The sequence below is a fragment of the Pelobates fuscus genome, chromosome 13 (genome assembly GCF_036172605.1).
Source record: "Pelobates fuscus isolate aPelFus1 chromosome 13, aPelFus1.pri, whole genome shotgun sequence".
In the NCBI taxonomy this organism is placed as follows: Eukaryota; Metazoa; Chordata; class Amphibia; order Anura; family Pelobatidae; genus Pelobates; species Pelobates fuscus.
Window position 1 is genome coordinate 43,886,482 of NC_086329.1, and position 144,179 is coordinate 44,030,660.

At 43.7% G+C, this 144,179-nt stretch overlaps 2 protein-coding genes across 3 annotated transcripts in view; both read right to left on the reverse strand.

Moving 5' to 3' along the window:
* Positions 1 to 7,936: 7,936 nt before the first annotated feature.
* On the reverse strand, positions 7,937 to 72,677 carry LOC134582364 (cholesterol 24-hydroxylase-like). The gene is made up of 15 exons (XM_063438940.1): positions 72,373 to 72,677; positions 60,318 to 60,395; positions 57,811 to 57,892; positions 48,245 to 48,318; positions 43,686 to 43,772; positions 39,264 to 39,402; positions 37,797 to 37,910; positions 28,593 to 28,749; positions 27,759 to 27,821; positions 26,713 to 26,785; positions 24,784 to 24,868; positions 24,598 to 24,708; positions 22,032 to 22,120; positions 12,718 to 12,784; positions 7,937 to 11,134 (listed from the first exon to the last, which is right to left on the reverse strand). The coding sequence occupies exons 1-15, from the start codon at positions 72,510 to 72,512 to the stop codon at positions 10,982 to 10,984; spliced, it is 1,512 nt and encodes a 503-aa protein (XP_063295010.1). The 5' UTR covers positions 72,513 to 72,677; the 3' UTR covers positions 7,937 to 10,981.
* A 23,109-nt stretch (positions 72,678 to 95,786) lies between these two features.
* Positions 95,787 to 144,179, reverse strand: part of TTC8 (tetratricopeptide repeat domain 8) — an 86,433-nt gene continuing 38,040 nt past the window's right edge. For both annotated transcript variants that reach the window (XM_063440387.1, XM_063440386.1), the window contains 9 exons: positions 121,858 to 121,902; positions 121,217 to 121,302; positions 119,339 to 119,426; positions 111,694 to 111,804; positions 108,540 to 108,679; positions 107,881 to 108,055; positions 104,088 to 104,210; positions 103,686 to 103,769; positions 95,787 to 98,477 (listed from right to left, as the gene is read on the reverse strand). In XM_063440387.1, coding sequence (XP_063296457.1) covers positions 98,361 to 98,477; positions 103,686 to 103,769; positions 104,088 to 104,210; positions 107,881 to 108,055; positions 108,540 to 108,679; positions 111,694 to 111,804; positions 119,339 to 119,426; positions 121,217 to 121,302; positions 121,858 to 121,902 — 969 coding nt within the window. In that variant the 3' untranslated portion in view covers positions 95,787 to 98,360. The remainder of the gene's footprint in view (positions 98,478 to 103,685; positions 103,770 to 104,087; positions 104,211 to 107,880; positions 108,056 to 108,539; positions 108,680 to 111,693; positions 111,805 to 119,338; positions 119,427 to 121,216; positions 121,303 to 121,857; positions 121,903 to 144,179) is intronic.

Sequence of the window (144,179 nt, forward strand, 5' to 3'; positions counted from 1 at the left end):
GGATTTTCTTTTCCAAGGCAAGCAGCACCGTAACTAATAAATATATTAAAACAAGCTATATATGCAAGTGCTAGGTCTTTGGCAATTACGTATCTGTATGCCAACAAATTATTGGCAGACGAGGGACCAGATTTTTGAAATAGGATTTTGGAAAGATGTATACATTTGCAGCAGATATGCTACAAAAATATATAGATGGATTTTTCAATGTTTATTTTCTTAGTTGCATGAACCATGACAGGTACACTTTAAAATCACAAAAGCAGAATATAAAATAAAATACTCCAACACCTCTTATTTCCCAGCTCTGTTATGTTGGCCTAAAATCTGAGTTTCCTTTACCAAGTTTTTCGATTCCCAGTGTAAAATCTGTTGGCATCATTTGCAACAGCCAATCAGCAGCTTTGTTGTGTCTAGGGGATGCTGAAAGTCTTTCACGGTTACAGGAATAGTTTGTACATACAATCAGTGGAGGGGACTGAGCCAGGTGCGCCATTTACCAACAGCTCTGTGTGACAAATCGTGATCCGTTGTCAGTGATTGAATCAGTCTGTATGCTGCACATTAACACTTTCATTACAAAGTTTACCTTTGGTTTAAAAAAGAATAATAATTAGTTGATATTCTTCAGAAATTACTAAATGGAAATGTTATTTCGATTTAGTGATCTTAAGTGACTTTTATTTATTTTTTTTATAGTACATTTTGCCAGTTTTAACAGAAATCTCTGAGTACCGTCAACATTACCGTAGTGAGAAAAATACCTACACTTTTCGGTCTGACAAAGCGGCGAAAAAAAACAATACATCTATTGCCTTGCAGAAAAAAAATGGTAAGGGTCAAAAAAGGAACAAATTTCCTAAATTGTGCTAAAATGTTTTTTTAAAAATCAGATGTAAAGGTGTCGGTAACAGTTTGATAAATCTCCCCCACTGGATTTTATAGATGAAGCTTATAAATAGCACACAAACTAAATGTATGACAAATAAGACATTTTGTATATAGAATGCTGTTTAAGAATATAAAAAAAACAAATATTTTAACTTGCTATATTTTGGTGATTCACTTTAACATTATCAATATTCCAATGCCAATAAACGAGCTTTCACTGGCCCCCTTTCCAAACACACTGATAATGAGCACTTACAATATAATTTCCAATCTCTGTTCAGTGTGACTTTAAACACTGCTGTAGTGTATTGGAAGAGAGGTGTTTGCCTTTCTCAGGCACAGAGACAGAATGAAGCCATGGCAAAGATATTCATTTACCCACAGAATACATGCAAGGTTTTATGGGCAAAAAATAGTAAAAAGTATATGTTGGATTGGAAAATGAATAACGCATAGTTATTATATTTACTTCAGTATGAGAAGATGAATGGCTTTTAACTGTTGAAAGGTCAGCATCCATAGTGTACCGAGATTAGCCATGCCAGGGGTAGGAGGAGAGGACGATTTGTGGTACATCATGAGGAGATTTTCATTAGAGATTACCTACTCAAATGTAACATGCTAATTGTAAAGTAACCAACCTTGTGAATGTCACAGATATATAAAGAATTGGTTAAGGTGATCAGACACACAAGGTGAGGAGTATGCAGTACAAAGCAGTAACAATAAAAGTGTGTTGGCGTTTCTATTGATATAAAGTGTGCACATTGGTATTATCTAACACCTTAGATAAAAATTATATTAAAATGTGATGCACCGATGTGTAAATAAACACTATATTACTTCTAGAACAGGAACTCCATAGTCTCTACTAACCATAGCAGCAAGCGTGACATGTAAAAAAAAATCAAACATGCTCAGATTACACGATGTGTATTATGTCTCTTGCTGTTATGATTGTGTTATCATTTAGTGGAAATTACTGTGTTTCTTTGCACATTGGTGCATCACTCTCTGTTGTTGTTTTTCTATATCGAGATGAGGAGTAAGCCAGCTAGTATACAATAGCCTTATTCACTAAAGTAAGAACTGTCAGAAATGGAAAGTTATTTTTAAAGTGAACTTCAAATGTAAAGCCAAAATATTATACACAATCCTTAAATCTAGAAAATATAAAATAACCAATGTCAAGTGAAAATGTAGAACTCCTGGTGACTAGTGACTATGCCATGGACTCTCCAGAGCTGCAGTGGCAAACAATTTTAAGGCCTGGCTAGTAACGTATGACTTGAAATTTTAAGCCTTGCGCCTACTGGATCCTATTGTCTTCATAGAAAAAAAGATACATTTAAAAATTGTAACTATCTAGATATTGCATAATGCCCATTACTATAATATTCTACTGGAATAGGTGCACTAATGGGATCTGTTGTTCCCAAGCAATTTGTGTATATCACTGACGTGTCATGGGACCTGCATTAAACATCTTACATTTTGCTTGGAGTCCCAAGACAACATCTCGTGGGACTCTGGAAATCACTTATTAAGGTTTAAGAGAATAAGGACAAGTTGAGAGAATAGATTTCACTGGAGGCTCGAGCACAGTATTGGGCAACAAACATACGTTTTGCCACCAGCAGCCACATCAGAGAGCATGCATTTCAAAATATGAACGTATTTCCCATAGTTTGGGTACTTATAGAATTATGCACCCAGCAAAGTAGAAATAATGTTATACATAGCAAAAGGCAAACTACCAGTACTATACAGGGCTATTTGCTAAACTCTGAATTGCAAATTGTACCCTCTTTATTATAATGAATTAAAATTGAATGGAACGAGGTATGCAGAAACATCTGTGATGCTTGTCACACCTTGTCTACTTCACATTATGGAGAACCAAAGAAAATAATTGTATATAGCAACAAGCAAAATATAATTATATTTATTAATTCAATATAGCAAGAAGTATACTGTTTATACTCGTGAAATTTTAGTCCTAAACTTCCTTTTAACCCCTTAAGGACCAAACTTCTGGAATAAAAGGGAATTATGACATGTCACACATGTCATGTGTCCTTAAGGGGTTAAAGCACATGGTTGACTTATCCACGGGGCAGTGCTAGTTTCGATAGAATTTCGATTCCCAAACACCGTTCTAACTGTTCGGGAAGTTGGATGGGCAGCGGTAGCAGTTTACCAGATGTTCGCGCGGTTGAGTATCACAAATTAGTTCCATTCTGTCGATGAACATTTACCGCTGCCTGCGTTCGGGAGACATGTGCCTTCATTTATACGAATGGCGGCCGCCCAGGGAATGCTTGTTTGTGGTTTATAGCCAGGGGTGGTCAATGATTACGAGGTGTTAACAAGGGGGACCACACAGAGTCTATTCGGTAACCGAACAGAAGGGGAACAATTCCATTCAAATAACGTATCCTCGACTTATCCACGAGTCATAGCATATTTCAAAATTGTTGGTCAAAAAACTGCACTCGACTTATACACAAGATCGACTTATAGATGAGTATATATGGTATATTGAGATGGGAAAGACAGCACTATATAACACCTATAATATAAAATACTAACAAAGCAACATGATTAGGTTACATAGCAGCCAGAACAAAAGGTCTTTTGTGCAATAAATCAGTTACCCAATATCGCAGTGTAGAAAATAAACCCTGTATTGCAATAAGCAAAATGGTATCGTGCTACATATTTTTTTTTTTTTTTTAATTCTTTATTTTTTGTTGTGCAAGTTTTAACAATAAGCTTACTCAGCCACGACAGCAGTCGTAAGCAATAACAGGCATAACAGTCAAAACGTGGCATATGAATAGACAGCACAATTTTTGATTATGTTGAAAGAAGGTATAGACGTAACATATAAAAGAAAATTTTAGCTTTCTTGTCTGTGGTGAACATGTTAGGTGTTGGTCTTTATCTCTCGCTTTAGTGTGTGTGTGACAGGTTCTCTCTCGCTTTAGTGTGTGTGTGACAGGTTCTCTCTCGCTTTAGTGTGTGTGTGACAGGTTCTCTCTCGCTTTAGTGTGTGTGTGACAGGTTCTCTCTCGCTTTAGTGTGTGTGACAGGTTCTCTCTCGCTTTAGTGTGTGTGACAGGTTCTCTCTCGCTTTAGTGTGTGTGTGACAGGTTGTCTCTCGCTTTAGTGTGTGTGTGACAGGTTGTCTCTCGCTTTAGTGTGTGTGTGACAGGTTGTCTCTCGCTTTAGTGTGTGTGTGACAGGTTGTCTCTCGCTTTAGTGTGTGTGTGACAGGTTGTCTCTCGCTTTAGTGTGTGTGTGACAGGTTGTCTCTCGCTTTAGTGTGTGTGTGACAGGTTGTCTCTCGCTTTAGTGTGTGTGTGACAGGTTGTCTCTTGCTTTAGTGTGTGTGTGACAGGTTGTCTCTTGCTTTAGTGTGTGTGTGACAGGTTGTCTCTCGCTTTAGAGTGTGTGTGACACATATTTTAGTTTTAAATCAAGCTTAATTGTCTGCATAATTAGGGCATGCGTGGAAGAAAACATGCTGAGTAAATGCATTAGTTAGCTTCACATTTTTAGGTAATAGGCAGCTGAACATGTGACGATATTTAAACTGTATGTTACACTCAACTGCGACATATATTGGCATGCTTTGGCTAGACAGTGGTCTAAACATTGAAAACTTTGATTTAAAAAAAAATAGATAAAAAGAAAACATTTTTGGTCAATGCTTAAGGTTACAGGAGGCTAGGGCCAGACCGGACTGCGAGGAAAGAAAGTAAAGAGGAGCAAGGTATTTACATATAACATCAGTTCTTGGTAGTGCTCCAACGCCAAGCTACGGCATGGCCCCCTCACGTGTATGAGCTGAGGATGACCTTAAGGCCCAGTGGAGTAAAGATAGTGCTATGTGACATTAGCTCATGGGATTACTGCCAGTAACGCCCCAGTGTGTGGGGGGGCCTGAGGCCATGTCGGGGTCTGCGCTTGCGGCTAACCGATGCCCATCTGTGGCTGTACATAGTCCGGGTCTGTGGAGTGTCCAACCTTTATAATGCCTTTGTGCTGACAAGCCCAACGTCCTGTGCTTCGCTGTAACATCGGGAATGGAGGCTCTTGTCTCGGGCCTTGACTCCTAGGACCGGTTCCTGCCTGTAGTTGGAATTTTAGCGTGCGCCCCCTCTGCCAGAATGATTTGGGAGCGTGTGGCCGGTCTGTGCCAGGTCGGCGTGTGGTGGAGCTTCGGCGGGGTTTATGAGCGGGTCTTCGTTGGCGCCGTGCCCGGGTGAGCGCGAAAGTTGGGCGGCTATGCGGGCGCCGGTTCACTTGTTGTGGTGCTTTAGGTGGCGGAGGGTGCTTTGCACAGGTGGGTGGCTGTGTCGGGGTATGTGGGTACAGCTTACCCTCAAGCTTTCTCCAGAATGCCTCGAAGTGGCAGCGGAGTCGTATGAGGATGTCATCTCTCGCATTGTCGGCTTTTGCCGCGTCCGCCATTTTGGGTAGGTCTCCTCTGTCCCGCCTCGGCACGTCGCTGCTTCTCCGTTTGTCCAGGGTAGCCACCCCTGGGTGGACCGGGATCACCCCCACCGGTCCGGGGGGGGAGTAGCGGGGCTGTCTTGTGTTGCGTGTGGCCCTAGTACACCTCCGGTCCGGGGGATCGGCCGTCTCCCTCGTCCGCTGCGTACCAGGCTGCGATGTCTGTCGCGGTTCCAACCGGCCCCAATCGGGTCGCTTGTCGTCCCATCGTGTGCTCTTTGTTGTGGGTGCCAGGAGGGTGTCTGCGTTTGCCGCTTGTGTCGCCAGTATGGGCCATAATCTTTTAGCTTCGCTGAGTTTGTGCGGGAGCTCGTGGAGAACACGTCTCTCCGCCATGATGGTCAGGCCCCGCCCCCGCTACATATTAATACATAGGATTATGAAATATCAATGATATAAGTGGCAATCAAACAGTGTTAAAGATCAATGAGCAAAGTGACAGTCCAACTTGGAAATCATTACGGTTTTTGAGAAATTAGAAAGCCACTAGAGGCACTTCCTGGTGATTAAGTCACTTTTGGTCGCTTGACTGACATTGGACGTCCTCATGTTATGCACAAGTACATCCAGTGTTGGTAAAGTCCCCCTATGTGCATTAGCATTATGAGGACAATTCTCTTTTAATTTGGTTTGTGTTTTTTGAAAACAGGACCATCAATTAATAAAAAAAACAACATGTAGGCCACAATAGACCTAAACATATTTGCATTTCCCCTGTCAGGGTTTTTGATTTTCACTAAAAGGAATAGCACATAACGATTTGTTCAGAAGACAGAACAATATAGAGTTTCACATGACTTTGTTTTACCCATTTCCCTGCAGACAGGGAAGGAGCAGCTTTACTATTGTATATAATAACTTCGTTTTTAGTTTGTGGAACAAACATATTGTATAAATCAAATATCTTGTAATTATTGCCCTCTTCTGCCAGTTTAAGGTATTGCAATTGGATTCAATCTCAGTTCACAGAGATGCAACTAAAATGACCCTTAGTGGGCAGCGAGAGGCTCTTCTGACATCTCTTTTCTTGCCTTCTGGGCTTCATATGACTAGAAGTGCCATAATCTTATTTCATCCGAGAGGCAATGATAACCCTGTTGCACACTAGACGGAGTCATTTTGATTCTTAAAAAGAGAAATGTGAAGAGACTGATGCCAAAGGAAGCCCAAAATGTTTAAACTCTGGGCACTATACAAGAGTTATGCTACTGAGTGCAGTAATCATTGGTTGCAAACAGATATATTAGCATTAATTTAGTGTCCGTGAACCTGCTGATCAAATGTTGATTTTTTTAAAAATTGTATTAATACTAAACTGTATTAGAGGACAGGGCTTGAGAAATTTGCTTGTAATCTAGGAGTTAGCTAAAAAAAAAGTTAGAAGCCAGGTTCTTTTTAACTAACAAAGCTACAATTCTTAAAGGGACACTATAGTCACCAGAACTACAGCTTAATGGAGTTGTTCTGGTGAGTATAGTCAGTGCCTGCAGGATTTTCAATGTAGAGCTTACATTGCTGCCTACGGACACCTAGTGGCCACTCCTCAGACAGACAATACAGGTGATTCCTGGGTCTGTGCTGCACAGTGTGCAGCACCTCCGTTCAACGTCTACAAGCTCTGCATGAATGCGCTGAACGTTCCCCATTTACTTAGCATATTGGGAAAGTTCTACTCTAATGCCTATTTAGTAACTAAACTGCCTTGCTAAAATTAATTTTCAACAATTTATCCAAGCCTGCTATTGGCCTAAAATTTAAACTGGCCTAAAATTTAAACCTGGCTCACATAATAAATATTTAAAATGCAGATGCGCTAATTGTGACACAATGACTAGGGTATATAAATCATTGATAATTATCCCTACCAATACAGAGATTTGTGGACTACATTTTACATTCAGTTCGGCCAGCATTTAGGTATTATGGGAAATGTTCAGACATCTGCAAGACTAGCTGTAACTCATATAAATTAAGAGGAAGTGAGCTTGTGAGTAATGGGACAATGCCACCTAGTGGTAAAATGACTTACAACATGCTAAATCCGAATTTACCATAATTTGACTTTATCATTTAGAATTTCAGTATACTGGCCCTTCATGTGGCAGTCAATAACACTGTGAAAGATCCCTACTTAAAGGGACACTTTTGGCACTATAAACTTGAACTGGGGTGCCTGGAGTTCCCTGGTGCAGTCACTGCATTCAGTGTTAAGCCATTTTCAAGCAATTTAAAACGAGTTAAGGGTCCCTGGCCATTCACAGCAGAGATTACACACTTTATTATAGCCATACTATCAATGGGCCCTGTGACATGTTGACATGTTGAAACACACTCAGCCAATCACAGTTGCTCATTTCTGCTCGGGACTCTCATTGAGTGTTAAAGGGGCATTCCTGACCCCTAAAACCCTTTAGCTTGCTAAAATGCTTTGAGTGAAGACTTTGTCCTCTTTTTTTCAATTTACAAAAAGTGCAGATTTCATTAGAAATTGGTACTTTCATGTGTTAGGTTAACACTCCCTGGCTTTTATGCATACAAGAAGTCCTGTTACTTCCTGGGATTTGTTTAACTTAAGTGGAGCTAAACTCAAGATGCAGGTAACTGCCTAGAACACCTACCTTGCCAAGACTTCTCATTAAGCTGTATTGGGAAGTCTGTGATTGGACAGCCAAAACATATCTGGGCTGGGCTTGCAAAGACACCAGAAAAGAGATATGCAGCTTTTGCAAGCTGTTTGTAGAAATATCCCAATTAAAATATACATAATTAAATGCATGCATGTTTTCATTTGGAGTAGAACTACTAAACAGTGATCTTTCCAGTTTTGGGGATTTAGGCAGTGGAGTGTCCCTTTAAAACAATAAATGTTCTAATGTGAATGGAAGGATGGTGACAGGGGACACCAGACACTATACCACTTCGATGAGATAAACTAGTTACAGTGTCACTTTAAGGTACTTATCTCTGCATATTATATTGTGTCATCTAAGGGAGAGAATTATAATAGGCTGTGTCACCCCACATATTATCGATAATGAGTATGAGTACACATTCTGTGTCATTATCATGCTACATGCTTTTAAAGAGACACTATAGTCACCAGAACAAGTATAACTTAACATAGGTGTTCTGGTGTCTATAGCTTGTCCTTGCAGGCATTTTCATGTTAGTACTGCCTAGGGACACTTCCAGTGGCAGTCACTTAGACGGCCACTGAAGGTGCTTCTTGGGGCAGTGATTCACACTGTGCAGCATTGGCGTTTAGTGTCTCAGGATAGAAAAACAAGGGTGGGGGGGTTGGGTTTCCTGTGCTAATGTATGTTCGTTTGAACCTGGTGTGTGTTTCAGGTTTTCGTTTTTTCCTGTGTGCTGTTCCTCTAGCCCCGTTGTACGTGTTTTCGCTATGTTTGTAGTGGTCTTCTTGTTTGTGCTTGATGTGTCTAGTGAGTTGATGCCCGCATCCCAGAGTCTCCACGCCTCCACCCAGAATTTTTGTGGGGCTCAGTGAGCCCTGGCTGTGTGCTTGTATGATTTGACTGTTTCTATTTGGGGGATGCATGTTTCCAACCTAGATGGGTTTTTCTGGAGCCATGCTTTAGCTATGGCTGTAATTACTACCATAATTATGTGGTATGCTAGGTATTTTGGGGGTTTAGGTGTGTTTGGCGGGATGTATTGTAGCAAGTATGTCGACTTTTCCTACTTTCTGTATGAGATGTTGCGTGTCCTCCCATAGTTTGGTGATTTCTTGGCATGTCCACCATATGTGTAGGGTATCTCCTATGGTGTGTCCACATCTCCAGCAGGCCCTTGTTTGTTTGGGGTCCATCTGCTTTAATTTTGTGGGTACCATATGCCATCTATATAACATCTTTTTGGACATCTCTATCTGGGAAGAGCTCAGAGTCCGTGCTTTGTTGGCTACAAATATTTGCTGCCATATGTCGTCTGGCAGTTGCTTACCCATATCTTTTTCCCACCTTGTTATGAATGTCATGTTTCGTAACTGTGTTCTAGGATGATAGCCATCGTATATTTGGGATATAATGCCTGGTATCTTGCTCTTATTTTTGCACAATTGTTCCAGATCTGACATATATATCCTTTTTTGTGTTCAATAAGCCTTCCGTTTCTCTGTGTCTCCCTATCCATGAGCTAATTTGTCTATAGGCGAAGGCCGCTGAGGGTGGGAGTTGAAATGGTTGCAAAGGGGATGAGTTCAGTTTGGTCTACCAGTTGGTGTACATATATCAGGCCCAGATTGTTCCAACTGCTTATGTTTAGATTTGGAATCAGTGTCTCAAAGGATTTGAGGGGCATCATTAGAAAAGTCTCTTTTTTGGGATCTAGCATGTTAACATTCTTGTCCCATTCTTTTAGTGTTAGGGATGACATCGTGAGCATCCTTTGGAATTGTTTTCTGTACTGTTTGTTTATACCCGCTATTTCAGAGAGATCATACCCTTCAGTGTAGGATGCCTCCAGTTGTACCCAGGAGGGTGGTGAGGTATGTTGCCGGAAGGCTGTTAATACTGGGCTAATGACGGCGGCCCTATAATAGCTCTCAACATTTGGGAGCCCCATGCCTCCTCGTCCCGGGGTTAGGTAGAGTATGGGTGCTGCAATTCTAGGTCTCTTCTGGGCCCATACGAAGGAATTTAGTGTTTTTTGAGCCTCTTTGATGTATTGTTTAGGTAATTGTACGGGTAGGGTGCGAAACAGATATTAGAGTTTGGGAAGTGTCATCATTTTTACAGCGGCAATTCTGCCAGTCCATTAAACATATTTATTTTTACAGCTTATAAGTTGGTTCTTTATGTTTTGAGGATGGGTAGTGTAGTTGGCCTTAAATAGTTTGTGAGCCTGTATAGTGAATTTTATGCCCAAGAAAGTAAGATCGTCTTGTCTCCATTCATATTTCGTTGTAGTGTTTTGGCTGTTTCTTGGGTTGTATGGATGCATATTGCTTGTGTTTTTGAAACGTTTAATTTATAATATGAGCAGGCACTGTATCAGTATATCTGTGAAGGCTGGGATTGAGGTTTGCGGTTTGGTCAGAGATAGCATCACATCATCCGCAAATGCAGTTATTTTATATACTTCCCCTCCTCTATTAATGCCTGTAACTGGTTATTCTTCTCTTATAGCTTGTAGCAGTGGTTCCAGGGCTAATATGTATAGGAGGGGGGACGTGTTCCGTTGGATATGTAAAAGGTCGGAGATCAAGGGCAGCCCAGTGTATTCCTGTCACTGGACGCTGAAAAAGCGTTCGACAGGCTGCACTGGGACTTCCTAAATGAAGTCCTAAAAAAGTTTGAATTCCCCCAACAATTCTTAAACTTAATTTCAGCCCTATATTCCAAACCTTCCGCAAATGTCACCAACGGGGGATTCGTGTCTCCGACCTTTTACATATCCAACGGAAATAAGGTTTTTAACACTGTAGGGTCAGGAATACAGGTTTGTTTTCCTGACCCTATAGTGTCCCTTTAATTGTGAAATACTTTGATTAGGATAAGTGGTCCAATTTCTCAGCAGCATTCCTTACAACTAGAACAAGTAAATACTGTTATTTTTGGGAAACTGTCCGGGACTTCAGCGTGCACACGACACCATCACGGGGTCGCAAGGTTCCAGTGTCCATTATGTCAAAAGACTGGCCTGGATCAAGAGTAAATTCAAATCTCTGTAAAAGTTTGCTCAGGACAACCTTTGCCTCCATCTGTCAGAGAGAGAAGAAAATTAGTGAACAAATGTTAGACTTTTAGGATAAATAGGAAGAAAAGGGGAAAATCTGGAGGACTGAAGTCAAACTTCAATGAGCAATTTGTTTAATAACACATGCTAATGAGCATTGCAGAGTTACCAAAACAACACACTGCCTAGGACAGGGCTCAACATTTCCACATTCCACTAGCCATTGGCAAGTGAAAACTTACTCTTGATTGGTCTGACATGGACCCTCCAGGCTTGCAGCATATAAGTACCTTTTAGAATTGGGCTAGTGGTAAATGATTTGAAATTTTAAGTCCTGGCATAGGACACATTTGGGCAGGCCTAAAGAAACCTTTTATCCTTCAACACTAACCAAGACTCCAGCATTATACAGTTACTCATAGCTTACTAACTCAGAGTCTAGGGACGCTTCACCAGGAGCAACAGTGTAAATAAAACTCACATGATACTGTACCCAAGGATGGACATGGTTTCTAATTTTAAATGCAGTAAGTGTCCCCTTGATTTGTTGGATATTTAAGAATTGCTAATGAATGTCTACGAACAGACAAAATTACAATGACTGTTAGGTAAAAACCTGTTGACTTTCTATTTGTACCTTGATTTGTGTTAAGAGATGGAAATTGCTAACTTTGTATCATTGTTCAGTTATAGAAGGGGAAATGTATAAATCAGATTTTAGAACATTTATTAAATGAGATCAGTTAAACATTAGTGTATAGCAGTGTACAGCATGTCATTTAAATTCCTAAAAATATCTATTTGTTTATGTGGCAGGTGTAACTCAAGGGATTCTGGGATTTGGAGGTAAGTGAGGCTAAATGCAAAAGAATAAAGGATGTGAAAATATATGTAAGGGACACTGATAAGTTAATTATATAAATGTCGTTTTCACCTCCCTCACCAAAAAGCAATTACCAAAAAACTAAGCTGAGGTGATTTTGAGGCTTTAAAAGTCCAAATTTGTCTTTTGTCCTTTTTTGTGCTCATGTATAAGGCCAATTTCGACATACCATACAGTCCCAAATGGAAGAAAATTACAAAGATCAGGTTTCGTGTTCAAATCATGCAAGCCAAAAGAGACTGTGGATTTATATAAAAATAACAGAACAATATATATCTGTTGGAATGTTTGGGGCAGGGGTGTTTTTTTTTCTTCCTATTTTAAGTGCTTTTGGGTTCAGTTTTATGGTCTCTTCTATCTCTTCTTCCTTTATTGACCAATAAATACGTGTTTTAGGAATAATACTCTCTGTAAATTTAATTTAACTAAAGAAGAGTGAATTGTGATTTTTGTACACCAGCCCCAGTCTATTTAAAATAATTAATTTACAGAACCTAAAACTAGGCAACTAATTGGGAACTACACTCTACACTCTCCAATCCCTGTCCCAAATGTCAGGTTCACCAATTCATATACTGACCTAAAAATAAAAAAACTAGACCAATCCCTGACCGGGTGAGGTTCTATGGATACTAGGGAATGCATTATAAATGTAACAATTACATTAAGATATAAAAACCTAAATGAAAGAAAATAAATAATCATGTAATATATAAAGACCTCACCTGGGAAAATACCTGCCCCAGACACGAGCGGGGACCCAGTGCAAATGGGAAATAACAGTAGTATGGTCTAGGGGGAAAAAAATAAAGCAAGAAGTTTCAAACCAATTCTAGAGACTCGATAAAACGAGAGTAAAGTAGATATAGTTAGATATGCTGGCAGACAGACACAGTGTGGTATGGGCATAGGTAGACAGTTACATGATAATAGAAAAGGTACCAACAATGTATAACTTCTGCTCTAATGTTTCTGCAACAATTAAAGGGGCACTATAGTCACCAAAACATCTTTAGCTTAATGAAGCAGTTTTGGTGTATAAATCATCCCCCCCCCCCCCACTTAGTTTGTTAACCCTAGTCACACTTCCTGTAAAGAGTCATCTAAAGTTTATCCTTTCTTTATTGCAAGTTCTGTTTAATTTAGATTTTTTTCCCCCTGCTATGTTAATAGCTTGCTAGACCCTGCAAGAGTCTCCTGTATGTGATTAAAGTTCAATTCACAGCGCAATATATAAAATTGTTTAAGGTAAATTACATCTGATTGAAAGTGAAACCGTTTTTTTTTAATGCAGGCTGTGTCAATGAGAGCCAGGGGAGGTGTGACAAGGGCTGCATAAACAGAAACAAAGTGATTTAACTCCTAAATGGCAATGAATTGAGCAGTGGAACCTGAGAGGCGTGATCTATATACCAAAACTGCTTCATTAATGTATATGTTTTAATGTATAGATCGTGCCTCTGACGTTTCACTGCTCAATGCACTGCCACTGTTAAAGGAACACTATAGTCACCAAAATTACTTAAGCTAAATAAAGCAGTTTTAGTGTATAGATGATTCCCCTGCAATTTCACTGCTCAATTCACTGTCATTTAGAAGTTAAATCACTTTGTTTCTGTTTATGCAGCCCTAGCCACACCTCCCCTGGCTCTGATTGACAGAGCCTGCATGAAAAAAAACTGGTTTCACTTTCAAACAGACGTAATTTACCTTAAATAATTGTATCTCAATCTCTAAATTGAACTTTAATCACATACAGGAGGCTCTTGCAGGGTCTAGCAAGCGATTAACATAGCAGGGGATAAGAAAATCTTAATAAACAGAACTTGCAATAAAGAAAGCCTAAATAGGGCTCTCTTTACAGGAAGTGTTTATGGAAGGCTGTGCAAGTCACATGCAGGGAGGTGTGACTAGGGTTCATAAACAAAAGGATTTAACTCCTAAATGGCAGAGGATTGAGCAGTGAGGCTGCAGGGGCATGTACTATACACCAAAACTGCTTCATTAAGCTAAAGTTGTTCAGGTGACTATAGTGTCCCTTTAAATCATTTTGTTTCTGTTTATGCAGCCCTAGCCACACCTCCCCTGGCTATGATTGACAGAGCCTGCATGAAAACAAAATGGTTTCACTTTCAATCAGATATAACGTACCTTAAAAGGTTGTATCTCTTGCTCTATAAATTGAACTTTAATTACAGACAGGAGGTTTTTAAGAAAATCTAAATTAAACAGAATTAGACTATAGTGTCCCTTTAAGTAAAATCAATCCGCGCTGCTTCAAGTGATGGGTTGCTTGTTGACTGTCATAAAAGGACATATGGTGAGGGGCGTGGCCGACCGGACATGGAGTAAGCCGCACGCTCGTGAGGCTCTGCAAACCCGGCTCACAAAGCACAGTACTCACAGCCCTCCTGCAGCCTAAAATGGGGAAACCGAGGCGCCAGATGACTCCTGGACCCGCAGGGACTACCTCCCCGAAACGACAAGCCGGACCTATGGACGGATACCTGTCCACCCCTGACGGCTTCAAATCCATGCGGCCGGCGGACAAGATGGCGCCGGAATCGCCGGGCGCCAGCAGCACAGCTGAATCCACGGCGGGATTTCTGCAAACAGACTCCCTGGCACAAATCTCGGCGGAACTAACAGCCATAGCATCCAACATGCTGACTAAGGCTGACAAGGCAGCCATGGTGAGAGAAATGCGCACAGCAATCAGGGAGGAGATTCAAGAGGTGCGGAGAGATGTCACTGCCCTGGAGCAGCGAGTAACAGAGTTGGAAGCAGACTGCCTACAGGCCTCCCAACACTCCCAGGCAGCGGATAACGCCACCTCCAGACAGGGCACGGTCCTTCTGGACTTGAGAAGACAGGTTGAGGACCTGGATAACCGCGGACGCCGGAACAACATACGCGTCAGGGGTCTGACTGAACAGGTAGGGGAAGATCTCGTGGCCATACTGTCCGGGCTCTTCACACAAATACTGGGGGACGACGCTCCAGACACTTACCACATCGAAAGAGCCCATAGAGCCCTCCGACCCCCGAGGAATGACGGTCTGCCTAGAGACATTATATGCTGCCTGCTATCCTTCCACCTGAAAGAGACTATTCAGCGAGCAGCCAGGCCGCAGACCATTACCTTCATGGACTCGCAGGTATCTCTATTTCAAGACCTCTCACCCCTGACGCTGGAAGCGCGTCGTGCTTTGAAGCCGCTTACCCGCTTGCTACAAGACAGAAGGATCCCATACAAGTGGGGCCACCCGTTTAGCCTGCAGGCGCGTAAAGACAACGCCTGGCGCACGCTAAGATGGCCAAACGATGTTCCCGGGTTCCTGCGAGCCCTGGACCTACCGGCAGTGGCAGTCCCTAACTGGATACTGATGGGGCCACCACAACATCCCGCTGACCCCGGTATCGGTAGGAATCGGCCCCTGAGGAGAGGGGGTCCGGACGCTTCGGAAGAATGACTCCCCGCCACACCCAGATCGGCCCACCCCGAGGACTGCGGGGCCCCCACCTTGCGGAGGGCCAGCCTACCCCGGCGTTCCGCCCGACCCGGCACCAACGCCCTGGACCCCGCAGCGGAGCCACCAGCAGGGGTATGTAAGTAACATTGCAAACACACCTGCACTCCCAGCCCACACTCCCCCCGGGACCCCCAGCACGGCCGCTACACGAGGTAGCCTCCCTTCAGCCCAAACCCATCTGTATCGGGCTCTAGTCTACAACGAGACTCGGTCAACATAGACCCTAAACCCAAGACTCACATTGCTAACACAACGCAACCAGCGGGAGGGAGAGGTTTGTTTGGGCGGGGGGGCCCCGGGCATATCTTTACTCTGGTACCGCCCTGCGGTGATGTGGGGGGATGTGTTCCCCGGGAATTTCCAACAGCCCACGGACATGAGACAATGCTGTCACCGGAGATCTGGACTCATGCTGGCTCTGACCCGGCTATACCCAGGGACTCTCAAGCTTGGTCGAACCCCGGTACACCCCGGAAAGGCCCTTTTTGGGCCCAGAGTTGTTACCACGAGCAGCGGGGAAGGGAGGGACGGGAAAAGGGCAATGGAAGGAGGGCAGACCCCAGACAGATGTGGGGACAGTGACCACTAGAGAAAGAGACCGACAGTGAACCCCAGTGCAGCCCATGACAGCAAAATCCCCTCCCCCGGACGCACCGACCCATGCCATGCAGACTCCCCTGCAAATCCATCTGACTACCCCACATTAGGCCTGGGGACCGCACTAGACAGGGGAGGCTGATACCAGCAGGTTCAAGACAGGGAACACTCCGCACTGACAGGGGAGACGTGGGAAGGCCGCATGGGAGGAACTAGAGGGACCACCATGGATATTACAGACACGAGATTGGGACCCCCTCCGCCCCAGACAGCCGGCATTGCCCGAAACACCACACCCCTGACAGCCCCCCACCTCAACCGCACCCCAACTGCACAGCAGACTAGCTCGGGAACCCGGGAGGGAGGACTAGGGACTAGGGACTGGAGTTAGGTGGACACCCGCGGGGGGAGGCACGACTACGGGGAGACCCTCCCACTTGCCCTCAGAATGTGGCTGATCTGTTTACAGTTGCTGATTTACTCTGTTTTATTCTCCGGTTTAATTGCAATTTCTGATACATTATAACTCGCAAAAATGTTTAAGTTGAATATTGTTCATATGACTAGCTTTATTGTATTATGTACACGCAGTCCACAATTGGACCAACCACACACTTGGCTCCCCCACCAGGCTCAGGAGCTCTTAGCTGCTTAGTTGAGCCGGTCACAGGCAGTAGCCTCAAGACCATTAACCCCTTACACTCTACCTGGTCACCGCGACCCCGCGCAGCAGACCCGAACTGTATATTAGATCGGGCCCAGGGTTGCCCGCTGACCTCAGACAGGTAGCATAGACCCTGGTGCGCTAACCCGATCCTGGGTCATAGTTGTCTAACACCACCCGACGTTTCCATCCCTTCCAACCCACCCCGACACCAGCTGACTGATTTTGACCGACTGACACATCCTCCCTACCCCTGCCCTCGCCCCCCCCATCTCCCTACTCTTCTTAACTGTTTCTAACTACTCCCCTACCACCTCTTTGCCTACTCATTCCCCCCTCCTTCCCCACACACACAGTCCGCAGCAATGTCACAGGGATTCCAACCGGCCTCACTCAAGCTCTGGACCAATAACTCCAGAGGCCTCAACATCCCTGAAAAGCGCAGTCAACTCCTGAAGACGTTATGGTCTCTCAGGGTGTCTGTAGCATTCCTACAAGAGACGCACTTTAAAGACGGGGGTGCACCCACACTGAAGGACAGGCGATTCCCTCAGGGATTCTTTGCGAATCACCGGGACTCCAAACGCTCAGGAGTTGCCATTCTCTTTGCGGGGACGGTGCCGTTTCAATGCACTGCCACTCAGGCTGACTCGCTAGGGAGGTTCCTTTTCGTGAAAGGAACCATAGCAGACCGCCCATATACCCTGGCCAATATCTACTGCCCCAACCGTGGCCAACACTCATTTTTGGCCCGGACGCTATCCCAACTAGAGAAATTCCGGGAGGGCCTCCTGATATTGGCGGGGGACGTAAACCTCCCATTGGACCCACGGGTGGACACTTCCCGGGGCTCCAGCGCCATACCGGACCACTGTGTGCGCAAGGCCAAACAAACACTCGCCAGACTAGGACTAGTCGACTGCTGGAGAGCAGCACATCCCGACGGCAGGGACTACACCTGCTATTCTGCCCCTCACAACCAATACAGCAGGATAGACTACATCTTCGTGGCACAGGAATTCCTCCCCTTGCTCATGTCCGCAGATATAGGGATCCACGTTGACTCCGACCATGCCCCGGTGACCGTCCATCTCAAATCACCCCTCTTTAAGCCGAAGGAACGCCAGTGGAGATTAAACGAGACAGTGCTAACTGACGCGGAATGCACTGCACTGACTTCGCAAATACTCACCCAATACTTTGAATCCAACGCCACACCCGAGGTTTCTCCGCTGACTACATGGGAGGCGCATAAATGCGTGGTTCGGGGACACTATATCAGCCTATGTACGCAGCGCAAACGGGAAAACGCCAAGCAAGTCCTGGAACTGACCAAGCAGATTTCGGTCCTGGAAACCACGCATAAACGAGACCAAAGAGACGACATATATCTGCGATTGACAGACGCAAGGAGAAAACTCAGGGACATACTTTCCCAGAAGCTGCTCAACGTACTCCAGAGGTCCAACCGCTATTTTTATGAGTACTCAAACAAATGTGGTAGACTACTTGCCCAGACCCTAAAACAAAGACAGAGGCAAAACCACATACACAAAATCAATACCCAAGGACGGAAAGTAACGCGACTCCCAGCGGAGATCCTGCAGGCGTTTAGGGATTACTACACCGGCCTCTACAACCTGGCAGATCCGACTAATGCGTGTGATCCGGCACGACGCAGACGTGAACTAACGGATTACCTCGCCGCGCATGTCACCCGCAAACTCACACCCGAAAAGGCCGCAGGCATGGAACACCCAGTGTCGCTCGAGGAGCTCCACGCTGCACTCAAGCTAACCAAACCCAACAGAGCCCCGGGACCAGATGGCCTCCCCGCAAGCTACCTCCGCACCTTCAAAGATATCCTACTGCCACACTTACTAACGGGCCTAAACTCGATACTGGAGGGTCGGCAGCTCCCGGTAGACTCACTTAGAGCTGTAGTGACAGTCTTGCCGAAAGAAGGGAAGGACCCGGCCTGCTGTGCGAGCTACCGCCCCATCTCCCTTTTAAATGCAGACCTAAAGCTTTATGCTAAAGTCATGGCACTGCGCCTCGCCCGGGCATTACCCGAGCTGGTCCACCCAGACCAGGTGGGTTTTGTGCCAGGCAGGGAAGCCCGAGACAACACTATCCGGGCCCTTAACATCATTCACTCGGCCAGGGGCCAGGGAGGAGGTCTGGTCCTCCTCTCCACAGACGCGGAAAAGGCCTTTGACCGAGTGGACTGGGCCTATCTCGAGGCAACGCTGCAACACATGGGATTCGGACCCAATATCAGAACCTGGATAGCTGCATTATATACGACCCCAACAGCCAGAATCCGAGTTAACGGTGCCCTCTCTGCCTCGTTTCCCATACGAAATGGCACACGGCAGGGATGCCCCCTGTCCCCCCTTCTGTTCGCCCTCTCCCTGGAACCATTCCTGGAGGCGGTCAGAGCGGATGGGGGTATAACGGGGCATAAGATGGGGGGAGTGGAACACCGGGTCGCAGCATATGCTGACGACATGCTTTTCTTTCTGCAGCAACCCCTGATCTCCATCCCGAACCTCCTGAGCCTCTTCCGTGAGTTCGGGAGGGTCTCGAACCTGAGACTCAACACGGAGAAATCGGAGCCAATCAATATCTCAATCCCCACCGGCGAAGAAATGCACTTACGCTCCCAATTCGGATTCAAATGGTGTGACACTAAGCTGAAATACCTTGGTATCTGGCTAACCAAAGAACTTGCACACCTATATCAGGCAAACTTTGCTCCCATCCTGGCCTCCCTACAGGCCGATATGCACCGTTGGACGGACCTCTACATCTCGTGGTTCGGTCGCATAAACGCGATTAAAATGAACATCCTACCTCGCTTACTCTATCTTTTCCAGACGATCCCAATCTCCCTGCCACGGGAATTCTTCCGCTCTATCTCTGCAGCGATACGGGGATTCGTGTGGAGAAGAGGGGCACCAAGGATAAGTAAACACCAACTGGAACAGCCTAAACAGCGTGGGGGGGTAGGGCTCCCCTCGATACTGGGGTACTACCGAGCTGCCCACCTGCTGAGGGTCACCGACTGGCACGCTCACACGACGGAAAAGCTCTGGGTGGGAGCCGAGGTGACCCAGGTAGGGGGGAAAATCCCCTCGCAACTGTGGAGGACGGGAACCCCGTTCAGTGCCCTCAAGACGGGTAACCCCCTGATCGATGCAACCCTGAAGACTTGGTGCGCCCTGAGATACCCACAACAGCTGACCACCCACACCAGCCCGCTAACACCCCTTACTTACAATCCAGACATTGGGGGAGGTCTAACACCGGCGGACCTGAAAAACTTCACTCAGTCGAACTGGGTCTACATGCGCCAATGGTGCGGCAGTGACACCCTCAAAGCCCTGACAGACCTGCTCCCGGACACTACCCCGACGATCCTTGATCGGTTCCGATACCTACAGGTCAAATCATACCACTCCACAACAGCAGCCAAGCAACAATTCCATCGGGATCTCACACCCTTTGAGAAATACTGCACGGCCGGTCGTCACCTAGAACGGGGAATCTCTACGCTATACGCAATGCTTATGGAAGGAGACAACAGACCACCGCCGAAATTCATCGCCAGATGGGAGAGAGAGACCGGGGAAACCCTGACCGCCCAAGAATGGGATCAAATATTTCAGCTCACTCATAAAAGCTCAATTAGCTCAAAGTACCAAGAGATGAGCTACAAACTGCTGACAACCTGGTACAGGACCCCGGATGTGCTGCACCGCATGAACCCGGACATCGAGGAGACCTGCTGGCGATGTGGAGAAGAGAGAGGCACTATGCTTCATATTTGGTGGTCATGCTCAGCCATCACCCCCTTTTGGGAGATGGTTAACACCAACATCCGGGAAATATCGGACCCGGAGCTCCCGCTCCAACCACTCCCCATGTTGCTACACCACACGACCATGTCACTTAAAACGTACAAGAAATCCCTGACAAAACACCTGCTGACAGCGGCAAAGTCCCTGATACCCACTCTATGGAAAAAGGCCGCCGCCCCCACCTTCCAACAATGGGTGGATAGGGTGGGAGAAATACGCAACATGGAAGCAATGACGGCCTCCCTCCAAGGCCGCACAGAGAAATGCAACCTGACGTGGACCCCCTGGCTTCTGTTCATAACTGCAGACAGGACAACCCCCTGAGACCTCAGCACATACCTTAGCCCTCATCAGCCCCGCACCCCCACACTCCCCCACCCATCTCTTTCTCAACTATTCCCTCCCCCCCTCGCTTCACCCCCAACTCTCCTCCCCCCCTCCCCTTCCCCCCTCGGAACCGAGACAGACACGACTGAACCATACCCAGAACTGGACTGGAACACGCATAGCGTGATGGATTATACACAGACAAAGAAACAACCGGCAGACGGAACCCCACGCGGACGGGATGAGACACCGCCAGCCCCCAGGTCGCTGTACGATACTCCATAGCTCATGACCAGACTCACAGCAGGCGCCGCGATAGACCTGTGTACACGGGTACCACCGAACAGTCACGCCACACGTAGGCAACATCCAGACATGATAGACACACTTAAAAACGCGACTAGACGACCCCAACGGCAGTACCTAGGACTGAGGGAACGGCACACATAGCGACCGAGCAGCAGTGAATGGACAAGACCTAGCGGCCCAGGTAGCTCACCTGTACCCGAAACGGAAGTGCACGAGGCGGGCTGGGCCGGAACAGGCCCCACCCCACGCATGACTGTAGCTTACAGCCCGCCCGCCCGACCCACCTAAGCACTCACACCTGCCACAAACACCTTAGCTGACAAATGCACCGGGACCACAATCAAATAATAAATGAATAATTGCACAACTAATATGAGTTACTACGACATGCCGATACAAACACGGAATACTACATTGGTCCTCCAACCTCAGACAACCTCATGTAACCAACAAAAACCTACTGTGTAACTTCAAACGCACATGTATCTGTCAAGCATAGCTATTGCGTGTTCTGTAACCCTTTTGTAACCCCCATCCTATACCCTTTTTCTTTACTGTACCCCCCACTTGATCTAAAATAAGAAAAACCGTTAAATAAAGAATGTCAAAAAAAAAAAAAAAAGGACATATGGTTTGAAAGTCAATAAACAACACATCTCGGGAGCTGCAATGTTGCTAGATTTTTGCTGAAGAAACTATAGGACAGATGGGTATAGTCTCTGATCACTCACACAGAGCCAACTTACTTTTCAGCTTCTGGATTAAATCTTTCTGGGTCAAACTTGAAGGGATCCTTAAAGAATTTTGCCATCCTTCCCATGATGTATGTATTAAACTACAAACAAACACACAATATTCAGATAATGGGGCTCTAAGTCCACTTAGACTAGCAAACAAAAAAAGACGACTCTCCACTCCATCTATGGATCACAGTTAGAGAAAGGTTCTCATTGCAGGAAATAAAGAAAAACAATTAAATCAAATGTCTAGATGAATATTTATCTAACTCGGAGATGAACTAAGTAACAGAATACTGCGTTGTCCTTTCTAGTTTGCTCATGTCCACGTCTTCTTCTAGGTACACAAACCAAAACAAAAATACATGAAAGAGTAATATAAAGAGTTGTGAAGTATCTATGGTCAGGAATTCAAAGTAAATGTAACATTTTAGCCCAAATGGAAAAATGATCAAAGTCAGCTTGTTCAGCTGCTCCCTGAGCATCCTTCTCTAATCACAGGGCAGGACATGTGCACTCATTGGTATAATGCCCAGAAAGTGTAATTCACAGTTCTATGATTGACAGGGCTTGTAGGTGGGACTAGGAGTACAACTTTAAAACCCTGTTTTGAAAAACAATTACTGAAATATAACAGAAAACCAACAAAATTGTGCCTTACTGCTAAATATTTATTGATTATGCATTTGTTGTAAGGAATGCCTCCAAATGTCCCTAAAACCACACTAAACAATAAATAAGATACAGTACCATAAAAAGAAAATAACATAAAAAGTGCATATATTGTTTGGTGCCCAATAATACATTTAGTATTGTACTTTAACAGGGCATGTAACTGACATCTTCAGTGCTCACGAGAGTATCTGAATATTTAGATCTCAGTTTGCAAAGATTCAAAGAGATAAAATTATACAATCAATATAATTTAAAAAGTCTAGGTAATTTGTTTAAAGCACACTCACGCACAATTTAGGCTAATATTGCTTAAGTGAATCAATTTACTAACCCCGCTATAGTCACAGCTTTGCTATTTAATCTAAATTTTTACATTTCATTTGGAGTGTCTCTGCCTCCAAATAGCTTATCAGTACAATAATGGTAAAAGAAATAAAGTAATAGTGTGTATGCCTAAGTGCATATATTTGTAGCTAATTATCAGCTCCACAAGATTGTAAGTGCAATTCTTTTATTTACTTCACCAATAGTATTAATATACTAACTACACTATATTCTGTCTCCTGCCGTCTTGTTTTGTACATCAGCCCACTCTGACTTATAGACTGGTGGACACCCTTAAGGCGCTGCTTCCCTCCCCCTTTCCTCTGTTAGATTCACTAATTAGTCTGGATTGTTGAAATGACCAATATAAAAAGATAAGTCCTGCAAGAATTTGTATCACACAGCCTGGTTACAATGCTGCCGCCATCCCATGTGTTCCCTATTAAGGGTTAATAAGTATGTAGGGGTGTATATAAAAAAATACCCCTCTCTGTCTCATTAGAGATATCTTTGCCAGAAGCTCAAGGAAGCAAGGTGAAGGGTCAGTGTAGGACCTGCCTTGACGTTGGCAGGCGGGCATTCCCTCCAATGCCCATTGGAGTAACTAAATGACCTCCATTTGTTTAAATATACATAGGGATTAAGGAGAGAGCGCAGGTAACTTTTTCTTTTGGTTCTTACTGAAATGACCAATAAGTCTAGGGTTTTATTAACTTTTTAGAAGTTCTAAAACAAATACTGTGAGTAAACTATGATTTAAAAGCTAAAACTTTGCAAACTTTGACATGCTGAGATTAAAACTAGTTATAGAATCCAAACACAAAAGTATATTTGTAGAAACTAAATCCACCAGGCCTGTTTAACTAAGAGCAATTTGGAACTTGTAATCTAACTGTTTTATCACAAACCGCTGTCCAAATATAAATTGTTTGTGTGTGTTGGGGGAGGGGGAGAGGGGGAGAGGGGGCCTCAGCCGCGGACTTTAAAAGGCTATGTGTATCACTAATCTCTTTGTCAGCTGGGGCCACAGTTGGTGACTGAGTGGACCATTAGGTATCAAAAGATACCTGGGGCTTTTTGAGGCCAACTGGGATTTAACCCTGCTGGTAATTTTACTGCATAGCAGTCAACTGGCATTAAAGCCCTGAAATGCATGATGGCATAGACCGTGATGTGGTACTTGAGGGGTTAAAATATATAGGGAGTTATACATAAAATCCTCTGGTCTCTATACTTCCTGCACCCACAAGGCTTTCTGGGATTGATTCTACCTCTCTAGTTAGGGTATGCAGTATCCCACATATAATAGATGCTCATGGACTCCTACCAGATTCAGATGAAAATAGAATGTTGAAAACGCTCACACGATTATTCACAAGTGTGAATTATTGAGCATTCAAAGTAAAATTTAAACTCGCTAGACAAACTTTTTTTTCACTTCAGCTATTTTGGCTTACAAATTTAAAAACACTTTGAATTCCAGACATTTCACATGTTCGTAGACAATTTTTTGACCTGCACTGGTTCCCTTTAATAAAAAATGGAAGCTTACAAAAAATAGCTCTCCAAAACTTACCGTAATTGATATTCCCCCAGGAATCTTAATGCCATCAATCACTGTGTCTTCTGCTAGGTATCGACCTGTTCCAGGTCCAGGTGGATAAAATCTCAGAGACTCCTTTAAAACCTGTGAAAGAAAAAGAATATTGGTATGTGTTGCGCTTGTCCCATTATTTGTGGCCTCTCGGTCCCCCGGGCTTACCTGAGTCATGTAAGTCAGGCTGGATAGGTCTTCATAGCTGACATTCCGTTTAAATCCAATAACTTCATCCACTTCCTCCCTGAGCCTGGAATAGATACAAATCACACTTACTATTACTCTATCCTTCTTCTTTATTACTTTAATAAATCCCCTAACATTGTGCTGGAGCATTGTATGAGTGTATGAAGTGCATTTCTCACGTTGTATAACCATTTCCTGTAAGCAATGCATCACAGTGTTACATTCTGCTTAGAATGTCACTTTAGATAAAATTATTTTTCTATCCGTGAGAGCCTATCCTGCTGAAATAATATACGATTCATTTTATTCCATTGTGCTAGTAATCTTTAACGTCAAATCATTTTTCTTTTAACAGACGCTGGAATTTAAGATAGCCCACCTGAGGATGAATCATGCTAGGTTTTACTTTGGACCTCACCACAACCTACCTAATTCATTGTTCATTTCTGTCCCGTGTTGGAGAAATCTGTTCATAGGTCACAAAGACAACGAGTGACAGCCTAGACTGGGCTTTTATGAGATTCCTGCTCCTCAAACTGTACACTCTATATAGCAGTTTAATGTGTCGTACGTACTGTGACATAGAGGTGTTCTTAATACAATATGGCCGTGTGTTGTAACTGAATCCCCATATATGTTTGCTAAGATAGGTGATGTTAAGCAGCCTTGGAAAACTTAAATCTGTATTGTTTGTGTGCGCACTGTTCCTTACTCTGTATTTTGTATACATTTTTCTAGAAATGCATGTGCTGTGCGGTGTGTCCTTTTTCCATTTGTTTTGAAAGGATTCTGTACTGTAAGTCTTATGGATGTTGTTTATTTTTTAATTAACACACACTAATAAAAAACAAAAGTATCCACATGTATCAGTTTGTCACTTATTCCACTAGATGGTGCTCTACTATCAATATCTGAGAGTTTTACAGGTTTCACTAAAGCTGACAAATAGCCTAAAACACACAAAACATACTGCTGTGTATTATGAATTCAAGTTCTTATTATTTATAGAGCACTGTACAATGGGTAACTGTCAGTGACCAGAGAACACTATAAGAAAATAAATGAATGGCTTCTGCGTGTCATAAAATGCAGACTTCCCAGAACAAAGTGTGCTTGTTCTAGCTTTCAAGTTATCCATGTTATTTGTTCCAGAAATGAACTTTCATATCTGTACAAAATCTATTGTTTTAACTTTCACATAACTGTAAAGAAATCAAGTTCCAAATTAATTATACGCCAAGCAATGAACCCCTTTTCTCCTTCCATAAAATAATTCTAAATTCAGACTAGTGCAAACTCATTTGGATTTTAGGCCCTTTGTTTATTCATCCAAAACACCAACATGTATCCGCACAATCAGGGTTATTCACTAAAGTGAAGTTTAAATTTCAGGCCAAAGTAGCCAAACTGGAAGCATAGAGGAGTTGGAGTATTTTTTCAGTTTTCCTGTTTTGGCTTAGATTTTAAATTCACTTTAATTCATAATAATTCTAAGTTTGGTGAATAATCCTGAATTTGTTCGTCAGAATTCAGACATTTAATTAGGATTGAGCTCTGAACAATTACATATCGGAGCAGATGGACAGCCACACTGCCAAACCGCTCTCAGCCCTTGCCTGTTAAATGTACACATATCTTGTACTGTCAAGGTTGATATTCGGAATTGTCTCTTTTTAACCCCTTAAGGACACATGACATGTGTGACATGTCATGATTCCCTTTTATTCCAGAAGCTTGGTCCTTAAGGGGTTAAACAAACATCCACTGAAATCAACTGCTTTCTTAATGAACTGGGTCACAAAGGAAGAACATTCTGGTTCAAATATTTTGGAGTACAATCAAGCATACATGGACAACATGAGAACAGGCTTAGAGATCAGGTTTATACACTGAATCTCCATAAAATACCTTTGGGTGATTTCGGGCTGTCGCGCAAGTTCCATGACAGTAAATGACAGCTGATTGGCTGTAGTTTCTTGCCCTAAAAGAGAGCCACATTTTCCATAAAGACAGCATTACAATTACAAATATAAGTTCAAAATAAAATATTATTGTGATAATTAGTTTGTTTATTTTCTTCCTCTGTTATGTGAGTATTTAAGGATACAAATATTACACAACTTATCTTCTTACTGGGGCAAAAAAGGAATGTGTTTAAAGGTCATATATATATATATATATATATATATATATAATTATATCATCCATTTTGGCTGTTCATTTAGTTTGCAAAGCCATTTAAGGAGGAGTAAACCTCAACTCAACACTACACAGGGGTAGGTAACCTTTGGCACTGCAGATGTTGTGAACTACATCTCCCCTGATGGTTTGCCAGCGTAATGGCTGTAAGAGCATTATGGGAGATATAGTCCACAATATCTGGAGTGCCGAAGGTTGCTTATCCCTGAAAGGGGTGATGGAATTGAGGATTAAAGGGATACAAAGCTGTATTCCCGACACTACCAACCCCTCTGCCTCCCCCCTCCCTTGCGCATCCCCCTCCCCAGCAAATAAAGGGTTACAAATCCTTTACTTATCTTATCCCAGCGCCGATGTCCCTCCTCCATCCCATGCCGAGTGGGGTCTAATGCGCATGCGCGGCAAATGTTGTGCGCATTATAAGCTCTCCATAGGAAAGCATTGAAGCAATGCTTTCCTATGTGGAAAATCTGACGCTGGAGGTCCTCATGCAGAGCGTGAGGATGTCCAGCGTCAGATAACGGACCAAAAGCATGTTACGATTCCGGAAGCGCCCGCAGAGGGCAAACTTAGTGCTGCACGGTTTTACATTGCAGCACTAGGTGCAAAAGGGACACAGCACCCAGACCACTTTAATGAGCTGAAGTGGTATGGGTGTCTACAGTGTCCCTTTAATATCCTGACCTTCTCAAAAACAACTGCAAGCTCTCAAAAGTAGACATGACTACATCACATAATTTCAAAAAGGTACTCACCGGCTATGAAGAATGTAATAAAATTATCCAGCATCATTTCTTCATCGAAGCCTTTCTCTTCCTCTAAACAAGTATAAAATGAGGCAGATGTAAGTACTATTCATGAAAAAAAATTTCTCCTTCACCACCCCTAATCTAACAAATGCACATTAATAATTATAAAGTGCCAGTGGATTCTGGAGAGCTGCACGACTGGTAGATATAAAGTAATTGATGATACATCTGGGAAACATAACAAGAGGTCACCAAGATCCTGGAAAACAGGCCAAAAATATTTACAAACTCTTACAGATGGTGCATGATATACAATATTGAGCCAGACCCCCACCCCATCTGATTTAAAAAAAAAAACAAATTTGGCACCTTTTGCCTTTATAACCAGTCATAACTTGCAATCCCTAACAGTAGATTGCTAGCTCAGAGGGACAAATTGCACCCTGTACACTGGGCTTCCTCAAGGCTATAGTGATATATGGCTGATTGAAAAGCATTGGGGAAAAGGTGATAAGGAATAATTTCTACCAAGAGGAAAGATGGATGGGCATACACAGTATACTTTATACTTTATACTTCTTCCTTTACAAGCAATTCAAAATAATTCATGCATATCGATCACAATACTGAACAGTGGTCAATGGAATGTTAGGTCTGTTATATCAGGCAAATAAAGTTGTTTGAGCGATATGGCATATTGTGAGTTCAAGTAATAAGATTTTTTAGGCTCGCTGGGCACAATATCTTCCAAAAAAGTAAATGTAAAAAAAAAATTACCCTAGACAAAAATAAACTGAATTGATACACACATTAATGGTAGACAGATCTACCGACAGTTACCGGCAATCACCAGGATCTTGGTCAGTATATCTCTGGGTAATTCCTCTCCATTCAGCATTGCTTGTTTCCGCTTACGGATACATTCCTTGCCTGTTTTACGCAGAAGATCAGCACTGTCTTGGACTTCCTTTACAAACCGTCGGTGCCAAGGCATATACTGAAAGGTAACATGTAAAAAGTGCAATTATATTGCCTCTACCAGATAGCATGAGGGCTATATATAAGCGTCACTCACTGCTTAGAATTACACAAAATCAATGTGCAGAAAAATAGGTAAATTGTTCAAATTACATAAAAGATGCTCAGGTGTTCCTCTTGAGAGAGAGGGGGAGGAACTACCAAGCAAGCCGGTAAAGTTACAGGTGGTAAGTGCACATAGATATAATACCTAGTAAATCTTAAAATCTAGAGCCCAATAAACAGGAAAAAATAGGTGGGTAGGGGCAAAGTAGGGGAAGGATTTATGTTGTTTAAGGGGACCTCTACCTACAAACTCCCTTGGTAACAAAACTTAGAATAACGATTTCATTTCGGCACCAAGGGTTGATATTATAGGTAATTAGAGGACTTAGAGAGCTCTCTATTTGTTGATACATAATTGCTACTGTATCTCTTTTCCTTAACAGTTCAATAAAGTTCATATGTTTTTTCAGTGGATATAGAGATACTTTTTATGTACTGTAGCAAATATATTCAACATTGCTCTGCTACTTTGCCCCTACCCACCTATTTTTTCCTGTTTATTGGGCTCTAGATTTTAAGATTTACTAGGTATTATATCTATGTGCACTTACCACCTGTAACTTTACCGGCTTGCTTGGTAGTTCCTCCCCCTCTCTCTCAAGAGGAACACCCGAGCATCTTTTATGTGTTTTCTTTTTTTCTACAATTAAAGGGTTCATGCCCAGATTGGGTGGAGCTGGTACCACCCATCCTGACCGATTTTTTCCTAGCCACAGATCTGACGTTTTGCCAGTCTGCGACCAAGGAGAAAATACATCTTTATTATTTTTATAAATTGTTCAAATTGACTAAGGCCCAAGTGACCTGTCTTTGATTATATGGAGACCTGGGAGATATCAGAGGGCCAGACATGACCATCTTTGCCATGGAGGAAATATTCTGCATTCCTCAAAAGAATTTCCACAAGTAAACACTGTTGCAGCCACAAAATACCAACATCCCATAATATTGCCACACAATGTAAACACTTTCAAGAAAATGTTTTTGTTAGTTTGGATACCTCAGTGTTGCTACACATGTATTTGCCTTCTCCTTGTTCCTATTAAAATAAAATAGGAACATGTGACTGTTCACTAGAGAGTCCACGATTTGAAAGGAGATTATTGTCCCCGACCACAAATATATATGTAAAAAACAAGCTGTCGGGAGAACCTCCCTTTCTTAAGTGTGAAGCATTTCTGAGACACATAGAATGTAAAGTTGAGTTGTGATACCGGGGTTAAAGCGACATGAGTGCAGATAAGACAGGTTTGATAGAACATAGACACCATTCTTGCAGAGAGTCACAGACAGGTGCAGTTACCTTCACAGCTCCAGCTTCCACCCCTCCCATACTAAACAGGGCATCATCTACAGCCAAGCCACTAGGTACCATTGCATATGCTCTGATCCCAATGGCAGTAATTCCCATCTAAATGTACTCTCTTAATCTATGAGACAGAAAGGCTACAAACCAGAGACTATTACCAAACAAATCAACTCTGCTGTAAAAACTCCACGCACACGCCTGCTACAGTACAGAGAAAAAAATATCTACACGAGTGCCACCTCCAACAAAAGTGAATCAACAGGAAGCTGCCCACTGATGGGAAGAATAAAGAAAACGGGACCAGTCGATGCAAAAAACCTCGTTGCAAACTGTGTCTGCACAGACAACACAGCCACACACAACAATAAAACCTACAACATTAAAGGTTCATACCCATGCACATCCAGCAATGTGGTATACATGATTCAATGCACCAAATGCCACCTCGGATGCTACATTGGGGAAACCACCCAGCGATTAAATGTCAGAATGAATATGCACAGACACTCCATTAAACACTACAAAGAAGGATCGTACTGCACTCCTGTGGGACACCACTTTACCCAGCCTGGCCACTCAATGAAGGACCTAAAAATCAAAGTACTGAAAGGGGGTTTGAAAAATACACAAGAAAGAAAAACTTTTGAAGCCAGAATGATCAAATGGTTTAACAGCAAGAATAGAGGACTAAATATTGATTTGGGTTTCCTGTCCCACTACCAACACTTTACATGAACACTCCCCCACATTATCTTACTGTTCTGTCATATGTATCAACATTTAATAATGCATTCCAATATGTTTATTCTATCTATATCCCCTTCGTGACCAGACCGTTTTTCAATTTTCTTAACGTTAAGGGCCAGGGCTGTTTTTAGATTTCTGCGGTGTTTGTGTTTAGCTGTAATTTTCCTCTTACTCATTTACTGTACTCACACATATTATATACAGTTTTTCTCGCCATTAAATGGTCTTTCTAAAGATACCATTATTTTCATCATATCATATAATTTACTATAAAAGAAATTATAAGATATGATGAAAATATGTGAAAAAAACACACCTTTTCTAACTTTGACCCCCAACTGCCAAAAAAACACCCGTGCTAAATAGTTTCTAGATTTTGTCCTATGTTTAGAAATTCCCAATGTTAACATGTTCTTAGCTTTTTTTTTTTTGCAAAGTTACAGGGCTATAAGTACAAGTAGCACTTTGCTATTTCCAAACCAATTTTCTTTCAAAATTAGAGCAAGTTACATTGTAACAATGATATCTGTTAGAAATTCCTGAATAACCCTTCACATGTATATATTTTTTAAAAGAAGACATCCTAAGTGTGACGAAGTGCCCTTCGCCACTTGTTCTTGGACAGGACTGATGGCTAGCCTTTTGCCATGTGACTATGGCCCCTGGGATGTATGGCCCTTTAAAAGCCCTATTTGGGCATATTGGACTATTCGAACGCCACGTTAACATTGGATATTTTCACGAACGGCGCCCGTTTGTGCATTCGAATGGAACTTAGAATTTGAACTATGTGAAATAGACTGACCGCACAGCCTAAATCTATGGAACTCTTTTGGAAATGAAAGCCATGCTTGCGGTCTGTCAAATAAGACTTCCATGGAATTCGGGACCCCTGCTCTGATCTGGGTGATTTTTGGATATGTTGTTCGCCCAGATCAGAGCTTTCCAGTAATGTATGATTTATGGGGATATGTTGCTGTTTTGGGGTGTTTCTGTGTTTTGGGTAAAAACTGTATATTTTCTGCCTGTGATAATTAAGTTAGCCCATTGTGTGTAGTAATTGTATCACAGGCAGAGGGGAGGGTTTGTGTGCCTTAGCTGGGAGTGTTTGACCATACTGTACTTTATTGATTGGCTGTTGTAACTTTGTGTCCTGTGTACCACAAGGTCCACGTGGGTGGTAAACTTGTGGGAAAATGTGTATAAAAGGAATGTCTTTGAGCTCATTGAACAGATCATCTTATACCTTCATGAAGTTTCGGCTCATGTTTGGGGAATTGGAGAACTGCCTACACTCTGGGGATTGCTATAATCACTATGCTCCCCAGAGTAAGCTCTTGTAAGAGCATCCGTCAACAGAAGGTACCCGGTCGGGTTGCCAAGCAGTTCCGTTACACTAAGGTATTAAACTTGGGGTATTTTTTTTTTTTTTTTTTTAATTCTTTATTTTGGCTGTGCATGAAATAACAGTCGTATGTCAACAATGCCACAACAGCAATTGCAAACAGTTTAAGAACACATAGTCGTTCACTGTTGTACAGCATTTAGATTCAGCGCACATTTTTTTAATTAGTAATACAGGCTAGGTACAAGCTAGGTAACTACTACTGTCAAGGTTGCCTTTTCTATTAGTAACTGTAGCTTAAGAGTTATGATTAAATTGATTTCGCTTTAATATCTAAACATTTCCTGACTTTGCTATGGAGAACTAAAACGTGTGTACAATCGCTTATATAGAATCAGTTGCTTAGCTAGGGAGCTTTTAGAAGTAAGGGGGAACAGCTGAATAATGGCAGCGCTTCACAGGCATTAAGTGCGGCCTTATCACAAGATGGCTTTTAGGCTATGACACTACTCGTTCTAGGTTACTGAGATGGCTAGCACTCATTCTTTATGTTTTGAGTGCAGTGTTAATTGTACATTGCAACAGTGTCACATGGCATTATAGAAAGAGTAACAATCCCTATTAATATGTCGGTTAGCATCATTATGGTATGCTGCACTTTTTTTTTTGAACATAAGTAATAGCAATAACAAACAGGCGTATTAACAAACATAACAGTGAAAGTAATCATTTCCAGTCCGAGTTGGAATAGTGTGTCTGGTATTGGAAGGTAGAGCTTAAAATATACATGCGCAAGCTTTGTGTCTGTAATTTAGTTTAGTTTGAGTTAAGATCAAGATGTAAGTGAGTAGCATGCTGGTTTTCTGTTCAGGCATCAATAAATTGTGATGTATAGAGCTATGCTGGGGTTTGTATGTGTTGTGTGCAGATGAGGTGTGTGTCTCCTAGTATGTGGTTAAATGTACCTGTGTGGTGTCAGTGGGGTGGTTAACCCCTGAGTTGCCTCTGTGTGTGGAGTGTAACGCCTGTTGGACGTTACTTGCTTTAGTGTATCAGTTACATCTGCTTTGTTTAAGATGGGGACATCGGGTTTCTGTGTCAGGAGCTGTACCCTATAAAAATGTGTGAGTGTTGAAGCTCGACGTGTGTTGTGGGTTATGTGTACTATTGCGTAGGGTGGTGTATTGCCTGAGTCCCGGGAAGCGATCCGAGTGAGTCTGTGTTTATAGTGTCCGTCTGGGGGTGCTCAGCCGATGCCTGTTAGTGGTTGGCCTGTAGGTTTGAATGGCATAAGTCCGCATTGGTGTATGGGCTTGTTGGATAGGTCGGTCTCCGCTGCCCTCGTTGTCCTGCCGGTGCTGGATCCGCCGTTAGAAGTAGTGAGGGATGCACTTGGCTGTGATCTTCGGGCGATGAACCGGTCTTTTGCAAACGTTGGTGCTATTGAGCGGGGAGTGTAAGAGAGTCCTGTGCGGTGCCCTAGGGAGTTGTTTAGGGACTCGTATTTTCTGTGGTTGCGGGGCCTTCTGGTGCAGCGCCGTCTCTCCGATGGGGCTGGATGCTGGAGGGGGGAGTATTGCGGGGGTAGCCTCCGGGTGAATCCCTTTTGAGGGTTTAGGCGACTCACCAGTGGTTGAGCGTTCAGGTGTCGTAGCTTGTTTTTGGCTTCCCGCCTCCTTCTCCCTGCTGCCCAGGTCCCTCTCCGGTATCGTTTCGGTATTACACGTGTCTGCTTGGGGTCTCTTGGGACTGATGTCGCTGGCGCTTCCTTCGGGGTGACCCCGCGGCTCGTGATCTTGGCCCAGAAGCTTGCAAATAGTTGGTTTAGCCTGTCCGACAGTGGGAGCAGGCAGGCCTCGGATGTTGAGGCCCACGTGGCTGCCGCCATGTTGGTCATCGCTGGCCCTGCAGCGTTGGTGTGTTGAGGTTGGTGCTTCCGTCTAGGGCTGCGTGCTTTAGTCGCCGGGATATCCCTCACCGGCAGGGGGGGGGGGAGGGGTGTTCCGGGGAGACCTGCGGCTATGCGGGCTGCAGTCGGCTGGGGGATCGGCCGTCTTCCCTTTATCCTCTGAGTAGGCCGCAGGTAGGCCTCAGGTCTCTCTCCCGGTCGCGGTTGCCTGTTTCGCTCGGGGTCTCGATTTATCTTCATCTCCATATTGTACCTGTGTCGCTTGGGCTGATAAGCAGTCTCTGTATGGAGATTTGTGGGGGTTTTTAACCCGATTTTGGACTGTTTTGCCTGGAGCACATCCACAGTGCAGCCGCTCTGCTCGGCGTTCAGGCTCCGCCCCCAAACTTGGGGTATTTTGACTCTTTTCATGCAACCTTTTGACACACATAGCAATTTAAGAATACATGTATGGAGAACTTTAAGGGTTACTGCCAATATGTGTTCAGCAACCTCTCCTGAGTACAGTGATAACCCCCATTTATAGGTATTTCGGGTTCTCTGGGTGCTAAAAGACCTTATTTAGAGGGTGTGCATTCCAGTTTTCCAAATGTAGACAACCCAGGGTATTCCAGATGGGGTATTTCCAGTCTTTTGTAGCATATAATACGTGTGTGTGTACACATACACTTATTTTCTAAATATGTATAATATATTATAATTAAAGCATTTAATAATATATTATACATATATAATGCATATATATGATTTCACTATAAGTGTATTTTGAGATATAAATGTTTAATAAGCAAAAAATGGGGCGCAAGAGTATACTGAGAACGGACAGCAGCTGAAATAGCCTGCTCTTCGGTGGGTCCCCGCTCAGTTCTCAAGCTGGTTTTAGCTCATCTTGTGCCATTACAGAGAGAACATATCTGAAGCATATTAGACTGGTCCCACCCATACGGGCAGTACAGATCCAAAATGCCAGCAAGTTGTCTGCACGAGAGACACAGCAACCCCAGACGATCGTTTCAGCCTTGTTAGGCATCATCAGTGAGGCATAGCTGATATCCCTTTAGGTACCGGTCCCGTGAGCAAGGGGTCCACGTCTGGATTACCCTTTAAACTTATGGAGAACAAAAAACGGGGAGCAAGAGTATACTGAGAACGGAGAGCAGCTGAAATAGCCTGCCCTTTGGTGGGTCCCCGCTCAGATCTCAAGCTGGTTTTAGTTTATCTTGTGCCATTACAGAGAGAACATATTTGTATAATATTTTATAAAATGTATAATATGTATGTATAGTATATCATAAAATGCTTTAATATTATATATATTATAATAGTATTATCTTTTTATTTATTTTTTTAACTTTTTAGCAGCCTGGGGGACTGTCTGACAGCTAAGATAGTTCCCCTGCTAGCAGCTCCTAGACTCCTATTGTGGCGATGGAGGGCCAGAGCTGCTGCAGGGGGTCTCCGGCAGTCCCCCCAGACCGTGATCGCCGCGGATCGCCGGTCCAGGTAAGTCCAGGGCTCCTATTTGCCGCGGTCATACTAGGTACGTCTGCGGTCCTTAACAATCGTTTTTTTTGTCGGACGTACATAGTACATACACGGTCGTTAAGGGGATATATATATATTAATATCAAAATACAGTTAGAATAAAATTACATATATATTTATAATTTTTTTCAAATTATTTTTACTTTTTTTTTTATTATTATTAAAGGCACACTAGAGTGCCAGGAAAACAAACTAATTTTCCTGGCACTATAGGGTCATTAGGTCCTCCCCACTGGGCTGAAGGGATTAAAACCCCTTCAGCCATTTAACTTTCTCCAGCGCTGGCTCCCTCGGCGCTGGGGAACTGTCCTTCCTCTGCTGACGTCAGCTCCGAATGCACATGCGTGGCAAGAGCCCGCGCATTCAAACCGCCCATAGGAAAGCATTACTCAATGCTTTCCTATGGACGTCCAGCGCCTTCTCACTGTGATTTTTTACAGTGAGGAGAATCGCGGAAGCGCCTCTAGCGGCTGTCAGTGAGACAGCCACTAGAGGCTGGATTAACCCTCAGTGAAACATATCAGTTTCTCTGAAACTGCTATGTTTTCAGCTGCAGGGTTAAAACTAGAGGGACCTGGCACCCAGACCACTTCATTGAGCTGAAGTGGACTGGGTGCCTATAGTGGTCCTTTAATTTTTATACACACACATCATACTAAGTGTATTTTTTTTAATATAAACACACACACACACATATATATATACACACACACACACACACAGTGGGACCTTGGTTTACGAATTTAATTTGTAAACCGAAATGTGGTTTCCCATAGGAATGCATTGAAAACCAATTAATCCGTTCTGGAGGTCAGAAAAAAAGTCAAAATGAGCTGGCATGGAAACCAACCCACAATGCAGAACACACAGTAAAAGGCATGCAAACGACGAAGCTCAGCTCCCTACCTTTCCACAGCTTGAGAAATGCACCAAAAAGTCCCAAAAACAACTGCAAACAATTTCCAGAAAGGCTCCAAAACTCGATGAATGTGTGTCTGTGTTTGCTGGATATAGGCCTTAATGCATATCCTGTAACTCTTGGATGGGAATTCATGCATTCTTTATATTAATACTCCCTCCTTCTAACACCATCTTCTGCACTGCAGACCCTCTGCAAGAATGGTGTCTATGTTCTATCAAACCTGCCTTATCTGCACTCGTGTCACTTTAACCCTTGTATCACAACTCAACTTTGAATTCTATGTGTCGTCTTGCTCAGAAATGCTTCACACTTAAGAAAGGGAGGTTCTCCTGAAAGCTTGTCGTTAAAAAATTCTGTTAGTCTAATAAAAAAGGTATTACAAGATACAAATCTACATCACTGGACTAATACGGCTACAATCTCTACTTGAACACTAGCAGAACATTGCCTAGAGTAGATGTAGGCAACCTTTGGCACTCCAGGTGTTATGGACTACATCTCCATTGATTCTTTGCCAGCATTATGGCTGTAAGAGCATTGAGGGAGATGTAGTCAACAACATCTGGAGTGCCAAAGGGTGCCTACCCATGGCATAGAGCATAGCACTGCTTCCTCCAATAGTGCATCCTACTGCCATCTCTTCCCGAGGTAAATGACACACACGCACCCGGCCATCCACCTGATCTAAATAAATATATATTTTTTTAACACGTGATTTGTCAGGCCCGGCAACCTTCTTCCACTGCTCCACGGTCCAGTTCTGATGCTTACCTTACCATTGAAGGCACTTTCGGCAGTGAACAGATGTTCAGTCATCTAGCCATCACTATTTGACCCTTGTCAAAGTCCCTCTGATATTTTCGCTGGCCCATTTGTCCTGATTCCATATAAAAATTCAAGAACTGGCTGTTCACTTGGTGCCTAACATATCCAACTCCTTGAAAGGTACCGTTCTAAAGATATAATAAATGTTATCCACTTCACCGGTCAGTGGTTTTTATGTTGCGGCCTATATGTGTAATTACATTACACTGATACTGTATAAGAGGCAAAGTATGTGTTATTTGCTTCTCCAGTGAGGTCTGTTTACCAAACTCAATCTTTTAACTTTGTTGGAGGATGAACAAATAGAGCAGTTAAAACCTAGGTATAGCACAACTACTTTAAAGACCACTTTTTCTTACCTGCATGTAGGGATTATTGATATACTGTATCATCCCTTTCAGGACAGTCGATATTGCATGAGGAAAGGCGGTCTGATTTCCTTCTACCAATCCCAGGTCCAATCCAAAAGCTACCTGCCACACAGGAAACAAGAGTCATAACGCAAATTGAGCTCTCCATGGGCACTTGCAGGCCCATGAGCCAACTGTCCACATCTAGAAAAAGAAGGGTCTGAATTCACATTTAGGAAAATATGTTGTCTATTAACAAGTCCTGTCCTGTTTCCGAATGTTCTTAAACTTGCCACACATAAAAAACAAATGTCTGTCTTGTACGACAAATTAATTTACTTTGGTGAGAGTCCACAACTCATGATATACGAGATAAAATCCTTTGAAATCGGAGGAGAACACACTCCTAATTGGATGATTCACCACACTCCTCCCTCTTTAGCACTTCCTCTAGAATGATCAGTTCTACATTTAGCCAAGCAAAGAAGGAAAATCAGGAAGACACACACAAAAAAAAAAACACACAGTGCAGTTGAAGCATCTCTGGCACCATAACCATGACAGTGATATGTAGTGGTTATGGTGCTTGAAGTGTTGCATTAAAGGAACACTAAAGTCACCCACAGCACTTCATTTCATTTCAATGAAGTGGTCTGGGTGCTGTGGTCCTATCGTTTTAACCCTGCAATGTAAAATATAGTTTTGTACAAACTGTAATGTTAAATGAACACTATAGGGTCAGGAACACAACCATCTAGTCCCCCTGGTCCCCTTTTAACCCCTTTAAATATAGCAAAATCTGTATTTTGCTAAATCTTTATTTCAGTCTGCTGCTCGCTCTGCAGCCGGTTTGTCTGACATCATCAGAAGTTGTGTTCTGAACCAATCACAATGCTTTCTCATAGAAGAATGTCAAGGGGGCAGATCAGAGGCAGAGCGAGCACATGCCAAACACAGCCCTGGCCAATCAGCATCTTCTCATAGAGATTAATTGAATCAGAGGGCAGAGACACTGAATGGCAGTTTGCAGCACTTTGTGCAGCACTGCACCAGGAAGCACATCTAGTAGCTTTTCGAGGAGAGGCCAGTGGACTGAAATGTAAACACTGCATTTTCTCTGGTTGGCCACTGGGCTAAAACTCTGTAGCTATACAGGTTTGTATTCTTAATGCTACAGTGTTCCTTTAATGAAGGAAGATGAGTCCAATTTGGGGAACATGCAACTTAACACTGCCAAACTTGTAAAATATATACAAATACAGAATAGCATTATGTATGATTTCTTAGTAGGCACTTGTGAAGTCAGAATGTAGTTTAATTTTTAGAAAATTAAAAGGCACTAAATTAAAAACAGAATTACTCACATTATAGCTACTATTATGCAATGGATAAAATTAGATTTTATCTTGCACGTGACATTTATTTAAATAAAGGTAAATTTGAAGATTTTCATGTGATTATAAAGTTGGGACTAACCTTTGTGATAACATCCAGGGTGACACAATTGATAACACTGTGCATGCTCACTTTCTGTTTACCGTCTGCTTTTTCTTCCAATTGTTCCATAAGCAATTCAGCGGTATCATTAAATACGTTCATCATCTCCTTGAGATACCTGCCAGAGAAACACATCCCATTGGAAAGATTATATGGGTACCTGAACAGTAGACACGTGCAAGGTGGAAATATTTGGTTCAGTTTAGTTTCTGTAATTTTGAAAAAAATATATTTTAAATTCAGAACAACCCAAATTTTGGCCAAAACTTACATTTATTTTCTATAAGGTGATGTTTGGCTCCCCTAATGTGCTACCCTGATGTGAGGTTCCCCTGCTTGGGATACCAATATAAAGTGCTGTTTGTAGATGGTACCCTGATTTTGGTACCCCTACTTATGACACCAAAATTAAGGCCCTGTTTAATAGATAGCTCTCTAATTTGGTACTCTTATGTGGCATTGCTTATTTAAGGATACCAAGTTAGGGTGCTGTTTAGTAAATGTGTTATTTATTTTATCGTTTTTTGTTTTTTTTTTATGCAGTAGGGGGAGCTCACAGTAGGGTATCTCAGGGGTTCCCAACCTGTATTCCGAGTACCCCCAGGGGTAAATCCAGTTCCCCTGAGGGTACACAATACATTTTTATTTTTTTATTTTTAATCAGTAAACCAGGCTGCAGCATGGGTTGGGAATCACAAAGGTGAAGGTCCATCGGGAGGCCCTTGCACTTAGGGCCACCCGATGGACATGTGCCACGAGAGGCCTGGCCATGTGTTGTGGTGCTTTAATAGCGTGACCGGGCACATTCTAACCTGCAGAGAGTGCAGGGAGGAAGTGAGTGAGCCGGGCAGTTCCTCCCAGCTCAAACAGAATCTACCGCGCAGGAGGGGGACCCGCAAGAGGGAGGAGCAAGCCCCTTACACCCATCAGCCCCAGCTATGGAAGCCACCCTTCAGCACCTACAAGATATAAAATGGGAGGGTGGCTAGAATTGTGACTTGCATGTATGTTTTTGTATCTGTACATCAGTATGTGTCAGTGTGTGTGTATCTGTATGTGTGCATGTGCGTGTGTATGTGTCAGTGTGCGTGTATCTGTATGTGTGGCAGTGTGTTTGTGTTTCTGTACATGTGTCATTGTTTGTATCTGTGTTTCTGTACATGTGTCATTGTTTGTATCTGTGTTTCTGTACATCTCCGTGTCTGTACATTTTCTCTTTTTTTTCAATTCTTTATTTTATTGTGACCAATAGTGTATACAGTGAGTACATTCAAGTCCAGTAACATCTTGACATATGCAATACTTAAGAGAGGCATCTGTAATAATGGACATGTAACCACATTTCTAGGCCCATAGGCCCTAAGTTTGGTGCTCGTGTCACATTGTGTCTGGTAGATTAGTAATTGTGACTATATAGGCAAACGTAACTTTCTTCTAAAGAAAACAGCACAGTTTGCTTAACACATCTGTCGTAACTAATTAAGCACATTTGTGCCTTCATCTGTGGGTCTTTGACATCTAATGAGTGGTTGGTTATCATTTGCCCACTTGAAGTATAGCTTTGACCCCTCAGAGGAGGTAGAAAGAAGGAGAAGGAAAGAGTAATAAATACAGTGAAGAGAAATCACTCCCATGGTCAGTCATGGGGAAAAAAAACCGCCCCGCATCCCGCTATAGGGTCACCATCCGGCCCCATTCACTGCTCTCTGTTAAGCTTTGGTTGGGTGAAGAGGAAGGGGTAAGGAGAGGCAAGGAAGGAGAGGAGGGGGAAAGGGGGTGGGGGGAGTGGGAGGGATAGCCAGAAAGAAGGAGGAGGGCCGTCCATCTCCGGGTCTCAACTGCAGTTAGTCCGCTAGGTCACATTCTGTCCAGGGGCTCCTGATTTTCTCAAATCTCTGTTGTCCCCCTTACTCTCGCCATCAAATCGTCCAGATGGGCCTCTTATTTTATTAAGAACCAGTGACATCGGGGGGGGGGGGGGGGGGGGGGGAGGGGGACTCCGGCCTGAGCCAGTATTGTGCCACTGCTCTGCGGGCCACTAGCATTTGTTTGTGCAAAAGTTTCTGTTTTGTCCTGGTCCACCCGTCTATTGTCCTATTCAGTAGGAAGACCAAGGGGTCCAGGTCTGGTGCATGATGGAACACCTGTCTAACCATATCCCGTATGGCCTCCCAGTAAACCCTTGTCTCCGGGCATTCCCACCACATGTGGATTTATGTGCCCCTGTTGCCGCACCCCCTCCCCTTTGTTCATTCTAAATAGTTTTACTGGTGTGGTATACCATCTAAAAGGGGTTTTGAAAGCTGGCTCCTGATGTGTTACACAGATAAAAGAGGTATTACTGGCTTCCTAAATCTCTTGCCATTCTACACCCTCCAGTTCCTCTCCCAGGTCTCTTTCCCACTGGTCTATATATGTCAGTATCCCAAATCCTTCGTCTCTTCGAGCAAAGGTGAGCGTACAACAACGTGATCAGCCCCTTTTGTGTGGATTCCTGTAAGAACGATAATGATTTGTGTGCTACCTCTCTAATGTGCGGTTGTTGAACAAAATCTTTAAGTTGTACGTAACGAAAAAAGGCTGCAAGGGTGAGATGTCACCTCTGTTTTGAGGCCTATGTTCCTTCGGGACCCATATAAAATATTGTGGTAGATCTGCTCCCATGAGGAGAGACTCTTAGTCTACCCATTCTCTTCTTCGAGTGGGGCGTGCCACATCGCAATCGGCGCCAGTTGTGCTGCCAGGTAATAGTAATAAAGGCTGGGCAGTCCCACTCGCCTCCTTATTTTTAGCCTCTATAGTTTGTTGCGTGATATCCTAGGGTGTTTGTTTTGCCAAATAAACTCTCCTATTGATCGCTGTAAGGGTGCCCAATCTGGCTTTAGTTATGGGAATCGGCAACGCTTGAAATAAGAAGAGGATATGTGGCAAGGCATTCATCTTGACAGTATGTACCCTTGTCTGTGTCCCTATACCATTCGCTCTACTTCTAAGGCTCACTGCCTAGGTGTTGTCTTTGACTCCAACCTCTCCTTCACCCCTCATGTCCAATCAATCTCCAGAACAAAACAGCAGCTGCTGTAAGCCCGCCCCTTTGAAGACTTAAACTTGTGGTTCTAGACAGCCTGCTGGTGCTGTGACACTACTGATGCCCAACAGGAAGCTGCAGGACCTCCCTGAGGGTTTGTACCGCCCTGAAGCAGTTAATTGGCTGCCATCTACAAAGTCCCGCTTCTTGACCCTCAATCAGCCCTCCCACTGTACCACGTGTCATCGGACAGCAAGTGAGTGAGAAAGAAGTTACCACTCGGAAGGCAGAAAGCTGCAACTTTCCATTGGTAGGAATAACCACAGCATGCATAGTTCTAGATAATACAGGAAGTGATGGATGGTGTAGGGCTGCCAAGAAGGCGAATTAGTAGGAACTGTAGATTCCAAAACACTGTGTGATGAGGAGATTCTGTTTACATCTGTCTCTTCAGGGCCGTGGGATGAGCAGGAGAAGTAGAAGAGACTAGTAATGGAAGTTGTATTGCAAAGACCGTATTTGTTCCGTGGTTAGGTATACTCAGGGCATACATATTACCTGGAGCACAGGCGCATTGCACAACATGGTTGTGTATACTAAGCGGGTAAGTTGGAGGAGACTAATGGTACGATGCTACAGAACATAAAAAATATTTAGGTGTAGGTACTCGGGATGTACACAACACAGAACTTTACTGTAGTGGTTAGTACATACACGGCTGAACACTGTTATGCAGTTGGGGTTTGTGACCCAACACGCGCACACACATGAATGGATTGCTTTACACCGCTGTGGACCTGGGCTTTCTGGGGTCTTCCAAAGGGACTACACAATAGTTGTAGACTCTTCCTCAATAATACTGAGCGGTGAGGCAGCCATGCATGGACGAGGTAGGTGGAAACACGGAGGATGTGAATTTTTGACCAGGTAGTAATAGACACCCGATATGGCCCATACCTACTGAATTCTAAACGCGAGACCACGTGTCCCAGTGTATTTTACCCTATGCCCTACACTAGCCACATCCCAGGTCCAGCCATTCAAATGCATGAGTAAGGCACTTAGAGCACTAATGATTTGTGTTGACTCCAACTTTGTTGAAATTGCATATATTAATGTATTAGAAGTGTGTTGTGTCACTGCAATTCCAATACCCTGTAATGCTGTGCTGTTTCTGTCTGATGTGCCACGTGAATTGACTTTTTTTGTGCCAAATTGTCAAAAATTGTATATAATAATAAAAAATAAAAAAAATATGCTTACAAAAGTGCTGTTGCAAATGTGTCTAAAACCAATGCTGGGAAAGTACTTACACTGCCTAATGACATACAAGGTTTGTGCCAGAATAATTTAACAGAAACATTGAAACTCACGTGTGGCTGAATGCAGGATCCATGATACGGCGCTGTTTGTACCAATGATTATGGTCTGTATCCGTTAGTAAACCCTTGCCCATGAATCTACATGGGGAGAAAATAGAGTTTTATCAGTGACATAGACATACATAGTAAGTTCTCAAAGCAGTAGAACAATTGGAGTATATAAAACTAGAGTAAAGTGTTCAGAGGATTCAGAATTAACTAGTTTACTAAAATGGGGCCCAGTGTCTGCCCAATCATTCCATTTACTAACACAAGCATAAGAATTGTGTCTGCCCATGCTAGAAATAAAACAACACATGACATATTACACAATTATTTATTTAACTAAAATAAAGCCACAATGGAGAAGCCATGTGTGAAAAACAAAGTACACCCTTACTGCTACCATAGGAATTAAGAGGTTACGTAGCAGACAGGGACTACTAATCAAATGCGGTTGATTAATCAATCATCAATAAGTGTGACCACCTCTATAAAAGATCTTGAAAATTCATATGAGGGTTAACACAATGGAGATGTTTGACCATAATAAACAGCATCATGTTTGGCGAAAAACCAAACACAGCATATCAGCACAAACACCTATTGTCAAGCACGGTGCTGGAGGAGTGATAATTTGGGCTTGGTTTGCAGCCACGGGACCTGGGAACCGTGCAGCAATTGAGCCATGAATTTCCCTGTATACCAAAGTATTCTAGAGTCAAATGTGTGGCTATCTGTCCGACAGCTCAAGGTTGGCCGAAATTGGGTCATTTAACACGACAATGATCCCAAGCACACTAGCAAATATACAACAGAATGGCTGAAAAAAAAAAAAGAGTCAAGGTGTTGCAATGGCACAGTCAAAGTCCAGACCTCAATCCGATTGAAATGCTGTGGCAGGACTTTAAGAGAGCTGTGAGAACAAATGCCAGCAAACCTCTATGAACTGAAGCAATGTTGTAAAGAAAACCGGGCCAAAATTCATGCATAATGATGTGAGAGACCGATAAAGTCATTCAGAAAACGATTAACACAAGTTATTGCTGCTAAAGCTGGTTCTACAAGTTCTACAATCATAAGGTGTGCTTAGTTTTTCACACAATCCATTTTGGCTTTATTTTTGTTAGATAAATCATGACACGGATTAATATGCTAAGGAACAGGTGATTGTTATTATGACCTGATATGTAAACCTATAGATTCAAAGAGGGTGTACTATATTTTTCCCATGACTGTGTGTGTGTATATATATACACATACACACACACACATAAGAAACCAGGGGGGCTGCACTCACCTGAACGTGCATAAATGGGGTGCTGCTGGGGACCAATTTATACAATACACAAGATCCAGCGCACTCACTTATCCACTAAACAGCAACTTCAATGCTGACAGATTTTATTAGTTTTTTAAAACCACATAATCTAGTCAAATATAATGCGGGTTTAGTTACATTATATGAGCAAACATTGCATAAGCCTGCCACAACGTCAATGTACCCCATATTTGGCAGGTCCTACTCTAACAGCCTAATGTCTGCTCTTATGAGATTAACCCACTTACGGTGTTATAGAATTATTAAAACCCTTATTAAATTTCCCATTAACTCCATTAACTTCATTATATGACAGATTTTCCTAACAGCATTTAGAATATTAGAAAGAGAATGTATTTTCTAGAAGGATATGAGCAACACCGGAATTGTCAAGTTCCTGTAGTATGAAACATTGTATGCCATAGTTAGATCATGAGAACTGTACTAATGAAATGTCCATTCACTAAAAAGCCTTGAACCTGACCTCGAATCTAACAGCACTAACTACTCAAAATGGCGCCTGAAGCCCCCCTCCCATCGAGTGAAGCCTCGTGCTAGCAAGATGGCGTCTGAGCCATCGTGTCCACTCCCGTGTCCAAGATGACGCCACCTCTCGGTGGGAGGACATTTAGCCGGCCACTTAGTACTTAAGCCAATTAATAATATTGATGGGTTGGTATTGACATAGCCACTTAACACCTAACCCAATTAATTATGTTTATTTGTTGTTATCTTGATATTCTATGATGATGTAATATTGCTTTTATAAGGGTCTGCGAGCCCGCTTTTTAACCAGATGCCATTAAATTTTCTCGAAGTTCTTTTAACCTGAACTCCGTGTGTCAGTGTGAATTTACTTCTGCGTATACGCAATTTAATCATCTCTAATTTGGACAGGAACAGATAGTTCATTCAAATTTGTTTGCTTAAAAGAATCTATATCAATTTGGCGCATCCAACGTGGGGCTCCGGGTTATGACCTTTGGCCGGTCAGCCGTCCTAGAAGACGCTGGACGGAGGAATCCTGGGGGAAGGAAAGGAGACTGATCACCTCCCAGTACACGGTAGAGACTGCTGCAGAGCCTAGCCGGTATGTTCCAGCCCCTTTGATTGACCCGTCCCAGTGTCTGCGACTGCTACCGTGAGGACATCAAAGTCAGGTAATAACTTGCCCGGGGCCTTATTGTTACCCACCTGTTTACCTGCATTTTGACTATCTGTTGCCTGGGTGTGTTTGTATTGGTCTGTCCTTAGCTTAGTGCCCGGGTAGAGTGCTTGCCTGTTTACCCCTTTTAGGAGCCACGGGGCTGTGGCTGTAAGGAAAAAGGGGGGTGGACCTGTGGAAGTTTTCCTGGGGGTCCTCTATTGCCTGTTTACCCCTTTTAGGAGCCACGTGGCTGTGGCTGTAAGGAAAAAGGGGGGTGGACCTGTGGAAGTTTTCCTGGGGGTCTTCTTTTGCCTGTTTACCTCTTTTAGGTGCCGGGTAGCTGCGGCAGTAAGGAAAAAGCGGAGGGGGGAATCTGTGGAGTTGTGTAGACTCACTGCTTCCTGGGGATTCCCCATAGTGTCGCTTTGACAGCTTAGCTAGCCTCATTGGACACTTATTTTCTCTGCTTGCAGAGGACAGGACACTTCAGCCTCGAGCGCTGAGGCTGGTAGTGTTCCAGTTTTTATTTTTGTGGCGGGTGGATTCAAGCAGGCATTGCTGTCTCCAGCACCACGTCGTAGTGGGACTTACGGGTGGGTCCGTAGGGGCACTACGGGAGTGAGGGAAGTGGTGGTCACGGGTACCTGACCACTGTAACAAGGGAGGCTACACAGGATTCGGGTCGGAGATGGTTGCGGTTTCCTGTGGCCGCTGGTAGTGAGACTTGAGGAAGTCATTCTCCGAGCGGGGACACTACGAGGTTGAGGGAGGTGGTTTTGGCCACATGAGTAAAGGAAAGGGATTACTGTTGAATTTATTTGAACTGTGATGCATGCACTGTATTTCAATTGAAATGTTGTCTTAATTGGGAGTCATTCAAACTCCTGTGTCTATCTCTACTTTCACTTTTTACTTTTACTCTACTTCCTGTGTTATTTACACTTTCCCCTCCTAAGGGGAGCACAAAAATTACTTGTCAGATTGACATGTGATTTTAGCGCCCGCTTCAGTCTGCGCTCCTTGTTCCCCTGCTATGACAGGTAAAACAGCGGGAGGGGGGGGCCATCTATCTATAAGGGAGAGCAGGGCCAGCGCTACCATGACCTTGGGCGCCAGCTCTGAGAGAAACAGCTGCCTGCCAGAGCACGAGGTGGAAGAGGTAGGAAGGGGGACGTGGGGAGATATGAATAGTTGGGACTGGGAGAGATATAAATGATATGGGGGGAGAGAGATATGAATAGAAGGGGATAGAGGAGATATAAATGGAAGGGGGGAGATATGAATGATAGGGGGTAGGGAGATCTGAATTGAATTGAAGAGGGTGAGGGAGATATGAATGGAAGGGGGGAGAGATATATGAATGAAATGAGGTGTGGAGATATGAATGGAATTGAGTGGGGGAGATATGAATGGAAGGGGGGCAGGGAGATGTAATTGAAAGAAGGGGAGTGAAAGATATGAATAGAAGGGGGGGAGATATGGATGGGGAGAGAGACATGGATGGAATGGGTAGGGAGAGAGCATGGGGGAGAGATGTTGGAAGGGGGGAGAGACATGGATGGAAGAGATAGGGACAGAGACGTGGATAGAAGGGGGGAAGAAGACATTGATGGAAGGGGGTAGAAGCGAGCGGAGTGAAATGTGCAGACACACTTTACTCTGCCTGGAGATTGCAGAAGGACTATGAGTGAGCAGAGTGGCTACCTACCTGGCTGAGACTACAGTTTGCAGAGGGACTGAGGGAGGGAGCGAGCGGACACTTCAGACAGTGGCATTACTACTGAGATAGCAAGTAACTTCTTGAAGTGAAGCTTTTGAGTGAATTATATATATGTACCCAGGATTACATATTGTTTGTATTAGAATGATACAAGTAATTTTAGTTTGTGTTGGTCTAGGTCGAACTCTTCTTTTCTTTTTTTTTTTTTTGCGGCCCACATAAGCTTAAGCCTTGGTTATTTGGCCCAGGTTAGCCTTTAAGTTTAACATGCTTGGTCTACACTTTCTATTGACTAAAGTGGATTTTAAGACTCTGCTATTTAGGTATTCCGAAAGCTCACCAGAACAAACTTCAAGCATCCACACTCCAGAAAGACAACATACCTTTTGCCAAACAAACTAAACAGAAGGTTGTACGTATAAGGATCCTTTAAATATTTTGGAGACATCATAATTTCCTAAAAAAATAAATATATTATATTAAAGATATGAAGTAACAGAAGATTGAGAGTCTATAAAGGTTTAATTTTAAAGGCATGGAGTTAGAATGTTTCAGATACATGCATTTAAGGCCTAACTGTACAAAACCTTGTTAATGATACTTAGCAATCTGTAAGATATTTTCATTAAGAGACGGTGGGCATTTTCAATCTGAGGCAAAGCCAGGTTAGTTATGGGAAGTGCACAGTACCATCCTTTCACCAATTATCCAGAGAACAGGACTCATACGCACACTTACCTCTTGTCAAGGAAATTCCAATGATAGATACTTCCTTATTTATCCTTAACAAAGATTTAGTCTGTGGCCCATCATGTGTCAAACCTCCTATCTTACATTTATATACAGTGCATTCAGAAATTATTCAGACCCCTTCACTTTTTCATTATTAATTATTATTATTATATTTATATAGCGCCAACAAATTCCGTAGTGCTTGACAATCGGTGAACTAATAAACATGTAATTGTAACCAGACAAGTTGGACACACGGGAACAGAGGTGTTGAGGGCCTTGCTCAATGAGCTTGCATTCTAGAGGGAGTGGGGTAAAGTGACACAAAAGGTAAGGGAAGACTTAGTGTGGTTTTGTTTTGAGCCAATAACAGTTTAATCTATATGCTTCTGTGAAAAAGTATGATTTTAATGATTTTTTTTTTTAAGGAGTGGAGACTGAGTGAGCGTCTAATGGCAAAGGAAAGCGAGTTCCACATAAACTAGATAAGTCTTGAATGCGAGCATCAGAGGTGGGAGTACAAACAGAGGACAGATGCAGGTCTTCAGCAGAGTGTAGGGGCCTAGATGGGACATACTTGTGTTTTAGGGAGGATCGATAGGTGGGAGCAGCAATATGTAGAGATTTGAAAGCAAGAACCAGAATTTTATATTGAGCCCTATATCTTACGGGAAGCCAATGCAGCGACTGACAGAGGGGTGAGGCTTGGGAGGTGCAGGCGGACAGGAAGATGAGCCTCACCGCCGCATTCATTTTAGACTGCAATGGGGCAAGTTGGAAACGCGTAAGACCACTAAGAAATGGATTGCAGTAGTCAAGACGAGAGAGGACAGCGGCATGGACCAGCACCTTAGCTGCATCTGGCGTTAAATAGGGTCGGATGCGCACAACATTTTGAGATGGAAGCGGCAGGATTTGGCGATTGGTGATTTGGCAGAAACGGGAGTAGCAACACTTGAGGGAGGAAAAAACAGAAGTTCTATTTTGGACAAGTTGAGCTTAAGGAAGTGCACAGCCATCCAGTTAGAAATAGCAGAGAGGCAGTCAGAGACACTAGTCAAGAGGAGCAGGGAGAGAACAGGGGAGGAGGGATAGATTTGTGTGTCATCCGCATAGAAGTGATATTGGAAGCCAAAGTAGGGGACCAAGAACTGAACCTTGGGGAACACCAACAGAGAGAGGTTGGGAGGAAGAGGCAGAGCCAGAGAAAGAGACACTAAAAGAGCGTTGGGTGAAGTAGGAGGAGCACCAGGAGAGAGCAATATCTTGTAGACCGAGATTATGGCGGATGAGAAGAAGCTGTTGATGATCAACAGTATCAAAAGCCGTGGAAAGGTCAGGGAGAATTATGATAGAGTAGTGATCATGAGATTTTGCAGCAAGTAGAACGTTTGATACTTTGGTCAGAGACGTTTCCACAGAGTGCGGAGCACGGAAACCAGACTGAAGTGGGTCGAGCAGAGTACTGGACTCAAGGAAGTTTGTCAATTTCACATACACAAGTATTTCAAGGATTTTGGATGCATAAGGCAGTAGTGAGATAGGGCGGTAGTTGGATGGGGAGTTGGGGTCTAAGTTGGGCTTTTTTTTTTTAAATCAGGGTTACAGTTGCATGTTTGAAGAGTAATGGTAATATGCCTGAGGAGAGAGAGAAATTGAGAATTTCAGTGAGAGGAAAAGCAATAGAAGGAGACAGAGTACGGATGAGATGCGAGGGAATAGGATCAAGGGAGCAGGTGGTAAGGTGGGAAGACCGGAGCAGATCAGAAACCTCTTCCACTGTAGCTGGTACGAATGAACAGTAGAGGGAGTGAGAAAAACGGGTCGCAAGAGTATTCTGAGAACGGACAGCAGCTGAAATAGCCTGCCCTACGGTGGGTCCCCGCTCAGAACTCAAGCTGGTTTTAGCTCATCTTGTGCCATTACAGAGAGAACATATCTGAAGCATATCAGACTGGTCCCACCCATACAGGCAGTCCAGATCCGAAATACCAGCAAGTTCTCTCTGCACGAGAGACACAGCAACCCCAGATGATCATTTCAGCCTTGTTAGGCATCATCAGTGAGGCATAGCTGATATCTCTCTAGGCACCGTGAGCAAGGGGTCCACGTCTGGATTACCCTTTAAACTTATGGAGAGAGAAAAACGGGTCGCAAGAGTATTCTGAGAACGGACAGCAGCTGAAATAGCCTGCCCTACGGTGGGTCCCCGCTCAGAACTCAAGCTGGTTTTAGCTCATCTTGTGCCATTACAGAGAGAACATATCTTAGAAACATAGAAACATAGAATGTGACGGCAGATAAGAACCATTCGGCCCATCTAGTCTGCCCAGTTTTCTAAATACTTTCATTAGTCCCTGGCCTTATCTTATAGTTAGGATAGCCTTATGCCTATCCCACGCATGCTTAAACTCCTTTACTGTGTTAACCTCTACCACTTCAGCTGGAAGGCTATTCCATGCATCCACTACCCTCTCAGTAAAGTAATACTTCCTGATATTATTTTTAAACCTTTGTCCCTCTAATTTAAGACTATGTCCTCTTGTTGTGGTAGTTTTTCTTCTTTTAAATATAGTCTCCTCCTTTACTGGATATCTGAAGCATATCAGACTGGTCCCACCCATACGGGCAGTCCAGATCCGAAATACCAGCAAGTTCTCTCTGCACGAGAGACACAGCAACCCCAGATGATCATTTCAGCCTTGTTAGGCATCATCAGTGAGGCATAGCTGATATCTCTCTAGGCACCGTGAGCAAGGGTCCACGTCTGGATTACCCTTTAAACTTATGGAGAGAGAAAAACGGGTCGCAAGAGTATTCTGAGAACGGACAGCAGCTGAAATAGCCTGCCCTACGGTGGGTCCCCGCTCAGAACTCAAGCTGGTTTTAGCTCATCTTGTGCCATTACAGAGAGAACATATCTGAAGCATATCAGACTGGTCCCACCCATACGGGCAGTCCAGATCCGAAATACCAGCAAGTTCTCTCTGCACGAGAGACACAGCAACCCCAGATGATCATTTCAGCCTTGTTAGGCATCATCAGTGAGGCATAGCTGATATCTCTCTAGGCACCGTGAGCAAGGGGTCCACGTCTGGATTACCCTTTAAACTTATGGAGAGAGAAAAAAACGGGTCGCAAGAGTATTCTGAGAACGGACAGCAGCTGAAATAGCCTGCCCTACGGTGGGTCCCCGCTCAGAACTCAAGCTGGTTTTAGCTCATCTTGTGCCATTACAGAGAGAACATATCTGAAGCATATCAGACTGGTCCCACCCATACGGGCAGTCCAGATCCGAAATACCTGCAAGTTCTCTCTGCACGAGAGACACAGCAACCCCAGATGATCATTTCAGCCTTGTTAGGCATCATCAGTGAGGCATAGCTGATATCTCTCTAGGCACCGTGAGCAAGGGGTCCACGTCTGGATTACCCTTTAAACTTATGGAGAGAGAAAAACGGGTCGCAAGAGTATTCTGAGAACGGACAGCATCTGAAATAGCCTGCCCTACGGATAGAATAGCTGTTCTGCAGACAGTACAGAGGGCCTTCTCTTTCTATTTTCTCCACTTCTAGAGAAACCAGCAACAAAGGAACGACTGCCAAGAAGGGATAGGGTCGCCTTTACAGACCCTACAGGCGATCACAGTGAGCTATAATCGTTAGCTCCTGAAAGTGTGAGTGGGCATATTTCCCCTTCTTTTATACACCACGTACTTATATTTATGGTATACACTATGTGTGGTTATTTTGCCTTTTGTTTTTAAGGTACAGCATACCTCAATTAGGACACCTGTATAAAATATTCCAAGGTAGAGGTATTGCTATATATTCCGCACTGTACATCACAAATTGTATATATTAGCGCTTCACCGTCACCCTTTTATACTTTGCCTTAAGATAAGTTTTTGGTGTTATAGCAGCTATATTTTGCGGTGTTATACAACAATTATCCACCCTTCCTAAAATAGCGCCAGTACACTCCTACTTCTTCATATATGTAGTTAAGTTTGGATTAGGAATTTCAATTTTGTATTCAGTAAATATAGACCCTCTCACTTCAGAATCAGAATCTTGGCATGTTGCTCCCTGCTGTACCTGTAATGAACAATCAACCGTGGTGTGGTCTGACTTCATATGTAGCCCAACAATCCCTAATAGGGTTATTCCCTAAAGTGAGAATTCAAAGTTTGTTTTAAATTTAAGGAGAAATTAGCCGACCTGGAAAAAATCGCAGCTATGTTTTCAGTTCAGCTATTTCGGCCTTAAATTTGAAATTCACTTCCAATTCAATTTGAATTCTCATTTTAGTAAATAACACTGTAACACTAGTACATCCTCAAAATTACACGCAATACCGAGGATGTGGGATTAGTATTGCCGACACTTATGAAATGCAGTTTCATGCAAAGGGCAGACAAGGTGAAGTGGGGATGGGGTTAGTGGCAGGCTGGGAGTGTAAATTCTGCACCTCCACTGGGTGCAGACCACAGTAATATTTAGACGCTCACTAATATGTAAGAGCAAAGCCACCAGGATTCCAAGACTGCACTATGACTTAGTGAGTGCCAGACTTCGAGGGAGTGATTATGGTCTACAACATGCTCACCCACTCAACTACCAGGGACCTTTAACCATTCTGTGGGCCACCAGGGACGAGAGCCCCCCTCTATGCATAAAGTAAAGTAGAAGGGGAGGGCACAGCACACAATAAACATCACACACATTACACACAGCCATCAGACACACACACACATTACACACAGCCAGGGCTCCAGTCCTGCAGGAACGCGTGGGAACAGCGTTCCTGCACTTTTTTTAGAGCAGGAACGCCGTTCCCGTTTATGGTCCTGCAGGCACTCAGGGGGCGGCAAAAAATGCCGCCCCCAAATGCCCCTGTGTTCCCCCTCTCATGGGCCACCTAATGGACCCCCCCCTGCCGGCTCTTGTCTCGCTGTCAGACGCGGCGAGGGAGCTGTGTTATCTCTGCTCCCTCTCGCCGCGCCGTTTGTTGATGCCGGGAGCCGGAATATGACGTCATTTCCGGCTCCCGGCATCAGCAGACAGCCCTCGCGGCGAGAGGGAGCAGAGAGAACACAGCTCCCTCGCCGCGTCTGACAGCGAGACAAGAGCAGGCTGCACTGAAGCCCCACTGGACCCCAGGGACAGGTCCACGCCAGCTCTCCAGGTAGGGAGGCTGGGTGGACATTTTTAATTTAAAAAAAATATACAAATAATTTTTGTGTATATGTGTGTGTGTTGTGTGTCTGTGAGTGAGTGTGTCTGGGAGTGTATGTGTGTGTTGGTGTGTGTATGTGTCTGGGAGTGTGTGTGTATATCTGTGAGTGTATCTGTGTATTTGTGTGCGAGTGTGTGTGTCTGTGAGTGTATGTATGTGTGTGTATGTGTGTCTGTGAGAGTATGTGTCTGTGTGTGTCTTTGTGTGTGTGTGTGTGTCTTTGTGTGTGTGTGTGTGTGTCTTTGTGTCTTTGTGTGTGTGTGTGTCTTTGTGTGTGTGTGTGTCTTTGTGTGTGTGTGTGTCTTTGTGTGTGTGTGTGTCTTTGTGTGTGAGTACGCGTTTATATATGCATACAAGTTTTTTTTTTTTTGGTGGTGGGGTGGGGGTGGAACTCGAGTGAGTCCCACACTTTATTCCCCAGGACTTGACCCCTGCACACAGCCATCACACACATTACACACAGCCATCAGACACACACACATTACACACAGCCATCACACACACACACACATTACACACAGCCATCAGTCACACACACACACACACATAGACATCAGACACACACACACATTACACACAGCCATCAGACACATACACACATTATACACAGCCATCAGACACACACACACACACATTACACACAGCCATCAGTCACACACACACACATTACACACAGCCATCAGTCACACACACACACACACATTACACACAGCCATCAGTCACACACACACACATTACACACAGCCATCAGTCACACACACACAATTACACACAGCCATCAGTCACACACACACACACACCAGACACACACACACACACACACACACACATTACACACAGCCATCAGACACATACACACATTATACACAGCCATCAGACACACACACACACACACATTACACACAGCCATCAGACACACACATTACACACAGCCATCAGACACACACATTACACACAGCCATCAGACACACACACACACATTACACACAGACAGCAACCACATACTCATTACACCCAGCCTGTGCGCACCACACTCATTAATCAGAGTCCGCATAAACCATACATCACCAACATTACAATATGTCTGCATGCACACCACACACATTACACATAGTCTGTTTGCACACACACTCACTTGGGGGGTGTTGTAGGAGGGTGACATACTCAGGGTTATTCACTAAACTCTAAATATATCCCCATATGAAATCTGATTAGAAAAAGTTCTATATAGAGAAATAAAGAATTGAATTTCTTTTTTTGTCTCACTTTTTCTATTGGATTTATTTTTTGAAAGTGTATTTGTTCAGGGCTCTAGGCATGTGCCCCAATCTGAAATTATTTTATGTGTCAAGACAAGTAGTTCACAATAAAGGCCTAGATTGGACTACTGTTTTAGTCCTTGGACATGAATCTCACCCTTTGATAAATATTGCAAAGCGCTACGGAATATGCTGGCGCTATATAAATACCATTATTATTAATAATAATAATAATAACAATTTGCACTAATCAGTGTCCAGCCACTCCTCCGTGCATCTTCTGTTCTCTATACAGGCAGCCATAGACAAAGGAAACACACAGCAAAGTGAGAAGACCAGTTGAAGCACAATCTGAGGCACCAGCATTCTGCCCATCAGCACTTAAATGAAATGGTCTGATAATACACACATTTAGCATGCATTTCTAGGATGGTGTGAACCCAAAAGTCAAATACATGTGATCATGCAAACAAGCAGGTCAGAACACAAGGTCAACTCCAAAATAAGGGTATGTATTGAACAGGATCATCTGCCCAAAGCACAGATCTGCCAAAAGCAGCATCAATGGACACTAACACAATAAAAACTGCAGAACTTTGACAAACTGTGCAAAGTGGCTGCCTTGCAGATCTGTTCCACAGACCCCTGATGGCAAACAACCCAAGAGACAAGCAGACTGGTGGAATGTCTAGTAAACTGGTCTGCTCCCCAAGACATTTCAGATTATATATATACACACACACATACACAGCACTTTAGCGACTTCTTGGTAAAGAACACAAATTGTTTTTTATTTAGTCAATGTTTCAGTTTGACAACACAAATGTTCTTCAATATATATATACGGTATATATTCCAAACCATGTATCCTCATGGCCAGTACAGATTTAAAAAAAGAAAAAACATTCTTATGCGCCACAATTTGTCTTAATACAACAGAGAAACCTATTACTGTCCTGGAGCTCTATCTACATAGTTCTTCTGCTGTCGACAAAGATAGTGAGACCACTCACATAATCCAAATTCCCTGCTCATGAGGCTCAAACATGTTAACATTTAGCATGGGAAGAATGAGTGCAGCTCTGTGCACACTGTAGGATATATCTGCAGTTACAAAGGCAAGCTAAAAGCATACCCCCCCCACCCACAGTCCTAGATCTGTAAACATTTTGGACCACTGTCCTTACAAAAACCCACAAGCATTTCATCCAGAGGTAGTGAAGGGCTTAACCCTAAAGAACAACTGAAAGTAGAAACAAAGAAAACTGGAGAGGAGAGAGAACCCTGTACTTTCAGGGAAAACAATCCCCTCCCCAGTACTACCTCATATGTATTAAACTATAAACAAACTTACACGAAATAATCATTTTATTTATAGACCAAACAAAGAGGAGAAAAAGTGTGAAAAATCAGTGGAAGACCACCCAGTGGGCGTGAAACGAAAATAGAATTAAAAAGACTGCTAGACTTATTTTTGGGAACGGAATATTTACCATTGAAGAGTATCACAATGTATCAAAATAAGGTAGTGATGCAATCTATGGACATATCTTCCCAAATTAATACAATCTAGATCACTCAGTTACAGGATAGTATTGCAATTCAATACTAGTATACTGTTACAATTTAAGTAGTCACCAATGGATTGTAAATGAATCACAGTATCAAAAAATTAGAAAGTGTTGTGATTCATAAAATGTATAATCACTAAAAAAAGGTATCCCGCAACACACAATCTAGTACATCATCTCCTTGAAAAATGCCAGGAGAGAAATACCGCCCTTAAACAGAGCGTTCAGAATAAACCTATATGGGGAAATCGCAGACAGGACTGGACTGGAGTACCTGGCATCTCCTCACCAGTAGTATGAGACACCAGAAAAGAAACTAGGGTATACCCGGTGTTTAGACATACATTAGACTGGTTCCATACTCCCCTTCTGTCTAGGATCAGACAAATAGTAGTAAAGTCCCAATGTATCTCACAACTCCTCTCTATAAACCGACAAATGGTAGTCAGAGAGAGATGCAACGATTCTTAGCCCATTTAGTGGCAGCATAAAGGTGTCCTATAATGAGTACTTAAAAATACATTCAATTAATCTGTCATTATTATAGCGGTCACACATCAAGGGGCTATTAGCCTAAACCCAGCTACTAGGGTGGAGAAACCCCAAAATTGCCACTATATAGGCTAGGGAGAATTCCACTCAAATTTGTAGCAAAAGGTAGGTAAATCGAAAGGACAGAAGGTTTGGAGATAATTGAAAATAAAGTAAAAAACAGTAATAGAGGAAAGCCAGGTGCCTATAAATAGATCCCTACACTTAAATCCACATGACCCTATAGAAAAATAGGGGAAAACTCGGCAGAGAATACCCCTAAGTATCTAACCCCATAGGTACATTATCTAGCAGTCTATATAGGTGAAAATAAAACAAAAAATTAGCTTATAGCATCGGAAGCCCGACACGCGTTTCGGTGGTGTATTCCGCCTTTCTCAAGGGCACCTACATTATATAGCAGAAATGGTGTTGTCCATATATGTTGATATTTCAGAACCAGTCGGAAGTATTATATGAAGCATAATATAATCAATAAAAATTGTATCTTAATAAACCTGTAATGTATAGCATTAATGGGGGGAAAAAAAGTTATAGGGACTCTATTAATAGAATTGAACTTAGTGATTATGTCATTCACATTCTAGAATCTATTACCTTGATAGACTCTGGACTGGTCGAGTATATCATGACACGATGCAGAACATTCATTCTGAAAATTGAACCATACTCTTCTGCCCTAAAAATAAGAAAGAAAACCTGAAGATCAGAATCAAAGTATCATATTATGTTATACATTCGCAAACCATCCAAAAATTACCCATCGAATTTCATACCACTGTCACTTTAAAGGGATCCTATAGTGGCAGGAAAACAAACCCGTTTTCCTGGCACTATAGGTTTAATAGGTCCCCCCTTCCTTGCGCACCCACCTCCTGCGGGGCTGAAGGGGTTAAAACCCCTTCAGCCACTTTCCTGAATCCAACGCGCGATGTCCCTCGGAGCCTGTGTCAGGCTCCGACCACTCTCCTCCCCCTCTGACGTTAGCCAGAGGGGGAGACCTAATGTGCACGCGGCAACAGCGGCGCGCATTAGACCTCCCCATAGGAAAGCATTATTCAATGCTTTCTTATGGGGGAAATCTGACGCTGGTCCTCATGGAGCGCATCAGATAACAGACCAATTCTCCGTTTTGATTCCGGAAGCGCCCCCAGTGGCTGTATGGTAGGTTCTCTGGAACTGCAATGTTTAACACTGCAGAACTAAGTGCAATAGGGACACAGCACCCAGATAACTTCAATCAGCTAAAGTGGTCTGGCTGCCTACAGTGTCCCTTTAACTCCTTAAGGACACATGACGTGTGACATGTAATGATTCCCTTTTATTGCAGAAGTTTGGTCCTTAAGGTGTTAAAGGGACACTTCAGGCACCCAGACCACTTCTGCCCATTGGAGTGGTCTGGGTGCCAACTCCCACTACCCTTAACCATGCAAGTGTAATTATTGCAGTTTTCCTAAACTGCAATATTTACATTGCAGGGTTAAGTCCTCCTCTAGTGGCTGTCTAGTAGAGAGCCACTAGAGGAGACTTCCGTGTTCATAGAACACGAAAAGTGGTTTAAAACAACACTGGACGTCCTCACGCTATGCGAGGACCTCCAGCGTTGCCGAAATCCCCATAGGAAAGCATTGTATAATGCTTTCCTATGGGGAGATCTAGTGCGCAGCCATTGCCGTGCATGCGCGGCCGTCGGCAGGGGAGACTTAATGCGCATTATGTCTCCCCCGCGGGTGAGGTCGATGGGGGAGGAGCGCAGGCGAAGCCTGACCCAGCATCGAGGGACATCGGCGCTGGACTCCGGTAAGTCACTGAAGGGGTTTAACCCCTTCAGCAACTTGGGATGGGGGGTGGGCGGTAGAGGGGCACTAGAGGGTCCTGCAGTGCCAGGAAAAAGGATATGTTTTCCTGGCACTGGAGAATCCCTTTAAGTCCTCGAATATAAATGTTCTAACTGTTCTGAGCTTTAAATCAATTCCCAAATTATACCTGTCTCAATCACTTATAAAATAATATTAACAGGACACTCCAGACCCCTAGAGCACTTTAGTTAGCTGAATAGATTTATTGTGAAGAGTGTGTCCTCTTTATTTTATTTTGCAAGAAGTGCATATTTCAATAGAAATGGACACTTTTATAAAATAACATGGTTACACCCCCTTGGCTTTCAAGCAGACAAGTCCTGCTACTACCTAGTTTGGTTAGTTACGTGGAGCAAAACTCAAGAGGCAGCATTTGCCCAGAGCATTTGCCTTGCAAGGACTACACATTGAGCTGCATTGGGGAGTCTGTGATTGGACAGCCACAGAAAGCCTGGGCGGGTTTAAAAGGGGAGGGTTTGCAAAGTATTCAGACAAGAAAACTGCATGTTTTGCAAGCTGTTTTTAGATGAGCCTTCAATAAAGAAAAAACATAATCAAATGCATGCATATTTCATTTGCGGTATATCTACTAAACATTTATTTGTATTTATTTTGTATTAGGGCATTGGAGAATCTGTTTAATAACTGGGTAGACGTGAATGAAAAACAATGCTGTTAATAGTAGATTTGGAATGATAAAGGGACTGACAGACCTGTAGCTATGGGTCAGGGTACAAAGATACCTGGAAGAGATACATTTAAACATTCCTAATATGTCTTTGGCAATCTTTATTAAAAGACTGCCTTTGTACAAGTGTGAGAGACAAGAAATGCGCAGTGTTACAACATGTGTTGGAACATCTTATAGAATATTCAATATTAAAAATAATGCATAAACCCATAACTCTTTTATGTTATGCATTAATGTCATCCGAATTCGCACATCAAAATTAATAGAAGAAAACCGATGTATTCAATAAAATAAAATGGCTTGTGGACCTAGGCAAATATTACCTTCATAAAATGCAATGTTTTTACAAAAACAGCAAGTTCTTTTCAACTTTTCAACTTCTTTTCACGGACATTTAGGAAACAGAAGAAGAGTCATAGTAAAACCATTTAACTTTGGGTATTATAGCTTTTCTTTCAAAGTACTGTTCTAACTGTTACAATCTCTTTCACATTAATGAATAGCACAGGAAATGCAAGGCAGATCTAACAGGATATGATACTCTCAAGACATACCACTGGAGGAACAAGTCATGGATCACTTTGTAATTCTCCCCAGCTTTATTTATTGATGATACATGTCCCCACAGGAAGCTAGAAAGAGAAAGATAACACTTTATTTACTCTCAGAGACAACTTCAATGAAAACTAAATAATGTGTAATGAGATATGAAAGATATAAAACACAGCGTAGTGCTGACCAGTAAAAAGCGTAAATTAAGGTCAACAGACGATAACTAAAAATAAGAGCAAAGTTGGCACAATGTTATTTATACAGAACAAGCTAATCTGGGGGAAAGTTCTAAAAGTGGAGCAATCTGCGGGATTGGTTTCCACAGGGATTGCTCCACTTGGCCGTAGAATTGTTCTCTCCCAGCACGTTTTAACATTGTTTATAATAAACCTTTATCGGTCAGTTTTTTTACCCTCCTGATGGGCCACAAAATATAAATCGATGCGAAAAGTAATACTGAACTGGAGGGAAGGCAACAAGATAATTCATTTACTGGTTCATGCTGTTGTTCTCTCTCGCCTCGACTACGGACATGTCATGATTCCCTTTTATTCCAGAAGTTTAAGGGGTTAAAGTGACACTATATTCATAGTTACAAAGTTACATAGCTGAAAAGAGACTTGCGTCCATCAAGTTCAGCCTTCCTCACATTTGTTTTTTGCTGTTGATCCAAAAGAAGGCAAAACACCCAGTTTGAAGCACTTCCAATTTTGCAACAAGCTAGGAAAAAAAATTCCATCATGACCCCAGAATGGCAGTCAGATTTATCCTTGGATCAAGCAGTTATTACCCTACATTGAAAGATTATATCCTTGAATATTCTGTTTTTGCAAGTATGCATCTAGTAGCTGTTTGAACATCTGTCATGACCTCGTGTCCTATGTCCTAATGTCGTGTCCTAAGTCCGGTTTGTGAATAGATTTCCACATAATGGTTTGTATTGGCCCCGAATATATTTGTTGTTGCAGTGACATATTCACCAGGACAACTATGGCTTAATATAGTTGTTCTGGTGAGTAGAGTGAGTGCACATAGGCATTTTAATGTAAATACTACCTTTTCATATAGGAAAGCATTGTGATTGGCAGATCTGCGCAGCGCTGAAAATAAGGTATGTTTTTACTATATTTAAGGAGGGGCCAGGGACCCTATATGTGTTTATTTTTTTTTTTTTAACACTATAAGGTCAGGAATATACATTAGTGTTCCTTTCAAGCTAACTTTATCTACATTCATTTCTTTTTCGGTGTTGTGTGTGTTTATTTGGTGGCTAAAAAAAGCTTTGCATTTTCAGTGATTCCTCTGACTCTCATAAAAGGTAAATTATCGGAAGATAATTAATCTGAAGCTGCTGTTTAAAATCTGAAACTAGAGATATTTATATTTTGAGCTCTTATACTGTTTTTGGCTGTATGTAAGCATGTTTTTGTATGGAGTATGTGTGAGTGAATGTAGGGGTGTGTTTGTATGTGGCGTTGGCGTTTGAATGCAAGTATGTATTTGTGTGTTGTGTTGTATTTGAATGCAGTGGTATGGTTATATATATATATATATAAAATGGTGGGGTTTGTATGTAATGTTGACTTTGAAATGCATGAGTATTTGTGTGTAGTGTTGGCGAGATTTTGAGATGTATGCACATATACACATACACACACGCAGATACACAGACACACATGCAGACATAGTGGCGACTCTAGAAACAATATATGGGGGGGCACATAAGATACCACAGTCAAAAAATGGGGGCAGGGCTGGCCTTTGGGTGCCGTGTGCGAAAAATCTTCACAGCGCCGCCCCTTCCCACCCCCCCCCCACCCCACTCCTTCCCACACACACAGGCAGACAGCCACACACACACAAACACACAAACACATGCAGGCAGTCACACACACAGAAACATATAATGTGACAGCAGATAAGAACCATTCGGCCCATCTAGTCTGACCAGACAGTCACACATAGGCAGTTACACACACACACACACAAACACAGGCAGACAGTCACACACACACAGGCAGACAGTCAAACGCAGTCAGACAATCACACAGTTACCTCTGTTCATTATGGAGGTGGGAGTAGTGCATTTCCTGGATTCTGGCTGTTGGGGGAAGCAGGGATTCCTTCCTGCTTCCCCTGCAGCAGTTACACGGCACTTTTAGCTCCGCCCCCGCCGCACAGTAAGCTCCGCCCCCGGCCGGCCATGTGTGAGCTGTGTCGGCCGCAGGGTGCCCCCTGGTCCATGGTGCCTTGTGCGGCCGCACAGCTCGTACACCCCTAAGGCCGGCCCTGCATGGGGGGAGGGAGGGGAGCACTAAAACGTTTCACTAGGCGATGGGTTAATGTGCTGCCATTGGCTGTCTGATGCCAGCCTGCTGTGCTCTGCATGCTGGCATCTGACAACACATTTGCATAGAATTCACATTAGCCACCCAGATTTATTGTTGTGGACTGGCTGACCCCTCTTAACTTCGATCTTTGTTTAGCAGATAACTCCCCTATTTGCTATCTTTATGTGGGATTGACATATTTAAGGACAACAAATAAGGTGGCTATCCTCTAAACAGCACCCTCATTTGGTATCTTTAAATATAGAAATCTCACATAAGGACACAAATTTAGGGAATTATCTACTAAACTGCTAAAAGGTAAAAATTTAAAAAAAAAGAGATTTTCTTCATTTCAGTTGTTTAGTATATAAATACCTTATTTGTTATTCTTATGTGGGATTGCAATATTTAAGGACACCAAATAAGGGAGCTATCTACTAAACACATACAAATTTATATACACACAATAGATGTATGTGTGTATGTGTAAATATATACATACATACATATATATATATATATATATATATATATACACACACACACACAATCAAAAACATAAACCCACATAACCACACACACAATCACATACCTACACATACAATCACATATATAAACACACACTTAATCACAGATATACACATAATCACACAATCACTCGTACACAGTTACATGCAGACAGTCACACAGGTAGTCACAAGTAGATAATCACACATACACACAATCCCAGGCAGACAGTCACACACACATACACACAATCACAGTCAGACAGTCACACACACACACACACACACACCGTCACACAGTCAAAGACAGTCACACAGACAGACACAATCACTGTTACACATGGCACCCACTCTCTCTCACTCACACTCCGCTTCGGCTGAAGGAGGAGTGGATTCAGTGAGTCCCTGGTGTGTTGGAGTTGGGGAAGCAGGGACTCCTTCCTGCTTCCCCTCTGTGTGCAGCAGTAAGAGGCTGCCTTTAGCTCCGCCCCCATATCTGACTTGGCTTCGCCTCTATGGTCAACCTGGCTCCGCCCCAACGCTCAGTGCAGGTCTCCTGCTCCTGCGTGTGTGAGCTGTGTCGGCTGCCCGGTGCCCCCACTGCTATGGTGCCCTGTGCAGCCACACAGCTAACAGAACCCCAAGCCTGGCCAGCCCTGGTGGCACCTCCCTACCTGGTGGCACCTGGGGCGAACTGCCCCACCCCCCGCCCTGCTCCCCCCTAAGTACGCCACTGCTTATACTCTGAGTTTGCCATTGTGGCTCAGCAGCATGTGAGAGATATTCCTCTCTTACCCATCTGGCTTTTTGTACTTAATATACTGCTCTTACAGCCATCGTGCTGGCAAAGCATTAAGGGAGATGTAGTGCACAGCATCTGGAGTGCCAAAGGTTGCCTACTCCTGTTCTACACTATGAAATATGTATTCATTTTCCTTTAGGTCTATGTTATTTGTGTCCCATCAGGAGGGTAGAAATTGTGTGCGCTGCCACCTTTCTATTTTTGTTATTTGTTTCATTGGGATTGTGCTTTGTGCAGTGACATATAACAGCGACACACAACAGAGACCTTTATCTGTACTTGGGAAAGAGCCGTAACCTCTCCTTTCTGTGTTCCTCTTTATCAGTAGGTTGTTTGGCTGCTAAGTCCTCAACTGATATGTTTTATTACAGATACATTTCAGATTTAGTCCAAGTTTTGTCATAAATTCAATTTGGTTAACAATTAAAAACCTTGAACATGGCACTATATAATGTAATATATTATATGTGAGCAACACTAAAGTAATTAATGATTTGTTTGCTTGTGTGTTAAAGGCAGTAGAGTTTAGGAAAAGACCCTCTCACGTGAACATGTCATCACATTTTCTCCAAAAAAGTTTTTGTTTCTGCTCCCCTCCCCACCCCCCCCTTTTTTTTTTAAATTCTTTATTTTTTCTGTGCATGAAAATAACAAGCATTTGTAATGTGCCACAACAGCACACATATTGTATCCATCAAGTTTTGCAAGTTGGCACTAAAGAACTGCACATTTTTCTTTTTGTTGTCGTTTGGTACAAACTATAAACGTTTTTAAACATATGTAGATTAATATCGTGAATATCTTAGATGTATTACATAGAGAGAACACAAGAACATAATTAAATAACTGCAAGCTTGAGCGTGTGGGTGGTTGGCTAGTTTGACTTAACAGAGTGAAGCAGTATATTCCCCCAAGGTACTCAGGATGACACCGTTATTTATTCTTATTAAGGTATGTGGCCCTGCAATTTGTGAGAGGGAAGGCGTTTATACATAAGATGGCCTTGCATCAGTTTAGGTTCTCGCGTAGGTAGTCATATTTGACTTTGTATGTCGTGTTGCAATGTGGTTGTGTTGCGCTTGTTTGTGCATTGCTTGTAGGGTAGTAACACCTATGTGAGTGCATTTTTGTGGGTGCCAAGCGATCTTCGTGTACATAAGGTTACGATATAAAACAAAATTTGAAATAAACATAATACGAAATACATATAGGGATAGTCAAGATAGGTATACCTATGGGTCCCCAGGTAAACAATATGGTCCTGCTTTTCTATCAAGTATAACAGTGGCTTAAAACTAGGTAATATGAGCATGCAATCAGGCAAACAAGACATAGTAACTGAATAACCGTTGGGGTGCACTTCTGCAGTTATATCTTGACAGTGTTGTCTGCTCAGGTTTCAATGGCTGGCATATAGCGTTAAGTCCTGAGGGGGGCACGGGTACCTCGCTCGGGAGCATGTGGCACTGTCAGCCGATGCCCCGGCTTGGTAGGTCCGTACCTTCCCTGGGGGTCATCTGTCGCTGCCCTTGCTGCCTCGCTGTGTTGAGTCCCGCATGTCTGCTGTGAATGAGGACATCCAGGCCGTCACTGAAGACCGCATGGGTAAGGAGGGAGATCTTCCCTTGAGCCTGTACCAGGATGAGAGTCTTGTCGCTGTAGGCCCGGCGGCCCCCTGTGATCGGCTGCTTTCCAGACTTGGGCCTCATGCCTGAGATCCATCCCCTCAGTGCTGCGCCGCGGTGTCTTGGCTGCGGGATTCCTCTCTTGCCCCGGAGCCTTGGGAGAGCTGGCGCTCGTATGCCACGAGCCTGGGAACCGTCTTGGTCCAGGGTCGGCCCTTTCGGGGTGGTGCGGGGAGTGTGATCGAGTCTGTTGGGTATTTGCCTTGCCTCTCCGCATGTGTGGCCCGCGCCTCTGGGGTATACCCCTTCTTGCTCTCAGCTTGGGAGGGCCTACGATGTGGGGATTTAATGTGAGGGTCTTGATGTTGCCCTGAGGAGGACTCCCATGCATCCGTCCGCCTTTTGCGCTTACCCGCGTGGGTGATGATTGGCAGGGTGCTTCAGGCTGTAAGCGTGCCTGTAATGTAGCCCAGAAGCGGTCAAAGATTATTGTAATGGGATCTCTTGCGCGGTCCCCGGTGTTCTTTGCGCCTGGAGGTCGCTGTCGCTTGTCGGGTACTGTCGCTTCTAAGTGATCCGCCATCTTGGGCCTTCCCGTCTCCTCGATTCTTATGGAGATCGTAAGGTTTGTCTGTCGGTGTGGGGTTCGGGGTAGCCCGTCAGGCAGGGACCGGGATATCCCCCACCGGTCCATAGGGGGGGTGCATGCTTTGTTCTCGTGTGCCGCAGTTGGAATCCGGTGGGAAGGCGGCCGTCCTTCCCCCCTACTTCCAGTAGGCCTCATTGCACCGCCGCGGTTCCCGGTCGAGTCAGGCATCAAGTTAGGTACCGGCATGTTCGTGGTTGCTTCCCACAGCTCACATGCAGGTTTGTGGGAAAATTGCGGCAGTTAAACTACAGATTTCTGCAAAATTTGGGCCTACACTGCAGGAGCTCAAGCAATGTGCCCCCTCCCCCCTTTTTTAAAAAATACTAAAGCTTCCCCCTGTTGGTGGTAGTAATTGGTAAAGCTATGGGTGCACGGATATACGATGGTTTTGTTTGCTACTAAACTCTGCTGCTCTTTACAGAAAGCCAAATCATTAACTAGATTGGTGCTGCCAAATTAAGACAACTCCAGAAAGGCTCTACAGCAACGAACGTGACAGATTCTGCTATACCCTGTAGCTCACAGGTTTTCATTGGAGGGCTCATGCTACATAAACATTTTTTTATTTGTAACAAACAAGTGAACTTTATTCATCTGTCAAACAGCTTTAAAAAAAAATAATAATAATAATTTTAAAAAAGGGGTCGGGGATTGTGTTTCTCACCCTAGCACTAACCTACTATAATAAGCTGCACTAGTTATGGTGCTTCCCTTTAAATAGTAACTATTAGTTCCTCACTTTTATTACAACCAAATAGTTCAATGTTAGCAACTCAAAATGATATATAGAAGAAAGAACCAACTTCTTATTTGTATATTTTAAAAGGAAAACAAGACAAATTGTCCTTCAAAGTACCGTATATACTCGAGTATAAGCCGACCCGAATATAAGCCGAGGCCCCTAATTTTACCCCAAAAAACTGGGAAAACTTATTGACTCGAGTATAAGACTAGGGTGGGAAATGCAGCAGCTACTGGTAAATTTCTAAATAAAATTAGATCCTAAAAAAATTATATTAAATTGAATATTTATTTGCAGTGTGTGTGTATGAATGCAGTGTGTGTTTATGAATGCAATGTGTGTATGAGTGCAGCACGTGTGTATGAGGGCAGCGTGTGTGTATGAATGCAGTGTGTGTGTGTGTGTGTGTGTGTGAATGCAGTGTGTATGAGTGCAGTGTGTGTATGAATGCAGTGTGTGTGTATATGAGTGCAGTGTGTATGAATGCAGATGTATGTATGAGTGCAGTGTGTGTATATGGGTCACAAGGCAGAGTAATGCTACTTAAAGGGATACTTCACCTGCTGTCTTTAATTGATACATGTGACTGATAAGAAGGCAAGCTCTCCAGAACAGGTTACATTCTCGGTTTAAAACTTTAACCAACTGTAGTATAACATTCATATCTAACAATTTTCTAATTTGATATGCAACATTATGTGTGTGTGTGTATATATATATATATGTAACAAAATAGTAGAAAATAGCACTCCAAGGACTTCAAAAAATATGGTGAAAAAATAACTTCGATTTTATTCAGCAACTGCCACAAAGTATCAACGTTTCAGTTCTTGTGCAGAACTTTCGTCAGGATAAGGTGCATAACATAAACCAACACATACATAACAAACAGTGACAAATTACATTAGTACATTGTATTGAATACAGGTGCTTACCACTCTCCCAGTGGGGTCCCCATGGTGATTAGCAAAAAAACACCCAAAAAACGCGGGTAGAAGTGACCTCTGTGTATGTATGCTGCAGCTGGATCATCTTTGCAGTCTGACCTCGCGTTCCAGCGGGTGCCGAGGCCGTCAGCTGGAACGCGGTCAGGTTGTTGATATGTTGCCATAGCACCATGTAGCTCGTGTCTGGCTGGGCGGGGACGCTCAGTGTGTGGGAGGAGGAAGGATAAGCGATCGGCAAACACTGCCGATCTGGAGCAGGTCACTCAGCTCAAACAGGGAGCTGAACAAAACATCTGTGTATAAAGAACCAATCATACTATTAATGGAACGTCAAAAGGGTCTATATACTGTATTAAAGTAGGGTCTCTGTGCTCCTGATGCTATTAAAGAACCCAGGAAATGGTAATAGACCGGACGCAGAGTCTAATAAGATGCCACCTACAGTACTCCAATTACATCTTAAAGTCTTAAAGGGGTAGTGGCAATATCCTAACTGGCATACATTATGCTGTGGGAAAGGTGCAGCAATTGCTAAACAAGTTATTTTGATGAAACATGTACTCAGAGGGAGGAATCAGGGGGCATATAATCATCACTTACAGTGCTGATGGTGTCAGCACTGTGTGGATAGTTGTAAAAAAGTAAAGCTCTATGTATGGAGCACTTATATGAATATGAGGTTTCTTCAGGTAATACGTGAACCAAATGTTATAACCCCTGCAGAAGCCTGAGTATACATATTGGAAAAATACACATAAAAATAAGAATACAATACAAATAAAAATAGAAATAACGCTGACACCCTCCTTACAATCCTATTGCTTAATCTCTGAGCCAAAAAATCATATGTAATACATTATCAATCAAAAAAACATTAGCAGCAAAGTATGGTTCTAATCTTAGTGTCCCCATATGTAGACTGGATATTAACATAATAAACACTAGTGCAAAAATAAACGTGATTTGATATATACAATAATTCTCCTGGTTATTAGAACTCGTATAAGATGTCCAAAGTCAAAGACTGTCATAATGTCGCTCTCTGGTACCGTCCAATCAAAGGAAAATACCCAGTGTATATTTTTCATTTAGTCCTTTAGGTTGCACTGTATTGAGAGTTCTAATCCAATATAGCTCTCTTTGTAGTAAGAGCTTCTTGCGATCCCCACCACGTAGAGGTTGTGGGATGTGATCAATTGCCAGGAATTTAATTGTGGGGAGAGGATGGTTCCAGGAAATGTTTTGCAACCGGCCGTTTGGAACCCTTGTCTCTGTAAGCAATGCGGATGCTTGATCGGTGATTACGTATCCTCTCACGTAATGGTAAATCGGTCTTTCCCACGTATGCCAATCCACAGGGACACCCCAACTTATATACAACATAATCGCTTGTGCAGGTTAGTCTGTGCCTTATGAGGTATTTCTTACCTGTATGTGGGTGGGTAAATGATTTGCTAGGGATCATGTGGCTGCATGTTACGCAGCCCAAGCATCTGTAACACCCCAGGTTTTGGTGGATGTTCGGCTGACTATAACAGTGTGTAGGGTCAGTTTTGACCAATAGGTCCCTCAGGTTGCTGCCCCTCCGATAGCACATCATTGGGCGCTGTTGAAATTGTGGTGGTAGGCTTGTGTCGTTCTGCAGCATTCTCCAGTTACGGTCTACCGATTGTTTGATGTCAATGGATTTAGTGGTATATGTTACAGGGAATACCAGTCTTTCCATTTTTGCTGTACGTTGTGCTGGTGTTTCATAGCATCTGTCCAGTGCTTCTGATAGCTTTCTAGGGTTGTACCCCCGTGCTAGGAATTTATCCCACATATTTTGTAGTTGGAGTTGGGCGTTAGCCTGGTTTGAGTTGTTTCGTATCACCCTCATGAATTGTGACTGCGGGAGTGAGATGATTAGATGTTTTGGATGATGGCTTTCAGCATGCAGGAGGGTGTTCCTGTCTGTCGGTTTGTTGTACAAAGTGTAGGCTATTCTGCCTTCTTCCTTGTACAGACGAACATCTAAGAAATCAATCTGCTCCTTGCTTGTGGTCATTGTCAGGCGGACTGGTGTATCCAGGCTGTTAATGGTGTCAAGCATTTGTTCTGGGGTGGGTCCCACGTTTTTCCAGATGATTATAATGTCGTTGATGAATCGACGGTAGAATTGTATGCTGTCGTGGAATGGCATAAGTATATGGTCTTGTTCAAATATGTACATGTAGCTATTAGCATACATCAGGGCCATAGCTGCCCCCATCGAAGTTCCTGCTATTTGTTTGTACCAAGTGTGTTTTGGCTAAGTACCAGGTGTAGCAGTTCCATTACGTACTCAACTGGTGTAGTCTTCTATGATAGTCTGATAGGAATAGCCCATGGAGATCCAAGTCAGTCTCTTTCTTGTTTAGGCGTATTAATTCAAGATACACTTCTTTAAGGGTAGTTGTTTGAGGGAGGTCTGTGGTCAGTTCATCCCACCTGATACGTTCAGCATCTTCCTCTGTGTATTGTAGAGTTTCTGCCTGTTCCAGCAAGCCACCTGCCTGTGCAAAGAACTCTTCCATAGAGATTAGGCACCCGTGTATATACAATGTACAGTGAAAAAAATGTTTGGTGTATATATCAATGGAGATATACATTTCTCTGTTCTGGTTACAATCTCACTGTTAATCATGCAGTAAGATGCCCTTAGATGGAGATCTGTGGCAGCGATGAATATATTAAACAAATAAATGCACCAAAAGTCAAAAAGTCACTGTTTGTTATATATGTGTTGGTTTATATTATGCACCTTATCCTGACGAAAGTTCTGCACAAGAACTGAAACGTTGATACTTTGTGGCAGTTGCTGAATAAAAGCCAAGTTATTTTTTTCACCATATTTTTTTAAGTCCTTGGAGTGCTATTTGCTACTATTTTGTTATATATATATATATATACACACACACACATAATGTTGCATATCAAATTAGAAAATTGTTAGATATGAATGTTATACTACAGTTGGTTAAAGTGTTAAACCGAGAATGTAGCCTGTTCTGGAGAGCTTGCCTTCTTATCAGTCACAGGTATCAATTAAAGACAGCAGGTGAAGTATCCCTTTAAGTAGCATTACTCTGCCTTGTGACCCATGTTCTCTAATTGTTTTATCCCCTGTCCACCTCTCAAGTAATCCAGAATAAAAGTGACTGTAGAACCTAGCTCACAGTGCAAAAAACTATTCTATTTAAAAAATTGTGGTAATATGAACCAAATGATTCTGTTTTTACTAACCATGGCCTCAATTTAATTTGTTTTAAACAGATTATTAATTATGGTATTAAAAAACCTTTTCAAATGATATATATCTACCAAAATTCCCATATACTTTGAAGGAAAATTTGTCTTGTTTTCCCTTTAAAATATACAAATAAGAAGTTGGTTCTTTCTTCTATATATCATTTTGAGTTGCTAACATTGAACTATTTGGTTGTAATAAAAGTGAGGAACTAATAGTTACTATTTAAAAGGAAGCACCATAACTAGTGCAGCTTATTATAGTAGGTTAGTGCTAGGGTGAGAAACACAATCCCCGCCCCCTTTTTTAAAATTATTATTTTTTTTTTTTAAGCTGTTTGACAGATGAATAAAGTTCACTTGTTTGTTACAAATAAAAAAATGTTTATGTAGCATGAGCCCTCCAATGAAAACCTGTGAGCTACAGGGTATAGCAGAATCTGTCACGTTCGTTGCTGTAGAGCCTTTCTGGAGTTGTCTTAATTTGGCAGCACCAATCTAGTTAATGATTTGGCTTTCTGTAAAGAGCAGCAGAGTTTAGTAGCAAACAAAACCATCGTATATCCGTGCACCCATAGCTTTACCAATTACTACCACCAACAGGGGGAAGCTTTAGTATTTTTTAAAAAGGGGGGAGGGGAGCAGAAACAAAAACTTTTTTGGAGAAAATGTGATGACATGTTCATGTGAGAGGGTCTTTTCCTAAACTCTACTGCCCTTAACACACAAGCAAACAAATCATTAATTACTTTAGTGTTGCTCACATATAATATCTTACATTATATAGTGCCATGTTCAAGGTTTTTAATTGTTAACCAAATTGAATTTATGACAAAACTTGGACTAAATCTGAAATGTATCTGTAATAAAACATATCAGTTGAGGACTTAGCAGCCAAACAACCTACTGATAAAGAGGAACACAGAAAGGAGAGGTTACGGCTCTTTCCCAAGTACAGATAAAGGTCTCTGTTGTGTTCCTGCAGTTGCTGAATAAAAGCCAAGTTATTTTTTCACCATATTTTTTGAAGTCCTTGGAGTGCTATTTTCTACTATTTTGTTATATTCTTATTGCTTGACAAGCACCGGGCTTTACTTTATTACTACAGGAGTGCAAGTACCTGGACATTTTACACATATATATATATATTTATAATAAAATAATCCATATACTGATGGATGTTACTCACCTGTCACGTGGTGGGCCAGGAATATGGTCATATTTCAGGTGCATATAATGAATGTAGGCACAGTATGCAAGAAACAGACCAATGACCACAACAACAAGCAGCAGGAGCACATATTGAGCCCATGAGAGCCACTGTAACATCGTGAAGTAGAAGTGGAGATGTAACTATGTGCACAGAACAATCTTGTTTCCTGGTTTATAAACACACAGAGCCTGGTCTCTCCCTGTTAGGAGGTGTGGCTATATGAAAGCCTACTGTTCCATAGGGATAAGGCTAGTTGGTTTCAGACTGCCACCTGCAGGTTACATACAGTCAAGAGAGAAGTCATATATTCAAATAGTTATGCTTGTTTTAACCCCTTAAGGACCAAACTTCTGGAATAAAAGGGAATCATGACATGTCACACATGCCAGGTGTCCTTAAGGGGTTAAAGGAATACAAACATGTATTCCTAACACAAGTGTGTTAACCTGCCTATTTAGATGACCCCCTCCCCACCAGATGTCATTTAAAATTTTACTTAACATATTCTCCCCGCTGTTCTGGTCTCCTTATAGAGATGCATTGAGAGTCAGTCTATCTCCACAGGGCGTTCAGCATCACTGCCAAACGTCAGTCCTGCAAGAAGTCCTTCCAGTGGCTGTGAGAGTGATATCCACCAACGGTGGTTTTTAGGCAGCAAAAAAACAGAATTTTCTCAGAAAATGCAGTGTTTTGACACTGCTGAACCTACAGGGTCAGGTTGTTTTTCCCAGAACCACTACAATAAGGTGTAGTAGTTCTGGTGGCTATAGTGTCCCTTTAACATCATCGAACAAGGACAACTACAAATTGGACCTTGGCCACTTCTTGTGGAAGAAACACATACATTTCTTTTATTTCTTGTTAACAAAACTTTATTTAAAATTTGGACAATTCTGAACTTTAATAAGATAAAGACAGCTGACGTAGCTCTTCCCTTTCCATGCATCTAGACTAGTGTACTTTATAATTGCAGCAGTCTGTCATTACTTATACTTATGTGTGTAAAAAATGTTTTTAAAAAGTCAACTGATGCACTGGGCTCTTATTAGTAAGAAGAGTGATTACATATTTCAGGAAATACATTTTTAAGATTGATTCACCAACACCTGTTGTTGTGTGTTATGTTTACATACAGTAAGATTCATTAAGCCTTGTATATATTCCCAACTGTACATATATTGCCCCTTGATTCACTAAAAGGAAAAAGAACCGAATCACTGCATTAGTATACATGCCTTATATTTTATTGTAATAAACACAAAACAAAATGGGGAAAAAACAAAAACAACCAACCAAAAAAAGAAAGAAAATAAAATAAAATAAAAACATAAGCCAAGAAAAGTAAGCATGATTTTCTGGGGAAAAAAAATATCTATTCATCTTACTTACAGACCTCTCTGTAGTATGGAAGAGTCATGAATTGCAACAGAAGTCCCATTTCTGACAAAATATAATGATTGTATAAGGTATAATAATGATAAATATAATAGCCTACAACTCCACTCTCTGACATACTACCAGAATTTCAAATGGCTGACTTTTTAGGATTGTGACTAAAGAGGACCTCAAGTGGCTAGTTAGTCATTTATTATTGGGTTTCATGACCTACTGACAAATGATCTCATTCATACTCTTATAAACCACACATCACAGTATTTCATTATTATGTAGTATGACACACACACACAGACACACACACACACACACACACACACGTAGTTAATTACTGAGCTGCAGTTCCACTCATCAAAGAGGGTTTGTGCAACAGTGGAATAAGGAGATAGCAGCCATACAGCATCAACTATCAGTATATTCACAGCCACATTCAAATGAGAGGCAAGGGAGAGAATTTCAATGCGTGCGTCTGCCATAGCATGCAGATTGCAGAACATCTTGCACCATAACCACCTATATGCAGCATGTTGTTGTGTTGCTTAGAGTGCCCCTTTAATGTACACTAACAGTACTGTAATGTAACTTAGTATGTGTTACTAAGATACTTGTTTTTTTGTTCTAAATAACTCATTTAGTTAGACAGTTGTCAGTTGGTCATAAAGTCACAAATATTCTGGGCAATGAGACATTACTCTAGCTGCCCCCATAAAACTAGTGTCTATCTTTGACAATAAAATATTCAAAAAGGATAGCCTTACTTCCAGCATAAATTAACAGAAACAACAGGGCGTGTAACCCACATGACAGATAATAAAATATATTGTAAAAAAGAAAAGAACTGTTAATTTAGCCAAAGTGAATTAAACAACTATGTTAAGAGATAAAATTATAAATCTGTATATTGGGCCACACTCCACTCTCACCTTCCGGTTCTGCTACTTTCCCACCGTTTGCTTGCTGTCCCCTTCAATGCCCTTCCTATTGCGTTTTTATACCCAACCTCCTCTATACTGTAAGTCCGTTTGAGCAAGGTCCTCATCAACCTATTGTCAATGTGACATTTTGTAGTTGTCTCGATTGACTTGTAATTCTTTTTTTTTTTTTTAATTAGTATATACCAAACTAGCAACATTTACAGGTCTTGTATGTGTCTTGAATCAACATACAAATCTATTGGAGATTACCAAAAAGAGTCGATTTGCCACCATAATCAGAAGGAGCTTTTGTGACTCAAATTTCTACCGATTTCTTAACTTCAGATGTATTTATAACAAAGGTGGTTTTCAAAGAATAGTTATCTTCATGTCACCATTACTTTGCGAGCCTGGTATACAGCGTTCTCATTTTCTAATGGTTGTGCACCTGAGATAAGGGGAGAAACAGAGGAAAGAAGAAGATAGGAGAGAGCGAACGAAAGGAGGGGAGTGGTACGCCTGTAATATCAATCGTGCGGTGTCAGGTATGTACTGATGCCGGGGAAAGAGCTTGAGGTGAGGGGGTGAGTCCAAGGCATCCCCATGGCTATACCATTTTAAGTGTGTGAATGTCCCGGGGGTGGTCAAGCAATGCATGTGTTCTACTCTTAGTGCGTGCTAAGAAGGCTGTTCTCCCAGGGTAAATCTCTCCTTTTTATAATATTGTAAAGTTCTGCAGAATAAGTTAGCGCTATATAAATGCTAAAAATAATAATAAACAATACTCAAATTCTCATGTACTATAGAATCAATTCAACCTTTACTATCCTACTATCAAGTCAGAAACATATATAGTGCTGATTATTGTAGAATCCCAATTTGATACAAGAGTCCAAGTCTAGAGGTAATGGTATAGGGTAGAGAAAGTTTTTAATGTTTTAGAAGCTTGTATATTCTTGAAGAAAAAAAATATAATCAGGATTCAGGTAGTACCTCTAGGTGGACTCTAGGGGGACATGTATGAGGTTGATCATTAACTTCTTTACAAGAGTGAGGACAAATTAGATCTATGCTAGAAAAAAATCTGATCTCTACAGGAAGGTATGGTGGATAAAGCGTTAATTAATATGAGTACGAAGGAGTGAGGGGAAACAATCTTCAATTAGATATACAATTTTACAATAATCAGAACTATATATGTTTCTGGTATAGGTTGGATTGATTCTATAGTACATGAGAATCTGATTATTGTGCATATATATATATATATATATTTCAGATTTATATTTTTATCTCTTGACATACAAACAGAAGTTACATTATATTCACTTTGGCTAAATTAAGTTATTTTCTTTATTACCCTATTTGTATTTAGTGTCTATCTTTTGCCAAGGGATAGGAGGCATGTACTGTCTTGTACCCTCTATTCGCAGATTGCACACCACTGTTATCGTTGGGACTGTATACTCACATCCTACAACAATGAATGTTTTTTAGCCATTTACGAATATCCTTGCAGATGTAGATGTAAAGTAGAGGGTCCAGGATCGTGTTTAGACTAACAAATGCAACACTATTCCTGTAGTAGGCATGAATACGCATCTCAAAATCACAGTCTGGACCGTGAATGATCAGATGAACTGCATGTACTAAGGAAATTAAATGATAAGGCCCAAAGGAGATGATAAAAATGATAAAGCAAGTTACCAACGTACACTTAACCCAAAAAGTTCCGCTTGGACTTAATGAATTATTCTCAATACTCCTGATAGACGCTAGGTAGCAAAAACACAGAACAAATGATGGACATACAAAGCCAATAATAGAAGCAGCACAATCAACTATGGCATGTGATCTGCTTTCTATAAACCCCTGGAAGCAGAGTTGGGAATATGCAAAATCCATGGACAAAACTATGGGGACCTGGCATAAGCTGATGACAAGCCATCCAAGAAGACTCACGACAGAGAAGCATTTGATGCTCCTAAGGCTCTGATATTTTAGAGGGTATACAATACCAATGTATCGGTCAATGGCTATACAGCACAAAAAGTACACACTTGCATACATGTTTATAAAGTACATAGCTCCACTGATGTCGCACGCCAGGGTGCCATAGATCCATTGATGGTCTTTTATGAAGTAAATGATCCACACAGGTAAAACCAATAAGTACAGTAGGTCAGCAACCAATAGATTAAGCAGATAAATCGGATGTGTGATTCTAGACTTCATCAGTTGACAGATGCCGTAAAGAGCTAGAAGATTTGCAGGGATGCCTATCACAATGCTTAGAGTATACGTAATAACAAAGACCGTTGAATACGAACTTGAACCAAGAGAACAGTTGGAGTGATTAGCCCAGGAATGAAGTGTGTGATAATGTGAATAGTTGGCACTTGATCTCCACATAGTGATGACAAGTATAAATTCCCAGTTGGAGACGTAATGCAGAGGATGGTCGTTGTTCTTAGCAGTGATGCTATTTTTCCTATAATTATAAAGGGTATATTTATGCCAGGCTAAACATGTAAATAAAAAATACTAATTCTCTACAAGATTTTGTACATTTAATTTACATGATTTCTTAACAGCCAGAATTGTGGCACCATACACTTTTTTCCTTACATGAAATGTGTTGGAAGTACTGAAAATGCACACGTAATGCTTACAACAGTGGAATAAACTACATTGTGTTAGAGGATGATAAGGCATTTCATACAAATTTCCTTATTTTTCTTCCGTCTGTACCTACATCAGAATGTAGATTTATTTAATTAAAAAGTTAGTTTTATATTCTGGATATATAAATACTTTGATCTCAAGAGCAAAAGTCCCTCTCTAACATAAGCCATAAAAAGGATATAATAAATGATAAAACAAAACAAGGAAAACAATTGAACTTTAACGTATCAAGCATGTGCTTTGTAAATAATAAAATCAAAGCATTAATAAAAAATATATATTTTAAAGAATATGCCAGTTAGAATTTTAAAACACTCACCTCTATTTCCAGTTTGTTCTCCTGAAATATTTAAAAGCAAATTAAGCTGTCAGACATGAATAAAGCTATATTTAGAGACACCATTCGTTCTGGAGCTGAATAAGATAATCCAGGCTCTTCGTCTTGGGATAAAACTAATGAGATAAAACAATTATAACTATATGGAATGACAATGACCACAGTTGAGCTAAAGAATATATATATTATTCTTATATTATGATATATTATTCAAGATATTTCAAAAGAATAGGACAACAGGGCTCCTACAGATAGTGGTATTTTTGTAAACACATTTTTAAGGTTCAGACTCACCTGTAAAAAAAATGAGGTTTCAATTAAACTGTCCACAAACCATTAAATAAGCTTGAATAAGACTCGGATCAGCACCCAAGATCCTGGTTGTAGAAACTTTAATGAGAAAATAAGTCCAGCCCTCTTGAGAAGCACACAAAGGACTTTTTGTTTTGTTCTAACTTTGGTTCAAGTCTTAGGAGTTGTCGAGAAACCAATCTGATAATCACCAAGCAAAGTGTAGCCTTTATCACTGCGAGTCTGTTCTACGCCTTTGAATTTATTGTGAGTTGACCACCACCGAGGTAAGACCATCTTTGCAGCTTTTGTTAAACTAATTATTGACATTTCCTGATATAGCTCTAAATGGTTTAACAGAGGTAAAATTACACAGTTACGAAGGTTAAGTCTACCAATTAGGTCACAATGCTATGATAAGTGTGTTTGTCATCCATGAACGAGTACATTAGTTTCTTTGGATACAAATTATTGAGATATTTATCCATTACCAAGACTACCTTATAATGCATTAACCCAGAAATAGGTCTTCCTGAAACAGTTTATATCCGAGAAGCAAGTTATTTCGTACTGGGGATTTTCGAGCATTACAAGGTTATACCAATAACAATAATATTGCTGAGTGAGGAATAGGCCCCAATAATTTGCTCTTTAGGAACTGTAGGACACTAGGTATTAAGTGACAACCAAAACATTCTGTTTCTAACACTCTCTGGTCTGCAACTTTGCATAAAATTGATGTCACCAAGCATGGCTCCAATCAAGTTAGAAGGGTTAGAAATGTACCCAATAGCAGAGCTGAAACATCGGAGACAATCATTTTGAACACAGTGGACTGTAGAGCTGATATCTTCTATCATCATTGGTGACATGCTTGTCTCATTTTCATATCTTGTTAGTGCATTCTTTCATTAAGGTTTATTCTTGTGTTTCTCTTTTACATCCATTTATATCCAAGAGAAATCTTTAAGGTCTGATGTTAACTTTGATACAATGTCTGCAAAGCCACGAGTAACAGCATAACCTATCTTACATACACATGGTAGCAAAGCTTTTAATTTATTTTTGCAAAATGTAAAATGACTTCACAGTTTACAGGATTAGCATTACAAGAAGCAAGAAATGCAAAGGCTCTCCATGTTTCTCCTACCCTATATATCCTGTAGGATACCATGCATGCTCTCCAAGTAAAACAAAGGGTGTCTTCATTATAGTCCACAGGGAATAACCCCTCCAACTTCATTGTAAATGAGTTGATCCCCAGGTCTGCCTTCTCATTCAATGACCATATTACAATAGCTTCCATGTATGCTCCAAATGATAACCAAAAATCCTTCTTGACTAAATGTTTTTGCAAAATGTTGAAAAATGGTAGGGTGTTCATCTGTGGGGGCACACTGGTCCCAGCAAAATACATTAAAAAGCATAGATTCACATTCCCCATCCAAATTGTCCATTAGCCAATTAAATGCCCTGCTGAATTAATACCGCTTTCATGACACATGGAGGGAGTCAGCTCCAGCTTATATCTATTTCTCCACAGCACATAAGAAAAACTCTTGAATAGATCTCTGCTTGGGGGAGAAGACCTCCCTGCAAACTTTGGTCAAGGCTACAACTTGGCGTATATCAAGGTCAGACCACGCACAACCTTCACCTTTCACTATTCGGACATCTGTTAGAGATTCCAAATTTTTGTCACAGCTATAACTGCAGCCCTTCATCATTTCTTCTTCATGAACACCCATTCTGACACTAACCCAGAAAATAATTGGTTAGTCCATAAAGTGGTCATACATGGCCACTTTAGCAAGGAGCTAAATACAAACAACTTGCAGCTTTACCAGATCAACTTCTAGATCACACTCTAGAATCTTTAGAGACTTTAGAGAAACACCACAAAAACATTCACTTCCCACTCAGTAGACAAATCACTGAAGTTAAATTCCAATTATATTACATTCAATTAACCACATCTAAACAGTGTTTGAGGAAACAAACAGATATTACGCCCAGGGTAATAGAGCAGGAAAAATGTTAGCTGCAAAACTAAAACAATAAGCACACGCTAATATTCCATTCCTGCTTGACTCACAGGACTCTAAAATTACAAAAAGAGCAAAGATAATGGACCTCTTTGCCGATTTCTATAAGTAACTATACATTTTATCTTTAAATAATGATACCCACACCACCACTGAGGAGGAAATAAACCCTTAACTTGAGTTTGTCACCCTACCCACAATAAATGCCAATCAAAAGGAGGAAGTAGGCCACCCTATATCTGAAGATGAGGTATGGAGGGCCTTCAAATATTATATACCCATACCTTTCTTAAATGTGGATGTCAATCTTTATGCAAAAATCCTGGTAATGTGCCTAAACCCTGTGCTGTGTTATTTAGTCTCCCAAAATTAAGCAGTCTTCGTCCTAAATAGACAAGTGCCTGATACACTAGACGTGCATTTACCATTATCAAAATTATACAAACAGATATTTGTATAAACATTTTGTATAGTGTCTTCCTTGCTTTAGGTTTTGAAAAAAACATACAATAGACTGCACTGGAATTAAAGGGAACTAACCCTACAAAAATATATATATTTTTTTGACGTGCTGAAGAGTATACATTCTCCTACCTTGTCACAACAACAAAAGCAGGGACATTAGATAACACAATTATACATGCTGCAGTCAGGGCCGGATTAACATAGGGGCTGATGGAGCTGCAGCTCCAGGCCCAGGCCCATGGAATAGGCCCATTTAAAAAAAAAAAAAAAAAAAAAAATTTTTTTTTTTTTTTTTTTTTTTTTTTAAACACACACTACTCTTAGGTTTGCCACCTGACTGGTATTTTACTGGTTTGCCACCTGACTGGTATTTGAGGCTGCCTGGCTGTGCCAGTATTGCAGTAAATACCGGCTATACAAATGCAGGTATTTTTCTCAGAATAAATGGAGATTACTCTGCAATACCAGCACCGGCCAGTAGGGGTCACTGTGTGTGCAGAGGGGCAGGGATAGGAAGTTACAGCATATCCCTGCCACTCTCTACTACTTACTGATCCGTGGGGGAGCAGCAACACAGCACAGAGTCCAGACAGCAGCTCTACAGCTCAGGTAAGAGAGGGATGGGGGGAAAGGCAGCAGGGGCACATGGGGACACTGAGACACTAGGGGACACATGGGGACACAGACACTAGGGGACACTGAGACACTAGGGGACATATGGGGACACTGAGACACTAGGGGACACAGACACTAGGGGACAAATGGGGACACAGACACTAGGGGACACAGACACTAGGACACATGTGGACACAGACACTGGGAGACCTGGAAACACCGAGACACTTAGGGACACTGGAAAACATGGGGACACTGAGACACTAGGGGACACTGAGACACATGGGGATGCTGAGACACATGGGGATGCTGTGAGACATAGGGACATTGGGAGACAATGAGACATTGGGACACGGAGACACTATGTCCCCATTTCTCCCAGTGTCCCCATGTCCCCATCCAGTGTTGCTAGTGTCTCAGTGTCCCCAAGTCTCCCAGTGTCTGTGGCCCATGTCTCTCAGTGTGCCTAGTGTCCCCATGTGTCCCAGTGTCCTTATATGTCCCAGTGTCCCCATGTCTATGTCCACAACTGTCCCCATGTCTCCCAGTGTCCCCAAGTGTCTGTCTCCCAGCCAGTGTCCCCTAGTCTCCCAGTGTCCCATAGTCTCCCAGTGTCCCCATGTCTGTGTCCCTAGTGTCTTAGTGTCCCCAAATGTTTCAGTGTTCCCATGTCTCCCAGTGTCTGTGTTCCTAGTGTCCCCATGTCTCCCTATATGTCCCAGTGTCCCCATGTCTATGTCCACAACTGTCCCCATGTCTCCCAGTGTCCCAAAGTGTCTGTCTCCCAGCCAGTGTCCCCAGTGTCCCCTAGTCTCCCAGTGTCCCCTAGTCTCCCAGTGTCCCCTAGTCTACCAGTGTCTGTGTTCCCATGTCTCTGTGTCCCTAGTGTCTTAGTGTCCCCAAATGTTTCAGTGTCCCCATATCTCCCAGTGTCTGTGTCCCTAGTGTCTCAGTGTCCCCATTTCTCCAAGTTTCCCTAAATATTTCAGTATCCCGATGTCTCCCAGTGTCCCCATGTCTCTGTGCCCCCGGTCTCTCAGTGTCCCTGGGTCTCTCAGTGTCCCCATGTCTCACTGTGTCCCCAGTATCCTAGTGACATGGGGACACACTGAGACATTGGGACACTGGGAGAAATGGGGACACTGAGACACTGGGAGACTAGGGGACTGGGCGACATGGGGACACTGACACTGTGATACATAGGGACACTGAGACACTGGGTGACTTGCGAGACTGAGACACTGGGAGCAATCCATCTATACAGCAGAATCAAACTGTGAGTAGTTTGTTGGTGATTTTACAGAACTTTCTCTGATGTCACTCCTTGTGATTATACAAATGATTAAGGCTGGTATTTTTTTTCCAAGAAAGGTGGCAACCCTAACTACTCTTCACATACTCTTGCTTAAAGGAGCACTATAGGGTCAGGAACAAAATCATGTATTTCTGACCCTATTATGTTAAAACCACCACCCTGGCCCCTTCTTGCCTCCCTAAGTATAGTAAAATATAACTTGTATTCAAGTCTGCAGCTGCTGGCTCTGCCGCTGAACTGACTGTCTGCTGACATCATCAGAAGTGGTGGTCTAAGCAAATTACAATACTTCCCCATAGGATTGACTGTCAACTAGGCAGATCAGGGGCAGAGCCAGCACAAGCCCTGGCCAATCAGCATCTCCTCATAAAGATAAATTGAATCAATGCATCTGTATGAGGAAAGTTCAGTGTCTGCATGCAGAGGGTGGAGACACTGAATGACAGTGCTGCACACTAGGCAGTACTGTCCCAGGAAGCACCTCTAGCAGCCATCTAAGGAGTGGCCAGTGGAGTTATTTTCTCTGAAAAGACAGTGTTTACTGCAAAAGGCCTGAATGGAATGATTCTACTTACCAGAACAAATACAATAAGCTGTAGTTGTTATGGTGACTATAGTGTCCCTTTAACTTGTGTGGACTGGCTGACAATAAAATGAGTTTAGGTAATGCAGACGCTTGTCTCTTTTAACACTGTGGCATGTCCCCTTTCTTCTACACTCACTACATACACCTTTTCTCTGTCCCACTCTATATTAGGAACTTCTGCCTGCTAGTAAGAAAGTAAGGAGACAAGTGGACATGTGAGTTCTAGGGGGCAGTCCTTAGAAAGCATGGAGTGAACGCATCATTAGACACATTTATGTCAAGCTCAGGGTGCTGCCTGCATAGTATGAGTTTCCTATGAGTTTCCCTTCAGCACCATCTCCATCAGATACATGACGCTTGGGAGGTATGACTGTTTTAGTGTTTTTGGTCAATAAGATTCCGTAATTAGGCCTATCATAATTGTCAGCACCAGGCCCAGTGTGCTCTTAATCCGGCCCTGGCTGCAGTAAGTTAGAGATGGTACACACAGAAGGGTTGTGCATAATTATGTTGGAGCTGCACAACTTTTGTTTTTTAGTATAAGAAATAGAATAGCAGGCAAATAGAGACCAAGTAACTAAATGGTAGTTAGTCAAGAGTAGGCTTAGAAGTCAAGCTAGGGTACTACATGAGTAGAGCCACATAGTGAAGCTTAAATTTACCTGATCAGCACACGCATAGCTGAGCATATGGTGACTCCTAAAGAAGGTTACAAAATGAACATATTTACATTGAAAATAAAAATAAGGAAACTTGGTGTGTGGCTCGTGTTGTAGGCGTTGTGGTCACTGGCAGCTTGCGGTATTTAATACATGGTGTGTGCGTTAAACAAGACAGCAATATCATGTGTGTTTCAGGCTAACAATAGACATACATGTGGGCTAAATCGCAGGTAGTAATACTCTCTCATAGGTTTGCCCTCACATGAGAATAATCACTGAGTTAACATGCTAAATGTACCACTGATAATTAAGTCGGCGATATGTGCCTGCACCACTTGAGCATCAAAATAAAAAGGTATGGACAGATAAGAACGAAAAAACTAAAGGAATAATACGGAACAAAACATGCTGCAGATGGAAGGCGAGTGAGTCCTGATATGGGCAGGATGGTGTCTGCTAATGGCAGGGTGACACCTCTAGCATGTGGTGGGACCAAATATTATGAGAGGTCCAGAGTCAGCCAATGCCCAGGCATGGGTGACAGGGTGTCCCAACAAGAGCGTCTGTGAAGGCAACTGCGTGCAGGGAGCGAATGAAGGTCCCCCTCGAATCCCAGGCTTGTATGAAGGCCGACTCCTTCTTACCATGCACTCAGTTTCTGCAACAGCCCAAGTCCCTCTCATGGTGAGTATAGACAGGGGCTCTGATGGTCTGTCGCCGCTGTCTGTGAGTGGCCTGCCATCTGCAGGTAGCCCCCCGTTTGTGTGGGTGATGCTTTGGTGGTGAACCCCTGCTGGTCTTCAGCCTAGGTCGGCTCTCACTGGGTGAACTTGCCATATGCGTGGAGGCGATGCCCGAGGGAAGCCCACTCACCCCTCAGCCTGCAGCTTTCCTGTCTCCCTCTGGAAGTTGATGAAGAGTGGGTGTCATGCGTTGTCCCAGCGCTGCCCAGAATCATTGGAAAATCTCTCTCAATCTTTGCAGAGACCTCTCCATTGAGTTAGAGAAATCGGACCAATTCTGCGCAGTAACCTTTGCAGGAGGTATATGTGCACCTGCCATCTTAATGTAGGCCTTTGCATTCAGAGTTACTTGTAGAGTTGGCGTCAGATTGTGCCCATGATGAAGGGTGTTGTCACCATTTTGTCGGTTGGAGTGCATTCCGAGGTGAGGTTAGTGCGGCAGTAAGGAGTCGCTCAAGTAGAATAGAATAGTGGAGACCGGGATGACCGCCACTGGCGGGGGTGGTGGGGGGGGCAGGGAGAGAGACACCACATTATATCAGTGAGGGGAGGTAATGCCACGTGGGACAGGAGAGCGTCCGCCTCTCCGGCTCGGTGCCCCCACTAGGCCCCGCTGTACTTAGCCAGAGAATCGGAGGCTGGCGCGGTTAGTAACCGGATCGCAACATTCCGCTCGGTATCAGGAGAAGCTGAGTTGTTGATTTGTATTGATAGAGCATGCGTAATGTCAGGATAATCAAATAAATGGTGAGCCATGTGCAGAGCTTTCCAAAAATGTGACCAGCCGCCATCGCCTTGCACCCCAAAATTTGTTTTTTTACCCCTGTTTTTCTAAAGGCTATGCTCAGAATTTACACACATCATCAGCTAATACATTCTTGTCTGGTTTCCTATTCGAAACCTCATCAAACATTCGAAAAACATATAATGTAAGATACCCCTGGGATGTGGACCTATCTCAATTTCAACAACTTTGCAAGAGCCTGCAAAAATACTTATGCTCTATGTTAACATGCTATCGCTCACACACAGGCTTGGATATGCAAGACAAACCCCCTTATGCAGTGAAATGGGAAAAAGATTTGAAATCCACTTTCTCGCCAGAGTAGTAGAAAAGAGCTGTAACAAACTTTAAGAGTGTGTCTAAGTATTTATCACATTGAGAGTCTAACTGTAAATTATGACTAAGATGATACATGGTGCCCACTAGGTTGAAGCACATTTATCTGGGCACTTCTCTTTTATGTTGGCGTTGTTTGGTGGAGAGCTGTGGGCGGATAAAGGAGTTATGGATGTTATCACTTCAGTTACAGGCCACATTGTCACATGGCTTCCCCAAATGTTTCTATTAGTTATGCTACCACATCCACTTAATCAGGCATAGAAAAGCCTCATTATGCATATACGGACAGTGGTCAGAAATAATTTGGCAAAAAAATGAAAATTGCAAGATATTACACCAATCAAATCTCGGGAAGCCTCACTTCACCAGAAATTTTGAAGAAATGTCAATCAGACGCAAGAATTTCCTGTCAAAATATTATAACATTTAGGACAAGTGGGATCAATACCCTAAGCAGCTCAATGTTATTTGCCCAAAGGACTAATGATCTGAGACCTTGTTCATATACATCACATCCAGCCAGGTTCTGCTAACGAATGTTGTATTGTAGAATTACGTGTGTACAGTATTCTTGCTTGTAAAACCTACATTTACTGTATAATTGTTCACAAATACACTATCACAATATCCAACTATAGCGCAAACCTATGAACCCTTATACAATCACCCGGCAGGGGGTAACAACGAGGCAACTGCAACTCTGGACCACATCCGCACCTACTTAAGCAAGGTAAACTTGCCCAAATTATCAACGGAAACTTTGTCGGCCCAGGGTGCCCCGATAACTAGGGAACCGATTGGCTCTGTAATATCATCCTTGCAGAGCAACAAAGGCCCAGGACTGGATGGCTTTGAGGGAGAGGTACAACAAGACGTTTCTGGAGGATCAACACCACAACTGGAATCTCTCTTTAGGATCTTATGACAGGGGGTGCACCGGATTGTGATATGGCTTAAGCCACTACTACCCAAACCACGCGGAGACCACATGTTACCAGAAGAACATATACCTATCTCATTGATCAATAATGATGCAAAACGATTTGCGAAAATTTCAGCGGAGCAACTGAACCTCTTCATGAGAAGATTGATAAACTCTGACCAGGTAGGTTTTAACCCTGGAAGGCAACCTTTTAAAAATATGAGATGGCATTTTGACCTAATCTGGACACTAGCGACATCTCAAACGCCTTCTTTTGTGCTATCTCTTGATGCCGAGAAGGTGTTCAATAGAGTCTTATGGCTTTTTATCTGGGTTTCCCGAACCCTACTGTCACTGCAATGTGGGCATTGTATACAAATACAGCGACACAAATAAAAATCAGTGGAGCGGGCACCAAGCCATTTCCTTTGAACAATGGGACAAGGCAGGGTTGCCCCTTGTCACCCCTGTTATTTGTCCTTACGCTAGAACCTGTACTGAAAACAATAAGGGACCATCCAGAAGTCCATAGAGTTGACATCACGGGCCAACAAATCCTGGTCTCAGGTTATGCAGATGACATCCTCCTCACCTTGACACAGCCAGTAGAATCTTTGTGTCTTGTCTTCTATTTTAACTGAATATGGATCAATATCTGGTTAGAAGGTGAACATGGAAAAATCTAGTGCACTCCCTATTGTTCTCTCGGCGGTGGGACACAGCACTCAAAGGGGATACTTACCACATTCAACTAGCTCATGATTCCATTAAATACCTATCGATTCAGCTACCTGCTCACCCCACAAAATGATTTCAGCTCAATTACACCACTAAACTTAAGACACTTAAGACACATCTATCTGACCAAGAAAGATCTAGCCCCACTACAATTTCATATGGCAATTTAACCCCTTAAGGACCAAACTTCTGGAATAAAAGGGAATCATGACATGTCACACATGCCATGTGTCCTTAAGGGGTTAAAAAGCAGAGTGGCACGTAAAATTTTATATCATCCTAAATTGGCAGGCGGTCTAGGACTGCCACATTTACATTTTTATTATCCAGCAGTACAATTGATGCTACTCGCTGCCCGATGAACGTAAATTGGTAGAGCTGGAGTCGATGCTAATGGGAGCGGACCTCACGCAGTTCTATATTTGGATTCCTAGGGAACAGAGAGCGTTGATGAGTACTAACTGACCAGCCATATTCACCTCCATCCGGACCACCACAATCTCCCATGATGCCTCTACTACGTAGCAGAGCCTTTCTACTTGCATGAGAGATAGGGACTTTAGGGGAATTGAATATGTGGCTATCCAAAGAATTTATCAAATGTACATGGGTGACTCTATAATCCCTTGTATTGAACTTCAGGGTAGAACATTGTTGACAACATCAGATTATTTCCATTATTTACAAGTCAAGGACCTTGCCCAACAGCCCCAAATTAAAGTTGCCCACACGCAGTGGATGTTCAAGAGGTTATGTGACGCATATATGTGAAACATATCAGAAAGATTACCGTGCTTTATTCACACTTATGCTCCACTTCAACGGACTGCGGGATACTGCACTACACGGATCAGTGGGAGGCAGTTAGAAGAGGTATTAGAGCGCACTAATTGGTAAGATATATGGGAGACCAATGGACAAACCTTTATCGTTGTTATGATGCAAGAACAATCGTACAAAATTATGTTCTAGTGGTATACCACCCCGGTCAAGCTCTATCGCAAGCACAAAACCCTACATGATCAATGCTGGTGAGAATGGGAGCTTAGGGGCACTTATGGGCATAAGTGGTGGGAATGCCCCCGAGTCCAGATATTCTGAGGGAAGGTGGGCAAATTACTGAGACACATCTTTCAGAGACTGGTAACACCCGACCCATGGGTAATCTTGGTATTTTAACCATTCGATGGGTGGTCATGTTCGGGGTAAAAACTGCTTCACAAAAATACTCTAGTGGCCAGAAGGACACTTGCTCATTCCTGGCTACGTTCTGAAGTACCACCTATCTACATGATTCCCTTAAAACTTAAAGATACTTACTAAATGGACAAGCTGAGAGCCCAAGTAAGGGGGACAAACAAGATATTCACTAAAATGTGGGAACTATGGGAGTCTTTCTCTAGTGATACTAATGTGGATTAGATAGACTGATAGTATCAGACTGTCCCCATGGGGGAATAGGCCAGACAACGTCACACTTTTTCTTTACTCCATTTGTTTCTTTTTTTTCTATTCTCCTCTCCTTTTTCTTCCTACTTATTTTCTCCTACTTTTCTTTTTTCCTTTAACCCTTTAACCCCTTAAGGACACATGACATGTCTGACACGTCATGATTCCCTTTTATTCCAGAAGTTTGGTCCTTAAGGGGTTAAGGACACATGACGTGTGACATGTCATGATTCCTTTTTATTCCAGAAGTTTGGTCCTTAAGGGGTTAAAACTCCTGATTGGAATATCCCCATAACAGAGCATAAAAAAACCCCCAAAAAACTCTTTGAGGAGTAGGTTATCTAAAGACTACCTTTTGTTTCCGGTCTTCAAAATATTTATTCATAAGTCGCATGGCTGGGCACTGGGTACGTATCAACGGTCTTTTGGGTTTGGTCACCCATCTTCAAAATCGGGGCCAAATGAAATGATCAATTGTGCACTGTACGTTGGGGAGATCTTTTTTTAGTTATGATGATTGGGATCTCTTGGAAGAAAAATAATATTCTAGGCAAAACATTAATTTGTATCACATGGATCCACCCTATTCAGGAGATTGGCTTATCGGACCATTTGCCAAATTATTGTATCAGTGTCTTAATCAGTTTGGATTCAATTTCCTGATATAATATGGCCGGGTCAGCATTAGCATGTAATAGAAGTCTGCGAAACACTTAAGTTATATGTGGTTCCAATGTGTCTGCAGCCAACAGGTGGAATTGCATTGCTATGGATTTATCCAAATTTATTTTATGTCATGAGACCTAACTGAACACAATTAAGAGAAGAGATCCTGTAGGTGGACAAACAAATTCACTGGGTCTGTAAAGGTGAGCAATAAGTCTTCTGTATATGCAGAGACTTTAAACTCTGTATTTGCTACATTGAAACCAGCTATCACTGGGTGGGACCTAATACTATGCATAAGTAACAGAACAAAGAGGATAGGCGATAATGGAAATCCCTGCCTCATTCTGTTACCCAGCAGGAATGGTTCTACACTTGCCTAAAGTGATGATGGTTTGAGCCCTTGGTTCAGCATACAAGTCTTTCACCGCTGTTATGAAATCTTTAGTAAATTGCATATGCTCTAACAGTTCAAACAAAAAAGGCCATTGGGCCCTTCAATCCAAGCAGAGGACTAGAGAAGACGTTTTCACAGATGCTGCCCACCACACCAGGTTGACGCTGCTTCTCAAGTTCTCATATAGTTGTCTATCAGGAATAAACCCAACCTGGTCCGGATTAATAATGTGGTCCAGTAATAGGTTCAATCAGGTGGTCGACTTGTAATTAGAGGCCATAGTTTGGTCCCTATCTGGTTTTTGTATCAGCACTATATTCGTTATAGTCATATCTGTGGTATGTATCTCCCATTTCATGAATTTATTGAATAGAACTCTTAGCCGAGGTGTTTGTTCTTCCCTGAACAGCTTGTAATCGCTCCAGTCAAACCCATCTGGTCCAGGGGCCTTATTACCTTTTAAGTCAGAGATAGCTATGCTTATATCCTCTTTGGTGATCAGGGTGCCCAGTGAAGCCCTGCCGTCTATTCCCAGGGCTGAAAAGGACACATTGTTAAAAAATTATAGCCTCCATATGGCTATACAGAATAGTATTCAGTAAACGTTCTTTTGATGTCTTGCGGTGAGTTAACTAGCCTACCACCAGTAGTTTTTATGGCGGTTATCAATTTGGAGCATTGTCTAGGTCTTACTGCCATGGCAAGGAAAGAGTCCATCTTAATTGACTTTTTGTAGAAAAGTAATTTTGAATGTTAAGTCATGAGACACCTCATCAATATTTCTCTTTTATCAAATGTCTCTAGGATTTGATCTCTAATTTTTTCAGGGAGGGAGTTGTCTTATGCTGCTTTTTTATTTTTAAGTCCTTTCAGATGAAGTAGAAAATATGAAAACAATGTCGCGAAGGAAAGGAGGATTCTTCTGTGTAAGTTTTAAAACTCCAAGGAGACCCAGTAGGTCTTGCCCACAAGTGTCAAGGAGTCTCAACATTATTCTGGTTATGAGGTGATATCTGCCTCCTAGAGGTGATATTGGAACAGTATTGCTCATTGGCAGTGCAGGTGCTGCCTCCTAGAGGTGATATTGGAATAGTATTGCCTATTGGGAGTACTGGTGCTGCCTCCTAGAGCTGTGCAGTTGACATTGAGGTAATACATGTTGCTGTAGTGTTTGTGAAAACAGCTAATGGTTAGCATGAAAGAAAACAGAACACATACAGAGTCCATATGTCAATCTTCATTCTGAACACAGTAGATTTTAGTAAAATATGTTGATCATATTTTGAATTGATGAGTATAGGCTACACACAATCATACATTGAGTTTCTAGTGGTCAAACATATTTTAAAACACAGGGGTCTAGTGAACAAAAGCACAGCAGTAGTTCATATACTACCATTATCATTGTAAATACTAATTAAAGCCTTTGAGAAGCAAATTACGGCTCAGATGGGTTTACGTTTATCTTGCAATAAAGAGAATATACTGTAATGGTTATAAACACAATAATTCAGAGCAAATTGCTTGTTTAGTTCTATATTCTCATAATGTGCTTCATTGGGAACCCACAAATGATTTACACACGAATGAACATGTTTTTCCTTAATTGTTAAGTGTCTCTCTAAGGTATATTTCCTGACTTGCCTATATCAAACTAAGCCATATACAAAACCTCCTAAGCCTTGAAAAATCACAAACCAACAATATTGTATTTACATTTAAATGGGAATGTGTTGCTTAGATTACAGTGGCTGGTAATGCTGTTGTGGTTACTGCAATAATAAAGTTATGCAGGCAGTAAGAACTAAATTGCATTATATTGTTTATTAGTACACTAAAGGCAAAATGGATACCAAAGTGTTGTGATTTGCTGCATTCAAAATGTGAAAAAATAAGACTATGTGTACAGGGTTAATTAAAAGTGGATCATCATCCCAGCTTTACAGGTCAAGTGAAAAAAGAGAAGCAACATCCAACTATACAGGGTTAGTAAAAGGCATAGTTACATCCAAGATACAGGCACTCCTCACTTACCGACAGAGTTCCGTTCCACGGCTAGGTTGTAAAAACAAATTGGTCGGTAAGCAAGGATGCCTCAACAACCAAGTCTTACATGCGCTAGAAAGAAGGTCTATGGTCAGGGGAAATACCCTTGAAAGTAGACCAGCTCTCTAGTGCGTGGAATCCATCAAATCTATGTTCGGAGAAATTCATGCGACTCAGATTCAGTGGATACCCCTGAACCGAGATTTGACTGGTCATATCGGTAAACAGGCAAGTCATTAAGTGAGGACTACCTGTATACAGGGTTAGTAAAAATGTGGAGTTCCATCACAGATATCCAGGGTTATTAAAAAGAAGATAAACATATATATAGTTAGTAAAAAGCAGAGACACATCCCAGATATACAGGGTTGTAGAGTTATACTTCCGTTTATGTGGTCTCATGTATGGTTGACCAAAACAAAACATGTTCTATGTATTATATTGAGTACGTTACAATAAGTCCAATGTAATTTTAATAGGAGCTAGTCCTGGGGTGAAATAAAGTACTATGTGGTAGTTCTAATAAGAAGTGTCTCTCTCCGTGTCCTTTCAGGGTATCTCTTACATTTATTTTCCCAAATTCTCCGGTAGGAAGAGACAGAGATTTCTGGAAAAAATTTATTTCAACACCAGACATTTGTTGCAAAAACTTTTTTACATACAAACAAAACTCAGAATCACAAAAAAAGGAGGCCACTTAATACCAGGGCCGGATTAAGAGCACACTGGGCCTGGTGCTGACAATTATGATAGGCCTAATTACGGAATCTTATTGACCAAAAACACTAAAACAGTCATACCTCCCAAGCGTCATGTATCTGATGGAGATGGTGCTGAAAGGAAACTCATAGGAAACTCATACTATGCAGGCAGCACCCTGAGCTTGACATAAATGTGTCTAATGATGCGTTCACTCCATGCTTTCTAAGGACTGCCCCCTAGAACTCACATGTCCACTTGTCTCCTTACTTTCTTACTAGCAGGCAGAAGTTCCTAATATAGAGTGGGACAGAGAAAAGGTGTATGTAGTGAGTGTAGAAGAAAGGGGACATGCCACAGTGTTAAAAGAGACAAGCGTCTGCATTACCTAAACTCATTTTATTGTCAGCCAGTCCACACAAGTTAAAGGGACACTATAGTCACCATAACAACTACAGCTTATTGTATTTGTTCTGGTAAGTAGAATCATTCCATTCAGGCCTTTTGCAGTAAACACTGTCTTTTCAGAGAAAATAACTCCACTGGCCACTCCTTAGATGGCTGCTAGAGGTGCTTCCTGGGACAGTACTGCCTAGTGTGCAGCACTGTCATTCAGTGTCTCCACCCTCTGCATGCAGACACTGAACTTTCCTCATACAGATGCATTGATTCAATTTATCTTTATGAGGAGATGCTGATTGGCCAGGGCTTGTGCTGGCTCTGCCCCTGATCTGCCTAGTTGACAGTCAATCCTATGGGGAAGTATTGTAATTTGCTTAGACCACCACTTCTGATGATGTCAGCAGACAGTCAGTTCAGCGGCAGAGCCAGCAGCTGCAGACTTGAATACAAGTTATATTTTACTATACTTAGGGAGGCAAGAAGGGGCCAGGGTGGTGGTTTTAACATAATAGGGTCAGAAATACATGATTTTGTTCCTGACCCTATAGTGCTCCTTTAAGCAAGAGTATGTGAAGAGTAGTTAGGGTTGCCACCTTTCTTGGAAAAAAAATACCAGCCTTAATCATTTGTATAATCACAAGGAGTGACATCAGAGAAAGTTCTGTAAAATCACCAACAAACTACTCACAGTTTGATTCTGCTGTATAGATGGATTGCTCCCAGTGTCTCAGTCTCGCAAGTCACCCAGTGTCTCAGTGTCCCTATGTATCACAGTGTCAGTGTCCCCATGTCGCCCAGTCCCCTAGTCTCCCAGTGTCTCAGTGTCCCCATTTCTCCCAGTGTCCCAATGTCTCAGTGTGTCCCCATGTCACTAGGATACTGGGGACACAGTGAGACATGGGGACACTGAGAGACCCAGGGACACTGAGAGACCGGGGGCACAGAGACATGGGGACACTAGGAGACATCGGGATACTGAAATATTTAGGGAAACTTGGAGAAATGGGGACACTGAGACACTAGGGACACAGACACTGGGAGATATGGGGACACTGAAACATTTGGGGACACTAAGACACTAGGGACACAGAGACATGGGAACACAGACACTGGTAGACTAGGGGACACTGGGAGACTAGGGGACACTGGGAGACTAGGGGACACTGGGAGACTAGGGGACACTGGGAGACTAGGGGACACTGGGGACACTGGCTGGGAGACAGACACTTGGGGACACTGGGAGACATGGGGACAGTTGTGGACATAGACATGGGGACACTGGGACATATAGGGAGACATGGGGACACTAGGCACACTGAGACACTAGGAACACAGACACTGGGAGACATGGGAACACTGAAACATTTGGGGACACTGAGACACTAGGGACACAGACATGGGGACACTGGGAGACTAGGGGACACTGGGAGACTAGGGGACACTGGCTGGGAGACAGACACTTGGGGACACTGGGAGACATGGGGACAGTTGTGGACATAGACATGGGGACACTGGGACATATAGGGAGACATGGGGACACTAGGAACACAGACACTGGGAGACATGGGAACACTGAAACATTTGGGGACACTAAGACACTAGGGACACAGACATGGGGACACTGGGAGACTAGGGGACACTGGGAGACTAGGGGACACTGGGAGACTAGGGGACACTGGCTGGGAGACAGACACTTGGGGACACTGGGAGACATGGGGACAGTTGTGGACATAGACATGGGGACACTGGGACATATAAGGACACTGGGACACATGGGGACACTAGGCACACTGAGAGACATGGGCCACAGACACTGGGAGACTTGGGGACACTGAGACACTAGCAACACTGGATGGGGACATGGGAACACTGGGAGAAATGGGGACATAGTGTCTCCGTGTCCCAATGTCTCATTGTCTCCCAATGTCCCTATGTCTCACAGCATCCCCATGTGTCTCAGCATCCCCATGTGTCTCAGTGTCCCCTAGTGTCTCAGTGTCCCCTAGTGTCTCAGTGTCCCCTAGTGTCTCAGTGTCCCCTAGTGTCTCAGTGTCCCCTAGTGTCTCAGTGTCCCCTAGTGTCTCAGTGTCCCCTAGTGTCTCAGTGTCCCCATGTTTTCCAGTGTCCCTAAGTGTCTCGGTGTTTCCAGGTCTCCCAGTGTCTGTGTCCACATGTGTCCTAGTGTCTGTGTCCCCTAGTGTCTGTGTCCCCATTTGTCCCCTAGTGTCTGTGTCCCCTAGTGTCTCAGTGTCCCCATGTGTCCCCTAGTGTCTCAGTGTCCCCATGTGCCCCTGCTGCCTTTCCCCCCATCCCTCTCTTACCTGAGCTATAGAGCTGCTGTCTGGACTCTGTGCTGTGTTGCTGCTCCCCCACGGATAAGTAAGTAGTAGAGAGTGGCAGGGATATGCTGTAACTTCCTATCCCTGCCCCTCTGCACACACAGTGACCCCTACTGGCCGGTGCTGGTATTGCAGAGTAATCTCCATTTATTCTGAGAAAAATACCTGCATTTGTATAGCCGGTATTTACTGCAATACTGGCACAGCCAGGCAGCCTCAAATACCAGTCAGGTGGCAAACCAGTAAAATACCAGTCAGGTGGCAAACCTAAGAGTAGTGTGTGTAAAAAAAAAAAAAAAAAAAAGAAAACATTTTTTTTTTTTTTTTTTTAAATGGGCCTATTCCATGGGCCTGGGCCTGGAGCTGCAGCTCCATCAGCCCCTATGTTAATCCGGCCCTGCTTAATACCACTACAGTTCCTCTGCAGAAGATTATATCCACATTTCCAGGACATTGCATATATAACATCTGTCCATGCTTACCAAAGCTGGTCTTATATAAAGGATTGGAAGAATGACAAGAAAATATTGAAATAGAAAACACATGAAACACGGAATACATTGCAAAAACTAAATTTATTTATTTGACAAAATGCACTGTTAATTTATTTTTTTAAGAGGTCTGCTTAAAAGCTTCAAACTAAATATCAGGGCACAATTTCCCTACTCAGTGCAAACTTTTCTATCTACAGATTTACACCTTGTGGTCCAAACCAGAATATATTCCAGATCTTTATGTTACAAATAAGGTAATTTCATTTACAAGGGATTTACATAATCACCAGACTATTTTATATTGCATCGTTATCTTGATGACCTACTGGACAAACTGTGATATAAAATATTGATTAAATAAGTCTACAATATAGGGTGATAGATGTAAGCAGACAGAAATTAGTAGCGGCGCCCGCCAGAACCCAGGTGAGAAGTGAAACCGCTACTAAATGGTTTACTATTTACAATGGGGTCACTTCTGGCACCTTAACCTTGGAGTTATCCTTTAAGGGCAGAGGAGATCTATAAAGATTTTTATTTACTTGAATATGTGAAGCATTCTCCTTAATATTTGCTTTGTCCAGTATGTCTTCAAGAGTGCTAAAATGTTAGAATTAATGAGAATGGATCACAAAGTGCAGAACAGTTAATAAAATGACCAACAAAAATAATGTAATACTTTGCTAAAGAATTAATGAAGCAGTACTTTGAAAACCATTTATATATTTTTTTTAAAAATGGGATTTTAACTTACCGTACCCATTAATTGTTTTCTTCAGAGTCAATAGTGGCTAATGCCCTGATATACCTTTGGTGCCTCTTGGCCATGTATAGTCTCACGCTGTCATCTGACAACTAGTTCACTACTAGCAGAGGATGAGAATACTATGAGCACATCTGAGAAATCCTCATAACTATATTAAAGATCACAGGAGAGGAAAATCTTTAACCAGCTATAACCTATATATAAATAAAACAAACTTCTCTCTGGTAGCCCCAGCTGGTACATTAAAAAGGGATGCCAAAAGCCACGACAAAATAGATGACAAAATGTTGATGTACAGCTGTCTATCAATCAGTGTGGCAGTAATGAGCTTCATGAGCATCGTGGACATTAGCTAGGTAGAACATATGACAAAAAGTCTGCCTTACAAATTAGTTCTAATGATGCAGCATGGAAGATGTAAAAGAAGAATCCACAGCTTTAGTGGAATAAAACATACATAAAAAGGGCAAGACCTGACCTGTTGATAAGTAAGCCCAGTTAACGGCCATGGGCAATCAATGGGAAATTATGCAATCTCACTCTGTACCCTCATTGGCTGTGAGCAAAAATAAATCATGCTTAACCAGGACAAGGCATTGATCTTAGAAATGCATTATTTAACAGATGGACATAAAAACTGGTACACGATGCAGCTGTGTGAAAGTTATAATATGTCAGTTGGAGCCGGATCAGCTTCAGCCATTGAACCTCATTCAACACAATAGCTTTCTCTAGCTAGTGATGCCTAGCTGCATAAGAAATTAAAAAAAAAAAAACCTTACTTGTTCATCTCTTAAGTACACATGTACAACTAAGTCAGACATCACTATCTCCCTGGAGACAGGGATACTGCAGGTTAAAGGCTTGAACAGTTTTTACAAAACTGTGAAACGGGTTTTAGATAAATAGCAGCTCTAGAAAAGCTGTAATTGTCTTATCGAGCAATTCTATTATATGAGAATTAAACTATGGCTTGAGGATGCACTACCTAACCAATAAACCCCTGATAGACAGGAGTTTATAGGATAGGATCAGACACCTTAGACAAAATGCTTCTGTGTCTACCCTGATCCTGGTCATGAAGCAATTGTCAGTCTGCATGGAGAGTGCAGAGGTCCTGTCTACTTTGTCCCATTAATGACGATGAGCCATCTTTCCAGAATATTTTAGTCTCTTTATATGTAGATTACCACTTGAATAAATTGAATTGACTTGTTTACATGCAAATATCAAAACACACAGTAGAATCTACATTACTAATTGAAAGATCCACAATTGCCCCTAACTAAGGCCTCAATTTAATATTGTTAGATATGCTTTTCAAATGATTTGATATTTTGGATAAAGTTTTGACTGGATTTAATATTCTGAAAAATATTTTACTTTTGTAATAGTTAGATTTTTTTTTAAATATACATTAGATATATATTTTTTATATTTTAATATGTAGCAAAAATCATTTAAAAGTGTATTCAAAATATTAAATTATTTGGAAACTTTATCTAACAATATTAAATCAAGGCCTAAATCTGACAGTTAACGTTATAGAAATGCTTCTGCATTTCATCAGCAGTTTTATCTGTTTGAAAGGAGACTCCCTGGAAACCTTTCAAAGAATCGGACTATGGAAAAACATGGATTTACGTAAATTTGTTCAGTGTCAGGGCAATGGTCAAATGTCTCACTCTGAATGGTTGAAGTCTCTGGCGAAGGGATACAGGTTAATTATTCTTTAAATCTATACGGTTCCTTGCTGTCTCTTATCAGCTAAATAATGGGAGCTATCTAATGTTAAACACCATGTGTGTTCTCTGCACTACCTGTCAATGTTATCTGGTAGCAATTATCATCCGTGCATGCACAGTCACGATTAAATCATAGCAAAATGCTGCTTCAGCTCTTCAATCAGGCGCCGAGTTTCCACGTGATCAGGGAAGGCTGCTTCAGATTTCTGTGCTGCAATGTAACTGCTCTGAAGATCTCCAATCTGCAAGACACATGGTCAATTCACTTCAAGGTACATAAAATCCGGACCAATCAAATTATTTGAGCGTTAAATGGCATGAGATCTAGATATTATCTCAAGGTAACTGATGAAAGTGGAGGTTTGGAGAACGTGCCATTGTGTGCGCCTTGGTACAGAATTTATAGTTTTGAGACCTGAGTGGGGACTAACCGAATGGCAAGCTATTGAGGTGTCTCTGAGTTTTCACTATCATAGTTTATATATATTTTTTAAAGATTTATATTTGTCAGAAGAGGATTGAGATGAGATGGTTTACTTCCTGGAGTGCCCACTTGAAAACAGTTGTATAACGAATATCACTGAGAAGAGAGGTATAAACAAACCAAAAAACTAATGCACACCTTTCCAAGGAATTAAACCAGCAGTGGCAAGAGGGAGAAAAACACCCCTGTAGTTTATCCTTTCCCCACAGTCTAGAATTTAGAATATTCCGCCCAAATCTACATCAAAATAGGTACTTAAAAGCACGAAGAACAATATTGTTAAATATAATCCTATACCATCTAGAAAACTATGCACTCACAAAGGAAAAGAAGAAACAGAGCATATGTCCCACTTTTGAGTATGTTCCATTCATCACTCCACTTCTATAATTCCAGCTTTTACATCAACATTACATATAAATGTAAAATGGAATAACATAAGGGCAAAACCATATAATGTTATTCACATATTTTATGTATAAATACATTTCTAATGAACATAAAAAAAAAAAGTCAATGTAGTATATCACCACTACCAGTGGTTGGTCTTAAGTCTCTGGATTCTCTTGTAACCTGGTCCTCTGACACCACACGGTGTGGGTGAAATAAAAACAATAAACAAAATAAAAATCTCAGTAACTCTACGTTTTTCTTTCATATTGCACGAAGTTCCTCAGGCCACAAATGTGAAATCTAAATCTCCCCTTTTAAATGTCCGCAACTGCGCAAACATTCACTGTTCAGAAAAGCTGCCGAGGATCCCGGCTACTGTCACATTATTTATCGTCAACCTGCACTCCGCGTCTTGGAATCCATGTGTTCCAAGATTGAAATGTCACACTTTTTTTTTTTATTACATATTAATGATTTTTTTTATTTTTTTTTATGCCAGGAATGCATGGCTGCAATAGACAACTCTCTTTTTGTCAGGGTCTTACCTGAGTTGGGAGTCTGTAGCGCAGATATGTTGCTCACCCTTGCAGATAGCCACAGGCCGAGGTGGTCAGGTAAGAATTCACCTGGCCTGTGGGTCTGTGCACGGGGGCTGTGCAGGATGCAGTACCAAATACGCAGGACAGGCAAGGACTGAACCAGCAGGATAGTCGAGGGATAGCCGAGGTCAAAGGATGCCAGAGGTCAGGAACAACGAGGAGTAGCCGAAGTCAAGGGATGCCAGAGGTCAGAATAAACGAGTCAGAAGCCGGGGTCAATAATACAAAGTAGATAAACAGGAGCACTGGTACAAACAGGAACACAAGATCAAAGACTTGACCCTAAACACAGGGCGAGGCTGGGTTTAAATACCCTGCTGATGACCGATCAGAGTCAGGTGAGACACAGCCAAGTCAAGGTGCAGCCCCCGGTGTAGTAGCCATGCCAGGATGAACAGGACCGGAATCAGTAGTCTCTGTATAAAGCTGCTGTGGCTCAGAGGTAGCAAGCAGGACCAGGACTGATAAGTTCCCCGGTTCAAGTCCCCTGTTGGGAACTCCAGGAGCGACCACGTCTGGCTGTCTGTCTAACAGGTGAGAACCCTGACAGTACCCCCCCCTTTAAAAACGACCTCTGGGCGTAAGTAGGTCCTCCATTGAAATAATACACCTCTCCAGGGTCACTATCAGAATCCAATGAATCCCCATAGTCAAAGTCCTCAGCGTGGAATCCCTTAATAGCTTGGGATTTCCCAGTACCAGCTTCTGGTACGGCTGAAGAGCTGTCCAGGTTTTTTAGGTTCCGGGTACAGGTGGCAAGCACTTCCACAACTTCGGCAGGAACAGTGTTCGTAGCTAACAATGCTTTTTCGAACACTTCAAGGTCTTCTTTACGGACCGTAGTGCCATTAGAAGCAATGGCACAATCCATAGGTAAATCCTTTTCAGGTGGGCAGGAAGTAGCGGTGGTACCACAGGAAGTAACTTCGGCAGTAGATGCAGACGGCTCTGGGCCAGAAGGTGTAGTTTTTGCCATGGAAGCCAAGCATGGGCAAGAATAACTGCTCCCTTGTAGCTTTTTAGGCTGATATGCGGTGTACACTGGACGAAGGAAATTATTACCCAGTCGGAGAGCTGGAGGTCTAGGAGGGCGAACAGGACAAAGCGTGATGAAATGCCCTTTTTCTCCACAGTAATAACACAGACCATGGCTTCTCCTTCGGTCCCTTTCCCTGGGTGTGACTTTGCAGTGGACAAGTCCCAATTGCATAGGTTCTTCAGGGTCAAGTGGAACACAGGATATCTCTGGAGTTTTCCTGGGAACTGGATCATAAGGAGGCATCACTGGGGTGTAGTGATGGTACTCGGTTCCTTGGTTAGGTAGACTCCGCGATTTTTTAGTAGGTGGAGCTGGCTTGGGCATAGTGGTCTTGCATTGTGAGTCCATAGCAGTAATAAAGGATTCCCAGCTGACAAGGACAGGACTCTTCGTCTGCAACATTTGGTGAGCCCAAACTTTGATGCGTCCAGACAACAGGTTGATAGCCGCTCTGACCCTGATGAATTCTGTGGCATAAGTTCGAGGCTTTAAAGAAAACAACACCTCGCAATCCATCTTGAATGACTGAAAGGACGTGCAGCTACCATCAAATCTGTCGGGCATGATGACAAACGGTTCCGGATAAGCTGGTTCCGGGGCTGGATGTACTGCGCCTTTAAGAAATAAAATTTCTTGCTGCAGCTCCGAAACAGTCTGGGCCAGGCTGGACACTTGCTGGAGTAAGGGTGAGCACATCTCTGCGGACTCCATATTGGTCAAGTCTTTTGTCAGGGTCTTACCTGAGTTGGGAGTCTGTAGCGCAGATATGTTGCTCACCCTTGCAGATAGCCACAGGCCGAGGTGGTCAGGTAAGAATTCACCTGGCCTGTGGGTCTGTGCACGGGGGCTGTGCAGGATGCAGTACCAAATACGCAGGACAGGCAAGGACTGAACCAGCAGGATAGTCGAGGGATAGCCGAGGTCAAAGGATGCCAGAGGTCAGGAACAACGAGGAGTAGCCGAAGTCAAGGGATTCCAGAGGTCAGAATAAACGAGTCAGAAGCCGGGGTCAATAATACAAAGTAGATAAACAGGAGCACTGGTACAAACAGGAACACAAGATCAAAGACTTGACCCTGAGCACAGGGCGAGGCTGGGTTTAAATACCCTGCTGATGACCGATCAGAGTCAGGTGAGACACAGCCAAGTCAAGGTGCAGCCCCCGGTGTAGTAGCCATGCCAGGATGAACAGGACCGGAATCAGTAGTCTCTGTATAAAGCTGCTGTGGCTCAGAGGTAGCAAGCAGGACCAGGACTGATAAGTTCCCCGGTTCAAGTCCCCTGTTGGGAACTCCAGGAGCGACCACGTCTGGCTGTCTGTCTAACAGGTGAGAACCCTGACACTTTTATAGGAAGTGATACTTTGTTTTGTGGCTCAATTCGGTATTAAGTTATGTAAACTACTTTTATGTGGGAGTTTGTTTTGTTTTCTATCTTGTCCTAAAACAATATTAAAACAAATTCTCAGTGTCCGTTCCAATGGCCAATCAATGATGGAATACAAATGAAGACGTTATACAACCTCACTGGAACGCACACAATTGAGGTTTCATACTTTGCAATACAAAAATTAGGAAAGTGGAAAGCAGATGTGAAGATAGGAAGGATCCACGACAGATTGGCAGAACAGTCATTGTTGGCATGGATGCAGACATTTAAAAACGGTCAGCGGGAGATTTAGATATTACATATCTGTTCCCTGAGGGAGTGCATGCAATGTGAAGTGTGGTTACAGTGGTTTATATTGTATTTTATTGCTTTCAATCAGATCCACGTACCTTGTGGAGGCAGAGGACTAGGATTCCGGAGACATGAGCCCTAACCATTGGAGTGGTGATACACTATATTGTTTTTATTGTAAGTGCATGTATGCATTAAAAAGGTGTGAATATCACTATATGGCTTTGCACTATGCTTTTAATAATGTGAATGTGAAAGCTTGAATGAAAGATGGAGAGTGACACGCAGAACATACACACATGTGGATGATACGCGGTTTCTTTTCCTTGGTGAGTGCATAATATATAGATTAGATAAGGATTGCATTAAACAATATTATTCTAAGTGCAAACCATCTTTTGTCATCTTTGGTCATAGTTTTTTTTTGTTTAAACACGGATAGTCCTCCTCTCCTGAGGGCAGTCCCTGAACTCCTTTCAGTTAGCAATAATATTTAATGTTCTTCCACAAAGCCGACTCTCTACCATCTCATTTGTTTTTCCTGTTCCCCGTATCCTGATAAGGAGGCACAGTATGAAGAGGCTAGTCCAACTGTTTTTGTCAAGGGCTCAACTTTCTCAGCTGGACGTTTGAACATATCATTGCAGATAATAGATAATCAGAATAGTTGGACTAGTTAGCCCGACAGAATAGTATAGTGTTCACTACCAATGTTAAAGTTGCTTTCCATGGCTGTTTTATTTTCTTGTTATGCATATAAAACCTTGGAAAGTATGTACTCATTAATGCCTTAAGGTAAGCTTTGTTTGCCTTACTAAATGGCGGACTAATGAATAATTGTAAAACTGCACGCTACGTAAACCAATGTGAGATGTGAGATGTGAGATATGGGCTATGGTGTAAGCCTCGATTCAAATGCTATGTTTCTTAACATCTGTCAATGCAAAAAATAAAGAATTAATCATAAATAAATAAATAAAACCCTGAAAATAGAGGAAGAGTCTCAGATCAGTAGACACTGTCCAGATGTGGAACATGAAACCCACTTTTCTTGACTGCAGGAGAAAGTCAAGAAAACTTCCTAAAAGTGCACACGTGAGCTAATCATACCCTGCTCTGCATGCATGAGCTGTGTTCTCATGTCCCTTTAATAAATCACATGGATTCTATGATCTGATCAAACAGCGGATTTGTTACTGGTCCTGTAACAAACAAACCCACCTTGTTCCCGATAATAAGGAGAAAATCTACTCACCTTGTCTGACAGAGAAGCAAAGTTAAAATGTGGCTCATACATGTGGGGAGCCAGAGCTGCGGCTGTCTGCAGTAGGGCTCGGGCCTAAATTTGAGAAAATGACACGTTAACCAAGGACCCTGTATAAGAGGTACTGCATGTTGACATAAAAAAACTACCAGAGAAACTAACAAATTTATTGAGGAAAAAAATATATTAAAAGATAAACTTCGTAATTTCGGTTCCAATAAAATAAGTTTAATAATATTTGAAAATAAATGATGCAATTTGCTTAACTCTGTCAGTGCTAGACCAATGCTCTATTCACCAGTCTCTCAAACCAATACAGTTTAAAAGCAGTAAGCCATGCTCTTTACAGGAAGAAAATAATGGCTAAACGAAATGAAAAACCAAATTACTTGCCTGTTCAAGGTGATTTTTGCGCATCTCCAACACTGCCAGGTTATTATAGGCTTCAGCATGGTCGTTATTGTTGGCTAAAGTCAGCTTGAAGCACTGATACGCCAAATTCAGATCGCCTATGCCCTGGAAAAATAATGAAGCTTTTATATCCTTAAAATTCATGTACTTTCATATAAAAAAAAAAGTAACTATATACGTAACCAATATCTAGCTTAAACCATAGGTACAGAAAGAACATAAACTCTCGGAGAATCCAAATACCAAAATAAGTCCGGGAAGAAAACAGCAATGCACTAAAAAAAGATTGTAACATGTTGAGGAGTGGGCTTTCAGTTTTTTTCAAGATCCTCAGGGTATACCAATAAATATTGAGTTTGTGTAACATTTCCTCTGAGGATAAAGTCATGGAGACATAATATAAATTATCAAATCTCAAATTGACTAATAGCCGAGTGGGCTATATTTTATAGAGCTACTTTTTATCACTGCATCGTCTTCATTGGAGGACAAACATAAATGTTATTTATGCATGTGTTGTGAAGAGAGGGGAAACGTTGGTAGAGTGAAACATTAGTCAAGGAACCATCCACACAATACATCTCCAGCTCACAGCAGGCCTACAGTTAGTTATACCTCTCTAGCTCACGGTGCCTATCTAGCCAATATTACATCCAACTTATGGTAACTCACTTGTTTATATAAGATCCAGTCTACGGTGCCTTTCAAGTTCATATTAGACCTAGCTCACAGTACCTTTCTTGCTCATATTAGATCTAGTTCACAGTGGCTTTCTTGCTGCAATACATCCACCTCACAGTGCCTGTCTAGCACGTTAGTCCAGTTCATGTTTCCTCTCTAGCTCCTGTTCAATCAGCTCATGGTACCTTCCTAGGTCATGTACAATCCACCTCATTGTGCTCTTCTAGTAATGTTAAAAATATGACCTAGAAGGCACCATGAGCTGGGTGTCTTTCTAGGTCATAGTCAATCCTACTCATGGTGTCTCTCTAACTCATACACGATCCAGCTCATGGTGTCTCTCTAACTCATACACGATTCAGCGTATGGTGTCTCTCTAACCCATACACGATCCAGCTCATGGTGCCTCTCTAACTCATACACGATCCAGCTCATGGTGCCTCTCTAACTCATACACGATCCAGCTCATGGTGCCTCTCTAACTCATACACGATCCAGCTCATGGTGCCTCTCTAACTCATACACGATCCAGCTCATGGTGCCTCTCTAACTCATACACGATCCAGCTCATGGTGCCTCTCTAACTCATACACGATCCAGCTCATGGTGCCTCTCTAACTCATACACGATCCAGCTCATGGTGCCTCTCTAACTCATACACGATCCAGCTCATGGTGCCTCTCTAACTCATACACGATCCAGCTCACGGTGCCTCTCTAACTCATACACGATCCAGCTCACGGTGCCTCTCTAACTCATACACGATCCAGCTCACGGTGCCTCTCTAACTCATACACGATCCAGCTCATGGTGCCTCTCTAACTCATACACGATCCAGCTCATGGTGCCTCTCTAACTCATACACGATCCAGCTCATGGTGCCTCTCTAACTCATACACGATCCAGCTCATGGTGCCTCTCTAACTCATACACGATCCAGCTCATGGTGCCTCTCTAACTCATACACGATCCAGCTCATGGTGCCTCTCTAGTTCATACACGATCCAGCTCATGGTGCATCTCTAACTCATACACGATCCAGCTCATGGTGCCTCTCTAGTTCATACACGATCCAGCTCATGGTGCATCTCTAACTCAAACTCGATCCAGCTCATGGTGCATCTCTAATTCATACTTGATCCAGCTCATGGTGCATATCTAACTCACATTAAATCCAGTTTATATTGCCTTTCTAGCTCACATTAGATCCAGTTTGTGCTGCCTTTCTAACTCATTAGTTCCAGCTCTCAGTGCCATGCTAGCTCATATTCGATCAGACTCCTGGTTAGTTTCTAGCTCACATTAGATCCGGACCATGGCGCCTTCCTGGCTCATATGGAGTCTAACTTATAGTACCTCTCTGGCTAATATTAGATGCATCTCCTGGTGCTGCTTTGGCTTATATTAGGTGCAGCTTAAAGGGAAACTCCAGTGCCAGGAAAACAGTCCCTCTCCCTCCCACCCACCAATCCCCAGTTACTGAAGGGGTGAAAACCTCTTCAGTCACTTACCTGAGGCAGCGGCGACGCTCTAGCACAGATAATCTGTGCTACAAACCAGGAAGTGCAATAATTACACTTGCAGGGTTAGGAGTAGTGGGAGTTGGCACTCCAATGAGCAGAAGTGGTCTGGGTGCCTGGAATGTCCCTTTAAGGCGCATTTTTAACTCATATTAGATCCAGCCAGGGCCGGCCTTAGGCATTTGGGCGCCCTGTGCAAAAAATCTTCACAGCGCCCCCCCTTCCCGTCCCCCCCTCCCCCACTCCTTACCCCTTCCCACACACCCTGTCACACACACACGCAGACAGTCACACACACACACGCGCAGACTGTCACACACACACGCGCAGACAGTCACACACACACGCGCAGACAGTCACACACACACGCGCAGACAGTCACACACACACGCGCAGACAGTCTCACACACGCGCAGACAGTCTCACACACGCGCAGACAGTCTCACACACGCGCAGACAGTCTCACACACACACGCGCAGACAGTCTCACACACACACACACACACACAGCCAAACAGACACACACACACTCACTAACAGACAAACACACTCACAGACACACACTAACAGACACACACTAACAGACACAGACACACACTAACATACACACACACACACACACACACACACACTAACAGACACACACTAACATACACACACACACACACACACACTAACATACACACACACACACTAACAGACTCACACACACACTAACAGACACACACTAACATACACTAACAGACACACACACTCACCCACATTAACACATTTTTTTACATTTATTTAGACCCCCCCCCCCCAGCCTCCTTACCTTTGGGAATGCTGGGGGGGGTTCTTCCTCCCTGGTGGTCCAGTGGCTGCTGGGCAGTCGGGCGGCGCTGGCGGGCGGCTGGCGAGGGAGCACTTCCTCTGAGCTGTATGCTCAGCTCCCTCGCGCGCCGCAGAGTGAGGCTGGGAGCCGGAATATGATGTCATATCCCGGCTCCCAGCCTCACTCTGCGGCGCGCGAGGGAGCTGAGCATACAGCTCAGAGGAAGTGCTCCCTCGCCAGCCGCCCGCCAGCGCCGCCCGACCGCCCAGCAGCCAGGCATGTCTGTTAGCCGCAAGGCTAACAAGACATTTGCCTTGGGCATTTGGGGGCGGCTTTTTTTGCCGCCCCCTGGAAAATGCCGCCCAAGGCAAATGTCTTGTTAGCATTGCGGCTAACAGACATGCCGTGTGAGCTATGCGGCCGCAGGGCGCCCCCTGCACCATGGAGCCCTGTGCGGCCGCACAGCTCGCACACCCCTAAGGCCGGCCCTGGATCCAGCTCATGACTTTGTAGTGAATATAATACTCACCTCATGATGCCTTTCTAGTGAATATTAGATTCAGCTCATGGTAGGTCTCTTGCACATGATAGGTTTCCAATTCCCTGCACCAATCTAGGTCATGGTGGCTTTCTATGTCAGGATCATTCTCTAAGTCACTGGAGCCTTTCACACTCTGCATCTCTATGTCCAATTACAATGTGTTTAAAATACAACCCGTGAATCTTTTATCTGCTTTTTTCCCCCTGGTAATATACATACCACAGCCACATGCCCAAGATTGTACCACACTTCAGCTGCTTCGTCTTCATTCTCAGCCAACGACAAAGCTCGCTCAAAGGATGTCAGAATCATGTCATACTGCTGGGCATAGAAGCAGCAAAGCCCAAGGTTATTAAATAGCTGGCAGTTGTAGACACCCATTTGCAGAAGGCGCCTACATGTAGAGCAAAAAATAAACTTTAGTTTCAAATAATATTTCAGAAAGTGGGAGAATTCCAAGACGTGTTTAATTTAGGATTTCTTCCATTTAATAGGCATAGTTAAAATTACACTATGGTCGCCAGAACAGCTACGTCTTATTGTATTTGTTCTGGTGAGTATAATCATTCCCTTCAGGCTTTTTGCAGTGTTTACTTTACAGCCTAGGTATACCTCCACTGGTCACTAATCAGATGGCTGCTAGAGGTGCTTCCTGTTGCACAGTGAGCAGCACTGACATTCGGTGTTTCCACCCTCTGAATGAAGACACTGAACTTTCCTCATAGAGATGCATTGATTCAATGCATCTCTATGAGGAGATACTGATTGGCCAGGGCAGCATTTGGCTCTGCCTCTTGCCCCACCCCCTTGGCAATATCAGCCAAAATATCTACTTAGTCAACAGAGCTAGAATGATGACGCAACAATAATACAATCACCTGTAAAAGCGCAGAGCAATCTCCGGCTGATCAGTGTAGAAGTGGTTGCTCCCAATACAAGCTATGGCTTCCACATTACTATTGTCCTGTTTGAGAACCTCTTTGTAGTACTCGGAAGCAGATTTGATGTCGTCCATTTCCTAGACACAGGGACATACCCATGTAAAATAATGCATTCTCTTTCAATAGGGAATTGTTACTTCCCTGCAATTTTAATATTAGGTTTAAGTAACCCCTATATTACATAAATATGTATTGATGAGGTATTGAACAAATTACAGATCAGTACATGAAAAAGGTTAAACAATTTATAGGTGGACAACTCTTAGAGCTCTTTTGGTAGAGTGCAAGGTCCTCCCCCATGTGCAGACACCTGAAGATGCTTTATTACAACAGCGTGAAACTGGCACACCTGGATGTTCCACTTGGGCTCTATTGACCCCTTTGTGCCCAGACAGCACCTATTTTGAGTGTGCTATTTCTGGACTGTAAAGTGGTGTTTTCTTGCCAATAGACTTCAGGGATTTATGGTTTATTTTTATAGCTTTCAATTAACCATTTTCTTTCCTTCTGGTAATCAATCAGGGATATTCTGCCCTATTATAGAACCTTAAGAAAAGTGTGTGATAGAATATATCAAACTATATTTTGGTGCAAGATCCCTTCTTGCACATGTCTGCTTTCAGAGGTCTAGAAATTAACATGGCTAAAGTGTATAGACCAAGTTTTAGTGAACGGACCTAAAATACAAAAGGGTCCATGCACCTGTAAGAAGCTGGGGGGGGAAATAAACATGCAAGAAAAGTGTTTGTTGAAAAAGCGTGTATTCATAGACACAAATAACATCCAGTGTTTCTTTAGGTTTTTTTGCAGGCTTTTTTGTTTTTCCCTCATGTATTGGCCCATAGGCCCTCTTGTATTTTAGGTTAATTCACAAAACTTATGGAAATTAAGTTTTTATACATTTTCGAGAAGATGTAAGAAAGTACAAGAAAGATAAAATAAGTAAACAATAACTCTCAGTTATCCGGATTGTCAGAAAGAGACAGACAGCTCTTTAGGTAATTTACATTTGTTCAGACCACACAGAGTCTCCATGCGGGGTAAATCATACAGGATATAACAGTCATATATATATTTAAAAATAAGTTCGACACTCAATGGTCTTGAGGTCCGGGAAATCCCTGGGACCCTGAGACGTCGTGGGCACCACCTTCTGCAATTTACATTTATCTATAGTGAAGGATAGAAAAAGCGGGAAAAAAAATACAAGAACACATTGGGAGTGCCACCCACAACGCCCGGAGAGCCAGCGATCACCCATCCCCGTCCTCCCCCCTCTCAAGACACAAAGCCGCCCGGAGATTCTGGACTGTGATTTTGTATTTATGCCATTAACCTTATGGCCCAATGTGTCTTGTTTCATAATATCGCAAGTGTAGTCTGCACCTTAGGATGGTAGGACATAATTAAAGCTAGCTCTTTCCTCTTGAGTGATAAGAGGGTGGTTCTTTTCAACATGGATTCCGATCATATAGTCTTAGTTAATCTTAATTATATTTTGAGTAAAATCCAGAAGCGTCTGTCTTGTTACTGTGGCTGTATAGCTATTACTGAGTGTATTTCAAGATTTATAGTTCTTAACCATACCCCACTTGTCAACTCCTCTACCAGCTACTCATACCCTACGGGTCTTCCCCACATCCTGCTCCTAATAAATTGTGTCTCTCATCCTTTCACGCGTGTGCTTAGGATGATATATTGTCCATCCCTGACATAAGTAGTTAAATTGTAGGGGGAATAAAAAGCTATAAGAACAGGTAGTCTTAGGGAAGTTGAACAAAAGATTAGAGAGAATAAGTGAGAAGGCGTCCAGGTTGCCCACTAACACCCTCAGGTGGTGGCATGAGTGTCCCCAATGAGAGTGCCTTGTGCCAAATATGAACAGGGGCCCCATTGTTCAGTATGTTTCTCCTTGTATCCCAGTAGGTCTGCTTGAATAGCTTCTGCGGATTGGATTTCCACTACCTTTATCAGCTATTGTTCTATGTTCGGGGCCTGGTATCAACAATTTAGCAGCATTGAGCAGGTGTCATAAGATAGATTTTTTTCATAACTAGATAGAGTTGTCAAGTGCAAAGCATGGCGCTTCCTCAAAAATGTTATCTCCTCTATTTTTTTTCCAAAAGAGTCTGATACCAGGGCAATCCCACCAAATATGCCGTAAAGAACCTGTTTCTAACTCACATCTCCAACAGGTGTCCGATATCATAGAAAATATTCTGTGTAGCAAGATGGGGGTACGATACCAAAGAGATATCAGTTTATAATTAATTTCTTGAATTTTCGTGCTAATCGAGCTCTTCCATTGCAGTATGAGGATTTTTCTCCATTGTGTGTCTGATAAAGTTGAGGCCGTGAGATGCTCCCATCTTGACTTAAATAAGTTTCTTGACTCCAAGTTTCCTACCAATAGGTGTTGATAGGGACCTCTGTATACTCAAGTAAAAAATGCTTCAGTTGGGTATATCTGAATACTTGCATGTGGGTCTGGGCTCCCATATTGCCGACTATTTTCCTTAATGGCATAGATGCATCTTGATCTAGAAAGGACCAGGCAGATCCCATTAAATGTTAGTGGGATGAGTGGGCTCGGTTTCTGGGATAGATGTTTTTCTTCACGTAAAGAATCCCATGTTCTCATTGTTTAGAGGATAGGGGGAATCATTATCCTGTGGAGTCGATACAGCCTTCACTCGATGCCGCACTCTCGCTATAATGACCTGGTTCTTACGGTTTATCTAGAGTCACCCATAATTTATCAGTGGGAGCTGAATGCCATTCCTTAATTCTTTGTAGAACTGTGGCCATTCACTAAAACTTAGTCTGTACACTTTAGCCATGTTATTTTAATTTTGTAATAAACCTGAACCAGCAAAGAGTTGTCTCCTGAACATTTTCCCTTGGATATCTCAGTGTGCGGTTTTCTGTATTTTACCTACTGACAAATTGTTTTGGAAACTATGGAAACAGCATTAAAGGCTGAGGTATTTCTAAAAAAAATTCTCTTTCATTCAAGCTCTATCATTATTTTTTTCCCCAAAATTTGGGGTAGCAGCACTATTTGTTAACTTAAAAATAATATGCACCCAACCTCATGAATCCGGGCCACTGCACATAGGAGGTTCACTTCTTTAGGAAATCTGTCCAATCCTTGTTTAAAAAGAGAGAGAGCAGTCAGGGGCTGATCCATCCGTATGTAGACCTGTCAAATAAAGAATAAGATGGTTTACACTTCTTTGACATGTAGCTTTAAAAATGGCATTTGGTCCAGCTGTGACTATTTATTAAAATGGATTTACTTCCTGTCCTGGTGTACGGATATGGCACTAACACCATATTGGGAGCCTCCTAGTAAAATGTTACTTTTGGATACCCATTGAGGTGAAAGTTGGGTGCCCTGTGTACTGCATGTGTATTAAGCCATGCAAATTGGTCTTGGCTACTGTGAAAGAAGCACTGAATTAATTAGATGCATCAAAACACAGTTCTGACCGAGTATATTTGGGTAAACATTGAAATAGATAATGGTTGTGTCACTAAAGCTCTGTTGCAGTTTGTGAATAGACTTTTAGTATGTGTATTTAATTTAGTAGGCAGAAGCTGTCAATTAATGATGTATTATGTAAGAAACTGGAGATAACCAGAAACATCAGCTTCCTGACTTGGCAAATTCAGATTGCACACTTAGTGACTGGAGACCCCTCACTAATGTGGCCTAGAAACCATATTGATTAAAGGGACACTATAGTCACCTGAACAACTTTAGCTTAATGAAGCAGTTTTGGTGTATAGAACATGCCCCTGCAGCCTCACTGCTCAATCCTCTGCCATTTAGGAGTTAAATCCCTTTGTTTATGAACCCTAGTCACACCTCCCTGCATGTGACTTGCACAGCCTTCCATAAACACTTCCTGTAAAGAGAGCCCTATTTAGGCTTTCTTTATTGCAAGTTCTGTTTAATTAAGATCTTATCCCCTGCTATGTTAATAGCTTGCTAGACCCCGCAAGAGCCTCCTGTATGTGATTAAAGTTACATTTAAAGATTGAGATCCAATTATTTAAGGTAAATTACATCTGTTTAAAAGTGAAACCAGTTATTTTTTTCATGCAGGCTCTGTCAATCATAGCCAGGGGAGGTGTGGCTTGGGCTGCATAAACAGAAACAAAGTGATTTAACTCCTAAATGACAGTGAATTGAGCAGTGAACTTGCAGGGGAATGATCTATACACTAAAACTGCTTTATTTAGCTAAAGTAATTTAGGTGACTATAGTGTTCCTTTAAATTGTTTAATTCAATTGCCAAACCCTTGCATGAGCCATGGTAACCATATATTCTAATTTTGTAGCGGTAGTATGTATCACCTATATGCAAAGTTGCTCTAGCTATGGAACTGTATTAGCCACACCCAGGGCTTGAGCCCACTTATAATTATAATAAGCCCTACCCTGGCCTCTCCCCATACTTCACTCATTAACATATCTCTTGACACAATCACAGTTATTACAGACACACACAGACATGCACAAAGCCGCAGACAGGAACGCACAAGCAAACACAGAAAGGCAATGTTTGCTATTTGAAATTCGTTCTGCTAGTCACGTAAAGCAAATTCAGATGCTGCAGCAATATTTGCACTTGCAACTAATTGTGTTTGGGCATCTTGTTAAATGTCAGTCAAACCTCTATATACTTTGGCTAATTCTGCTATTTACAATTAGCCAAATTGCAACTAAAATCCCGTTACAATTTGGTCAATCTCTTGATAAAACCGAGATGTAATTTGACTAATAACTAAAAGCCTTCCCAACCCAAAATAAGCCACCTCATCACACCACATTTACATTACTGGAATCATTTATTTATTTTTTTAACCTCATAGCAGGGACGTTCTGCTGGCTTTTGATTTGCATTCAGCTGAGATCACAGGTAAATAACTGGGACGCATTTGAGTCAAAGCTGTTTAAATTTGGTTGATAAAGTTCACCTTAAAACTGTGTTTTCTATCAGCTGATTTGAAATGGAGTCAAATAAAAGTGGAAAAATTTGTCAAATAGAGACGTAGTACTTTGTGAATGAACCGAAACATTAACGTCTCTACAGAAAGCATTTAAAAGTGGCACAATAATCAAACAAATGTGCCTGCTCAGGAAATTATATTTTTGTAAAAAAAATAAATAAATAAAAGAGATGCTTTAAATAGTACTGTTCCTCTGTGATATGTACTATAGGACAAGAAATAAGCTCACTGAAGGAAATATTACACTACTAGTGGTACATTTTTGGAGTCTTACTAAATGTGTCAGTTCCCCTTACATCAAAAAACCAAATACAGGTCAGATTAAAGTCACATTTCCTCAAATATTATAATTGTAATAATAAATCACCCTGATAAAAAGAGAAACCAGTTGCAGACAAAAATATCCCAATGCAAATAAAATGCTGGCTCCAGAAAGCATGTTACATATTACTCTTATTAATTGCTCTAGCTGTTGTAAAAAGTTGCAATACAGCACAGAGGCTTAATTTTGCAGGCAGTGATGGTGAACATTTTTTAGCTGAGTGCCTAAACCGCAATACAAACCAACTTTTTTTATTGAAAGTGCCAACACGGCAATTAAATACGACAATTCTACACACTGACACTCACCGATACACAGGCACTCACAGATACACACACACATACTCACATACATACTCACATACATACACACATTAACTGACAGACACACACACACACTGACATACATACAAACATTAACTGACAGACATACTCATACACATTTACTCCAACACTCACAAATTACTATAATTATTTTTTATTTTAATTTAACTCCACCCAGCCTTCATGGGAGAACTGGAGTGGATTCCTCACCTGGGGTCCAGTGGGGCTGCTTGTGCTGCTGGACAGGCAGGCAGGGGGCGAACTGAAAGAGTAGGCGGCGAGGGAGCTCTGATCTTACTGCTCAGCTCCCTTGCGCGCCGCTTAGTGATGCCGGGAGAGCTGGTCTGATGTCAGGCTCCAGCACTTCCTCGCTGCAAGCCTGCAATAGAAGCTGCCACCCGACTTGTGGGGGGCCCAAAGGTGGCAAGATGGCCAGCTATTGGGCCCCCCAGGACACAAGGCTAACAAGGTAGCCTTGCATTGAATATACTGCTGGGCACCCTACCGCCAACCTATGGCCGCGTGCCCACAGAGAGGGCTCTGCGTGCCAGCTTTTGCACACGTGCCATAGGTTCGCCATCACTGATCTAGGGCAATGATTGGCTTCAGCATTCAATTAAGACATTTGTGTATAGACACAGTGCAGAGTGCCTCATGGTGCAGAATTAATGGCTGCTGACATCTTCGAGAGCCCTACTAGGTCCTTGCTTTCAGCTAAATGGCAGCAGTTAATTCTAATACCAGAGAGACATTAAGCAGAGGGCACTATCTGCAGGGAGATGGTTGGGCACATTCCTCAGTGCATTCAGTACAATATTCAAAATATCTGCATGATCTTTGGCTGGCAAAACATCATGAATGATACTAAATTATTGGACAAATCTTTATTAAATATATACACAAGAGTTTCATTTCTATTTCAGATGTAACACTGAACAATCTCAATATATCAATAGCCGTTTACAAATTAAACCAAGTTAGCAAGCACTAGATCTGTAAAGAGAAAGAGGCTTAAAGGGTTACTCTAACCAAAAACAACAGCGTAACCCTTACGGCCATGACCCCCACCAAAGTAAATAAAAAAATTAAAAAAATACAATAAAAAGACAGGCCAATTTCTCACTGCGACCCGACCCTCCTCTGGTGATGCCACTCTCCCAAACTGCAGGGAGAAGAATATCAGGCAGTAGAGGCTGCGAGGAGGACTTGGACAGCAACTAAATCTTTGCCGCCATGGCGTGTCTGTCGCTAGTATGCAATGCATGATGACAACGGAAGCCAAACATACACAAAATTAACATTAGCTAGCCTGAAATTCTTGTTGCCTAAGGACACTGCAACAGGTAAAGTTACACCTCCAGCAGAAAAGAGCTTTAAGTCTGTATGTGCAGAGTTTCAAATGGATATGTTGCACATACAAACTGCCAGCACCATGCTTTAATGCTTGCCTTAAAGCGGCACTGTCATGCCGAATTCCGTTTTTTTTTTAACCCCCCTCCCGCCTCAACTACATCCAATCGACCCCCTAGTCATCCCCAAATGCCCCTATGCCCCCCACATTACCTATTTTTTATTCTTTATTTTCTGCCCCGATCTATATTCAGGGCGCCGCCATCTTTGTGTGGGTAGGTGAAGTCCCTGTGGGACACGTCATCTACCCACACTACACAGACTGTGAGATTCCCGCACATGCCCAGTGAAACATCTGGACATGCGAACGGGAATTTCATCTATTCATTCATTCATCAGACAGACGAATGAATGAATAGAAAAAAATCAGACGAACAAACTAACACTGTGTATCAGTGTTCGTTTGTTCGATCAGTTTATTACAAGGAGGGAGCTACCGGCGTGCAGCTCCCTCCTTGTAATATGTAAAGACAGAAGCGGTGGGGAGCTGTGCTCCCCACCACTTCATAAGCCCCCCAGGTCCCCTCCTCACTCTATGGGGGTCAATATGACCCCCATAATAGCACAAGGGAGATTAAAATCTCCCCAATGCCCCTACTCGCTATATCGCGAGTAGGGGCATGTCCACTAAACAGTGAGCAGCCTGTGGCTGCTCACTGTAAAAAAAAAAAGGGTAATAAGGGGGGGACGGGGGACCTACTGTCCTCCCCTGCCGGCCCCCACCCCTGGACGGCGGGTGGGGGCCATAATGGGAATGAGGGGGGACCTACTGTCCTCCCCTCAGGCCCCCACCCCTGGGCGGCGGGTGGGGGCCATAATAGTAATAAGGGGGGGGGGGACCTACTGTCCTCCACCCCCCGGCCCCCACCCCTGGGCGGCGGGTGGGGGCCATAATAGTAATAGGGGGGGGGACCTACTGTCCCCCCCCTGGCCCCCACCCCTGGGCGGCGGGTGGGGGCCATAATAGTAATAAGGGGGGGGGGACCTACTGTCCTCCACCCCCCGGCCCCCACCCCTGGGCGGCGGGTGGGGGCCATAATAGTAATAGGGAGGGGGGGGGACCTACTGTCCTCCAGCCCCCGGCCCCCACCCTTGGGCGGCGGGTGGGGGCCCTAATGGAAAAAAGGGGGGGACCAACTGTCCTCCCCCCCCGGCCCCCACCCCTGGGCGGCGGGTGGGGGCCATAATAGTAATAAGGGGGGGGGGGGATCTACTGTCCTACCCCCCCCCCGGCCCCCACCCCTGGGCGGCGGGTGGGGGCCATAACGATAATGGGGGGGACCTACTGTCCTCCCCCCGCCCCCACCCCTGGGCGGCGGGTGGGGGCACTAAGTAAATTCCCCCCCCCCCCATCAAGGTGACTAGGGGTGCCCAAGCCCCTAGTCACCCACCCCCCACCCAAATAAAAAATGCCCCTACCTACCCCCCTCACCCTAAAAAATAGTGAGGGGGGAATAAAATTGCTAACCTGTAAAGTAAAATTAAACTTACCATTCGACGTCTTCTTTTTTCTAAAATCTTCATTTTTCAGCCCCAAAAAAGACCAAATAAAAAACCATCATAGCCGTCGAACTAAAAATAAAATAAAAAACACGAGCAACAGGTTAGCAATTTTATTCCCCCCTCACTATTTTTTAGGGTGAGGGGGTAGGTAGGGGCATTTTTTATTTGGGTGGGGGGTGGGGGGTGGGTGACTAGGGGCTTGGGCACCCCTAGTCACCTTGATGGGGGGGGGAATTTACTTAGTGCCCCCACCCGCCGCCCAGGGGTGGGGGCCGGGGGGGGGGGGCAGTAGGTCTCCCCCCCCCCCCCTTATTACTATGATGGCCCCCACCCGCCGCCCAGGGGTGGGGGCCGGGGGGGGGGGAGGACAGTAGGTCCCCCCCCTCTTATTACTATGATGGCCCCCACCCGCCGCCCAGGGGTGGGGGCCGGGGGGGGAGGACAGTAGGTCCCCCCCCCCCTCTTATTACCATTATGGTCCCCACCCGCCGGCCAGGGGTGGGGGCCGGGGGGGGGGAGGACAGTAGGTCCCCCCCCCCCTACTACTATTATGGCCCCCACCCGCCGCCCAGGGGTGGGGGCCTGGGGGGGGGAGGACAGTAGGTCCCCCCCCCTATTACTATTATGGCCCCCACCCGCCGGCCAGGGGTGGGGGCCGGGGGGGAGGACAGTAGGTCCCCCCCCTACTACTATTATGGCCCCCACCCGCCGCCCAGGGGTGGGGGCCAGGGGGGGGAGGACAGTAGGTCCCCCCCCTCTTATTACCATTATGGCCCCCACCCGCCGGCCAGGGGTGGGGGCCAGGGGGGAGGACAGTAGGTCCCCCCCCCCACTACTATTATGGCCCCCACCCGCCGCCCAGGGGTGGGGGCCGGGGGGGAGGACAGTAGGTCCCCCCCCCCCCTTTATTACCATTGTGGCCCCCACCCGCCGCCCAGGGGTGGGGGCCGGGGGGGAGGACAGTAGGTCCCCCCCCCCTCATTATCTTTATGGCCCCCACCCACCGCTCAGGGGTGGGGGCCGGGGGGGGGACAATAGGTCTCCCTCCCTTATTTTACTTTACGGCCCCCACCCGTCATTTAGGGGTGGGGGGCAATATTTTTTTTTTTTTTTCTACAGTGAGCAGCCACAGGCTGCTCACTGCTTACTAGACATGCCCCTACTCGCGGTATAGCGAGTAGGGGCATATTATTTACTAATACCAAGTCATTTTTACTTGGTGTTAGTAAATTTGGCTGAAAGACCAGTTTAGGTCTTTCAGCCTTTTAGTAGATAGCTCCCTGATACCGTGGGAATTAGGGAGTTATCTACTAAGCGGCTGTAAGATGCAGCCACAGCAATGAATAGGATCGGAGTTTCATTCATTTGAATGAAATTCCGATCCGAACAAAGTACCGAATTGCATCCTAACACCAATGGAGAAACAGTGCTCATTCTGTTAGGATGCAATTCGGCAGTTTTGCCGGCGTTCTGTCTAAGTGACAGGACGTTCGGCAATACTGACAAGAAGCATTGTGGGAACAGGGAGGAAAGCTAGGGATCATGGGAAAATTGCTCTGACCAGCGGAAATGAAGCACACTTTGCTCCTCCGCTGGTCAGAGCTGGTCAAGCGGAGGAATCCTCCATAAGACAGAGTCCCTACTTTGTCTTATGATTTTAAAGAAAACTAAAGAAGACAGGAAGAAAAGAATAACAGATCCCGAGAGAGGGGGAGGAGAGGAAGAGATTGAGGAAAGGTAAGTTCGGCATGACAGTGCCGCTTTAATATTCTACTTACCCAATCGTACCTAAAAACACTGATTTCCAGGCCTAGGTTACTGAACGAAAATGGGTACTCTCCTTTAATGCTAGCAAAGCATCAGGGCATATGTAGTCTACAACATCTGGAGTGCCGAGCACTGCTTATCCCCAGTTTAGAAAAAAATCTCCAACTCTGTTATAGACAGAGCTTTAGTCTAAATTTAGCAATTTGGTCTTTAATGGAAATACCACACTGAATCCTCTTTAATGGAACTGCATCTCAGAATTGCAGGCCTAAATAATATGTTTATACATGTCCCATTTAATGTACTAGTCTTGCGCACACACACACACACACACAAAAAAAAAACCTAAACAAACAAAACACATACACCCCATTTTCCATTTGTTCACTTACTTTTCCCAAATACAGGAATATGTCCACCATGTCTTGGTGAGTCAGAGCAGATTTAAACTGTTTCTCAGCTTCCCGGTATAACCCAAGCCTTTACAGAAAAATGACAAGCCATGAGTATAAAACCATGAGGATTGAAATTTATCATGCATCTCATTTCATAACTAACTGACTCTGGTTTTGTCAGAGACACTACAGATGTTTAAAATGCAATTGGATAAATACTTGCAAAAACATAACATACAGGGATATCATTTCTAATTAGTGGGGTAATAGCTGCTTGATCCAAGGAGACATCTGACTGCTATTTTGGGGTCAAGAAGGAATTTTTTCCTAGTTTGTTGCAAAATTGGAAGTGCTACAGACTAGGTTTTTTGCCTTCTTTTGGATCAACTGCAAAAATATGAGAGGAAGCCTGAACTTGATGGACGCAAGTCTCTTTTCAGCTATGTAACTATTGCTATTCCACTGAGTGGATCGGTTCGGGTCGGTACGCTATTTTGAGTGTTTCCATTATGAAAGTGGCCCATACAACCGAACTGAAACGCACCATTCCGGGTCCTCCTTCAGATGTAGGGCCATAGGGATTGGTACGGTATGGTTAGGGTGGAGCTACTAACGTCACACTATACAATCCATTGATTGGCAGACAGGAAAACGTCAATGCTCACGACAAATGACACGCTAGGGATTTTTCCTAAACCCCGCATGGCCCCTGAAGGTCTGACTTGCAGTGGAAATGCTCACCTGAATAGGCTGGACCTTTCTAACGCTTCCAAACTGTACCGCCCCGAACCGTTCCGCTCAGTGGAAACGATGCATTAGTAACCCTGTCCTACACAAAGATACAACACATGTATTTTATATAGAGTTATAGCCAGTTGCTACAAAGGGAGCACACAGCAAGAAGATTCCACTGTTTTCCAAGGTGACTGCTCCACTTTTAGAACACTACCTCTGTGCACCTATCTATGTAGTTCCAGGAGATTGTAACTCTTGAGGTTGCAAAAGAGGATCACATTCCTCATAAATGAGTTCAATATTTTAAAATGCAAACAATATCAGAGAACACACTGTCTGTCATATTATTCCTTCATGAAATCTCACAACTGGAGTTATTAAATCCACCAGGTTTTCCTGGAAACACACAATTTAATGTCTACATCATATGAATTCTACTTATAGGTCAACAGTTCTAATTCATGAAGTGATATGCATAAAGAAAAATAGGGTGAGATTTACAACTGTAGACGTCATGTGTAATGGACATTAATCCAAGGGGATTCATGTTTGTCATAGGTTACAGTGGTCTTAACGACAGAATATGGGAAATACGGGATATTGATTTTCTCAGCACATCAGGCACTGAGATGTGTGTTTAAGGGTCACTCCAGACCCCTAAACAACTTTCGCTTGCTGAAAAGCTTTGTGTGCTAAGAGTGTGTCCTCTTTTTTCATTTTGCAAAAAGTACAGATTTCAATAGAAACGGACACTTCTATAAGTTAAAGGGACACTATAGTCACCTGAACAACTTCAGCAGCCTCTCTCATGTAAACACTGTATTTTCAGAGCACCTGCCAAGTCTTCTCACTGAGCTGCATTGGAAGTCTGTGATTGGACAGCCACAGAAAGTCTGGGTGGGGTTAGAAGGGGAGGGCTTGCAAAGCCAGCAGGCAAGAGAAATGCAGTTTTTGCAAGCTGTTTTTAGGTATACCCCCAGTAAAAATATGCAGAATGAAATACATGCAAGTTTTCATTTGGGGCATATCTACTAAACAGTGATTTTCATTCATTTTTTTTTTTATTTGGATAAAGACGTCTACCTTTAAAATTCCCTAGGTAAGCAAAACATAACCACAAGGAGTTAAATGCACATGTACCTGTAATAGCATTTCCCAAGCTGAACTTTCCACCACCAGTCCTTGAACTGTGCATGCTCAGTAGCCTGTGCTGCAAGCTCCAGGGCCTGACGATAAAACAAGGCATCTTTAACAAGGAGAATATAAGCTATTTTTTTTAATATACACTTTTACACTTCCATAAGGGGCTGAAAGAGATACAAATTTAAATTAAAACGCATAATTGGCCGAACTTAAAAGCTGTATCCTCATAGGCTGCTTGTTGCTATTAGGCAAATCGGAATTCAGGTAATTCTAATTATGGTCAGAGACCAGAAAATGCACGGTTTAGCATAAACTATTGCTGGCCCCTGATGTACAATAAAATGAGTTTATAAGTATTAAACATAAAAACACAACAACAACAAAAAAAACCAACTAGAATTTAACATGAAATCACTATTATCTCATTAAGTGTCTGTCTATCTATATCTGCCTCCAATTTTAGCACAATAAAAAAAAAATAATAATAAAAAAAAATGACACCGGGTACTACACAAAGTTCCCATGGTTTAGGAAAGAGAACAAGGTAAGCACATGAGGGGCCAATCATACACTTGCTTTTCAAAGGAAATTATTTGTGTAAAATATAGTTTTAGGTCTGAAATGTAGTAAAGTCTTACATTTTTCACGTCATTTTCATGATGGAAGATGTACTCGAATAATGTCTGAAAAACAAGATTAAAGAGAGTTAAGTAAAATGAAATGTCATCTTAAGTTTGCTATAATATATTATAAAAACAATGCAGCAGTCTATGGGCACAGGGGGGCAAACCAAAGACAGAACTTTAAATGCAGGAGGAATTTGCACAGTGTGGGGGGTAATTTAATCTTTAATAGATTTCAACAAGTGTAAATTCTTGCCCCGATGCACTCAGTCTACTAGTTAAATAGTGAGATGTGGTAAGTATACAAGGGAGTTACAAACTTCAGGTTGAAGTAGCATGTCTGGAGAAATACCTGTCCCACATGTCGCAATTTCTTTGCCAACTAGTCAACATTAATGAATAATGTAATAACCCTTGTCTTTAACCCCTTAAGGACCAAACATCTGGAATAAAAGGGAATCATGACATGTACCACATGTCATGTGTCCTTAAGTGGTTAAAAGTGGCAATGTCGCTTTTGTGGTTTTCATAAAAAGGTAAAATTTCGTGAAGGATTTGATTTTTGGCAAAAGTTGTCAATAGGCAAAGCTTCCACTGCCACATGCTACCATTTCCTATCAGCTGTCTTCCATGATGCACAATAGATGCATATGGCACCTTATTGCATTAGATCTATTACATGACCCCATTTTGTACATGTCTGACATGACTCCTGGAAGATGAAGACATAACATTAAAACAAGTGACAAGTTAGAACAACGACTATATTGTTACAACGGCACCAGTCATGGGGTAAGTTATATTAGACAGCAAGTGAGTCATTTCGTTCTTGAATTTCATGTGTTGGAAGCAGAAAAAAATGGGCAAGCAAAAAAGATCTGAGTAACTGACAATTGCAAAACAGTGATGGCTAGACAACTTGGTCACAGTATTTCCAACCCGGAATGCAGTGGTATGAGCCTATCAAAAGTGGTGCATAGAAAGATAACAGATGAATCCAGGGGCGTACTGTGGGGTAGGCCAGATCAGCGCCCGCCAGGGGCGCAGGATGAAGGAGGGGAGTTGGCCAGATCAGCGCCTGCCAGGGGCGCAAAAATAACTTGTCAGACTCAGCTTGCTCTCCTGGCGCCCCCCAGGCTGCATTAGGAAACCGCTTGCACAGTACACTGGGAGGGGGAGCTGGCTCCCCCTTCCGTTCTGCGTAGAAGAGCCGGGTGTCACGTGACTCAACACGCCCACCGCCACTGGAGAATGAGAGGTACCCTCCCCTGCTAGGTAAGGTAAAATGGCAGGGCAAGTATGTAGTGGGAGAGCAGAGCAGAGCCGGCATTACCATTACCTCAGGCGCCGGCTCTATAAGAAAAAAAAAGGTAGAGGAGCGGGAGGTATGAATGGAAGGGGTAGAGGAGGGGAGGAGCTATGAATGGAAGGGGTAGAGGGGGGGGGTTTATGTATGGAAGGGGTAGAGGAGGGGGAGCTATGAATGGAAGGGGTAGAGGAGGGGGGGAGCTATGAATGGAAGGGGTAGAGGGGGGGATTTATGTATGGAAGGGGTAGAGGAGGGGGGAGCTATGAATGGAAGGGGTAGAGGGGGGAATTTATGTATGGAAGGGGAAGAGGAGGGGGGAGCTATAAATGGAAGGGGTAGAGGGGGGGAGCTATGAATGGAAGGGGTAGAGGAGGGGGGGAGCTATGAATGGAAGGGGTAGAGGAGGGGGGAGCTATGAATGGAAGGGGTAGAGGAGGGGAGAGCTATGAATGGAAGGGGTTGAGGGGGGGAATTTATGTATGGAAGGGGTAGAGGAGGGGGAGCTATGAATGGAAGGGGTAGAGGAGGGGGAGCTATGAATGGAAGGGGTAAGGGGGGATTTATGTATGGAAGGGGTAGAGGAGGGGGGGAGCTATGAATGGAAGGGGTAGAGGAGGGGGGAGCTATGAATGGAAGGGGTAGAGGGGGGAATTTATGTATGGAAGGGGAAGAGGAGGGGGGAGCTATGAATGGAAGGGGTAGAGGGGGGGATTTATGTATGGAAGGGGTAGAGTAGGGGAGAGCTATGAATGGAAGGGGTAGAGGGGAGGGGGGAGCTATTAATGGAAGGCATAGAGGAGGGGGGAGCTATGAATGGAAGGGGTAGAGGGGGGATTTATGTATGGAAGGGGTAGAGTAGGGGAGAGCTATGAATGGAAGGGGTAGAGGGGAGGGGGGTTATGTATGGAAGGGGTAGAGGAGGGGAGAGCTATTAATGGAAGGGGTAGAAGGGGGGATTTATGTATGGAAGGGGTAGAGGAGGGGGGAGCTATGAAAGGAAGGGGTAGAGGAGGGGGAAGCTATGAATGGAAGGGGTAAAGGGGGGATTTATGAATGGAAGGGGTAGAGGAGGGGGAGCTATGAATGGAAGGCATAGAGGAGGGGGAGCTATGAATGGAAGGGGTAGAGGGGGGATTTATGTATGGAAGGGGTAGAGTAGGGGAGAGCTATGAATGGAAGGGGTAGAGGGGAGGGGGGTTATGTATGGAAGGGGTAGAGGAGGGGAGAGCTATTAATGGAAGGGGTAGAAGGGGGGATTTATGTATGGAAGGGGTAGAGGAGGGGGGAGCTATGAATGGAAGGGGTAGAGGAGGGGGAAGCTATGAATGGAAGGGGAAGGGGTAAAGGGGGGGATTTATGAATGGAAGGGGTAGAGGAGGGGGAGCTATGAATGGAAGGGGTAGAGGAGGGGGGAGCTATGAATGGAAGGGGTAGAGGAGGGGGAAGCTATGAATGGAAGGGGTAAAGGGGGGGATTTATGAATGGAAGGGGTAGAGGAGGGGGAGCTATGAATGGAAGGGGTAGAGGAGGGGGGAGCTATGAATGGAAGGGGTAGAGGAGGGGGAAGCTATGAATGGAAGGGGAAGGGGTAAAGGGGGGGATTTATGTATGGAAGGGGTAGAGGAGGGGGAGCTATGAATGGAAGGGGTAGAGGAGGGGGGAGCTATGAATGGAAGGGGTAGAGGAGGGGGAAGCTATGAATGGAAGGGAAAGGGGTAAAGGGGGGGGGATTTATGTATGGAAGGGGTAGAGGAGGGGGAGCTATGAATGGAAGGGGTAAAGGAGGGGGGAGCTATGAATGGAAGGGGTAGAGGAGGGGGAGCTATGAATGGAAGGGGTAAAGGGGGGGAAGCCGGGTGTCACGTGACACTCGTAGAAGAGCCGGGTGTCACGTGACTCAACACGCCCACCGCCACTGGAGAATGAGAGGTACCCTCCCCTGCTAGGTAAGGTAAAATGGCAGGGCAAGTATGTAGTGGGAGAGCAGAGCAGAGCCGGCATTACCATTACCTCAGGCGCCGGCTCTATAAGAAAAAAAAAGGTAGAGGAGCGGGAGGTATGAATGGAAGGGGTAGAGGAGGGGAGGAGCTATGAATGGAAGGGGTAGAGGGGGGGGGTTTATGTATGGAAGGGGTAGAGGAGGGGGAGCTATGAATGGAAGGGGTAGAGGAGGGGGGGAGCTATGAATGGAAGGGGTAGAGGGGGGGATTTATGTATGGAAGGGGTAGAGGAGGGGGGAGCTATGAATGGAAGGGGTAGAGGGGGGAATTTATGTATGGAAGGGGAAGAGGAGGGGGGAGCTATAAATGGAAGGGGTAGAGGGGGGGAGCTATGAATGGAAGGGGTAGAGGAGGGGGGGAGCTATGAATGGAAGGGGTAGAGGAGGGGGGAGCTATGAATGGAAGGGGTAGAGGAGGGGAGAGCTATGAATGGAAGGGGTTGAGGGGGGGAATTTATGTATGGAAGGGGTAGAGGAGGGGGAGCTATGAATGGAAGGGGTAGAGGAGGGGGAGCTATGAATGGAAGGGGTAAGGGGGGATTTATGTATGGAAGGGGTAGAGGAGGGGGGGAGCTATGAATGGAAGGGGTAGAGGAGGGGGGAGCTATGAATGGAAGGGGTAGAGGGGGGAATTTATGTATGGAAGGGGAAGAGGAGGGGGGAGCTATGAATGGAAGGGGTAGAGGGGGGGATTTATGTATGGAAGGGGTAGAGTAGGGGAGAGCTATGAATGGAAGGGGTAGAGGGGAGGGGGGAGCTATTAATGGAAGGCATAGAGGAGGGGGGAGCTATGAATGGAAGGGGTAGAGGGGGGATTTATGTATGGAAGGGGTAGAGTAGGGGAGAGCTATGAATGGAAGGGGTAGAGGGGAGGGGGGTTATGTATGGAAGGGGTAGAGGAGGGGAGAGCTATTAATGGAAGGGGTAGAAGGGGGGATTTATGTATGGAAGGGGTAGAGGAGGGGGGAGCTATGAAAGGAAGGGGTAGAGGAGGGGGAAGCTATGAATGGAAGGGGTAAAGGGGGGATTTATGAATGGAAGGGGTAGAGGAGGGGGAGCTATGAATGGAAGGCATAGAGGAGGGGGAGCTATGAATGGAAGGGGTAGAGGGGGGATTTATGTATGGAAGGGGTAGAGTAGGGGAGAGCTATGAATGGAAGGGGTAGAGGGGAGGGGGGTTATGTATGGAAGGGGTAGAGGAGGGGAGAGCTATTAATGGAAGGGGTAGAAGGGGGGATTTATGTATGGAAGGGGTAGAGGAGGGGGGAGCTATGAATGGAAGGGGTAGAGGAGGGGGAAGCTATGAATGGAAGGGGAAGGGGTAAAGGGGGGGATTTATGAATGGAAGGGGTAGAGGAGGGGGAGCTATGAATGGAAGGGGTAGAGGAGGGGGGAGCTATGAATGGAAGGGGTAGAGGAGGGGGAAGCTATGAATGGAAGGGGTAAAGGGGGGGATTTATGAATGGAAGGGGTAGAGGAGGGGGAGCTATGAATGGAAGGGGTAGAGGAGGGGGGAGCTATGAATGGAAGGGGTAGAGGAGGGGGAAGCTATGAATGGAAGGGGAAGGGGTAAAGGGGGGGATTTATGTATGGAAGGGGTAGAGGAGGGGGAGCTATGAATGGAAGGGGTAGAGGAGGGGGGAGCTATGAATGGAAGGGGTAGAGGAGGGGGAAGCTATGAATGGAAGGGAAAGGGGTAAAGGGGGGGGGATTTATGTATGGAAGGGGTAGAGGAGGGGGAGCTATGAATGGAAGGGGTAAAGGAGGGGGGAGCTATGAATGGAAGGGGTAGAGGAGGGGGAGCTATGAATGGAAGGGGTAAAGGGGGGGAATTTATGTATGGAAGGGGAAGAGGAGGGGGGAGCTATGAATGGAAGGGGTAGAGGGGGGGATTTATGTATGGAAGGGGTAGAGGAGGGGGAGCTATGAATGGAAGGGGTAGAGGGGGGATTATGAATGGTATGGGTGGGGGGGTTTATGAATGGAAGGGGTAGGGGACCGCACTGGACCATCAGGACTTAATACATTCTCCTTACACTGATTTCAATAGAGGTGAGGGAAAGACTGGCAGGACTTTGTTCCTAAGAAACCTCAGGAACTTTTATTTCCTTTTTATTATTTTTTTTTATGGGACAGGAAGGATTGTGAAACAAAATATAATGCTAGATCTGTTTGTTTAGCTTCCCTTTACATGGTGGAGCACTTATATAAGATTCATACTATGTGGAACAACACCTACAAAATGGGGCGCGGAGTGGGAAGGGGCCGATACAGCTCCTCGCCACGGCCGCTAGAGACCCTAGATATACCTCTTGGTGACCAGGTTTCAGGGTCACAAATGACAGTATCACTTTAAAGCATTCATTAATGGGTACGCCTACTTCATGATTACTTCTGCTTTTAGAAGTAGTCTTGAATCAAATAATCTGTATGTGTGATGTTTCACTGCTGCAGATACAGAGATATGTTCACTTTTTTGACAGGGGCTTAGTTTACCCCCAGCAGATCTGGCTTAAGCATCCTGCAACTTTATTCAGGGCTGCCTAATGTTAATTCTGCTGAAAAAATTACTGCACTCAAATGTAATCAGCTTTTACTCATGCAGACAGCATTGTGTGCATACCTGCAAGGAAGCCTATATCTTCCCTATCTCCCTGCTACCCCAGCTTTCTTATTTAGAAGAGCCTCTGATTTCAAATATATTTTATATCTTTATATTATAAGGTTTTCAAAAGCAATAAGGGGGACACCAATTACAGTATTTTTCTGTGTATAAGATTATTTTTTAAACTTAATTATTTTAGTCTAAAATTAGAGGTTGTCTTATACACTGAATGTAACTGCAGGGGTTAAAAAAAAATAAAATAAAATAAAAACACACTTGTGTGCGGGGCCTGACATCCAACCATGTGGCTAGTGCGCCTTCAAAAATTTAATTATCAAGCCAAATACTTACGGTACTTACTCAGCGTAGTTTGGGCACAAAACATGGCTACTCACTGACAGAACACTCAGATGACTGTTGGATTCACATCTGCCAGGCATAGGCTGTGTTGTACAGCTCTGCAACCTGCTGACATACTTGAAGCAGAGGAGGCGCTTCTCTGTGAATTTGAACGATTGTGTGCGTGGGTCTGGGAGATCTTGTGCAACAGCATTCTTCCTCGCATCACTCTGGACCACGCCAAGACCTCACGGTTCCGGACTACAGATAGAAGCAGCAGGGTGAGGCCTCTTCCGAGCATCCCCCATAGGGTACCGTGGGCAGTGGGCATTGTTGGAGCCAGCAGCAAGACAATGGCTCAGGAAACCAGTGGTTGGACCTCAGGGAGTGAGAGGGGGCCTGGGACCGGTGGGGATCTTGATCAGCCAAACTGGACTTCAGTGCTATAGATGTTTAAAATCTGTATTTCTTAATTTTGGGCTCAAAAAGATAGGGGTTGTCTTATACATGGGGGCGTCTTATACACAGAAAAATATGGTAACCAATTTCCAATAGGACAATATAAAGAAAAAAATAGAATAAGAAAAAGGTTTGAGTAGCCCTGTATATAGACTATGCACTTGCAGTCTCACTGCTCAATTCTCTACCATTTATGAATTAAAGCGGCACTGTCATGCCGAACTTACCTTTCCCCAATCGATTCCTCTTCTCTCCCTCTCTCAGGATCTGTTCTTCATTTCTTCCTGTCTGCTCTAGTTTTCTTTAAAGATTATGACAAAGTACGCCATGACCAGCGGAGGAGCAAAGTGTGCTTCGTTTCCGGTGGTCAGAGCAATTTTCCCATAATCCTTAGCTTTCCTCCCTGTTCCCACGATACTTCCTGTCAGTATTGCCGAATGTCATGTCACTTAGACAAAACGCCGGCAAAACTGCCGAACTGCGTCCTAACAGAATGAGAACAGTTTCTCCATTTGTGTTAGAACGCAATTCGGGACTTTGTTCCAATCGCAATTTCATTAGAATGAATAAAACTCCGATCCTATTCGTGCTGTGGCTGCATCTTGCAGCTGCGTAGTAGATAACTCCCTACTTCCCACGGTATTAGGGTAGTTATCTACCAAAAGGCTGAAAGTCTTTCAGCCACATTTACAAATAAGTAAAGATAACTTAGTATTTGTAAATTCTGCCCCTACTTGCAATACTCGCCAGTGGCTGCTCACTATAAAAATAAAATACACACAAAAAAAAACCCTAGTACCCTAAAGTATAATGAGGGGGACTATTATCCTCCCCCCCTTGGCCCCCACCCCTGTGTGCCGTGTGGGGGCCCTAAAAAACAATGAGGTGGGGGAAACCTACTGTCCTCCCCCGGGCCCCCACCCCTGAGCGGTGGGTGGGGGCCATAAATAAGAATGTGGGGGGACCTACTGTCCTCCCCCCGAACCCCCACCCCAGAGTGGCGGGTGGGGGCCCTAAATAGCAATAAGGGGGGGACTTACTGTCTTCCCCCCGGCCCCCACCCCTGCGCGGCGGGTGGGGGTCCTAAATAACAATGAGGGGGCGGGGGACCTACTGTCCTCCCCCCGGCCCATAACAATAAGGGGGGGAACCTACTGTCCTCCCCCCGGCCCCCACCCCTGAGCGGTGGGGGCCCTAAATAACAATAAGGGGGGGGACCTACTGTCCTCCCCCGTCCCCCACCCCTGAGCGGTGGGTGGGGGCCATAAATAAGAATGTGGGGGGGGCCTACTGTCCTCCCCCCCCAGCGCGGCGGGTGGGACCCCTAAAAAATATTCACGAGCTCTCCGCAGGCTCAGCCCGTAACCTCCTCCAAACCGCACTCTGACCGCAGTGATGGGGAAGACTCACCGAGCCTCACATACCCAACGACCGGGGGATGCCCCAAAGGGGGGTCCGACCCCGAATATGAAACGTTACCTGCTCACACAGGCGGAATATGGATCCGCAGGCCTCCAACGACTCCACGGCGTCGGACATTTTATGCCCGCAATCCCCAACGGGGGAACTGACACATGCGGCACACGACACGAGTGATACCGCAGCACCAGATCTTATTGCCCTGCTGAAGGATTTACCAACGAAAACAGACCTCAGGTCGGCCAACGCTGAATTGCGCACGGCGATCACGACGGAATTACATGCGCTGAGAGATGACTTGCAAGGCCTCAACCAGAGAGTCGCACAGCTCGAGGCGGACTGTGACCACATGGCAGTGGCACAGTCTGCTAACACGGACACACTGCATCACCACACCACAGTGATGAGACAAATGGCCCTGCATATCGAGGACCTCGACAACAGGGGCAGGCGACAGAACATACGTGTGAGGGGGATCCCTGAGGAGCTGGATAGGAACACCCCGGTCCAGACTACACTGCTGGAGCTGTTCAACAAGCTTTTGGCCAGACCGCCCCAGGCACACATGGGCTTCGTTAGAGCTCACAGGGCCCTACGACCCCAGGGACCCCCTGGGGGACCTCCCAGAGATATCATATGCTGTATGGAGAATTTCCAGCTTAAGGAGGAGATCCTCCGCAAGGCATGTGGCACCGAAAAGGTACTGCTGGAGGGTTCCGAAATCCAGCTATACCCGGACCTGTCCCCTGCCACCCTGGCGTACCGGCGGGCCCTGTGGCCTTTCACCAGACAGCTGCAGACCGGCAACATCAGGTACCGCTGATGCTTCCCCACGGGCCTTCAAATAGCAACACCCAATGGTCCATTCATGGTCACGGGGGCTGAAGACTTGGAGACGATCCAACGGGAGTTACATCTGTCGCCGGAGAAGCTCATCTGGCCGAACCCGCTACGCTTCTACACGGATGGTCCTAGGCCACAAGGCGCAGGCCCCAAACCCCAACGGCTGTGGACTCCCCGCACGCAGACGATACGACCCGCGGGGACACCTAATCTGCCGCCCTCTGGGAAGATAAGAACAAGCCCCATGCTGTGAACGAGAGGCTTTATTTCTCCCACAAGGCTCCGACCAGAAGCCTTGAACACCGACCCTGATTGATACGGCCGGACTCTCACCCCCGTACCCTATGTACGAGCAATGCCGGGTAGACATGGACTTCCACTCCCGAGTCTGGCGACGAATCTCCTTTCCTCACACCCATACCGCAAGTATACCTCAGGGGGAAGGGGGGCACATGGATACCACGCTTACCTACTACCCAAGGACAGCGGGCCAAGCAAGGGGGGGGGATACGAGCCGAGAGAGGCCCCATGCCCAACAAGGTTGCTCATCCTGGATGGGCACTGCACGAAGGGAGGGGATTGGACGCTTACGGGTTCTGGACTTGATACTTTTTCCTTGTGTAGTTTGGGACTTGCAGACCCTGGGGAGTGCACCCAGAACGCCCACGTAGGTGTATTGGAGTACGACTTGTTGTTACCAACGACATGCCAAGTAATGGGGTCAGGGGAGCCCAGCACACCATACTGGGGTAAAAGAACATACTACCCACGCAGCTATATCACAGACCTCCCCCCGAGAGCAATTGGTGTCCGGAGCCCCAAAGTTTTAGTCTTGGCCATGCAGGGGCATTGTCAGGGACCGGCACACAATGGAGGGGCACGTGCCGGATCACACACATATACGCCAGGCGGAACACCCCCCGGGGGAGTAAGCTATGGTCGGAACGACTGGTAAACGGGCCGTTGGTGCCCAACATATAGAGAAGAGGTATAGGCCTGGTTAACGTATAACACGAGACTCCGGAGGGGATGGGAGGGAAGGGGTGGATGGGGAAGGGGAGGGGTGGACCTACACGGCTTCCTGGTGGGACATGGTAGGGCCCTAAGGCTTCATTGTACATAGTTGGTTGTTTATACTAAGTTCCTAGGGTGCCTCGCACACCATGAGTGGACGACCCCAGGCGGCAGACAACATGAAATAAGGTGCAGAACACCACATCACACCAGTGGGCCGGACGATAATTACCCTGCAGACATTAGCTCACGGAGGTTCAACATAGGCTACACTTCCTACATGGAGAGCCGTAAGATGGGATGTCCTGACTGGGTGGAACTCCGGGGGCTCGTAGCGGAACGTGACGATCTTTCTGGGAGCGCCCTGGGCCCGCTCGGTTCTACCCACTTGGGGTTTCTTGGACTCCTTTGCTACCCTATTGGCTGGAGCGTTTAGACTTGGGTGTGCAGTGCACCCCCTACCCACGGGTGGGAGGGGGATCCAATGGCCCCCAACGCTCGAACCCATAACTCGCCGCACAGGGCGATTTTTATCCGTACCCGGTCTCTAGACCCAGTGGGTGCGACCTTTCCCTTCTTTCCCTTTGACCTTCCCAGCTTTCCCCAAGTTCACCCATCCCATAATTTCAATACCAGACGGAAGTGACTACATCCCCTCTGAGGGAAAGGCACATATCCAGCATGTCCTTAATACCGGCTCCTCTCACAATCTTCACACTGAACGCCAGGGGACTTAACACACCAGAAAAAAGATCCGGGGCCCATAAAGATTTCAGAGCAGCTAAAGCCTCCATAGTGTTTCTACAGGAGACCCACTTCCGTGCGGGGTCGCAACCCACACTGACAAATCAACAATATCCGAAGGGATATTACAGCGACTTTCAGGGGGGTAAATCACGGGGAATGGCAATACCCTTACATAGACGCCTCCCTTTTCTAGAAACAGGGGTCCTAACAGACCCGGAGGGTCGCTTCCTGTTCCTTAAAGGGACCATCGCGGGCACGGCATACACCTTAGCCAACCTCTATGCCCCAAACCGCGGGCAATACAGGTTTCTAGCCCGGGCACTCCGCACGTTTGCGGGTTTCCAGGAAGGCATATTAATAGTAGGCGGAGACCTAAACGTTACATTAGACCCCAAATGGGACTCCTCACTAGGGCACTCACACAGACATCCCCACACAACATATTACGGCAATCAAGGCCCTCCTGACCAGAGCGAAACTAGTGGACTGTTGGAGAGCATTCCACCCTGACGAAAGGGATTACACCTTTTACTCTCACCCTCATAACTCCTACACTCGCATAGACTATCTATTTGTTCCCAACCACCACGTATCGCTGGTACTCCAAGCCGACCAGGACACCATGACGTGGTTGGACCATGCCCCAGTGACCATTAAATGAAACTCCCCCCTTTATAGGCCCAAAATCTCCAAGTGGAGACTAAATGAATCAATGCTCACTATCCCAACTATCACTTCCGACATAGAGAAGACACTGCAGGACTATTTCACGAATAACACCAGTGAACAGACTTCCCCCACCATACGATGGGAGGCACACAAGAGTGTCATTAGGGGACACTTTATCCAAAAAAGCATGATCCTAAAGAAACAGAGAGAGACCCGCATGGCCACGTTACTGTCTGATATACAACAAACAGATACACTTAACAAGCAACAACAACTCCCCACACATCAGGCCACACTCCTCCGCATGCGGAGGGAACTGACCACTCTCCTCCATACTAATCACCAAAGGTAAGCACTGCGACACAGAGCTTTCTTCGTAATACATGGAAACAAAAGCGGAAAGCTCCTGGCGCGCATGCTAGACAAAAGAAGACAATACACGTACATAGATAGGATCCGCGACAAGGCAGGGGTCCTACACAGACACCCTGCCAAAATTCAGGAATTCATCCGCACATACTATGCGGAATTATATTCCCTTCCACGCCCACACACAGACACTATCGCTCCAGACCTCCATAGATAACTACCTGACGACCCATAGACTGCCCCTCCCTAGCGGCCGAAACGGCTGACCAACTGGACGAACCAATATCCATGGAGGAACTAGTGTTCGCAATTAAAACTACAAAACCGGGTAGAAGCCCAGGTCCAGACGGCTTGCCCTTCAAATACTATAAAAGTTACGCCGAGATCCTGTATCCCCTACTCAGTGGTGTATCCTGGTTTTGTGCTGCCCTAGGCAGAACAAAACTCAGGCACCCCCCCCCCCCCGCGCGCCACCCCCACCCAACCTTTACCCCGCCCCGCATTCTAAATACACACACACATTCACTGACAGATACGCATACACTAGCTAACAGAAACACACACACTAACAGACAAACTCACTCAGTAACAGACAAACACACTCACTAACACACACACACACTTACAGGCAAACACACACACTAACAGACACACACAGTCAGACACACACTAACAGACACACTCACAGGCAAACACACACACTAACAGACACACACAGTCAGACACACACTAACAGACACACTCACAGGCAAACACACTAACAGAAACACACACTAACAGACACAGACACCCACACTAACAGACACACCCACACTAACAGACACACACTAACAGACACACACTCACTAACAGACACACACACACACACACACACACTCACTAACAGACACACACACACACACACTCACTAACAGACACACACTCACACTCACTAACAGACACACACTCACACTCACTAACAGACACACACTCACACTCACTAACAGACACACACTCACACTCACTAACAGACACACACTCACTCACTAACAGACACACACTCACTCACTAACAGACACACACTCACTCACTAACAGACACACACTCACTAACAGACACTCACACACTCACTAACAGACACTCACACTCACATTCACTAACAGACACTCACACTCACATTCACTAACAGACACTCACACTCACATTAACACTTTTTTTTTTTTTTTACTTTAACCCCCCCAGCCTCCTTACCTTTGGGAATGCTGGGGGGGTCATCTTTCTCCCTGGTGGTCCAGTGGCTGCTGGGCGGTCGGGCGGCGCTCTTGGGCGGGCGGCGAGGGAGCACTTCCTCTGAGCTGTCTGCTCAGCTCCCTCGCGCGCCGCACAGTGAGGCTGGGAGGCGGAGCCGGAATATGACGTCATATTCCGGCTCCCAGCCTCACTCTGGGGCGCGCGAGGGAGCTGAGCAGACAGCTCAGAGGAAGTGCTCCCTCGCTGCCCGCCCAAGAGCGCCGCCCGACCGCCCAGCAGCGACCCAGCATGTCTGTTAGCTGCAAGGCTAACAAGACATTTGCCTTGGGCATTTGGGGGGCGGCTTTTTTGCCGACCCCCTGAAAAATGCCACCCAAGGCAAATGCCTTGTTTGCCTCGCGGCTAATACGCCCCTGCCCCTACTACTAGACATGTTCAACGCCATCAGGGAGGGACACGAAATTCCTGCACAGGCACTCATGACTAACATCACCATAATACCGAAAGAGGGCAGGGACCGGGAACACTGCGGGAGCTATCGGCCCATCTCCCTCATAAATAATGACATCAAACTGCTGGCGAAGGTCCAGGCGACCTGGCTCCAGACACACATACCCTCCCTGGTTCATGCGGATCAGGTGGGATTCGTAATGGGTCGTGAAGCTAGGGACGACACCATTAGGGCCCTCACAATTATGGACAGGAAGTCAGGGGATGACACAGGCCTTCTCCTACTGTCCACGGATGCGGAGAAGGCCTTTGACAGAGTTTGCTGGGCCTACATGTTCCAGACGCTGACGCACATGGGAATGGGACCATACCTGCAAGGATGGATTAAGGCCCTATACACTCATCCGACAGCACATGTCTTGGTCAACGGGGCACCCACAGAGGCATTCCCAATATACAACGGTACCAGTCAGGGGTGTCCCCTATCCCCATTATTATTCGTTCTGGCTCTGTAACCCCTCCTAACCACCATCCAACACCACCCGGACATTAAGGGAGTGCACATAGGGGACACACAACACAAACTAGCCGCTTACGCGGATGACCTACTATTTTTCATAACGAACCCGGAAGTCTCCCTCCCTAACCTGGTACAGGTGTTCCAGACCTTTGGAGGGATGTCGGGTTTCAAGATTAACTTTTCAAAGTCATATATCTTAAACATCAGCCTACCCACAAGGAGAATCGCACAACTCCGCCGGAGTTTTGCATTCCAATGGGCCACAGATAAAATCCGATACCTCGGCACCTGGTTGACCGTAAAAGAATCGAAACTTTTTACAGCGAATTTCGCCCCGATGCTAGCTACATTTCGCACAGAAATGAGGGAGTGGGCCCTCCCGCACATATCCTGGCTGGGTAGAATTCAAGTAGTAAAAATGAACTTTCTACCGAGACTACTTTATCTCTTTCAAGCCCTGCCCATCGCAATCCCATCCTCGTTTTTCACCACACTTCGACGGGCATTGGGGGCATTTGTATGGGATGGGAAGAGACCCAGACTGAAATATGCACTACTCACACAACCCAAGAACAAGGGCGGCTTAGCCTTGCCCGACTGTACTATAAAGCATGCCACCTACAACGCGTGGCGGAGTGGTCCAAGACCGGGGTCAGCAAATTATGGAAGCAGGCAGAGGAGGGAGAGGCGGGGCTCCCAGCCGCCCTCCTACCGTGGCTCCCCGTGGCTCCCCGTGGGGACGGACGGAGGGGAGAAACACTACTCCGCATACACGAAAGTGACGTTGAGGATATGGCGCAGTAATGCCGGCAGATATGCACTCTCCACATGCCCATCTCCACTGCTTCCCCTTACACACAACCCAGACTTCCCGCCGGGCAAGGACCCTAGAGCACTGTGGGCCTTGGTGCAAGACCCACTGCCAAGGCTGAGATATGTGGGCTCCGGACAGGGTTTGAGAACCTTGGCTGACCTATGTGGAGGTCCAGTCCAACCATTTTCAACCCACTTCCGTTACGCACAGCTGGCAAGTTATGTAAAGACCCTTCCACACACAGGAGCCCGAACTAGGGAACCATCTTTTAAAACATTTGTGCGGACCCTGACCCGCTACCGCATGGCATCTCACATCTCTACTCCCTACTGCAAACACACACACCCACTGCCACGCCACGATTTATGGGGAAATGGGAGGAGGCCCTCAATCAAACATTTAGCACGGCTGAATGGGAAAAGTTATGTGATGTCACACACCACTGCTCCATATTCAGCAAGAGCCAGGAGACAGCATACAAGGTGCTTACACAATGGTATTGCACACCGGACACGATTCATTACATACACGCTCATGGGTCCAGCCTTTGCTGGAGGTGTGCTAGGGCAACGGGCACAACCCTACATATTCGGTGGGACTGTGAACTCGTACAAACATTCTGGAGGAACATCCATAAAATAGCTTCCCGTTTCTCTGACAACCAACCACCACTAGAACCAGCAGCAATGCTGCTCCACCACACGACAACACCGACATCAAAATACAAAAAGTCACTCACAATTCGGATTCTAAACATAGCTAAGCAAACTATACCACAATAATGGAAGAAAAACGAGACCCCCTCCATGCTTAAATGGTTCACCCAAATGGAAGAGTTGCGAGCGATAGAAGAGCTTACCATGCTAGCGAATGAAAAGCAACACCAGACATACTTAGACATCTGGACACGCTGGATATTGACCACGACGAAACCCGACTTTTTGACGTTAATACATAACTAACGAAAGTAAGGGACACAGACCGGACTGCCACATTGACGGACGACAGACCCTCCTCCTCCCTCCTTGCACTTACCTAATCCCCCACCCTTGATCACTACAGCAAGCGACACTGAACAAGTGTCACAAAAGTCAAACAGGCATGGAGAGTAAACATCCTTCCACTCACATCCCCTTACAGAATGGGATACCTGCCCACACCAACACTGTAGACAGTTGGCAACCGAGGTCCTGAACAGACAGGCTATCACAGAAACACAGAACGGTTGAAGCGTATTCACCTCTCCAGCACACACAGATAACGTAATCACACCCCCTCAAACACAAGGGGGTCAATAGAGGGGAGGGAATCAGGCAGCATAGAGATAGATGGTCCATGAGACCATACCCGGCTTAATGGACCGGCAGATCAGTTGAGGGAGGCCCCACTAACCAAATAGCAAGGAAATAAGGGATCACTGAGTGCACAATGGCAAGAAGGGCCAGGGAGCCCACATGCATGAGGTTCATATAATTGATGCTACATGGGACCTGCGTGTCCAACTTGATGATGGGCCTGCGTTATGACTGTTATTTAAGCTTTGTTGACAAATTGTAGACCTGCGAGTCTATATGTTTCATGCCTTTCTTTCCCTGGCACAGACAATAACAATTATATTAAAAAAAAAAAAAAAAAAAAAAAAACATCTTCACCCATGGAACGCTCCGCGCAGACTGAGCTATGCAGGGCGGGAAGGCTTATAAAGCGGTATAGCGAGTAGGGGCAGAATTTACTAATACCAAGTAATCTTTACTTAGTATTAGTAAATGTGGCTGAAAGACCAATTTAGGTCTTTCAGCCTTTTGGTAGATAACTCCCTAATACCGTGGGGTCCTGAAGGGGTTAAATCACTTTTGTTTCTGTTTTTGCAACCCTAGTCACGCCTCGCCTCCCCTCCCCTGGATGTGCTTCACACAGCCTGCCTACACACTTCCTGAAAAGAGACCACATTTTTTTTAGCTTGCCTTATTGCCGAGTGTGTTTAATTTGGAATTCTTATCTGCTCTGTAAAAGAAAAGTAAAGTTTTAGGAATACAAAACTTCATTCCTAAAATTATATTGGCCTCTAGCAAACCACCTCTACCCATGTCCCTCGGCGCTGGGTTGTGCTCCTCTGCTACGTCAGCCGATGGGGGGCTGGACCTAATGTGCATTTGTGTTTAGCACCACACGCGCATTAGGCCTTCCCCATAGGAAAGTGCAGTCAAACTCTGTGAAAGTGCAAGACTGCAGATTCTCTAAAACTACAATGTTTTACATTGCAGGGTAAAGGGAACAGTGACACTGCACCCAGACCCGTTCAGTGGGATAAAGTGGTCTGGATGTCTATAGTGGCCCTTTAATTGTGTGCTAGATCCTAGAGCACCCTCCTGTGTGTGGTATAAGTTCAAACAATATAGCAGAAGAAGCACGTTGTGCAGCACTGAGCCAGGAAGCAGCTCTAGTGGAAAGGCAGTGTTTACATCAAAATGCCTGCAGGGACAGACTATACTCACCAGAACAACTACATTAATTCTTCTGGTGACTAGAGTGTCCTTTTGAAGGCTGTGTTACAGCCAGGGAAGGTATTGCTAGGGCTGCATAAACAAAGTGATTTATTTCCAAAATGGCAGAAATGTGAGTGATACAGCAGAGAAATGGTCTATACACCAAAACTGCTTCCTTAAGCTTAGGTTGATCTGGTACTTTAAAGGGACACTTAAGCACCAGACACACTACAGCATAATGAAGTGTGGTTGTGGAACAAAAGGTCTGACCTTGCATTCTCAGTAATTCTGAAAGTTAGTTTTTCCTAACAGAGTGTTCCTTTAAAAGTGTCAGTTCTTACACACAACACACTGAAGTACATGACAAGAAGGCCTTTCAGTTTAATAGGAGACTAAGTTTGTGAGCTAACTGAAGTGGCTATAGGGCCTGGAATACCCTGACGGAGTCCTTCATTCAATATGTGTTTTAATCATCACTGATAAATTAGAGCTTAGTTAGAGTCCCTGGCAGCTCACGAGGAAGCATCAACTTCATCAGCAATGGCTGGCTCTGATGATCAGGGATGATAATCTGTTGATTGCTTTCAGCTTATTACAGTGCCCATTACAGGTATGAATCGGTGTGGCTACAAGATGTGTAATCGCTACCACAATTTCAGTGGAGGTGGGGTTATGGGAGGCCAGGGTTCCTCTTCAGTGTTAAACAGCTCGAAAATGGTTAAACATTGAATGGAAGGATAGAACCAGGGAACTCCAGGCACTGTAACCAAATCAATGAGATGAAATGGTTATAGCGCCTACAGTGTGTCTTTAATGAATTCACATTTGCAATGCAAAGGTTGAAGCATTTGCTTTAGAAAATTGTGTTTGGGATTAAAGAGGCTAGATGTGATTTATGTTTTATAGGTAGCTCATTTATTACTTTTTTCCTACGCTTATCCACCCTCCACACATCGGATAATCAAGTGTGGTGTCACCACTTTCCTACTGTTACAGGGCACTAAAAGCCCATCCATGCATATATGTATTTATTTTAACTCCTAACCTTCCACATAAAAGGTGGTTGAAGTAGAGGGAGTTGATCTTAGAACTCTCAGAGTAATTCATCAAACGGAAGCCTAAATATTTATTATTTTTTTCCCCCAACTATGAACAGATTTTGCATTTTTCGATCAGAAGTTTCTGAACCTGTTAACCCCTTAAGGACCAAACTTCTGGAATAAAAGGGAATCATGATATGTCACACATGTCATGTGTCCTTAAGGGATTAAACTTGTTAATTTGATATTTTAGAAAAATTGCCAAATTACTTTACTTTGCATGGAATATGAACCTCCTGTAGATCTAGGTCATAACATTACTTTCCCAGAGAGTCTCGCTTTTTGCCAGTCCAAACTAATTTTCGCTTGTTATTATGTAGTTTCCTAAAGTCATCAGATGCAAGAGAGGTGGGTAAGACTCTGTAGAGATAGAAGATGTGGTGCAACATCATTTTTATGGCTTATTAGAAAGATTCTCTATGGCAGGAGTAGGCAACCTTTGGCACTCCAGATGTTGTAAGCTACATCACCCATAATGCTCTTAAAGCCATAATGCTGGAAAAGCATCATGGGAGATGTAGTCCAAAACATCTGGAGTGCCAAAGGTTGCCTACTCCTGCTCTATGGTGTCTTGTGAACAAGGAGAATTCCTTGAAGTGGGAAGAAAAGAGCAGGTTCCTCTTGCTTCGGATAATGTAGACCTTAAGGTTTTTCGTCCCTGAGGCACTTGTTTTCAAACAGAACAACAAAGCTACATCCAGGAACATGAGGAGTTAAAAGGAAGGTTAAGAAGGTAGAGTTTATAACAAGAAAGTTAGGAGAAGTTTGTGATGATATAAAACAAGAATGGCAGCGATATCTTTGGTTTTGAGAGTGTAAAAAGAACATTGTCAGCAAGAAGGCAAATTTTATAGGAGATGTTACCACATCTCTTATATTCTACATGCAATTTGGGAAAAATTGTTATCAGTAATATTTTATACTAATTAATATCATATATTATGACTCCACTGACCAATCACAAACAGTTTTATATAACATGCAAACAATGAAGTCTACACAAGTATGTAGACATATTATGTAAGGCAGGACACATTATTTTAGCCTGCTAAAACACGTGTTTCCAGAGCTGTACAATAAGCACCTGAAGCAGTTTTAAACACAAATAATGAAACAATAGTTAGTCAATTTAAAGCACAATTTAGATCAAACAAGCTTAATTGGAGTTGTTTAAATACTTCCTATTACAGTTTATTTCAGTTATCAAAAGATATCAACAGGCCAGTTAAAGAATATGACAATTATAGGACACTTTCTGTTAAAATCTAACTTGTTTCTTTGTTAAATAAACAGTAAGCTTTGCTAATTTTTGCATTTCATTCAAAGTTCAATTTTCTTTCAAGTTCTTTTATTTTGACCTACATTTCGTAATTAATTTGTGTATTTAACATCTAGTAAATATCACAGAATGAAAACATTAGTCATGGCAAAAATTGATAGACTCTTTGCACCATCTGGTGTCTGTTTATGGGATTTCAACCTTTGACAATATACTGTATATGCTCAATTCACTCTTTGTTGTTTTGTTTTTAAAGAGACACTCAAGACACAATACCCACTTAAACCTGTTGGTTATGGTGCTTTGAGTCCTGGTTCATCATCCTCGGTTTCAGTGCGTTTTTTTTTTTTTTTTTTTTTTTTTTAATTCTTTAGTACCACACATTATTGTGTTGCAAATATTCATAAATAAACATACATAAGATTATAGTGAAATTGGCATAAAAAAGAAATAAAGAAACAGGCAAATAAGTACATAAATAAAACTTCCCCGGCTCACTTCCACACTCTTCCATTCTACAGAATTAGTATCTGACAGCTCTATAAGTGAAGGGGATAAAAATTCGGGTCATAGATAGATATGTAGGGTTGAGAGTCACTAAGCACTCAACCGGTTGGGTGCGAAAGCCTCTGTAGGAACCTCTTAACTTACCCATTGGCCATCCGGGTCTCCACATCCCGGCCCAACCATCCCACCCGTGGGCATCCACTTGGGTTCAGAGTCTCACAGAATAGGGAGGCTTAATATAAGGCCATATTAGGCCCACATATAGACAGGTTCTCAGTTCCCACGTCCCCTCACACCCATATACTCCTTGTAAGGAATCTAAATTGGGCTGGCAGTAAAACATTAAAAAAAATCCAAAAGAAAAACAAAGTAAAATTAAAAATGTGATAAAAAAAAATTAAGATAGCGTCCGGTCAAAGGGTGGACACTGGTTGTAAAATTCCCCATTGAAGTCCGTTGGTAAACTTGAGTTTTGCTCAATTGGACAGAGTAATCTACAGAGGGTCTTGGGCTCTGCTCTGAGTTGGTGTTCTCCGGCCGGAGACTGTTATAGGCGGGTTGGCTGCTGTTCCCAGTGATGGCAACGGCTGAAGGGGCAACCTTAGGGGTTGCTCTAAAGCTTCTCAGGGTCTTCCTCGGCAGATAAGATCAGCACGGAGTCTACATGGGATAGCACCAAAGTCTGTGATGTTTGTATCGGTACTGTATGCTGTGCTCTTTCCTGCACCTTTCCATCAAGACAGCAAACTGTAAGTCATCAAAAATGTTTACTTAATTGTGGTCTACTGTGACAGTGGGGTGATTTGTGGGGCGTGCCAGGAGTGCCATCTTGACCGAGATGTACAGGGTGACTGCTATAATAGCCCTGTGTGCATCCGCAGGGGCGGTGGGAGCTTTCTGAATTCTGAATGATAACATTATTGGTGTTGCTCTGCTGTCTTCTCACACCACTAGTATCCCGGCTACTTTATTGGCAAAATCCAACAGGTTCCCCGTTTCTGGTGCACCCCGAATCCTCATATTTTTACGGCACTATCTCGCCTCAAGTGATGCCACTGCTCAGGTAAGTCGTTGGACCAGTTGATTGTATTGTATTGTATTGTACCAGAGATTGTACCTATTTGGGATCGGGCCGCCATCAGCCGGTCCTCCCGTTAATTTACTCAGGATTCCACATCGCCTATGTGGCGGTTTAGGCCACTAATTTCAGTTTACACCCCACCTAGGTCTGCCTTCCAGACAGTGCGATCAAGCAGGAATTTCTTGATATATACATTGGTGGATGGAGATGTGTCCGTGTCTGAATATGTTCTCCGGTGCACCTCGCTTAGCCCCTGTGAGGCTCTGGAACTTTCCTCCTTTTTGGATTTTTTTCTGTATCACTTGGTCCTCGAGGCCTTCCAAGCACCATCTTAGGCAGGGTATGCGTCCTATCCAAGGATCTGTCGATGTCAGGCTGAAGGGATCCCTCGGGGTGGGCCAATTTTATATGTTTGTGGCCCATTACACTCTAGCAGGGTTCAAAGTGTAGTTTATCCTGGTAAATTGCATTTATTTTATGGCAATAAGACTATTTATCGTTATGTGGAGCCACAGCGTCCAGTGCGCTGCTCAGTGCGGATTAACATTGAATCAGTGTTCCCGGGAGTCCAAGACTTACACTATACCAAATCATACCCTAGTAAAACTAAAGAGATTGGAATTTAGAGAAAACAGAGTGTGAATATGGGGACACAACATATGGCGAGTGCCTGACTGTGCGATCATGTTTATGAATACTAATCAATTGATGACTTTCTCAGACCAAAAGAGATTAGGCCCTTCTTTTTACTTTTTTATATATTTCATTTAATCTCATCAAGGGCATTCCAGTAGGATAATTTGTATGAATAAAATAGTTGTTCAGTAGATTCCATTTTCATCAAGCTAAGGATTTGAAACAGACATTTTTAGTGAGAGGGCCTCAACCAGTTACTGAGAGCTTCAAATATAGATATTAATATGAAATATGTGGATTTGTTGAAATACATTATAAGGAAAGCCTCAGACCTCGGTCAGACAAGGAAAAAAAAAAATAATAATTTAGTTTTCTCAATAAATATTCCCATAATATAGTAACAAATTTGAAGGGACACTCTGGGCACCATAACAACTTCAACACAATCAAAATGTTATGGTG

Coding starts and splice junctions, on each gene's coding strand:
- LOC134582364 (XM_063438940.1), bottom strand. CDS start 72,512: ATGTTACAGTGGCTCTCATGGGCTCAATATGTGCTCCTGCTGCTTGTT. Junction 24,709..24,783: donor GCCTGACTTACATGACTCAG/GTAAGCCCGGGG, acceptor TTTCTTTCACAG/GTTTTAAAGGAGTCTCTGAG. Junction 12,785..22,031: donor TTTAATCCAGAAGCTGAAAA/GTAAGTTGGCTC, acceptor TTTTCCCCCTAG/ACCATACTACTGTTATTTCC.